The sequence below is a fragment of the Epinephelus moara genome, chromosome 21 (genome assembly GCF_006386435.1).
Source record: "Epinephelus moara isolate mb chromosome 21, YSFRI_EMoa_1.0, whole genome shotgun sequence".
In the NCBI taxonomy this organism is placed as follows: Eukaryota; Metazoa; Chordata; class Actinopteri; order Perciformes; family Serranidae; genus Epinephelus; species Epinephelus moara.
Genome location: NC_065526.1, coordinates 20880791 through 21024969, shown reverse-complemented (window position 1 = coordinate 21024969; position 144179 = coordinate 20880791). Strand labels below are relative to the sequence as shown.

Below are 144179 nucleotides of genomic sequence, written 5' to 3'. Positions count from 1 at the left end.
TGCAGAGCTGGCTGTCTGGCAGTGGGCAAGACATAAAGGAGGTTAGCAGCAATTTGAAAGGAAAACATAAAAACTAGGGCTCGGCAAAACGATTATTTTTTAAACGATTAATCTAGCGATTATTTTTTCGATTATCAATTATTTTCCCATTATTTGATTACTATGGCAATTTACACATTATGAATATCAAAAAACATTGACTTCTTATAACATTTCAATATTTATTCAACATTTCTTTAAGACATCAGTTCAGAGTATTGTTCCCAAAATCTTTCCAAATTCCAAAATTAGATTCATGTAATTAAGTAGTGCAAAATAATGCATTCTGATACCAGATGTAGCATTAAACAAAATAAAATGAAATAAAAAGTCACACAGGAGGAATACAAAATAAATAAATTAAATATTAATATTTAAATTCTCAGAGAAATTGAAAGAAGAAAATATGTTTTTTTTTCCTTTTAGAACTACCAACAGTAGAGTAGCCTATGTAAACTTTAGGGGATTGAACACATCTCATGCCCCTTAACATTTCAATATCATTACACACTATAACACTGCCTTGCAGAGCATTGGTGCTTAAGAAACACATTTCATTAAATACAACAAATAGAACTATGTAATTTTGTTTCCAACAAAATAAGATATTCAAGTCATTCAGGGGGAATACAAAAATAAAATTCTCACTGTAAGCAGAGTAACTGAAAAAGAGTAGGCCTTCTTTAGTAGAACTAACAATAGCAGCATTTAACATCCATGCTCAGAACATACATACATGCCCCCCTCTCTTTTCTTTTGTGTTTGGCAGCTCTCCTCTTATCTTACTGCAAAAAAAGTGCAACTTAATTTTTCACATGAAAATAATAACAACGTAGTGTAAAGTAATACACTTAAACCACTCTCCTTTTCCCTCTCCCTTAGAGAGTGTGTGTGTGTGTGTGTGTGTGTGTGTGTGAGTGTGTGTGTGTATGTGTGTGTGTGTGTGTGTAATTCAGGATGCAGTCAGTCACTGGAGTGGAGGAATGTTAGCATTTCAACATGCTCAGCAGTCAGGCTTGTCCTTTTTTTGTTGACAATGTTTCCAGCAGCTGAAAAGAGCCATTCAGATGGAGTTGAGGTTGCAGGTACAGATAAATATGATTTGGCTACAACAGCCAGGGTGGGGAACCTTGTCACATTTTCCTTCCATGGGGTCCTTATCCCTTGGGATAGAGTTTTCCCCAAAATACAAAAGTACCTCATTCCTCACTGTGTCACTGTCCCCATCATCCTCCAGGCCAATGTCTTCCTCATTGCTGCCTTCTAACAAAGTGTCCAACACAGAGCTGGACCTCATCTTTGGCGGAGGATTGGCTGAGGCCTCCTGCCCCACAGTTACCTGTTGTAGCCATGATTGCTGCTGCTCCCTTTTGATGTCAAGTGCAAGAGCCTGTATTTGTAGTTGTAGTTTCAGAGCATCATCTGAGAACAAGAATTTAATCTTGCGAAAACGGGGGTCAAGGGCAGCAGCAATGAGGGGCACATTTTCCCCATCCTCTTTAAACACAGATTCCTTCTGCCACCTTGATAATATCCCCTGTTCTGCATCGGTCTGGAACGAGGTCACGGCAGCAGACTCGCATGTTTTCTTTTGGGTGGATTTCAGGAGACCCTTTAGCAGTGGGGAAAGAACAGAGCCTGTGACATAAGACTGTCCACTAAGAAAAACGGTGGCTTGCTCAAAAGGCTTGAGGACCTCCTCCAGTTCCTCCAATAGAGTCCACTGTTCATTTTTTCAGATCTAGGTAATGCTTTCCACGCTGTGTGATTTCTGGTTGCAACCACTGGCCATTGCTGCTCTAAAAGACGATTAATCATGTAGTACGTGCTGTTCCATCTAACAGCAACATCCTGAATCAGTTTATGCTCAGCTGTGCCCATTTGTTTTTGTTTCTGTTTGAGCTTGGTGCTAGCCGGCTCACTTTTCTTGAAATGTTGCACGAGGCACCATGCAGCTGAGAGTGCCTTGTCAATCACAGGTTCCTTTATGGTATGGTTGACTACTAACTGAAGTGTATGCCCAGCACACCGAATGGATGCCACTCCATGTTTCTCTTCCAGGATTCGGACAGCTGCCACAGTGTTCTGTGCATTATCATGGACAATGGCAAGGACATTCTCAAGAGAAAAATCAAACTTCTCTGCCACACCCTCCACCCAGGAGGCAATGTTTTCTGCTGTGTGGCGCTCCTCAATTGGCATTGTTGTTAAATTGTAGGAAGTGAGCTCCCAATTGTCATTAATGAAATGACAGGTTACCCCTAAATAGGCCTCAGTGGCCACACTCGTCCAAGCATCAGTGGTGAGGGTGATTTTGGATGTGGAATCTTTTAGTTTGTTTTTTAGTCTCTCCACTGTAGTCTCATATTTCTCCTCCATCATACCGGTAAAGTGGCGCCTAGAGGGCAGAGTGTACCCAGATGGAAATGTGGCTAGCATTTCCTGGAAGCCTACTCCCTCCACAACAGCAAGAGGCCTCATGTTTTTTACTATCACTGATAAGACGCTCTCCGTGAGCACAGCAGCCTCCTGGGGTGTGCAGGGAGTTGAGTTCTTCTTATGGAAGTAATCCTCCACACTATTCTGCCTATTCCTGAAAACAGATAAATCACACACACAGCACACAGATTAATGAGAATAAAAAATCTGAAACATAACTTAGTCTGTTCATGCACAGTCCACATGATTGCATATATTGATATGACACGTTTGTCAGACATATGATAAGAAAGTGCTGACCCTTAATTTCAGAAAGAATTGCAATTAATTAGATTCGTAAATGTATCCTACTTCTGCTGGCTTTTCCCATTGTCTAAACCAGCAGGTAATCAAACCCTGTATTTGTGTTTACTTGCACTGTCACGGCATGGCAGTGACCTATACGTTAATCTAATCAATGACGTTCACCAATGTTTTAACATGTCATGACATGTAGCCATTGTATGTTGACTTGGAATTTAAAATGGTTGCTAGAGCATGTAATTTAATAACTGGAGTAAACGACTACATGCCATGTTAAAACAACTAGTAACCATTTGACATAGTTACGTGTTGTCTGAAAATATCAGTGCATGGTGTTTCATTTTAACTGGTGACCGTGTTAACTGGGGACTTTCTCACATTTAATTATGTTATGAGAGGTGAACAAGTCATCTGAACACAATTTAATTTACATAAATGATCAGATATTACACAGATTATTGTGTATTTTACAAGGATTAAACTACAATCAAGGGCTTTTTATGAGAAAGTCACCAGTTAACACGGTCACCAGTTATAACGTAACACATGGCTTGTCTGACAGTGCAACAGATGACTTGCAGGTTACGCTAGTAAGGGTACTACATGTAGGTTAACATGTTGACAGTCTAGTTATGTTAGACTAAAAACACTGTGTCGATGTATGATACTCAAGACATCGAGTAGCCTAGCTATGTGGTAAAGGGGGAAAGTTGAAATCTTAGTGTTTTGTCATCTAGGCTTGTTGCTCCTGGATGCCTCCTTTTTCGGTGTTGGGTGGGTCATAGCCGTCGTGCTGGAATGATAGGCCATCTCCATTTTACACAGTCTACAAACCACGGAATCCCTTCCGTGGAAACTGAAATATTCCTTTATAAAAACGATTTCGTACTTTCTTAGGGTGTTGAAGCTCTGAGGAATCACTTGCGCTGCTACAAGCTGCCGCCATTTTCTGAATTGGTCTGACACGTCGACGCAAATTGTTGGCGTTGACATATTTACGTAATCGACATAATCAATTATGTCAACGTGTTGTCCCAGCCCTAATGAAAACTCACACAGACAGAGAGAGAATAAGCATGTTTCCCAAAATGTTGAACTACTAAAGCTTTACAGCAGCTAATTTAAATGTGTATGGATTATCACATTTGATTTACCTGAGAGTGGCTAGATGATTTTGGTGCTCTCTAAACTCAGCTCAAGATGTGACATTTGTTTCATGTTTTGTACATAGACTGTATTTACAAATACATCTACAGTGTATGGTTTTAGAATGAAAGTTTTCTGATTTGGGATTTTGTGTGTTTAATCAGGAAGACTTTCTTTGTGCTCATCCATTCACAATTCTCTCCATCCCACCCCCACTGCTTCCACTTATCAGCTGACTATGGGTATTCACTCTTCTAGTTATCCAATGAAACTTTGCCACGATCTCCATCAGCCAATCACGATGCTACTGCAAAATTTTAAATCTGCTCTCTCTTCTGCTGCTGTCAGCCATCAATTGATTTAGAACTGTAGTGCCTTCTTCCACCCTGTTCACCTCCAGCCAGTGTATCCAGAGTCCAGGACAAGCTCAACAAAGGCTCATTCCTCTACTCATCCAGATCATCACCACTTCTCCATCTTCCTCACATCTCATCTTCACCACCTCTACCATCACCACCGTCTAGACCTCTTGGGGTTTCCCTATTGGACGATGGATTCATCATGCTCCCTAAATCATACCATCTCAATGGGGGCTAATCGCCAAAGATTTTCCACATTTTTCATTCTTAGGTGAACATGTTAATAAATATATATATTTTATTATAAAAATTGAGTCACTCCTGATTGAATAGTGAAGTATGTTGTATAATGTCACAAAAAATGCAATATTATGTCATCAAAATACCATAAAAAATGTGATAGTATAGTATTTTGTCAAAATATCATGATAAAATGTATATATATATATATATATATATATATATATATATATATATATAATAGAGTGTGGATTAAAACATCCCCCCTCACAACAATAAGAAAAATACACAAACATATCTTCTCATTTTTTATTTTTTGCCATTTTCAGGCAACAAAATAACACATTTGAGCCGTTCTGAAATCAAATTCTGAAATTCAATCAGCAGAAGCTAATTATTAAGTACACTTGAAATAACAAGGACGTCTAAACAAAGACGGTAAAGTATAATTCAACTACGTTTAGATTTTCTACAAATTTGTATTTTCATTTTACCTGAGTATGAATCAAGCTTGTTTTTCAGCTCTTGATTTATGCATTTCTTTCCTCTGAGATCCTCCAGAAGACTGCACACAGTGTTCTTTGCCCTCCTTTCTCTATCCTTTGCATTCCTCTTCTCTCTTTCCAGACTCTCCACCCTAGCCAAGGCATCACTAAGTCTGGCCCTCAGATCATCAGGTGATGAAGGCAGGACATAGGAGTGGTCCTAGTAGAAACAAAGGATGAAAATAGTATAACTCATGTTTATATTACACTTAGTCAATCACCCAGTCACAGCCAGTCACATCTTTGCTAGTACAAAGTGATGTCAACCGTCCCACATTCTTAATCTCATCACTCCACATTTGTTCTGCCAGCACTGTGTGTGTGCGTGTGTGTGTGTCAGGGATACACATTCATCACTGACATGTTTCATGTATGTGCATATGTGTATGTGAGTATGTCTGAAAATAGTGACAGAGTGGGAGATGACAAGAGATTTGAACATAACAAGGATCATGATGCGCACAACTATTTGAGGCATGTCTGTTTGGTACTCACAACATTGGGTACAGGCAGGGGTTCATCAGTGTCTTGGACAAGCTGGGAACAGTCCACTGCCAGAGTCTCTTCTTTGAGGACCTTCTTTGAGGGCTCAGCTGTCCTGGTAGCAACAGGCTAAAGTGAGGGATACAATATTTTAATTTTATCACGGTGTATTATTACAAAATACATAACTGATTCTTTCACACTCTGAACAGAAAACAAATCAGCACGGTATGCCATTCATTTATTTAAACCTTACAGCCTATGGTGATATACATACCCTCTGAGGGTGAGCTGGGAAACTGAAGACAGAAGGGACAGCTCCATCTCTGATCCTGACTGTCTGGCCTGTTCTGTCAAAGTCCTCCGGCTTGAAATGCTCACTGCAGAGCATGGAAGACGAGCTAGCAGAAAACCCTTCCCTCCGGAGAGCTACTTCCCACTGTTTCCTCCGAGCAGTATCTTTGGGAAACCTACATAGTACGACAAAAGTTAGTCAAGCAAATAACAACAATCTTACTAAAATGTTCGGAGCAATTGAATAAAATAAGAATGACAACTTCATTGTTTGAAGGCAGGTTTGACCGCACTAATTCATTGTTTATGTTCTGGTAATGTAAGATTGTTCTTCCTCCTGTTCCTTTCCGACTATAGATGTGTAAACTGAGTTGTTAAATTATTATGTTATAATGGCCAAAATCATGCAGTCTATGGGCCACACACTATCAAAGGTAATAGTTAAATCTTACCTGTGAAAGGTTATTCCCTGGGATTTGGTTTGGACAGTAAAACGATTCGTACATTTCCACGCAGCACATGAATGAGGCATCTTCTCCGCTTGCCACATCCAATATGGCGGCGACGTTGACGTACGGCTCAGCGCTCGATGCAGCGTCTACGTATAAGTCTATGGAACTGCGCCTCGCCTGCAAAGTAGACGAGAGCAGGCGGCCGCAGCGGGGGATGGTGACAAAAAGATGCAGTGAAGTTGGACAGTTTCCTGACAGTAGCCTCGCGTCACCAGGCTCTTCACGTACGGGGAAGAGCCTGGTTTCATTCACTCTGAATTTTGTCTGGATTCTGGATCCGGAATTCACCAAATTCACCAAAGTAAAAGTGTTCACCAAAGTAAAACTTTAAATTCTGACGCACCATCGATTTACTATAAAAGAAAAAGGTTAACTTAATGGCTTGGGGCTTTTCTTGTAAATTATATTTTTTAAATTAAAAAGTTTCACCGCATTGTTATTAGCTTGGTGCTTTTATTTTGACGGAAAGGCGCATCCATCGAATTCCGGATCCTGTCTCTCTCGCCCTGGCCAAAGAGCATGGATGCGAAGAGGCGAAGCTCCGAACGCCCCATAGCAACAGACTCGCCCATGGTTTCGTCCTACCGCCGCCATTTTGGACTGTCAGCAGACCACAGCAGACCCGCTTGCATACAAAAACACACAGNAAAAAAAAAATAAAAAAAAAATCAATATCTTAACTAGAAACACATTAATGGCGAGACATAGGAATAAAGATTTATTTACAGTTTGTACAGTAAGGGGACAGTAATAATAATAATAATAATAATAATAATATAGGCTATTTTAATATGATATATTTTAATGCTAAAGCAGTAATCAGTTCTGATATAAATGGTCCGTTCAATTCTCTTGCATTTCATATGGGATGCATCTGTTAAAAGGAAAAAACGTTTGCCACATTAACTTATATGTCCAGTATAATTATCAGTGGGGGGTGGTTAGGGTGAGAGTAAAATAACTGGGCAGGGCATAAAAATAAATGTGGTCAAGTCCAGGCATTAACACTAAAGTTTTCTTTTACTTTTTTCCTCCTCTCTCCTTGACATCTTGCATGTTCTCTGGGCGCAACAGTCCAAGCTCAACAGTCCAAAATGGCGGCAGCGTTACCGCAGCGCCCCTAGTGGCTGTTGGCAAAAATTCAACGGAGCTTCGCCTCTTGGTATCCATGCTCTTTGCCCTGGCTCCACACAGACACATCGTGTCTGGAATGATGTCAATTCATTAAAAAAGTGATCAGACCCATATATCAGTTTGTTTTCCAGTCTCCAGTTGTTTTAATTATGATAGACTGATTTATTAAAATGCTTTACAGGTGATCTGTAGTTTATGTTCATGGTTGATCCTCCATTTGACATGAATTCTGTAAATCAGCATATCAGTTTGACCTGTCCTGTAGCCCAGGACGGGTGTTGGAGAGGACCGGCAATGGTAACGTAACCTGGGCTTGTAACTATAATGTAATTACTATTACTAATTAATTTCTCCTATTTTTGAAATTATAACGCGTTACTCAGTTACTTAAAAAAGTAATCAAATTAACCAAATAACGAGTTACTGCTCAACACTGATTATAACTATTTAATAAAAAAGTAGCCTGTTATTTGGGTACAGCCTCCGGTATTGCAGCCTCCGCTCGGTAGGTGGCGCTATGTCAAAAATCGAAGGGTCCTAAAACTGCGGTCCTGAAACTGCAGCCTCAGCACTGCAGCTCAATTTTGACAGCTGAGAACAGGCATGTATGCGGAAAATATTTAACCCGTTTGCGTTTATTCACAAGGTAGAGAGAAGCAGAGGGAGAAGAAATAATTTTCCAGGACAACTCAAGATTGAGCTCAAGGCTGAGAGAGAAGATGATTGTCGTCCACCAAGGAAAAGGGCCAGACGAGAGGAGGAGCCACGTGATGAGCAACGCCAACAGGAGCCTATCCCTCATGGTGTTGCAGTAAAAGACCTGGACCAAGCTCCCTCATGGTGTTGCAGTAAAAGACCTGGACCAAGCTGAGGTCTCTGACGACACAGTCCCACCTGAGGCAAACAAACAGGAGCCTATCCCTGAGATATCCACAACACCCATGGAGACGGATGAAGTCTCTCAGATGGATATCTCTGAGACAACAAAGGGGCAGCCTTCACTGTGGGAAAAGACCTGCCACTTTCTTGGGTTGAAAAAACCTAAAAAGTGGATGAAAAACACAAGGCCCCAAAACTAACCACCATCATCACCATCAACTCCCCCTCCAAATCACCCCCCTACCCCAACACCTGCAGCTTTCTGTCTGTGTGTGTGTGTGTGTGTGTGTGTGTGTCTGTCTGTCTGTCTGTCTGTCTGTCTGTCCCCTCCTGTCGCCCCTTGCGGGATTTCGCGGGGCATGTCGTTCTCTCTTCTCACCAGCAGAGGAGGAAGAACATTCTCACTCATGGCTTCTCACCAGCAGAGGAGGAAGAACATTCTCACTCATGGATACGCACACCCACGCACACTCGAATGATCGTGATCACGGATACGCGACATTGCCAGGTAACTCACATTAACCACAGGCCAACGCATTACGGAACCTGCTTAGCCTTGCCCTCACTCACATAGCATTATACCGTCAGTCATCGCAACCTGCGTTAAAGCTTTTAGCGTCAGTCAAAAAAACAGTGCATGTGTTATCTCAGTGATGGAAACTTTCATCCAGGTGCCAGTGACTTTATTCTACAGGACACACTGCAAATAGAAAAAGAAACAGTAGGAGTGTGAGTATCTGCTCCCTGTGCTGCTGTCTTAGACTGTTCATGTTATCACTGTGTTTACTTCCTGCTGTGTCAAGATTACAGCTTCAGTCACTTACATTACAGAGCTAATGCTGACACTTTGTGGTGAAAATAGGTATTGCCCTACTGCAGATGAAGCAGGAGAGTCTTTTTAATGGTGACACAAAGCGTTTTAGATTATATTATTGGGAATTAATGGTCATTTTTTTTTAGGTATGGTCAGTTGGATCGCTTAGCCTTCTTCCATTTATTTTATCTATCAAACCTTCAGGAGCCACGTGCATTTCCATAGCACGGTGTCAGAGAACATGGCAATCTTTTTTTGGTTATAGTGGACTGACTCACCAACATTAGATCATCCTCCACTTCCGTCCCTTGGGTCTTGATGTGAGGAGGCTTCACCCTAAAGAGATCTCTGGGTCGTGAAGTTCAGCTCTGAGGAAGGTGCCACTCGCCATCGTCCCACAGCAGCCATCATTTATTTCCTGACAGCGCAGCTTTACAGCCAAACGCATTATTTGACAAATAAGCCACACTGCTCTCTGTTTATATAAATATCCTTTATACATTACATCCATGTTACATTCAAAAGAAATAGAAATACAGCCAACAGCAAAAGTCACATTCAAGTCATTTCTGTGCTGCACATTGAGACGTCGTCACTCAGCCTCCTAAGGCACAAAATAAATCAAACGACCCATATCACCTCAGGTCGAGAACAGAACCCCAAATCCAGTCACAACCCCAAAAACCCCACAACCCAAACACCACAGGGCTCATGGAAGCTCAACAGAATGGCATACAGATAGATCAAAACCACAATTTTCAACAGCTGTATTTATACTGGCACAAATCATCTGAGGATCGAGTTCAAATGACATTCGGAAACATACATATTTGCCGCCTGCACTGTTGAGTGAAACTAAAACCTCGATTTCTTTCTGACATCAGTTTGTTTTGTGCTCATTTGCAATCTGAATCTCCGAGTGCTGCGTCCTCTGTCTCTCCAAATGCTTGCTGGGAAAGATCTGGTCTTCTAAAAGGTAGATATTATTTGTACAATATGTAAAACAGGTTAATTCCAAGGAAACACAGTGATAAAGACACAAAGCTTTCTTCTTAGTCCAGCAATTTTGGAAAGATTCAGTCTGAAATTCAAAACTATGAAAGCCTATTTATGTCAATGTGATGAAAAAAATAATGAAAAACTTTCTCAAAATAATGACTTGGTATCCGAAAATAATGATTTTATTTTTAAACAAGTAATATTCATACTGTTTTCACAAATTTCCCATCGTAGCTGAGCAACAGTTTTGTTTGAAAGGAATTAAAGGCCTGTCCCAAATAATAGTCCGGGCTACTAATTGAAGTTTAATGGTAAGCTGTTATTGTGAGAGTTTCTCATTATACTGAGATTCTAAGTCATTTTCTTTTAGATACGTTAGTCCTGATTTTTGAGATACGAACCCATCTTGAAAAAAAAAAAAATCCCATTACTTTAAGATACTAACTTATTTTGAAAAAGCTCATCGTTATTTCATACACACTCTTTATTTCAAGATACTGAGTCATTATTTCTGAGAAACTAACTCATTATCTTGAAAAAAAAAATCTTAATATTTTGAAATACTAACTTATTTTGGAGACGTTTATCATTATCATGAGATATGTGATTATTTCTAAGATATGAACTCACTGGCTGACATAATAGGTCATTATTTTGAGAAAAGTGAGTCGTTATTTTTGAGATAGTAACTTATTACCTTGAAAAAATTTTAACGTTAAATCATTATTTTGAATAAAGTTTCTCATTATTTTGAGATAAGTCATTATTTTTTTGGATATGAACTCATTATCTGAGATACTAAGTTATTATTTTGAGATATGAACACATTTTGAGATACTTCGTCTTAATTTTGAGATAAATTAGTCATGTTATTTTCAGACACTAAGTCATTATCTTGAAAAAGAAAAGGTCATTATTTTGAAATGCTAACCTTTTTTGAAAAAGTTTCTTACCATTTTGGGATTCAAAGTCCTTACTAAATTTTTTTGACATTAAATCATTAATTTGAAAAAAGTTTCTCTTTTTTTTTAGATGCTAACTCATTTTGAAAAATATTTACATTATTTTGAGATATAAACTCATTATTTCATCATAATAAGTCAATATTGTTATCTTGAAAAAGAAAAAAGTCATTATTTCGAGACACTCATTATTTTGAAAAAGTTTCTCATTATTTAGGGATACAAACTTAAGATACTGAGTCATTATTTTGAGATACAAATGTATTATTTTGAGTAAGTCATTTTTTCGAGATAACTCATTTTTAAAGTGATTCAGTAATTCTTGAAAAAAAAATCTCATTGTTTTGAGACACTAAGTCAATATTTTGAAAAAAAAGGTGCTCAGTATTTTGAGATACTAAGACATTATTTTGATAAAGTTTCTCATTACAATGACCTACTGGATTTTTTTTTCCATGGCTTCCATATGAAGCTATACAGACTCTTTCAGTATAGTTCTAAACCTAGAATAACACCGTACTTAAATTTGCATTGAAAGTTAGCATTTTAACATGCTTAACATTACATAGAACATAAGTAATCATGTTCATGTGGTGTTAGACACGCTGTTGTGTGACTGTGAGGCTCTACACACAGCTCAGCCCAAATACAACTGAGGGTTAACAAAGTAAAGCTAAAACTGGCAACAGGACAGCTGATGAGAATTGTTTCGCTAATTTAGCCCGGCATCGTGTCCATTAGGGGTGTAAATCACCAGCTTCATCACGATACGATATTATATCGATTTGTTTGGATGACAATACGATGTTTGCCGATATCACAAAGTCTGTCACGATACGATTTTGATTCGATTTGATTCAGGAGCCTGCGATCGATATGACGCGATATCATATGTCCATCTAACACAATCATTTACATCAACTCACAAAAACAACTAGAATATGATTTGACCATTTTATTTCTGAACTCTGTTTGTTTGAGCGGAGGCGCGCTTGCCCAGAAATGGTGACACAGACGTGCTGTGTGAATTTCAAAATAAATGTGTATCTTTAAAATGACAATATGGATCGATATTTTCATTTTGCATCGATATAATCGGATCGTTAATCAATGAATCGATGAATCGATGTATCGATGTATCGTTACACCCCTAGTGTCCATGTAAATCACCTTAAGCTGAAATCTTTTCAACCCAACTGGACTTCCTCGGCTCAGTTTAATTTGTGCTGCCTGGATCAAATGTGCATTGAGTTAATGTGCAATAGTGCCACCTCTTAAATTCACTGAGTCTGAACACAAAGTCTACATTAGAGTAAGTGGCAAGCATCCTCCAATAAACACTAAATAACACTATTTTACAGACCTGTAGTATACTGATAATTTGGTACCAATTAAAAGGACCTTCACTGGACCCCAAATAATCCCAGGTACATTTTCATTCATTATGTATTTTTGGAAATTGGAGGGAAGGCCAATTGAAAACGGCCTTCATTCTCCCAAATTCAATTTTTCCTCAAGGAACCATTCAATAAATTCACATATCAGATCCTTTCTACAAAATTATAGGAAACTACGGTACTGTAAAACTCAGGTTTACCAGAATACCTGAAGATATTTTTGAGATATTTTGTTTCAGTTTTGTTTCACATCAGACTTTATGGTGCGTTCATGTCATGTGGCAACTTGTTCACATCAATATCACAATCATAATTACAACCAGGAGACTCATTTTGTGTGAGAACTCCCACATACCTGACCCAGAGCTAAACAATGCAGAAAAGTCTAATAAAAGCAACTCTGCAATCCTGAACCACCATGTGATGATCTGAATGGTCGCCAGTCGTATATCTGATCATCTTTCTCATCACTACTTTCTGTCCTACATGACATGAAAGCTGCATAATGGTCTGGAGGAAGCAAGGGTAGAGGTGAGTGTGGTTCAAAATGAAACATAAAGGCAACAACACCACATGTGAGTTCATTTATCTGTTGAGATTGTTTTGAGGACCGGCCCCAGAGCACACAAAGAATTCTAACTCATTCAGAAAACAACAGGAGAATCTAAAAAAAAAAAAAAACGCCAACAGATTGTGTAATATTATAAACTGCCCAGAGAAGCCCAGATTGTTCCCACCAAGTGCAAACCATCAGATGCTTTGTTCCTGCATAAATACCGCCTGCCGTTACACCGATGTTACACGAATGACGACCTCTCCTGAGTCACTGTCCTGGCTGAGATTGTTTCGGGGCACCAGGCCGGGGCAGAAGGGGGCCAAACAGAGGCAGGTCCATGGCTGCGGCCCCAGCTGGGTGGCGTGTAAGGGTCCGTTGGGCCCAAAGGTGGCCAGAGGCAACCAAAGCGTCCTGGGGGCCAACGAGGAATGGCCAGTGCTCGTCTCCTCCATGTCCTTTGCTTTGTCGTAGCTCTGAACGTCCCAGTGGAGGTTGACGGCCCGCCAGCGCATGAAGACATTGTACACTGCTGCCCCCTCGTGGACAATCAAGCCTGTTGGAACAAAAACATTAAGGGAGTGCTGATCTTCTGATACTGCCACATTTTTAGGTATCTAAAGGTCAGTGTCAAGCTCCAGGAAATATTCTGAATCGGGTACTGAAATTAATCATTTTTCTTCATCACGCTTCATCGTCTTCTACCTCAGTTTATGGTTTCTATGATTCCCAAGAACAGCTTTAAACAATTCCCAGACAGTTTTTGAGTGATTTTGGTGGTCAAATGTGAAGGTCACTGTGACCTGGCCCATCTCATTCTTGGGACCCAAATATGTTAAGATCTTATCTTAAGATATATATCGTCCTATATCTTTGGACGGACTTCTAGCAGGAGTTGTTCAGCTGGTTGCAATGTGACATCCTCACCACTAGATGCCACTGGATCCCCCTAAATCTCACACACTGCTCCTTTAATGTTGCATAATTTGCTAGAACCTAAAAAAAAGAGGGCTCAGGTTGTAGGCCACAGTGTAACACACTACATCCACAGCAGTATCATAAAGTGCAATTATGTGTCAGGTTATAATGGGTGTTGTTCACACCTGTATAAACATGAGTGGATGTACAGTCGGCTGGTAGTCAAGCAGCCTGTGAATGACGAGGAAGAACTCATGAAACAGTTGATGCCAATAACCAAATGCAAGCTGTGATTTCTGCACTCTGCCTGAACTAACGCTATGCTCCATCTGTGCTATAGATTTTGTCTTGTGTAAACTAGATAGAGGAAAAAAGGGTGCAATCATCTTCTTTTCCAATGCACAAATAAAATCAAGGTTTCACAGAGGGTTTGAACAGTTTAAAAAATCTGAACTAGATCCTACTGGAAGTCCAGGTTTTCCAACTTTAAGTTCTTTAAACTTAAAATTCTTCACATGACTCATGACTCCAGGCTCACCTACGCAGACCAAGTCCATGAAGCCGTACATGCCGTAGCAGATCTGGAAGAGGACGTCACGGCGCTGCCAGACGGCCTGCGGGCTGAGAGCCGACCACAGCAGCCAGGAGATGCTGGCCACCAGGAAGAGGGAGCCCAGGAACACAGCGATGATCTGCACCTTCTCCACCAGGGTGATGGTGATGGACTGCCACTGCACACAGAGCGGAGAGAAAACCCACGTGACTGTCACTAAAAACATTTTCTGATCTGCTCTGGGTAAGGGCCGGTTAGGTTTGTGACGATATGTCAGTGTTGTGTTTACAGCTTGTTTCCTCTTCCCCCAAGGCACCAAAACAAAAGTTAGCAGGTTTAAGGGGTCAGAAAAACAAACTACTACTGAAAGAGCCTGTCCTCTCTACTGTCCTACAGGCAGCTGCCGACCTGACAGGCAGGACCCTCGCCTGACTGGAAAACCACATCAACCAGAACTGGACGGGTTAGATCACAATGCGGGAACACAAAATCAAGAGGACAAGAGGAGGACAAAAAGTCACGGAGAGAACAAATCTGTGTGCCAGAGCCAAATCACTAACAAGAGAAAATAGGAAATGGGAGAGCGGGGGAGTCGAAAGCAGAAAGCATAGAATAAACAGCTCGGAAAGAGAAAATAGTTAATGCTGAGTGGATGATTGTGGAGCTGCACGGTGCTCGTTTCAGAAGAAAAGATTGTAGGCAGACTGAGTGGACATAAAGCAGAGCTCTGCTGAGCCTCAGCTGTGTTTGTTCAGTCTGCCAGTGACTCAAGTCCCATCTGGAGTGAACAGATCTGAAAAGGCCTGAATGTTCTCCAGTGAAAGAAACGATCCAGGATGCAGATATTTTAAGCCACAGGAGTGTGTGTCTGTTCAGCTTTGGAGGAAACGAGGACTGAAGGAATTCTGACACTCCAAACTGACAGAAGAGACCAGAAGAGAACACAGACTCAGTGATTCAGCAGGTTCACAGTCCACGCTACGTTCACCTCGAGCTTCCAAACTCTTAACTGAATTATTTTAGATGCACTGTGGCTTTTTCAATTTAGCCGAGCAGGAGCCTTTAAAAGTAAAATTTTGTGTTGCACTGTCTTCTAAAAACATCAAGGGGTGGTCAAAAATCAGAGCAGCAGAGGCAGAAATGTCCTGAGTTACACAGCGAAAGCTTCAAAAACACTGAATGCAACATTCCCCATAATGCACCCTGCCTGTTAAATGCTCACCTCTTTAAATGCCACACCACCAGTTTGTTACTCAGGTTTTCTGTTCTTGTTGAAAATTTTAAAATACTTTCCCAGCAAAAATTGATGTAGGCAATTAATTTAAATGTATTAATCACAGAGCATGTAATTATTTACATTTTTTAAATCACTTGACAGCCCTAGTTACCAGCCAACGTCAGAGGACAAACACAAACCACAGAGATATTTCACTCCAATTCTTGTTTTTTGTTGTTGGTGTTATTAAAGACTTATGTATAAGGCTTTAATAAATGTATAAACCATTAATAGAGTTATTAGTTAAAGGGTGTCCTTATAGAAACGGGTATCAAAATTTCAAACCTGTAATAACTGATTTTTTGGCCACATGGGGGCAGCGTAACAAGTTGTATATCAACCCAGCTGCCAGAATAAATGTTGGCATTGTACCTTTCTGCAAACCATGGATATATTACTTTGTATGTTATTATGCTGCAGATACATCTAAACTTTAATTCACAAAAACACTGTTGTTAACATGTAGTAAGGTTTAAAGGGATAGTGCACCCAAAAATCAAAATTCAGCCATTATCTATGCCAAGGGAGCCCATGTCTCACGGTCGGTGAGCACGGTGTACAGAGAGGCAGTTAAAGCTACAGGCTGCAATGAGGCTAAAAACAGAGTTCAAATGACGTTTTTCCAAACAACTTTTTATGTTGGGGCTTCAGGACACTCGGATCACTATGGACGAGCAGTATGGAGATATTTTGTGGTTTCAATTATGTGTTTTTGGACGTTTGAATCTGGGGCGCCGTAAGCCTGCATTAGGTGGAGTTGTGCTGCTACCCACTCTCCCCTGGGATCTCCGCAAGTGATGTGAGGACTCTAAAACTTCACCTGAGCCTCCCTCGGCATATGGGTGAGTAGTTAATGGGTGAATTTTCATTTTTGGGTGCACTATCCTTTTAAGCACAAAGGGCACTCGGTAATGGTTACATAAAGATCATATTTTGGCTTAAAACACCCAGTTCTGGGGGCACAACCCCCACTGGAAATGCAGCAATGTGTCGGTAAAACACAGCCTCTTTCTGTGGTACTACCCCGTCTGGAAAAACAGCCGCAAGTCGCTACAAAACACCCACGAAGGCGTGTTCGCTTGTTGCGCCAGGTGGATTATGAATACAGTTCATCTTATGTTTTTATTTCTGTTTTTTGCTGTTTCATCACTGCAAATGCAACTGTAGCCAGTATCTCCTGATCATTATCCTCATTTATATTTTAAGAAGCTATAAATTATATTCAGCCACAAAATAAGTCTGAAAAGCTGCAAATCAGAACGGAAGTACAGAGAGTTGTTGCATGGAGATGATAAACCATCTCATCTAGTTGCATTGGTGTGAACTGGCAGGTGTTTAGAACGTTGCAAGTACTTGCCTGTTTCAACGCATCTCGTCACAAAATTTGGTCTAAACTGGCTTCACTGTAAGGCTGTTTTCACATATAGTCCTAAAACAAACTGAACTCAGTCCTCTTAGAGTGGACCAAAAAGTGGACCAACAGAAAAGGGACTCAGTTCTTTTTGTGTTCACATTGTCAGTTCATTTAAAGAGGACTCAGTTCTCTTTCTGGTCAACTTCAGCTCTGATGGGGCCTCAGTCTTCTCACTGTTCACACTATAGCCTATATAGCCTTCCACAGACCACACTACTCCTCGGCCTGCGTCCTTGCAAGCGTTACAGGCTGACTTGGTTTTGTCTATTTTTTGAAGCATCCCAGTGCAACAGCATGTGATAAAGAGGGCTGAATACAATGGCAAAGAGCAAAGTGAACCTGGAGCCCTTTGTGTTCACAAGGCACAGGCTAAGTGAACCTCACCATAGACTTGAAGCAAACCAAAGTTCAGTTCATTTTAGAGGGCTCTGCGCTCTCTTGGAGTGTTCACATATGAGCAAAAAATGCTGAGTTACTGCTCTAAGTCCGCTTAGAGGGCTGAAAAGTGTGAAAACACCATAAGACTATATGAGTAGACTTTGTATTTTTGTACATAGACTATTGTCTGTTTTTATGTGGTACGCTATGGAGCTTGCTCTATATCCTTAATAAAGCATTATTATTATTATCATGTGCATAGATTATGGAATGACTAAGGCATTTTTGGTTTTATATGGAATGTTTGATCACTTATGATTGGCTCAAGCATGTTATCACTAACGCACAGCATTCATTTTTCAGCTCAATCTCAGCTGCATTTCTGCTTTATCATTGTGGTTGAAGCTGTAGAGTCATGCTGCTAAATGGACTGAAGGTTTGAACTCTGCACGGTTGACGTAACACCTCAGTTTCTACTCGGTGTAAACACTTAAATCATATTTTAAAAGAGTCATTCATAAAAAATATCAATCTGCAATTAAAAATGTGACTTTTTTAGGGGGTGAGGAAGAAGAACAAGTTACATAATAATAGAGTAAGTGCATTTCTATATTTGGGTTTTGGAAATGACTTTCAGTGAAGCATTTTGCAGTAAGGGCTCTGACAGAAGCAGGTGGGTTTACTTGTTGTCAGCTTGCCAGTGAAAACTGCTTTTACCAGTTCAGCTCTGTGTGGCTGTTTTCCTCCACCAGAGAAGCTGTGAATATTTCTGAGCATAAATCCAACCGGTGGGTCGATACATCAGTGATTGTAAAAACAATCTCTTGTTAATGCCTCCATAATAATTTAGAGAGCACGCTCCGAGGGGGAAAACTGTAACCTCAAATGTTTATGGCTGTAAAAAGTCGTAAAAAAGCCAGAGAGAATAACGGCTGCAGTTTGATGTCACATTGCTTCTCAGGCATTTAAACAACGAATGTGAACAGTGTTGGTCAGGAAGAAGAGGATCTGCTTTTTCATTGATAACTACAAGATCTCAGTCTATCATTTAAACCTCCATCTTCATACAAAGCATGCGTTCCAACAACATGTGACCTCAGTGTTGATGAATCAGACAGATGGGCATTATTTGGGCAGAAGCAGTGACCTAAAACACTTAAAGTCTCAAACATGTCTTTTCATGCATTTCAGTGGTTTCTCCAGAGCACCACTACAGACAAACAACATTTTTGTTAAGATAGAATCAGATCCTTGAAACCAGCTTTGGTATTACAGCTCTGTCCAACTGTTCAGTTCCTCTCTCCGTACACATTTCAATGAAGTTGGGCAAGACACCCAACTAAAAATCATCCACATCAACCAGACCCTTTGACTGGGGAGTGAAATGATTAGAGGTGAACCTGCAGGCTTTAAAGAGGAAATGGACAACTACCCTTACCTTTCACAATAAAAGCCCTTGACATGTACACCAATCAGCCAAAACATTAAAGCCACTGGCCAATGAAGAAAAAAACATTGATCATCTTGTGACAATGCAACATGCACTTCTATTAAAACTGCTCAGGAATGACCCTAGGAACGTGACAAAGAGCTCGAGGCATCAACCTGCCCCCCCAAATTCCCTAGATCCCAATCTGATTGGGCGTCTGTGGGAAGTGCTGGTACCACAGAGGTACTGATCCACAGTGAGGCCTCCTATGATCTGACTTGGCTCTGGCTTGTCGAGGCATGGACACAGGATCCCAGGAGGTGTCCTGTGATGTCTGGCACCTCTGAGTCATGTGGATTGTGAGACGGGGTACCATCAGGTCCCACAGATGCTCGATCAGATTGAGATCTGGCGAATTTAGAGGCCATGAGCAGTTTTTATGGTGTGGCATGTTGCATTGTACTGCTGGTCAGATCCAAGTCCGATCTGCCGTGGGCCCTCTGACCTGATGAGGCATGGACACGAGACCTCTGGGAGGGGGACTGTGGTGTTACACTAAGAGTCAACACAACAAATAGCTTACAGTAACTGCAAAGAATATACATTCCTACTCTTTGGTAACTGTGGATAGCTACTGATAGCTACTGGGAAAAACAAAAGCACTATCCTCTTCCTGTTTTGGTTGCGCAGTGATGGTGCACTGTAATGATATTAAAGCAAAAACCTGTGTATTGCCACTTAAATTCAGACACATCACCTCAGAGCACATTCAGAAACCACATCTAGTTTCCTACCAACAGTCAACACTGATTCCTTTTAACCATCGTCACCATTTCTCCGGAACCTTAACCAAGTCGTTTTAGTTGACTAAATCCAGCTAAACCCAAATCATAGAGGTGGTAGCTCAGACTAGGGATGCATGATAATTTCAGCACCTCATCAGTATGGGCGGATATCGTAGTATATATCAGAATCGGCCAACATGCTTTTTCTTACTTTACACAATGAATGAATATTACATACATTGAAAAGCATTGTATTTCATGTCTCCATCTGCTGGTGAGCCACCATGATAAGAGTATGCATGTATAATATGATGTTAATTCCACTACAGTAGAGACTTGATGATCACTAAGATTAGGTGGGGGATAAATGGATATATCGATACCAGTTATCGGCCAAATGAGCTTTATATATCCGATATCGGCAAAAAATCAAATATCGTGCATCCCTAGTTTAGACATATCAGTCATATCAATATTTTTATAGCAGCCATTTGTAATGGTTTTGGTAGCCACTGACCAATGATGTTGTATCGTTGAGAGGAGTGCCAGGTCTGAAAATGTCCTGCAAGTTTGGAGGACCTGTCTGAATGAACCATTTTGCATTAAATATGAAATCGATTCAGGTTTTGATAAACAATTAATCCCATTTGACTTTGAAATCTACTGTTAACAACCCTAAAAGGCAAGCATGTTGAAGCCCCTGACAACTGTTTGTTATGATTATATGTCTTTCCTTTAATTCTGTTTTATTTATTTTTTTTATATAACCACTGTACCTTTCACCTCTTCTCATCTCATTTAATACTTTCATTATGATGAATATCATGTTAAGAAATTTATACTGAGGCCAATATTTTACTGAAAAGGTGTGTGCTTTCACGGGGATAATATCTTGAAGTCTCGTGTCAGTGTACGGTTTTCTCACTGCCATCATCACCAGCCAGTTCAACAGATTCTCTAACTGAGGGAACTTTAAAGAAGTCCTATTATGCTAACTTTTGGTCTACTGGAATAGATTTATGTGCTTTAATGTTCAAAAAACACATCATTTTTCTTATACTGCCCATTGCTGCAGCACATCTGTCTGAAACCCTGAAACACTGAAACCAGAAGCCCAGTCTGCTCTGATTGGTCAGCTCGCACGGTCCGTTCAAAGTTCAGTTTGTTCAGTGAGCAAAAATGCTACATGAAACACTAAAGAAAAGGGAAAAACCCAAAAAGCATAATAGATCCTCTTTAAATAGAGAGGAACTCGCCAATGAGATCAGCTGCTGTTTCCAAGTCAAAGCCGCCCTTCTGCTGTGTGTTACCTGCCAAGGTGTCTTCATGTTGATGGCGATGACGTGGAAGCGATAGCAGCAGAGCTCGCAGGTCCAGCAGCCCCGCTCGCTGATCCACTTCAGCAGGCAGTGCTGGTGGGTGTAACGCACCGAGCCGTCGCACCGACACGGGTTCAACAGGTCACCCTGGAGGCCAGAGAGAAGGGAAAGGTCGTATATGAACAGAAATTAAAATGGGGCCAACAAGTAGTGGGGACAAAATAACAACAGCAACTACGACAAAAAGAAATACTACGATATGGCAAAGATTTATTCATGTTTACATATAAGCAAATAATTGTATGATTCCTTGGACAGCAGTGGATTTGTACCTTCCTAAAGTCACCCCCAAAGGTGTTGATGCTGTTGCATTTCCTTCACCTCTGATCACCGTCAGAGGTCAGTAAAAACTAATTTCAGTGACTTGAATCATCATGAGGATCCTGATTTATGTTTTGTGTTTGTAACCATGTAACAGAGGTTAAACTTTGCAAAAACACTGGTCTTTTGAAATCAGTTAGTTATGCTAGCGAGGTAAATGCCAGCTAGCATGAAGGTACTTAATTCTGATATAGAAAATGAAAAGACAGGAGAAAACAATCTCCATATTACTCCATGGTTACAAGTATGGTTAACTGATGGTAGAAAGGTTAAACTTTGCAAAAACACTGGTCTTTTAAAATAGGTTAGTTACTCTAGTGAGGTAAATGCCAGCATGATGATACTTAACCCGTTTGATTCCAAAATTTTCCCCAACATAAAACTATCCAAATCATCTGTCACTGATAACCCTTTGAAATAATCAATAATTATTTTTTTAAATTTTCATGGAAAAGTAGGTTTTTTTAATTTATTTTAATTTTTTTGGATTTTATTTATTTATTTAAAAAATGGGACAATATGTATTAATAAACAATTACTTGTAAATACATGAGATTATAGCCAGGCGGCTAATTTCCCTCTCCAGTCCCATGGCAGGTTGATGTTAAACACAGAGAAGGCAACAATGCCAACAATAAGAAAATAATCTAAGTAAAACAGAGTAAGACAAGCAAAACAACATACACAGAGACATAACAGACCAAGAGTTGGGAGACCATAGGAATTTTTAGATATCAATTTATAAAGTGCCTGAGTGCTATAGTGATGAGTGCAAGAGTGCCAAGTGCTAAAGTGTCTGCTTGTTTAAGTACTTGTTATATTGCACATTGCTCAAAATTGCACCAAATAGTAAAGTGCTTGATTGAATTGCACGATGCCCATAGCACACAATTGCAGGTGTGTGTCTAAATATGTAGGTGAAAAAGTGTTTTATGGTTGGGCACAATGGTGACCAGTGGGATAATGTGCTGTATCTACCATTTATTGACAAAATTAACATGATCTCCCATGCAATCTGCAAAACTCATATATATCCGAGCTCAGTTATTAACACATCTGTCACTTGCAGTTCCCAGCATTGCCACTAGAATGCTAGCATGCATATATCACCACTTTGTCAATGGCCTTTCACATTTACATATGCCGTGCTAGTTATCCTTCTGCATCTTGCTGTTGATGTCCAAGGACAAGCTATCAATATCATGACATCAATAAAAACATATGATTGGGTTTAGGCAACAAAAGCACGTGGTTATACGTTTACAAAAAATCATCTTGGTTTGGCATTCGGGAAGCAGACACTTGGCTCCCAGGTGAAAGTCATGGGTTTGTTGGATCAATCCACCATCCCTCCTACCCACTCTATACGGACTTTCCTGCTCCTCATATCAGGACGTCACCAGCAGCATTTCAACCTGATTGCGCATCAAGTTAAACTGCAAAAACACTGGTATTTTAAAATCAGTAACTAAATGACAGGAGAAATTACAGGGGGAAAAGAAATCTCCATACGACTACATGCTTTGCACAAGTAATGGTGGTACAAAGTTAAACTTGTAAACTGCAAAAATTCTGGTCTTTTAAAGTCAGTTAGTTACTCTAACAAGAACCCTGCCGTCTTACACAGTCTTCTTATTAACAGCAGAAGGAGTTCAAACTCTGTCCTGGCTTTAACAACAAGCACAGAGGCTTCAGATTTCAGCCTGTTTCATCATTTAATCATCTGTAAAGAAGCTTTCCTTTGGCACGCAGGTAATAATGTAACATGGAGGCAGCGACACAAAGACTCCTATAATATTAATATTCCTATCTTGTCTGGTGTTTCTATTATCTTGACCACTCTCTGTAGCACCAGTGACAGATTAAACCTTAGAATCTTCTCAGAAATAGAAAGAAACTATCTGCTTTTGGGTCGATAGTAGAACAGTCTTCCCAATATTAATCTTCCATCCATTCTCAAGGTCTATGTGTCAACTTTCCCATCATCTAAAAATCCTTTCTTTAAGGCCTCACTTTGGCCTTTTCTCCCAGCAGGTCATACATCAAAGAAAATACACGACTTGTTCACCAGAGGGCTTTACCAGAATCGCTCAGATCAATGATCATTTCTCAAAGCTACAACACTCGCGGATATTAACGGCAGAATGCAGCTTGACATTAATCATCACAGCCGTATCTATTTGTTCGGCTGTTTCCCCCCCCCCCTTCCTCGAGGCATTCCTTAAGCAGCCATTACTGTAGCTTTGACCCGCCAGCAGGGCTGTGAGTGGCATATTAATAGTATATTAAGGTCAGTGGTCAGGCAGCTCGTTTTTCATCATGTCATATTAACCTTGTGGGTTTAAAAGGACCTTGGAGGCTTTCGCTTGACTTAACTGAAGCAGGTCAACAATCCACTGAAGCCGTGATTGATAAAACCAACATCAAGGAGGATTTTAATATGTTTCAGAAGTCACTGAAGGGACATCTGATGAAAGCATTCCACCTATTTTAGTACTTTAAAGGCCAATGGATTCTGGAGTCTACTTGAAGGTCAACAAGGCATCAACTGAGGGGTGTTTATGGGAGTATACTATATCCGTGTTTTTCTTTATGACTACAGAGAGGCAGGAAACATGGAGGGAGAAAGGGGGCGATGACATACACCGAAGATTCTCTGTTGGGAATGATGTGGTTTTAATCTAGTTAAAAGTCTAGTAAGTGAACCTTTAGTTTATTTAAGACCATTCGTCCATGTTGGCAGCAGATGTTGGCCGCTGTTTTAACAAACTATGAAGCACAAATCTGAGTTTAGATTTTGTCAACTGCTGTTTCCAAAGTTAGGAAGGATCTCTTAAGTTCGACTTTGATCGAAATTCAAAACAGCAATCCACTGACGCTGATTTGGCCTTTTCTGGTGTCAAATAACATTTCATTCTCACTCTATCTGCACAGACATGAATATTTAGAGTGTCAAATTTCTGTTTTGCAATCTTCTTGATAACTGGTGAGCTTGCCCAGCCTGCGGCCTTGTATCAAAATCAAATATCAGTCTGGACCCGGAGGCAGAGCTATTAGATTAGCTCTGCTAATAGGCTATAGCCCACGTTCAGAAGACAGGATATTCACTTAGGCATTTACAGCCCTGACTCCTCTCTTTCCCTTAAGCTCTGGCGGGGATGAATCGTCCCTCATCGAGGCTTGCTGTCATGAGCCAAATAGGCCTGCAGAGTGTCTGATTTCAGAGACGGATGGACAGAGTGTCCATTTGTCCCTGAAGGTCTACATCTGTCCATTCACTCCATGAAGACATGCAGACAGTCAGACTGATGCATCCACTGAGGATGATATTTATTATACATAGATTATGTTTCGGTCTTTGTCATCCACTTCTGATATGATGGATGTAATGCAGTTTGTTTCATTGTGTATTGATCGTAAAGCTGACCGATACTACCTCAGTTATTGATGGGAAGACCTGAACTGTATGGAAGCCCATTTCTGCCCGTTGTGTGATGATAAAAATAAATAAATAAATACTGTAAATCAATATAATGAGAAACTTTCTCAAAATAATGATTTAATATCTCAGAATAATGAGGAACTTTCTTAAAATTATAAGAAACTTTATCAAAATAATGAGTTGGTATCACAAAATAATGAGAAACTCTCAAAATAGAAAACTTTTTGAAAATAATAACTGACAAAAATAATGAGCAGCATTCTCAAAATAATGACTTCATGTCTCTAAATAATAAAACACTTGCTCAAAAATTAGTAATGTCTTATCAAAACATCAATCAAAACAATGACTATATATCTCAAAATAATGAGAATCTCTTAAAGTGAAAAGAAACTTTCTCAAACTAATGACCTAGTATGTTAAAATAATATTTTTCATTACCAAAATATTGACCTCATGTCTCTAAATAATGAGAAACTTAAAAAAAAAAAAAGAGAAACTTTCTGAAAGTAATGGGAAAATTTCTCAAAATAATAAGTGACTTATGCAAAGTAATGACTCTGTATCTCAAAACAATAACTTGATATCTCAAAATAATGAGAAACTTTTTTGAAATAACAACTCACTTATCTCAAAAATAATGAGCAGCATTCTAAATAAACATCAAAATAATGACTGTATCTCAAAACAATGAGAAACTTTCGCATAAATAACGACTCAGTATCTCAAAATAATAAGTTAGTGTTTCTAAATAATGAGGAACTCAAAATAATAACTTACTTATCTTAAAATAGTGAGCAGCATTCTCAAAATAACAAAACAGTATCGCGAAATAACGACTTCATGTCTCTAAATAATGAGAAACTTTCTTAAAGCAAAATGATGAGAAACTTCTCAAAATGAGAAACTTCTTTTAAAAATGATAACTAACTTCTGTCAAAAATAATGAGCAGCATTCTCAAAATAATGACTTGACATCTCAAAATATAAAAAATATAAAAGATAAACTTTCTCATAAATAATGACTCGGTATCTCAAAATATGACATTTTTAAAAAATAATAGCCGACTTCTCTCTCGTTTCTCTCTCTGACCAACACGGAGAGACTAATGCAAGCTTTTATAACTAGCAGGCTAGACTACTGTAGTGCTCTCCTTTCTGGTCTACCCAAGAATACAATTAATCAGCTGCACCTGATTCAAAACTCTGCAGCACGAGTTCTCACTCAGACCAGAAGGAGAGCACACATTACGCCTATTTTAAAATCACTGCACTGGCTGCCTGTTAGTTTTCGTATTGATTTTAAAGTTCTTTTATTAGTTTTTAAGGCACTGCACGGGCTTGCACCAGAGTATATCTCAGGGATGCTTTTATTTTATGAACCAGGAAGGCCCCTCAGATCCTCTGGCTCCTCTCTTTTAACTGTCCCACTGAGGAGAACAAAAACATTTCGTGACGTTGCTTTCAGCCACTGTGCTCCAAAACTGTGGAACAATCTGCCGGAGGATCTGAGAGGAGTCAGAAACACTGACACTTTTGAACGTAGGCTAAAAACCCATTTTTTTTAGTCTGGCTTTTATGTAGTTTCCTATGTTAGTTCTATTGTTTTATAATTACTCTATTTATTACTTTTTATCTGTATTTGTCTTATTGCTATTTCCCTAATTGTTTCTATATCTTATTTTATTCTATACTTTATCCTGCATTTTATTTTTATTTTTGTTTTTATTCAGTGGTCTTATCTGTATTTTTCTCTTTTTATTATTGCTATTCTCCTGACTTTGATTTTATATTTTATCCTGCATGTTATTTTAAATATTTATTTATTTATTTTTTTGGTAGCAGCACAGTAGTTTTGATCTTGTTTTTATCTTCTATTATTGTTTTAAATTATTATTGTATGACACAGTGTGCATTAGTTTCCCAGTCCTTTTTCTGATTTTACTTTTTTATTCTCTGTATTTTTCAATAGAAAATGTAAAGCACTTTGAATGACATTGATTTGTTTTGAAAGGTGCTATATAAATAAAATTTGATTGATTGATTGATTTGACTTATTTCAAAATAAGAAACTAGAAATTATTTTAATAAAGTTTCTCATTATTTTAAGACACTTAGTAGCTCAAAATAATGACAAACTTACTTAAGATAATGACTTAGCATTGCTTCTTCTTATTTTAAGATACTAACTACTTTTGAGAAAGTTTCTCATTATTCTGAGACACTAAGTTTCTATTATGAGAAATTTATCATTATCTTGAAATACTAACTTATTATTTTCAGATAAATAAGTCTTAATTTTGATCATGTTTCTCATTATTTAAACTTTCTGACTAATTTTTAAGATGTTTCTTATTATTTTGAGACAATAAGTCACTTTTTTGATACATTTTCTTGTTATAACTATAAACAGTTTTAAATCTAATCCACACAGGAGTAAAAAATATCTATGCTTATAATACTACAATGTGTTTCATCACCATTATTTTAGTTTCAGCTGAGACTTTTTGGTATTTCGTGATCTAAATGTTGATTACACCCTGATGGGAATGATGTTCTTATACTCTTATACGTGCTGTCATTTATTGTCTTTTAATTGCTCTTATTTTTCAGTCTTTTGTGTTTTAATGCACGTCTTCTTTTTATTCAAAGAACTCTGAATTGCCTTTGTGTTGCTACACATATGGAATTCAGTGCAAAACATTAATTTTAATCATCTTTTATATTGAAAGTGCCAGCTACAAATACAAAGTTTCAGCCATCTGAACCTAATGTATGAAAAGTAGAGACCCTGCAGTGTAATCTCAGGTCCATTTCTGACTCCCTCCTCTCAGGTTTCATGGCATCAGGCTGGACTGTATTCACATTTTTAAATCTGGATTTGGGTCGGAATCAAATTGGGTTTTTTCCGAGCTGAGATTAACATGTTTTACAACAGCCAGGAGCTCTTATAACAAACCTGCTTTACAATGCTGCCTTCAGTTTATCGGAGAATTTACAGGAACATGACTAAGCAGTAAAATGAATGAATACAGTTTTCCAAAAAAGTGTTAATTGGATGCGTTACAGATTATTAAACACCCACATGTCTCTTACAAAACAAATTAATGTTGATAATAAAGGGTTGATACTGCTGCTGGTCTGATCTGTGCAGCCAATCAGAGATGTCATATCAGCTGTGAGACAGTGTTTTAAACGAGCCCTTATAAGCAACTTTTCAGCACTGTCAATAATGTTGCTTTTACTTTTTTAAATTCTTATCACTTTAACATGATTATTCCTGGATTAACACACTGTCAGGTCAGAATTACTTTACAGTCTGGACCTCTTTACTATGTATTTGTGTAACTCTGAAAGTGTCTGGCTCCACAGAGATCTGTAAGACTGCTCTACACAGATAAGTCCTTCTTAGTTTTACTCTGAGACTGCTGTTAAGGAGGATTAGACCAAAACAAACTCTGGCAACTTTGAAGAAAGAAAAAGGAGAGCCAATCTACCTCAAAGCTACCTTTGAACTAACAGCTGTATTTTCATGGTAATAATCACGACACTCATTTATAACTAACTTAAAAGTGCAAAATCTGCAGTTTGCTCGAGTGTTGTGACTGAGTTTATTTAGGGGTAATATTTTAGTAAAATCTCTGGGTAGCTGTCACAGAAACATGACAAATGGAAGCAGCTTTGTTACCCCAGCAAAGACGTCAAATACAGCCGCTTGGTCAGTGATTCCGCATCAGACACCGATAAGAAAAGCCATCCTTTTGCGGTGGTAAGATATGCCGCAGGGCAACATCAGTTTATAACGCTGCCAGATGGCATCAGTTTGAAACGCTGCTGGAAATCAATCTAATTTAAGGAGCTGGAAAGTCCCTACAGGAATGGGTCCAACAAACTCTGGACTTTCACCCGGGAACCAGTTGATTACTTCTGTATGAATTTTGAGCCAAACCATGATGGGTTTTTTTTCTAAACCTAACCACATGCTTTTGTTGCAAAAGGAAATAAATATAAATGTGAGGGTTTTTTTTACCAACGTTTTAAGTTTATTTTGAAAAAGACAGCATGAATCTAAAGAGCAGAAACTGTACGTTTTCTGAATGGAAGTGTGTTGTGCATGTAACTGGCATAAATTGACACAATGTCCCAGGACATCAACAACAGACACACCTTGGACGTCAAAAGTCCACTGAACTAGCAGCAATTTATGACGAGTTAGGAGTGAGAATATGTTGGCTTTGTTCGACCTTTCCAGCGAGCAGTACAGTTCAGTTCGGTACGCTTTTTTCCTGTTTCCACTGTGAAAAGTTGTGGATGGTACCAGTGGAATTTTTTCCTGTTTCCACTGTGAAAAGTTGTGGATGGTACCAGTGGAACCGTTCCGTACCGTCCCCAGTTTTGGTCCCCCCTCTGTTGGGGTACCTAGCACACAGATCTGGTACTAAAAGGTGGAGCTGTGAACACTGCAGTCTGTTGATTGGTCAGTAGAGGACGGTCACTCTGCTCAGGGCTGAACTGTGGCTCGTTCTGAGGCTCATGTAACCACTGTTCATACTGTGGAGAGTTTTATGAGTAGACTGTAACTATAAAATGTTATTCAATGCATGATTTTATGGCACTGCCGGATGGTGTCAGTTTGAAATGCCTTTTGCAACAAAAGCACATGGTTAGGCATAGGAAAAAACACATAATATTTCAGCTTAAAATTCATACAGAAGCAATCACCAGACTCCCGGGTGAAAGTCCAGAGTTTGTTGGACCCATCCACTAAATTAGGTCGTTTTCCAGCAGAAATAATAACTGTACATTTCCTGTAGAAACGGAGGTGTATTTTGAGAAGACACAATTCATGTAACTGACGTAAATTGACACAGCGTCCCAGAAAATCAACAACAGACACACCCAGGATACCCAGCATGTCACATGCTGACGTCAAAAGTCCACTGAACAAGCAGCAATATGTGACGAGTTGGGAGTGAGAATACGTTGGCTTTGTCTGACCAGTGAACTTAGTCGTATTCTGATGTCTCACTTTTTGTTAGATATAAAGTAGAGTCAAACTGTGTTTGTGAACCAGACATTTGTCTGTAATGTAAGCTACTGTGAACATTTAAAATGCCAGCGTGGTTAATGAGGCTGGTGAGAAGCCTGCGAGAGAAATACTTCATCACTCACGCTGACGTCTGACTCCGAACCCCATGTGGTGAGCTGTCCTTGGTGCTGAAGTGTGATTTTAGCTGGGGGCTGTTATGCAACTGCGATTGTATTTTACTTTCAAAATGAAGTTACCATTTTCTTTCAAGGACAACTTTTGTTTCCTTTTTTTGCTGCAGTACAAGTTGTTATTGGGCAGTCAGTGGCTCCAAATGTGAGGTTTGTGCACCTGGGGACAGACTCGACAAACTGATACACAAGGCCAGTGACGTGATGGGGCGGAGCTGGACTCTCTGGTGGCAGTGTCACAGGGGAGGATGCTGTTTAAGATACGTGTCATCTTGGACAATGTCTCCCACCCACTCCATGACGTGCTGGAGCACATTCAGTGATGGACTCATTCCCCCTAGATGCATCACAGAGCACCACAGGAAATCATTCCTGCCGGTTGCCATCAACCTGCACAACTCCTCCCTCAGTGATTCAGCAGCTCTGAGTCAGTAAACTGGCATTTGGACTTTTTTAACCCATTGCATTTATAATTCATAATTATCTATTAGGTGCAATAATTCAACTGCCGCAATATTTTTCACCTCTTAAATGTTTATATTAATCCAACATACAGTGCACATAACTGCACATATTTCTCTTGTTTGTTCTAATTCTGTTGTTGTTTTATTCTACTGATAAATATATTGTAGTTAAATTTTCACACTTACAGCCTCAGAAAAGTGATGATATACATTTTATTTTAATAATTTAAGTTTTTATCCCTATGGTGGCATAATGCACATTTTAATTCTATTTTATTTTTAGAATAAAAATTTAAAAAAAATGAGAAATTCTCTCAAAATAAAATACATTCGAAAATAATAACTGACTTATCTCAAAATAATGACTTAGTATCTCCAAATAATGTCATGTCTCTAAATAACAAGAAACTTTCTTGAAGTAATGACTCACTTGTCTGAAAATGATGATAAACTTAAAAAAAAAAAATGACGGTAGCATAATGCACATTTTATTTCTATATTGTTTTATTGCTTTATATTTACCTACTTTTAGTACATATTCATATTCTTACTTCTTATAATTCTCTATTTTTCACATCGTAACGAATCATAATTTCCTCTCTGGGATCAATAAAGCATTTCTTATTCTGATTCTGCAGATATCTTTGTCAGGTTCAAAGCTGTCATCAGCAAAATGAGGAATAATTCAGTGTCAAAACACAACTCCTGACCTCATATAATAACAACTCAAAAACATTAACTGCTATTGGTCATAACTGTGAGGAGGTACAGTCATGGAGGAAGTGGCAGCTGGTCACACTTCCTGTAACTGGGTCTAGTTTCGCTTTATAAAGCACTGTAGCAGTGATGATGCAGCATGTTTAGCTTTACTGTGTTAGCAGCAGTATGTTAATGTGGCAGCATGTCGAGGGAGGACTCATTTTAACTGTGGCTGGGTCGTTTTTAACAGTGGGCTTCATGCAGGAAACAATATATGAACACATTTTCTCTTATATTTATCCATGATTTGCTCTTATTGAGTTGGTGCGCATTGATTTCTGTGACTCACCAATGTTTTCTTATTTTTGCATGAGTGGTTGAAAGCACTTTTACCAAGATCGGAAAAAAATCATCTCGTCTTTGCTGTCTGTAAATTGTTGTTGAATGAAAGGAAGCACAGGTTTTAAATTTGAGGAACATCAAAAATGTATAAATATCGTATAATCAAATTTAGATTATTATGTTTCAGAGTAATTATAATGACTGGATTAATGCATTTGTAGTCTAAAGAAATGCGACTATACTTTGTCCATTCATCCCAATTACTCTAATTTCAGTTACTGTGCGTCCCTCTGTTGACCAGTGCTGGAATGTAACTGAGTACATTTACTCAAGTACTTTACAAAAGTGCAAATTTGAGGTACTTTTCCTTTACTTGAGTATTTCAATCTCACTTAACTTTCTACTTCTACTCCACTATACATCAGAGGGAAATATATTTCTTAATACTACACTACATTTAGTTGATAACTCCAGTTACTAGTTACTTTACAAGTTAAGATTTTTGTACACAAACTACATGAAAATATCAAAAGGTTTAAAATGAAAGGTTCCAGCTTCTCGTATTCATGTTTGAGGATTTTCTGCTTTTTCTTTTAATTGCTTTAATCTATTGAACTGACTGAAATTTTCTGTGCTGAGTACTTTTATTTTCAATACTTAACACATCTCCCTGATTGAACTTACATACTTTTACTTAAATAACATTTTCAATGCAGAACTTTTACTTGCAATGGTGTGGTATTAGTGTTTTTATTTAAGTAAAGGATCTGAATACTTTCTCCAACGATGCTGCTGACATGACATTTACAGCATCACCAAATGCTTTGTCATTGCTGGTTTTTAATTTTCTGTAACACCAGTACGACACTCACGAAAGTCATGTTTACTTTGTTTAAGATTATTTAACAGTACGTTGATTTCACTACTGCAGAAGTTCTTCTTGTTACAGCCTTTTTTTTGGTGACAGCTTTCCAATTCTTGATCATATGCCTGAGAATTGGCACAAGGTACAACACCTGCCCTTATATAGTGTTTAGGGGGCGTTACCTGTGCTAATAGGCGACTTATGCTCGAGTGGGATTCATCTTTAGCATAGCTGTTTAAGAACAGATCTGGATGGTACCCAAACGTTTGTTGGATCTGGAGTTGACTTGTCTTTATAATAAATAAATAAATAATACAACAGATATTTAAGAGAATGTTGCTGCATGAGACACAATGTTTCATATTGTTAGAAAATAATCCCGTGTTTTGTTTGTAAAATCTGCAGAAAAACCTGAATAAATGTAGCTTACATATTTGGTTACTTTTCCCCACTGGTAACTCAGCTGATAAATAGTACAGTGATGATGCTGAGGGCCTTCTGAGGGCCCCTCGAGGACCCTTGAAGGTCCCCTGCATTCACTTCTGGAACTGCTGATGTAGCTCTGTGCTGTCCGTGGTGCTGAAGTCACTGCGGCAGTTCAAGGACATGTTGTTGCTACATGTTTCAAATGAATATTTAGATATAATGTGGGTAACTTGTTGCTATTGTTGTTGATTTCTTGCTTTTTGATTTAGTAGTTTCCTTTTATTTATTTGTTTTTGTGCTCTTTCGTCTTGGATTTTTAATTACACAGTTGTTTTACATTATGATGTAAAGTTTATTTGTGTGGACCCAGGGCCGTAACCACCTACTGTATTTAACATTGGAGGGAATCACCCAACATTCAACGGGGGTCGGGGGGGAATTCACCCCAGGAGAAATTTTTAGAAACTTAACAGCTAATACATCTGAAACTCTACATCAGCCCCAATAACTGCAATTCATGCCTTTCCTCCATCTTTGATAGACAGTGCATTTGTAATTTGGTCAGCCCCAGGAATAACATTAATTAACAACCTATATTTTAATAACACTTTTCCTTCTTTTCACAACACATCTCTAGATATCTTCAGATCAACAAACATACGTTCATATGTATGTTTATGATCTTGAAGAGACCCAAAGGCCGAAACGTCATCAAAATAAAAGACATGCATATGGACCCAGGGTGTGCAACACTTGTTGTCTACAATAAAGTCTACTAGTGATCAGCACCTCATTATGGCTGAATCCAAATGTCCACCCTCTGGACTTTTGTGGACTAAACCCTCACAGACGTTGTAGTTGTACGTTATGTGACACATTTACTGTCATCACGTAAAGTCTGCGAGGGCAGAGACCGCAAGCAGCCAAATGGCAGCCCTCAAGACTGTTTTACTCTTTGCCGTGGAAACGTTCAACCTTCAAATACTCCTGAGACCCTGTGTCCTCGTATGACGTCATCACATTTTCGGTTTACTGCACCTTATACTTTATACTACGTGACTTTGACCTGTTGTCCTCATTTGTGGACACTTTTTGTGCCATCTAGTGGCAGTAAGAGCACAATACACTAATCCATGTAAAAACAAGATGGCAGCCATCAGTCTGCAGCCGATCCCGACACAAAAGTGGACAAGACCTGATCACATTTTATGGTTGAAACTTGTTTATTTATGGTTAATAATGTTTGTAGTTTGATATGGCAACAAATTGACCAATTTTAGCAACAATAACAAGATAAGATGTTGTTAATTAGGAAGTACTTGTTCGAAGACACTGGGACTTCACTGTTGTCTCGTTTAAGGACAATGGGATTATTATCATTGACAGTGTTCAGTTTTTATGCCTATCAGGTCCTACTGATCCCAAATAGCTAGGAGAAACTAAAAATGTATACCAAACCAAAGCTCAGGTCTCAGGAGGTTATAGATGTCATATAAGTTGATGAACAATGCCTACTGATCTGTCCCTGAAGATAACAGGATATAAATCCCATGTAGAGCCTTTTTTTGTGACTAAAGAAAAATGTATTCATACATCTCTACAAAACAGGCTACACGCATTCAAAGACAGAAATGTTTGTAACTAAGGACAGGACTATAACTCAATAATGTGGGTATAACTGACATTAGAAGACCTTCTTTTGTTGTTTTCCAGCAATTCTTTAGCCTACACTGCACGGCCTGATAGACTACAATAATTAAATGCATTGTCATTCCCTCTACAGCCTATACTTCTACATATTTCTGTATCATGATGTGGTTGGATATTACTTCTGGCCTACACAATTCAAGTAGCATTTTAATAGGCTTATCTACCAATAACTATTTTACACATTCCTAAGTTTTTTCGGCAATTGAAAGAAGTCCGTATTGCAATGAATTGTGGGTTATTAATCCAGTGAAGTCATATATTTCTTATCCACATATTTTGGGGGTGGGGGTGGGGGGTGCATCCTCCACAATATATAGGCTGTTATAATTAGGCCTACTGCCTAGTTGGGAGCCTGAAAAGAGTTGTTGCTACCTTGTTGGTGGCCAATGGGAATCCACATGAATAGGCTAAATTTAAAAAAAAGAAGGTGTTTTTTAGATGTAACTTTTGTGCACTATCACAGATGATTTTACACTCTCAAGTTTGTCTTTGTTTAAGTTGGTCTCCACATTTATTTTTGGTTGTGGTTGGCTCTCTTCATAAGAGAACTACTGAAATCCGTCCAATCAGGCCAGCATCCAGCATGTCAGCCATTGTGAAAGCAGATGAGTTGCTGCTGTCAGCCAATCAAGGTCCAGCACTGTGAGGACTGTGCCCTCACCTTCATTCAATTTAAATCATCTTCCACCATTCACAAAAGCAGGACTTTAAATCTGATAAGTTTACAGAGAGCAGATTAGATAAGACCATCGTGGATCAGACCTGTTAACGCTCTCACCTTCACATCAGTGGTAGCTACAGTACATTTACCTGCTCTGCGCCTTGGAAGCAGATCCGACAGCTGGGAGTGGGGATGCAGGTCTCGCTGCTGCAGTTTGAATGCATCGCCTGCTCCTTGCACGGTCTGCCCCCCACCGCCCCATCCTCACTGGAAAAATTCCCCTCGTTGTTCCCCTCACATGCATCCCTGCAGCTCCGGCCCTCCTGGCAGCCCTCTCCGTCCTCCTCCTCCTCCTCTCCCTGCTCTGCCTCGTCCTCATCGTCGGGGTGCCGACGTCCTTGGGAGCCGTGCGGTTCGCCTTCATCCCAGGTGTGGCGGTGGGTGATGGCAGTGCCTCCCCTCGCCTCCCCACCAGCTGGAACCGCCTCTCCCTCCTCTGTGCTCATAATAAAATGAAAAGTCAAAATAAAATTGCATAGATGCCACCCGACAGCTCACACAGTATCCACCACCACTGCGACGCAGGGATGTGATGCAGCCTTTAGGCTCCCAGATCACGGCGCTGTCGGCGGATGTGCCTCCGCTCCGTGGATACCGAACCGAGCCGTGCTCCTGTAGCCGAACCTATGGTGTGGCAGCCTGGCAGAGCTGCGGATCAGCGGCCGGATCCCCCCGGTTCTGCGGCCCGTCGGTCGGCTGGAACCGCCTCATGCGCTCCGGAGACCCGGGGAGCATTTCCAAGCAGCCTCCATGCATCGCAACGGGACTCAGCCGTCCTGAAGCGCCGGATTCCCCCCTCTCTTCCTCTTCCCTTCCTCCTCCTCCTCCGCCTCTTTAGTCCCCACCGAGGATGCTGACAACTGCACAGCAGCGGCGGGGTAAGGAGGACCGTCCTCCAAACGGGACAAACCCGGGTTGAAACCCCCCCTGATGTGTCCGAGCCTTCACCCTGCTGAGGGGATCTTGAGCAAGGATCCTCGGCTCCAAGTTCTCTGATGAGTCTTGCGCTCTCAGGAAGCAGAAAAGACCATTTCCCCGGGGAGATGACCAATCAATCACATTATTATCCCATTAATATGATGGAGGAGATAACTTTCCAGACCCATGCACGCACTACTTCTGCACAGCCGGCTGGAAGAAAGAGATGAGCTGCATCATATTCACAGCAGCAGCAGCCCGGCCAGTCCGCCCGCCTGCCTCAGAGAATACTTTATGTGGTGAGATGTGGAGACCCGCAACACCCTCCCTGTGTTAAAGGGGTCACCTGCTGGGTTACAAATGCCATCATTATCGAGGGCGGGGGCTTCAAGCGCTCTGAATTTTAAAGAGGCGCCTCAGCCTATAAATGATGGAGCTATTAACTCTCTGAAGCCTGTGGTTCTCTGAAGGTGGCTGATGGAGAATTAGGGGTCCACTAAGGGGGTCTGCGAGTATATAACACACCATGCTTAGCAAATTTAACTTTAATGCAATTAATGAAATACAAAATCTGTATCAGCTCATATTGGTGGCTTCTGTCTCTTTAATTTGGGTTAGGTCACTGGGTATATGGAGTTCTTGGTGTAGATGAGGGAGGGGTCCTGACAGGGTCACAGTGTTTCTTTTAGGGGCTCTGGCTACTTAAGAGACTCCTGATGGGGTTCCTGTGGTCTTTGATGGGATAAGAAAGATTCTTTAGAGGTTCTGTGGTTTCCTGATGTTACTGGGAGGCTTATTTTGTGGGGTTTTAAGGGTCCCTGATGTGGTCACATGGATCTTTGAGAGTTTCTGAAGCTACATTGTCTCTCCTTCTCCTCCCTCTGTCCACTAAGGTTGGCACTTAGGACGCATTCACACTGACACTATTTGGTCCGCTTTAAACAAACCCTGGCCCGCTTCCACGGATAGTTTGGTTCATTTGGAGTGGTGTGAACGCTCATTCGAACTCTGATGCGGACCAAACGAGTGAACCCTGGTCCGCTTGAAAACTGGGGGTCTCGGTTCACTTGCAAGTGAACCCTGGTGTGGTTCTCTTACAGTGGAAAATGCAAAAGGACTATCCAGCGAACCAAAGAGAGGAAGTGACGTGTAGCGCAATGCATTTTGGTGTTTGGTGTTTTTGTGGTGACCAAGCCGGCTGAAGGGGATGGATCTCCGTTTTCGGTCCTGACCAATCGATGAGCCAGGTTTTCTTCTTCCTCGTGCTTTTTTTCTTCCTGGTCAGTGGTCGTTTTGGGCAATACCGCCCTCAAATGAGCAGCTGTTGTAAGTGCATGATGTTGTCCAGGCAGTTTGGTCCGCTTGAAAGTGAGAAAGTGAACCGAACCAAATGAAGGTGTGAAATTTTCCCCGCCCAATCGAACCGAGTCCCCTGGAGTATCCTGGTATGAATGCGCCCTCATATAACAGCAGCACTATTACTGGTTCGAAAGAGCACCCTTTAAAGGCCCAGTGTATAGGATGTAGGGGATAAACCAGCACAAATGGAATATAATAAGTATGTTTTCTTTAGTGTATAGTCACCTGAAAATAAGAATCATTGTGTTTTCATTACCAAATGAGCCATTTATATCTACATACCGAGCAAGTCCTCTTCCATGGAGTCCACCATGTTGTTTTACAGGAGCCCAGAATGGACAAACCAAACACTGGCTCTAGATAGGGCCATTTGCTTTTTCGTGTAGTAGTAGAAGTAGAAGCCCCTCTGCGAAAAGCAGCTTTGGAAAAGCAGATTTTTTTTAAATGTGAAACTGCTTTATTCAGTGTTTTTACCAGTTCTAATCACCTAGGTGTCATTTATAAAAACTGCATTTGCACAAACCAAGGCATTTGCCACTTCCAACGCAAAAGTTGTGATGTATAAAAACAGACTTTGACCCGTACTTATCAACATTCTGGAGATGGGAAATTGGCAATGCAGATGGTCCAGTGGAGCTACAGGCCATTTGAAGTGCTTTTGAGTGAAACACTCCCCCAAATCAGCAACAACAGCTCTGAAGAGGATCACAAACAACATTAGTCAAAGCATCTAATTTTATCAATTAAGGCCTGCTGTCACTGGTGGTTTAAATCAGTGGTTCTCTAAATGTGGTTATGCAGGTGTTCCTCTGCGGGGCTGGGAGGGTCTCCTGCCTCCAAACAAACAATTTCATTATCAATCTAATCATTAATTCTCAGATAACCTGCCTAATTAAAAAGGCAGAAAATGACAAAAGCAAAAAAATATATATTTTGCCTAACCAAAGGTAAAAAAAAATATGAAAATAAAAAGGTATTTATTTTTTGATGGCATAAAAATGAACACAAGCAAAACTTCAAATTTAAGAAGCTGTAACCAGTTATTTTCACTCTCTCTTTGTCCTCATATTATTTAATTAATCATTTTAATCAATTACTTATGTCAAAAGACAGTTATACTGTACAACTCAATGACATGCAGATGCAATGCAGATGTTTCATTGACAGTTTGATATTACTGATTTCCCCAGTTGGGTGAGTTAAGAAATGATTATTGCTCCAAAACAGTTGCAATAACAAGCATGTTTAACTAGTGGATGTACATAGGTGTATGCTGGAGCACTTTACACCCCTGTAGCTATTACTTACAGGTATGAAAAGCTAAGGAAACATAATCTAGATATCGAGTCTGACTTTCACCTGAGCCGATTTTAAATGTTGTAATAGATGTCTTTGGAACATTTGTACCCCCTTGAATGGTGCTCTTCTCACCTAATTCCACCCACATTTTAAGATCTGGTGGTTTAGATGGACCAAACATCCAGGAAACCACAAAACAGCAGAAGAGGGCTTCCTAAATGGAACAGTAATTCAAGCTCATTATTATTTAACTCATTACAATCCAGAGTGGCTGCCAATCCAAGCCTCTTTGTGTTTTTCATGCACCTGTTTTGACAGTTTCCCTCCATTTTTCTTTCTTATGGACCAAAGATTCAAAATACAGGGCCTTGCTAGCCACACTGCCTTCATCTAATCTTATGACGGGATTGTTGCCAGTTTAAATCCCTAAACTGTGTGTATGAGTAATGGTTTGCCCGGCATAACAAACCCTCCTGAGGAACCCCGAAAAGGACATTCAAGCCTCAAAGAGTCCAGATCTGTGTCTGATTAAAGAAGAGTCTGACTTTACGAGTTAAAGTCTCATCTGGGAATTTGTTGAAAGGACAGTGATGCTGCAAGACCAACAACTCCCCCCTGAATGGAACAGAAATGCAGGTTAAGGTAGTCTGAAATGAACGTAACTGTCCACTCTTTGGCTTCAGAGAAGGACAAAAAGTCTAAATTACTGCCATGACCTCGTATCTTATTCTCAACCTCCAAATGGACCCGATAATAAAGTTGGAGGAGCCTCGGCCGGTGAATTATTTGTCGGAGGAGACTGCTTTTCCAAGAAGAATCTTCTCTCTTTTTTTCTTTTGAGGATGTCTATCGCTTTCCGGGGAGCGGGCCAGTAATGGACTCTAATGCAGCAAAGGAAATTATCCACTCATGTCCAATCACTACCTACGAGGCACCGATCAATACCAGGTCCCCAGGGCTCAGAGGGAGACCGGGCTCGTGCTGAGAGCATGGAGGGCCGGGTGCACTGCTTCGTTTTGTTTAGGAGGGGTGAGTGAGATGGGCTGTCTCTGAATTTACTTTTGGATTTTACCTTCTGTCTGATGGTGTGGCGCCCATCCATCTAATACATATTTAAAGGACCTGTGTTATAGGAATTCAGGTTTTACTCTGCTAATACAGGACACATGACATCAAATCAACGATGGTTAATAAGACAAAGTAAGATTTGTCTGAGAAGAACAATTTTGGCGAGTCACCCTTTATCAAGAGTTTATGAGTTGTAACTACACACTTTATTAATGGCTAATAAATTATTCAGTAATGCTCTATACATCAGTTATAAGCCATTTATGAGGCTGTAAAAATGCCCTTCACTGTCTTCAATTGGCAATGTTACAGGGCCACCAGGTCTCACTCGGAAGTCGTCAAAATCCGGCACTTTGTTGGTGACTTCTGTTGTCAGACACCGACGAAAAAAGCCGCCATTTCACATCGGCATCATACAAGGCCGGTCACCGTCATAGTTTAACGGCACCTGGCGCCATCAGGGGGAAACGCAGCGGGACAACAACAAAAGTTAAGGTGGTGAAAGTCCGATTAGGGTAGGTGGGAGTGGTGCTGGATGGGTGCAACAACTACCAACTTTCACCCGGGAGGTCGGTGTTCGTCTCCTGTAAGATTGTAAAGCCAAACCCTGTTATTTTTTCTTAGACCCAACCACGTGTGTTGGCTAAAAAAAACAAACATCATTTTGCGGTGTTGTACCGACGTAGTGCGTTTTTTTTTTTTAAAAGAGGGGGTATGCAAACTGTACATTTTCTGTGAAAACGTTAGTGTGTTTTGAAACAAGACAATGCATGTGACAGGCGGAACTTGACACGGCAACCCAGAACGTCAACAACCAATGCACCCAGGGTACGCAGCACGTCATATCTGGACATGAAAAAGTCCATGACCAAACATCAATACAGTATGTGACAAGGTCGAGGTGAGAATGTGTTGTGAAGGGTAACAGAAGCATTTTTCAAGTTTGACCCTATTTTCCCATGATTTTGTGCCAAGCTCAGAAGGAACAAGAATTTTTAAAATTGGTCCAGTACTGAGCGAGAGCGCTGCCGACTGCAATGCAACCATTCAGGGCATTTGTGAGGCATCAATTTACGTCCACTAAAAGTGTTTGTTTTTGCCACTGACAGGCTCAGAAGTGTCTGACAACATTATGGAAAGGATCCCTACAGAGACAGATCTTTTCGTTAAAGATTAAGACCCTATTTTTTTTAACCAGAAACAGCCCCCAAATCATGTTCACAAACCCTCCAGACTTCATTAAAATTAATTAGCATTGTAAAGCAGACTCCACTCTAAGTCGAAAGAAACAAAGTAAAACTCACAAAAGACGTCTTAGTTTATCTTTCTACTGTTCCAACAACCACCAACTCTGGTTTGGTTGAAATAAACCCTTAATTCACCCAGTTAGATTGAAAATATGCTGACTCTGTACACGCTAAAATTACTGTTTATTTAAATGGAGTCTGGTGGGTTTGCCCATAGCGAGTTCAGGGCTGTTTCTGGTTAACAAAATGTTTTATCTCTGTAGGGATCCTTTCCATAATGTTGTCAGACACTTAGAATAATAATCTGAACCTGTCAGTGGCAAAAACACTTTTAGTGGACGTACATTGATGCCAGCTGCAGCACTCTCACTCCATACTGCACCAGCTTAAAAATGTGTTGTCTCCATTAGTCAATTCAACACAAAAATATGGGAAAATAGGGCCAAGGTTGAAAAATATATATGTAACCCTTTAATAAGGTCGTCAACAAAAGTTTATACGTGACATTTAAGTCTTACTTTTGTATAAGCCAACAAGTCAGTAGTTATAAATGTTAGTAAGCTAGTAATAGAGCTGCGATATTTTGCTTGTTTCAGATTTCTCAGATGTGAATATTTGATGTTTTTCTTCCTCGTTTCTGATAGAAAACTGAAAATGTGATCTGAATTTGGACTTTTGGTTCAATTACACAAGTGATCTAAATACATTGCGTTGGGCTGCTGGGAATTACAACAAGCATCTGATTGACAAAACTAATCAAGACAATAACTAGCAGAACAATCAGTAATGACAACTGATTTTTTTTCTTATATAAAAACCAATCAAGTCTTAAATGTTAATAAATGTTAATAAATGGCTTCTGGCCCAGATGCACTGCAGCACTGGAGGACAAACAGTCCTTTGGTGTGTTGTTTCTGATTAATTAAAGAGCTGAAAGGTCAATGCATCATGACGGAGGAAGATAAACAGCAACCATGGAGGCAATTTCACAACCTGGCAACCATAAAGTTGTTCTCATAACTGTCTTATAACTAAAAGATTAACAATTACTAAAACAATTAAGTTACAATTTATAACCAAAAATGTTCAATTCCTGGAATTTTCAACAAGACTAAAAGCCAATTCACAGTCTCCACGTTAGCATGTCTGCGAGGGTCCGTTTAGCTTTTGCAACATAAATGTCGTTATCTAACCATGTCCATGAGGGTCCACACGGACCCTATGCAGACATTCGCACGCAGCCCATTTTCTGTGACCACGTGGGTTACGCATAGCAAGGGCATTAACTGTGCATGCTCCAATCTCTTGTTCCACACTCCGGCCAAGTCCAAAACACTGCGGTCAAGCTAGCTGCAGCTGCTGTATCGCAATGAAGTTATGATTTAAGTTGGATATTTGACCCACCTGCAGCTTCTTAGTTTCAGTTTCACCCAATGTCTGCAGGAGGAGGACAGTAAGCTCACCTCCCAGCTCTCCCGTGTACTGCTGAGGGCTGACACCTTCAATGGTACTATGAATAGAATTGTGTGCATCCATGTGACTAAAGTTGTCTTTGTATGTTCAATGCATAAAGTATGTGTGAGCCTTAAGAGTCTACAGTCATGCTGACAGCTCTGTGAGGCTGCACATTGGCACTTTGAGCTAAATGCTAACGTAAGCATGCTAAGATTTTCTATATCGCACGAAACACAAAGGCTGACAGAAGCGTCACCAGTTTCACAGACATCCAAAGTACTGTACAAATAAAATATTTGACTTAATGATGGTGTCAGAGGATAATTCAGGGGATCACCGGACTCAGCCGGATTCATACTCTGGGGAAAATTAATGTGTGTACTAAATTTCATGGCAACCCAATCAGTAGTTAAGATGTTTAAGTCTGGACCAAAGTTATTGACTGACAGATCGACATTGCCATTCTACAACCGTGCATACAGCATCGCTAAAAATATTTTGACACAATTCCAGGAAACAGAGACTGGAGCCAATCAGGACAAAGTCCAGTTGGGATCTAATAACTCAAATCTGTCCAATCAGGCCAGTTTCCAGCAGCTCAGACTAAAAAAAAAAACTCCTCGGCTGCTTCACTACAGTAAATCTGCATTAAAGAAACCTGCTGCTCTGTGAAATTTAGTCTTTACATTTATTCCATCTCTGATTAGCCTATCAATCTATTTACAAAATATCACAAAGAACATGAGCTGGTAGATTTAAAGACAATAAATAATGAATGAGAGAAAATGAACTGAAAAAGCTTGTGTCCAAATGCTCAGTATCGGCCTTCAGAAACACGCATCGGTCCAGCCCTTGTTCTAGTTAAAAGAATCACCTCCTCCCATGACTTCCACAGTGCTAATGCCTCTCAGCCATCTGCCCTGTTTCTCTCCCCAAGTCGTCCTGATCAATTAGTCTCCTTCTCGCCGTCGGCCTGTCTGCAGGCCCTCCTCCCCTCCCTTTCTGTTTTTCCTGTCGACTCTGTCAAACAGTGCGTACTGTACGGGCAGAGTGCCATAAACCTCTGAAACCATCACGCCGCAAACACTCTCACAGCCTGCAAAAGGAAGTGGGAGAGCCTGCCAAAGATAAAGTGGAGGACCACAAACAAATGGAGTAACTCAGCTCATTAAAGGGGCGGTGTGGTGGGTCAGCATCCTGCTCCAGTCCGATCAGCTTTCGATGACATCATCTTGCACGGGGCTCTGAGTCATTGATGAATCTGACGTACCTGAAAAGACCTACAGGGATGAAGATGAGCTCAAATAATTCACTTTAGTTCAAGTGGCAATACACAGTCTCCTGAGGAAAAGGTTGGCACTGTATGTTTATGCAAGCCACAGATTCGTTACATTTGTAGGTTTCATACGTGACGAAGTATATGAGCTCAGTGTTATCTGAAGCTGGAGGGGACGGTGGATGAGAGACACCTAAGCGAGATGCCTACCAAGCTAGAGACCATTGCTCTAGACTAACAGACATCATAACCGTCATAACCAATCATTAAAGGTTTGTTATTCTAGATGTTGGCACTTCAGTTCATGAATAGACATACTTGCTCTCTATCTACCAAAGATTACTGTAATGATTTCATTACACACGATGAGAGTCTACTCCTTTTCCAAAACTTTTGAGGATTTCTATAAATTACATGAGTTTTCCAGGCCTGGAAAGATGTGAGTGTGAAATTCCATGCCTTTTCTTGGTTTTCCATAACCATGGAAAACCGGCGCTTGGGCAGTGACTTGTGGCATCAGAAACCAACAAAAAAAGGCGTCCTTTAACTTCAACATTATATGCAGCCGGTTGCCATTATAGTTCAATGTTGCCAGGCAGCGTCAGGGGAAACGCAGTGGGACAAGAATAAGAGTTAAGGTGGCGAAAGTCCCAATGGGGTGGATGGGTCCATTAAACACAGACTTTCAGCCGAGGGAGCAGTGTTTGCGTCCCGTAAGATACTAAAGCCAAGCCCTGTTGTTTTTTCCTAAACCTAACCGCTTCCTCGTTGCCTAAACCTGTTTTTTTGTTGCATGAGGAATAAAAAAAGTCAGTTTGCAGTGTTGTACCGACGTAGTGCATTCATTTTGAAAGAGACTGTATGTAATTGGTAAATTTACAATAAGTGCGGTTCATTTGGGCAGATGGGAACACAGCAATCACACTCAGGTGCGCACTAAAACAAACGGACTGAGACCTTCTTGAAGAGGTGGTGTCGGTCCAGTTACAAATTAACTCTGGTGCGGTTCGTTTGTGGTGAGAACGTGTTCCGACCTGGATCCGAACCAACTGCAGTCACATGACACATTGTTTGGGTTAAACATGACACAGGACTTTTCCAGGACGTTTTCAGCAGTACCTTACATTTTGTACATTTACCCAGATTGTTTTTTTCTCTCCTGCCCCCAGAGGTCTGATTTAAAAGATGTGCAGTCTATTGCTAAAACATGAAATAATCTTACATTCTTAGAAATTATGACAAATTTATCATAGAATAGCGCAATCACACCCACAGATTACAGTGTCGCATAAGTAACTGAAGTTACAATACTGGTTTGGGCAACTCTCACCTCAGTTTTCCCTTTTCTCCTACTTTCTCTCCTGTACTTTCTCTACAAAATATTTTTATATTTTCAATAAATCACCAAAAACAGTTTCCTTTGTTTCATCTCTGTTTACTGTAGTTTACTTTATACATCTGACACCTGCATTCTAAAACATAGTAAAAATCAAAATCACTGCAAGAATAGCCTAGCAAAACATTAATTGGCCTAAATATAACGATCAAAATCAAATCTTATCCTGCAGTGCAAAAAGACCAATATAAAACAAAGCAATGTCATTTAAATATTTTTTTTGAATTTTTATCTATTATTCCTTATCTTGCATTATTTTATCTACTGCGTGTGACCGTGGCAACAGCAACTATGATGAGTGTGTGTGACCATGGCAACAGTGACTATGGTGTGTGTGTGTGTGTGTTTGAGTGTGATCACGACAACAGTAACTACGGTGGGTGTGACTGTATCAACAGTAATTATGGTGCATGTGACAGACCATGGCAACAGAAACTATGGTGCATGTGACCGTGGCAACAGTGACTATGGCGTGTGTGTGTTTGTTTGTTTGTTTGTTTGTTTGTGTGTGTGTGTGTGTGAGTGTGTGACCATGGCAACACTAACTATGGTGAGTGTGATGACCATAGCAACAGTAACTATGGTGTGTGTGACCATAGCAACAGTAACTACGGTGTGTGACCATAGCAACAGTAACCATGTTGTGTGACCATGGCAACAGTAACCATGGTGTGTGTGACCATTGCAACAGTAACCATGGTGAATGTGTGTGAGCATAGCAACAGTAACTATGGTGAACGCGTGACCATAGCGACAGTAACTATGGTGTGTGTGTGTGTGACCAGAGCAACAGTAACTATGGTGTGTGTGACCATAGCAACAGTAACTATGTTGTGTAACCGTGGCAACAGTAACCATGGTGTGTGTGACCATAGCAACAGTAACTATGGTGTGCGTGTGTGTGTGTGTGTGGCAACAGTAACTATAGTGTGACCATGGCAGCAGTAATCATGGTGTGTGTAACCATGGCAACAGTAACCATGGTGTGTGTGACCATAGCAACAGTAATTAGGGTGTGCGTGTGTGTGTCACCATGGCAACAGTAACTATAGTGAGTGTGACCATGGCAACAGTAACCATGGCAACAATAACTACGTTGTGTGTGTGTGTGTGTGTGTGTGTGTGTGACCATAGCAACAGTAACTATGGTGTGCATGTGTGTGTGTCACCATGGCAACCGTAACTATAGTGAGTGTGACCATGGCAACAGTAACCATGGTGTGTGTGACCGTGGCGACAGCAACCATGGTGTGTGTGACCATAGCAACAGTAACTATGGTGTGCGTGCGTGTGTGTGTGTGTGTGATCATGGCAACAGTAACTATACTGAGTGTGACCATAGCAACAGTAACCATGGTGTGTGTAACCGTGGCAACAGTATCCATGGTGTGTGTGTGTGTGTGTGTGTATATATATGTGTGACCATAGCGACAGTAACTATGGTGTGTGTGTGACCATAGCAACAGTAACTATGGTGCGTGTGACTATAGCAACAGTAACTATGGTGCGTGTGACCATAGCAACAGTAACCAGGTGGGTGCTCCTAGGTATGTCAGGAAGTTTGATCTGCTGAAGGGTTACTGGCAGGTGCCCTTGTCCAGAAGAGCACAGGAAGTGGCATCTTTTATTACTCCATCTGGGCTGTACTCCTATAAAGTGATGCCATTTGGGTTGAGAAATGCACCAGCAACTTTTCAGCGTTTGATGAACCGTGTGGTGGCTGGGCTGGCTGGTTGTGCAGTTTACCTAGTCTGAGTGTCAGACTGAAGCTCCCAGAACCTTCAGTCTGACAGTGCCTCCACTGAAGGCGATTTACAAGGGGGAGGGAATTTGATTTTTTCCCTAACCAATCAGTAGAGATCAACGACTCACCCAGAATCTGACGTCATTAGTATCCATGCTTCGGGTGTGCCGAAAACAAGCGAGCATTGCCCGTTTAAAATGTCTCCGTCGTCGTGCACGCCCAGCTGCATCGCCGTTAAATCCAGTTTAGCAGCTTCCTTAATTTGGTCCTCCATTAACGCGAGTAGTGGCGAAATACCTCGATAGCATTGTTAATGTGGTCTGTAGGATCTGTAGCGGTCGCCATTGTTGCTATCCTCACCAGTTACCCACCGGCGTACAGCTTGACATCAGCGTGGCACTGATTGGCTAATCGCTAGACCCGCCCCCACCCCCGGCGTTCATTGGTCCGTCCATCGTTTGGACGAGATAAATCACAAATTCATTGCAGTATGCCAGACCAGAGATGCAAGCATACTCAGTTGAGTGGGTCTATGGTCTGGAACCAGGCTACAGTTTACCTAAATTATTTAGTCACCTACGGTGATAACTGGTTTTCTCACATGCAGCGGGTTCATGAGTGTGTGTGTGTGTGTGACCACAGCAACAGTAACTATGATGTGTGTGACCATCGCAACAGTAACTATGTTGTGTGTGTGTGTGTGTGTGTGTGTGTGTGTGTGTGTGTGTGTGTGTGACCACAGCAACAGTAACTATGATGTGTGTGACCATCGCAACAGTAACTTTGTTGTGTGTGTGTGTGTGTGTGTGTGACCATAGCAACAGTTACTATGGTATATGTGACCATAGCAACAGTAACCATGTTGTGTGACCACGGCAACAGTAACTATGGTGTGTGTGACCATGGCAACAGTTACTATGGTTTGTGTGACCATAGCAACAGTAACCATGGTGTGTGGGACCATACAGTAGCAACAGTAACTATGGTGTGTGTGTGTGTGTGTGTGTGTGTGTGTGAGACCATAGCAACAGTAACTATGGTGTGTGTGACCATGGCAATAGTAACCATGGTGTGTGTGACCGTGGCAACAGTAATAATGGTGTGTGTGACCATAGCAACAGTAACTATGGTTTGTGTGACCATGGCAACAGTAATGGTGTGTGTGACCATAGCAACAGTGACTATGGTGTGTGTGTGTGACCATAGCAACAGTAACCATGGTGTGTGTGACTATGGCAACAGTAACTATGGTGAGTGTGTGTGACCATAGCAACAGTAACTATGGTGTGTGTGACCATAGCAACAGCAACAGTATCCTTTGGAGAAGTGTTCTTTTCTACAGCAGTACCTTACATTTTGTACATTTACCCAGATTGCTATGTTTTTTTCTCTCCTGCCCCCAGAGGTCTGATTTAAAAGATGTGCAGTCTATTGCTAAAACATGAAATAATCTTACATTGATAGAGACTGTGACAAATTTATCATAGAATAGCGCAATCACACCCACAGATTACAGTGTTGCATAACTAACTGAAGTTACAATATTGGTTTGGGCAATTCTCACCTCAGTTTTCCCTTTTCTCCTACTTTCTCTCCTGTACTTTCTCTACAAAATATTTTTATATTTTCAATAAATCACCAAAAACAGTTTCCTTTGTTTTGTCTCTGTTTACTGTAGTTTACTTTATACATCTGACACCTGCATTCTCAAACATAGTAAAAATCAAAATCACTGCAAGAATAGCCTAGGGAACGCTGAGGAAACGTGCAAATTTGATTGGCTGGTACCGTCACGTGGGGTGCTGTGCCGGCTAGAAGCGGAGAAGCGCTGCAGGTCAATTTTGACAGTTGAGAACAGACATGGATGTGCAAATTTTTTAACCAGTTTGCATTCACTCACAAGGTAGAGAGAAGGAGAGGGAGGAGAAATAATTTTCCAGGACAACTCAAGCTTTTCCAGGACATTTTACTTTTTTCTCATTTTCCATACGTTTTCCATGACTTGAAAATTGGGCAATTACTTTCCAGGTTTTCCAGGATGCGTGGGAACCCTGCATGAGCATGTTACAGTCCTGGAGGATTATTAATGTGCACCTCCTCCTGTACTGCCTTAATGTGCACATTCAGCACATCCAATGCATCAAAACATTGTTTTCTAGTTGGAGCCGCGCCTCGTTTTCAAACTGTATGGTTTGACTAAAATGAACAATGACGGCAATATAGTCCACGATGAGCAGCGCTAAAATCAACCTGCGTAGTTGTCCCTCCATTGTGACATTAGAAAGTGCCACATTTATCTTGCAAGTGTGCTCTGATTCAGACCAAAGCAACAACTCTAGGTCTGAAAGCACCCTTAGATTGGCCTTTTATTGTGACCATCCCAAAGCACACCTGTTCAGTAATGATGCTCTTAAATCAGCATCTTATTAAGCCACATCTGTCAGGTGGATGGATTACCCTGGAAAAGGAGAAGGTGCTTACAAACATGGGCTTTAACAAAATTTGAGAGAAATCTACTGAGTGCATACAAAAGTCTTAGATCTTCAACTTAAACCTGTGAAAAATGATAGTAAAGACAAAAGTGTTGTTTAAATGTTTGTTCAGCATATAAAAAAGCACTTTTTTTTTAAATAGAAAAATTCATTCTAATTAAAGTGGACGGCCACACAAATTTACATCAGCGGCGAAGGACATCATTTGGATCACTCAGAGCGATTTGATGAACGACAGACACACTAACAGCATCCATTTTCCTGTCCTGCCAACACAGCTGGGGCACGCAGCGAGGGCTTGTTTCACTGTTTATAAAACATTATTGTTCATCAGTGTGGATCCTCACATCGTTACCGTTAATCATTCTCGGTGTGGGCAGCCCTTTAGTCATGTTAACGAGTGTTCTGTATTGATTCCTGCCAATGTTTTAACAACCGAGCAAAATATGTAAGGGACACAGATTCTGAATCAGGTTCTTCCACCTGTAAACAGAGTAAAAAATAGTCATTAGTTAAGGGAGACTGTCACGAGGCGTCGGTGGCTTAGTGGTAGAGCAGGCGCCCCATGAACAAGGCTGTTGCCGCAGCAGCCTGGGTTCGAGTCCGGCCTGTGGCCCTTTGCTGCATGTCATCCCCTCTCTCTCTCCCCCTTTCACACTTGGCTGTCCTGTCCATTGAAGGCGGGTAATGCCCAGAAAGATATCTTTAGAAAAAAAAAAAGGAAGACTGTCACGTAGCCAATAAATATGAAACATTTATTCGGTTGGATGTGTTACAGGCACACTGAATTATACAGACGTAATCTGATAAATTAAAAATGTTATGTGACTGAAGAGTCCAAAATAGTAAAACCACCTCCTTGATAGTGATCAAATCAACTGCAGCTTTTACCCGATCCATGCAGTTTAAAATGAACTTAGAAATGTGATCATGCCTTTAATCTCCAACTAGTGGTTGTTGGGAGGACAGAGCCTCCACCTGGATTCATATCCCAAAGCAGTTTTCAAGCAGAGTCACAGGTGACCTGCAGTTTCCACACAGAGATGCTGCATCACAAGGATGGCTAAAATTTGGAAAATGTAATCAAACTGCTCATCATGTGAGAATTCCAAGAAGTAAAGGTGGTGCAAATGTTCTCCTCATCAAGGTTTTTGCAGCGGTTTACAAACCACAAATCAACATGGCTGCATGACATGTTTGATTTTTCTTTCTGCCACTGTGCAAGGAGCCGCCACTCATTTGCAGCTGTACCTGCTTCAATAGTCCAAGTCCTGTTGGTGGGAAAATAGAAAAGATTTTAAATGTTAAAGTCCACCAGTCCGTGTCATATATCGCACCATGTCTGTCGGCTTGCCTCCAGTCCCGGCTTAGAACATCACTTGGGCTCTGAAGTGCTTCTGCTTGGTGGCGTTGTGGCTCATGCCCATCTTCAGCATCCATCTTGACTTCATCATCTGTACATACTGCATGTCTTTCTGTTTCTGATATAAGGAGCCGTACCCTAAGAGAGAGACAGAGGGGAGGGGCATGTCCATACAGTGTGTCATTATAATGTTTAGGGGCAGTTTTCTTACACTTATTATGGGAATAATGAAAAGCAAATAGAAGATGGAGCCCTTTCTACACCACTCACTGTGAAATGGACACAGCAGCAGGAAGGATAACACACATTTATTAAAAGGGAAGGTAAAAAAAGCAAGATGTTGTCATTAGAGACAGAAACAAAAGAGCATAAACTTTATAGAAGATCCTTCACAATTTTATGCATTGCTTCTCTGCCATATGCTGTTTACGCTCTCTGTGTAGGTGTTTATCTTTATGGTCATTAGGGATGTTACTACAGCCGATGCTTTGGTGCCGAGTCAATGCCAAAATTCTGAAAACATGAAAGTGCTCTATTTTCTCCAGTACAGTAGGTACCAGGGAGGCAATTCTTCCGGACCTGACGGGGCAGCATACACGGCTACAAGTGTTCTAGTCTGCCATTAAAAGCCAATGTGAGAACAAGAACACGTACCGGCGGAAAAGAGCAACAACATGTGTCAGACGGCAACAAGTGCAGTCTCTTTTTTTTTTAACATTTGGCATTTTTTTCTGTTTGCCAGCTGAAAAATGTTCAATTTTGGATAAAATGCTGCGTTTGTTACCATCACCCTTTACCCAGCCGTCCATGAGGAGAGGCAGACAGATAACACACCAACCGTCACACCTTAAGCCCAGTTCAGACCAAAGATTTGCAACGAGACGAAACCGTCTTAGAACGTTGCACAGAAAAGTTGCAGCGGTGTGAACTGGCCGGTGTGAGCTCGACTCAAGCCGGCTGATGGTGTCACCTGCAACTCAGGTGGTCAAATCACTGCCAGCTGATTTTTGGAACATAAAGCTCGTCACCTGTTTCTACAGCCAATCGGCTTGTAGTGAAGTCCACTGGTCAAGACAAATGACCGCAGACGTCGCGTTTGCTTGCTCCGTCCCCGCCAAGCCCTCTGTTCCAATCTCTCTATCACTATCCTCCATATTTTAAGAAGCTACAAATTATATTCAGCCACAAAATAAGTCTGAAAAGCTGCAAATCAGAACGGAAGTACAGAGAGTTGTTGCAAAGAGATGATACACCATCTTTCCAGTTGCATTGGTGTGAACCAGTCGTTGCAGAATGGTGCATTGCAAGTAGCTGTCTGTTTCAACTCGTTTCGTCGCCCATCTTTGGTCCAAATTGGGCTTGGTGCTTGACTCCAATAACAATGGAGAAGGAATGTGTTAATATGCTGTCAGATATATACTGATGCGTTTCCTTGCTCACAAAAGCACATGAACCCACATAGACTAGTACTCTGCCTTCAAGGGGGATCATCAGGGAATAATGCAACTTAAATTTAATTCAAATGTTTTAATTAAGGAGTAAATGTTTAAGTACATAAGATTTATTGTTTGTTTTAGTTTTTATTACCGTGGTATCAAACTGGGTATCAAGAATTGTGGTGTTTCACTGGTATTTTAAGATCATCTACTTAATTTCTGGCATTGTGACATGCAGAATGTGCAAAATCATAAATATACAACTTATATTTGATTTTTTTTTTAAATTTCATTTCCTTCTTTTGTCTTCTCCTTTCCATTTTCTCTCTGTACTGCAATTTATGCACTTTGTATAAACCATGTTGTGCTTAAACTGCTGTATAAATAAAGTTAGGACGACTAGGTAAGAAAAACAAACAGTATAATCGCTGGTTTTATGACTGTAATGTTAAATTGTGCCTGAACAGAGCTCTACTTTCAACTGCAAGCCACTGCAGAAATGTGACATAAATAAAACCTGTGAGAACTGTGTGAACTCATCAGATGTGAAGCACGGGTAGGTACCCGGTGACCCTGGCCTTACTCTATCTATAAGGCCACACAGGAAATAAATACAAGGGTGAAGGAGGAAGCCGGTGGAATGGATAAACAAAAAGGAAATAGCATTATCAATAAACTCAAACTGCCAAAAACATGCCATCTCCACAGTACAGGACTGAATAAACGATCACACTCACATCCTCAAAACACAGCAAAGAAAATAACATAACTGAAAAATTGAGCTCCCTGGGCAAAAAGCTGACAACGACTACGAGACTCAGGCTTCCCAAGAAGAGATAAGAGATTCCCCAAACTCTTTTAAGTAAACACAATAAATCAAAACTAGGATACCGTAAGGCAATACTGCAGGGTCAGAATTAGATGAACTGGGAAGACTCTGCTCTGCACCAAAAGTACTGAACTTAAGTTCCACATATAGAGATTTCTGCAGTTGTGTCTTTTGTAGAGATTAACAGCAGCTAAACACAATGTTGTGGCAGTTTTCTAAGCCGTTCTGTGCCAAAGAAACCCAGGTAAGTACATTCTACACAACAGCTGCCTCGTATTTGTTTGTGGGGAAAGACAATATTCATTCTTCTGTTTCATTGTCTAATGAAAGAACACAGTGAAGTAATACTTTTCCTGTGGTACCCTGTACTCCACTGACACCTCCGAAAGAACACAAAGAGAAAACATCTGAATTTAAATGAGGATGGAGGAGTGAGTTTGATCATCTCCACAGAAATAAAGATGGGCCTGTGGGCATTTTTTGCTTATTGTGTTGTATATTCAAATGCATCATATCCCTAAAATCTATCCAACCTAAACTAAAAGGTAATGTCAGTCAGTAATAGGGCTGCCCCCAACTAAGAGTTTTCCAAGTCGACCAACAGTAGTTATTTAGGGCCATTAGTCGACTAGTCGCCGCATGTTTACGATATTAATTTAATTATTAAATTATATATTTTGGGCGGGGCAACACAATGGTTTGAGTTGAAGGTGTGAGAAAGAATAGTATCAGTAACATTGTTAACACTGTGCTACATTACAGAGAAATACAAACCGTAGTAATGAACCTTCATTAATATAGGCCTATATTTTATCTACAAGTGCACGTCACACACTTCACCTTCTGCCCGACATGTTATTAACTAGCCTGTAGAATAACCTCAGGTACCAGCCCTGGAAATTAACCTGACTCCTGTCTGACTGCTGAGCGTGGTCTCTTCCTGTGTCTGTCCTTTCAAATTAAATTCCCACATGGTCTAGTTATATAGGTTTTGATTTATTTTGACAAGACGCAGCTCCTAATAAAGTTTCACTTTTGTTTGTTTATTTTGAAACTAAGCAACCAATGAAATCTTGCCAACTAATGACCTTTCTGGTTGACTTACATTTGGGCAACTATTATGGGGCAGCCCTCCTTAATAATCCATAATAATTGGCATTGTGTCATTAAAAAAAATTACACAAATGTTTTTTTTTCCCACCAGATTTTACAAAATAAAAACACAAAACATGAATCCAAAAAGGTTTTTAAATGAAGACACACAAACAAAACATTTCTTAACACTCTTTAAAGTTAATTAAACTATGTGCATGATTTAATTTTTGAGATATGCACACTTCTATGAGCAGAGTGCAAAGGCATTTTGACAGATTCATTATTTCCTGTTTTGGCACCATCACGTTTTTGTGTGGTTTTGCACCACACGTAATGAAGCACAATACGTTACTACAAGCTCACAATGTGATGACTTGGAAGACAGAAGCCTTAAAGAATGAATGTTTGCGCTGTTATGTTTTTCTTTGTTTTGAAAGGGTCAATTTGAGCATGAAACTACATCTTGGTGTGGTAATAATATTTCCGCTTGTATTTGTAACATGCATGTAAAGTGGAAACTTCTGAACAAGTGAGTAAAATACCAAACTACTTGCACAAAGTTACTCTCACCTGTTTCCCTCTTTAAACTGTTAAATATTAACCAGATGACACCAGAGAAACTGTTGTCATTACTTTGTGGTCCTGGTTGAATCTTACCTCCATCTCCTCCCCAGCCCAGAGCTTTGTACTGCCGGAGGACTCTGCCAACAGCGTTCTTATTGTGGCTCAGTACCACCGCCCTCTGTGCTCCGAACCGCTGTTTGTAGTATCTCATGAGCGAGCGGTGGCCGATCTTAGCACCTGAAGAGACACACAGCGAGGACGTGCATTCTGTTACAGTATGAACAAACTGACCATTAACAATGAAGCCACACTATATTTACACCACGTGAACGAGTCAGCAGTCAACTCCTTTCATTTCAGCACCTGCTCAGATGTGGCGCTCATGTCCCAACCCAGCCCTCCACTGTAGTGTGAGTTAACCCTTTTATTTAAACAAGAAATCTCACTGAGATTACAGTTTTGTTTTTTTCCAGAGTCATCTGTGTGCATGAAAACATAAAAAATGAACACAATTAACATAGAAAACGGACAAAAAAAATTAATTCTATTACGCAAACAGGTGGAATTTGATCCTTCTAAGTTAAATTCAAGATTTCTCATTTGTAAGATGCACAGTATTGAAAATTGGTTTAGTCTGAGCAATTAAATCTAAAGAGACAGTGGAAACCTTTTGTAGTGATCACATCCGTCTGAATGAAATTGATCACTTCAAGCAGATGATTATTATAACCGTAGTCTATCTCAAAGTATATTTATTACATGAATATAATACAATGAAACGGACAGCTTTGCTATTAACTGAACTTTATAGACTGTTTAAAAATAGAACACAGCTGTTTCAAACACTTTTTAAATTAATGTATTAGTGAATTAGGCTACTGTACTGTGTATTAGGGGTGTAACGATCCATCGATCTGGATTTATGTATCGATTTAATGATCAACGATCTAATATCATCGATGCAAAGTAAAAACATCGATCCATATCGTTTGCCAATTTTAAAAACTCATTTCCAGTCACCTGAAGGAAGAGTCAGCTCCAGCGTTTCGTCGTCGTACTCCAGGTTCTTGTCATCCGGCAGCTCTTCTTCTTCCATTTCAGCATCCTCTCCCTCCTTCCTGTCTGGGTAGCTGCTCCTGTTGACAAAATAAAGCATGAATCAGAATGACATATTATAAATAAATGAGGTTTAATAGATCACATATTATAGGCATAAACAGAGTAATCAGCTACACGTCACTTTATTACCTGAAGTCGTAGAAGTCTGCAAACTCCAGGGCAGTGTCGCCGTCTGTGAAGAGTTTACAGTGGCTTTTGTCTGTCATGTGACTCTGTACTGCTTCTGTCGAGTAGAACGAACGGCCCTTCTCGTTACACCATAAACACACGTTTCCGGCACCGACCTTCTCTCCTGTAACACAAGAAAACAACTATGTAAGCTTTGGGTGGAAAATAAAACAGTTTTCATTCATCTAACAGGAGTATTGAGAAGTATCTTTATACACACTCAGGATCAACAAAAAATCTTTTTAATATCAGGACTAGGGTCAGGTATCAAAGGTAGAACTGGTCGGATTTAAGTGACGTAACAGCACTCATCCAGACTTCGCATGGAGTTTCCTCACATTTACGCCACAAACTCACCGAGGTAGCGGATGAGGCCCTTCAGGTCGACGAGGAACTCCACATCGGGGATGAAGAAGCTGTGGGCTTTGGTCATGTGGGCGACATTCTTCATGAGCGACTTGGAGTGGTGGGAGCAGAACAGGCAGTTGGTGACAGGGATGGAGCCGGGCAGAGCGGCGGGCTGGGGGTCAGACGCACCCGCCGAGTCCCCTTCCTGTTGATCCATCGTCTCCTCTTCCTCTTCCTCTTCATCCTCCATCTCATCGTCATCATCTTCATCCTCGTCAATGTCCTCCCACTCTTCTGGAAGATTGTTATTGGAACATGGTGTCTTTTTTTTTTTTTAAACACAAAAAACTAATTAAGTCCATTAATAAACTCTATTAAAACCACCACCTTTATCCTACAACTGATGGGAGTTCATTTACTGCAATTAGTCTTTAGTGTGGGTACTTTAAAAAATTCTGTATACAAACTAACAATTCCAAACCATAGTAAAAAACTGAACTACTTGAACAGTGGCAACAAGATGCAGCGCGTGCTGTGTTGTTGGTAGTTGCTGAGCTCTGGAGGTTTTGCTCTCAGAATTTTGCACTTGATTTGCCTTTAACTGCACTGTTTGGATGTAATACGAGAATGTGTGAACAGGAAGCGGGCGCCGCACTGATTCCTGTATTGTAAAATGGAAGGCTGGAAAAACTGAGATCAACCAGTAAAACTGGTAAAACTCATTTTTTCCACCCACCAGTGGGAGCATTTATTGGTGTTGTGCAGCACAGTGCATTCTGGTAGTTGTAGGTTTTCTACCTCTTGATAAAAAGCAAATGCCGGAGTCCTTTCCCTCTGTTTTCTCTGGTCATATCGCACCAATTTCAAGTAGTACTTGTGCCTGCTTTTATAAAAAGACCATCTTTCCAGCAGAGAAATATTCTTCAATGTGATGTCATTCATATCATCCAGCCCTACTAGTTCTCTGACTTACATGCTGCATCTAAAAACTGTAGACACTGTGATTTAAAAAACAAGCAGACTCTGTTTTGAAAAGTAGATTCAGTGATGTCTATGATGGCTTTTATTTCTCCTCCTTACCTTCCACAGCTGTGGCTCCGTCTTCTTTCTCTCGCCTCTTAGCTTGTTCCTCCAACCACATCATCCTGGGAGGTTTCTCCAGCTTCTCCAGCTTCTCCGCCTGCTGCCTTTTCGCTTCTTGTGATGTCCCTTGCTTGGCCGGGCTCGGCCTCTGCTGCTCTTTCAGGGCCTGCTGCAGGGCCTCGTTCCTGGCGTCGTGATCCACCTTCTCATCGCCGAGACCTTTCTCCAGGTTCTTCTCGTTCATCTTTTCCACTTTCCTCTGTGCGGCGAGCAGAGCCTGCTTCTCGGCCTGCTGGTGTTTGTGGGACTGCAGGTGGTTCTGATAGGCGTTGACGGTGGAGAACTTCTTGTTGCAGATGGCACAGCCCTCGCCGGCCGTCGTGTCGTTCAGCTGCTGTTCGGCGGCTGCCCGCTGTGCAAGGACTCGCTCCTGGAAGTTTTCAGCGGTGACTGGTGGCATGTCGGCCACCTTGCGCTTCAGGTTGTAGCGGTGCCAGTCGGTTTTGTAGTGTGCTCGCTGCACCTCGCCATCTGCGAAAGCCACTCGGCAGCTGATACAGGTGTAGGAGGCCATCACAACCTGAAGGAAAGACGGGAATGTCAAAATAAGATTAGTTATATTTATATATAATTACAAACTTGACTCAGAGGCCTTTACAATCTAACAAAGGACTCCTTCCATAATTAGTCAAGTCAAACTTTATTTGTAGAGCACATTTAAAAACAACCGCTGTTGACCAAAGTTCTGAACAGGTATAACAAACAAAAGCGCTGTCAGTGTTGAGGCATTATTCACAATGTGACTAAGGTCTAAACAAAACGCTTTTAAACCACTATTTTGTCCCTTTGATCCACCCTTACTTGTAGTCAAGCCACCGCAGCAGTTTCCTGCTTCTTGCTGCTCCAGTGATGGAAAACAAGGACACCACTGAGCTTTCAAATGGCTTCGTTCTCTGTTACACCAGGGGTGTGCCACATCATCTCGCTCACGTTAATACTGGTATAATTTTTGATGTCGTTTAAAATTCATATTGTGATAATCATGATATTTAGACTTGTTGTTGTTGACAACAAAATTATTACCAAGTCTGCGGTGGTTCCAAAAAGCGGAGCAGCTTCAGTAGTGTGGAATAAACTGTGGCGTCCTGAATGTTTTATGAACAGCCCCGGACTTCTCAGACTCTTTTAGTGACTTACCGCTCAGAGGGAACTCATTCAGCAGCTCCTCTGGCAGCAGCACAGCATCTCTCCCTCTCCTCTCTCACCGTGCTCACACGGGAGTCGGTGTAGTTTTGTCATAAACCTTTGGTAATGTAAACCTATGTGGCGCTTGCAGCTCGACAAAAACTCCATATATGTGAATGTGCGATAGTTGTGGTATCATAACAGCCTGTCACAGGTTACAGCGTGATGATTAGAGGAGAAATGGCAGAGCATAAAGGTCCAGGTGGGAAAAAATCACATGTTGATTTATATATATAGATCCCAGGGTACAATTTTTTATTTGGGATTAATTAATATGAACCTCACTGAGTTACTGTTGTTGTTGTTCACAAACTAAGATATGAGACATCATTTTAATTTCATATTTACTGAATATTTGAAGCAAACTGTAAAACTATATCACTTTGTTGCAATTCTATGGACTTACATCAATAACTGTTTTTTTTTTTTAAACTAATTTGTCATATCGTCAAGAATACCGTTATTGCAAAAATACCCTGATATATCGTGATATTATTTTAGGGCCTATCGCCCACTCCTAGTTATTGGTCAAATGAGTTGTTACATATCGGCATATCAGATATTGGCAAAACATTCAATATCATGCATTCCTAACTTTCAACTTTACATTTTCTGCCTGTCACTCAGGGAGGCTCATGGGAAAATATTTGAAGCTTCGGGAAGAATGGAAATATTAAAATTAATATAAATAAATAAAAGGAAGAAGAGCCACCCCCTTTCTGATTAATAATGAACAGTCCCTAAGAGGTTTCACCTGTGACTGGATTTCCTGTAGCTTTAGGCATGGCTAGCTGAGTTTGACGTTACGTAAAAAATAAAGCTGGATAATTTCAGGACTTTTGTGTGAGTCTGAAACACATGAGCTACACCCAAGGGACATATTATTCGTTAGCTGTGATGTCACTGAATCTGGTGACTGATTGAATTTATTATTACAGTGAAAATTAGTATAAACTCTGGTTAAAGTCTGGTTGGTCTGTTAGCTGAAGTTAGCCTACCTAGCTACACGGGAGCTAACTATCGGGTTATGTCAATTGCTAATAAAGCAGGTTAAAAGTGATACCTTACATCTCCAAGCACAGTTTAGTTAAAGTGAAATTAATTAAACGTAAACTGTTAAACGGTGGTGCTGCGTCAGTCTGAAACTAACGATGCTAACATCGTCTAGCTGCTAGCATTTTAGTGTAAACATCTCCGATAACAGCTCAAAGCTCGGACATTCATGGCGCTAATAACAACGACAGAAGAGAGTTAACCAGGCGACAACCGTCCAACGTTTACTTACTTATTCAGTGAACCCTCTCCTCCGAAAAAAGGGTGTTATAAGCGGTTGTCTGATGCGTGAGCTCCGTTTTTACTCCACCGTAACAGCACCACACGAGGGTAACTTTAATGTGAACTTTGAACTTCTTCTTCTTCGCCTTTGTTTTTAGTCGTTTTAGGCGACTACCACCCCTAGTGGTTCGGAGTATGGCTACCACAAATTGTAACTTTAAAGGCACCATTTTATGATGATTTTAAGGTTCATTCTTGTGTTTTGGGTTCTTATCAGAACATTTTAACATGCTTTGATGTTCAAAAAACAAATTAATGTTCTCATACTGTCTACCTGAATATACCAGTATTCACCTTTCAGGTCGCACCTGTCTCCTTCAAGCCCCTCTTCAGTCAGTTACGCTCCCCATGGTTAATAGGGGAGGGCAGATCGATGCCAAAACATCGATTCTCACGATACTACATTTTTTCTTTGAAGGTCGATTCCAGTATTTATAGGACTGATCCCAAAACAAGCATTAGTTTCTCTCTTTTAAAGTTTTGTATTTGTATTTCAAGGGTTAAAACTTTATGTAGAAGTTACATTCTGTTGTCGTAAACTCATCTAGTGCATGTACTCTTTACTTCTCCACTGCTTTTGTGCTGTCCGAACTGGGCTAAAGGGACCCATTTAGCTTGTTTATGTTTATGTTGTCTTCTGTTATAGTAGCCTATAGTTGTGGGTTGTGACATCTCAACAAAAGGCCTTTAAAGAGATTTATTGAAAAATTCCATAAATTTTTAGACAAAAAATAAAACACTATTAAACTTCTGCAGCTAATTTGAACAATTGTTTTTTTCTCTTAAAAGTTTCTGAAACTTGATGTTAAATATGCAAATGAGGCATTATCTAATTAAATCTGTTCTTTTGCATACATTTCCACAACAGAAATCTAAACTAAACCAATAAATGTCAGTAGAGGGGGCTATTGTACAATGTCTGTGCAGATCGGTGACATCAGTGGTAACAGTGAATGTGTCACTGCTACATAAACAATAGTTAAAATAAAAATCTGTTTTCTTTTAAGACTTCCACCTGTTTCTGTCTGACTCTACAGTCACATTAAACTGCAGGAGACCTTTGAGTCTTTTACTAAACAATAAAAGACTTGACCTCTGTTTTCAGCAAAGCATCACTCCTTTATTCAGCTTTATTTCTTGATCACCTGAGCAACTTTACAATCTGTGACGTCACTAAAAATGTATTGATAATCGAGTTTCTAATAAGTCATAATATGACCCGTGTCATATTGTTAAAGTTAGCTGAGGTTTGTGAATGTACAAAGGTAACTTATTCCAATTCCTGATATCACTGAACCTAAAGAAAACAGGCACTTGTTGGCATTAAATTGTACAAATTAAATAAACTTTCTGTTTTAGTTTTAGCCATACAATCCCATTTCTATTGAGTTAATGACCATAAGGGTGGAATACTTCAGGAGTTCCGAGCTAGCGCAGCCTCTGATGCTAGCGCTAGCAGTCAGCCTCGTCAAGCCACACTTGACCAAGCGTTCAGACGCAAATTTATTAAGTCTACCTGAGACCAACTGACCAACTGCCCTGCAAAACAGACTGCAACGGACTGCAGACCAGTTTCAGTGGTGGAGGACAGGGGGACAACTGTGTCCAAAATTCAGCAGCTTGACAACGACACATCTGCCAAAATTAAAAGTTGATGTTTGTGATTAATTTAGATTAATTAATCACAGAGCGTGTAGTTATTTAGATACATTTTTCAATCGCTTGACGCTAGTATTTAAAATTCTTTAATTACCTCTCTATATAGTAGTTTCCGTTGTTTGCGGCGGAGTCCGCCATTCCTGCGCTGGATTCAGATTACCTATACAAACAGTGGATTCACCAAAGAAGATGCATGCACTCCACAAGTAACTTACAGCAGATAAATGACCCTTTAAACCTCAATTCTTACAGTCTTTAAAGATACCATATGCGGAATAAAAAAATCTTAACTTATAATAAGTATTAAGATCAACAACAAAATACAGGTTAGTTAAAATATTTCAACAATGCATCCACACAACTTTGAGTACAATGATGTAAAGCACAATAGCAAGCTAATAAAAGAAAAGGTCTACATCTTTGAAGACAAATATCAAACATTAAAATCTTAATCATTACGTTACTTTTATAATTTCCAGTCAGGCCCAACAAGAAAACCAAAAACAGGAATGAGCATATTAAAAGTAACAACGGCTAAATCTGCTTCAATCCAGAATAACAAAGTGAAAGAGCTCATCTGAAGAAGTATTGTAACGCTGCTTTAAAAATTTCAGCTAACGCGAGGAGTAATGGATTGCTTCTCTCTGCTTGCTGTCTGGCCTGCTTTTCCTGCATTTCTTTCATTTTTTTCATTTCTTCTTCTAGTTTTCTTTCACGTTCTGCCCTCAGTTGATTCTCCCTCTCCCTGTCAGCCTTCTCAGCCCTCAGGTTTTGCTCATACTCTTCCTCTATTTTCTTCCTCAGTCTCTCCTCTTCTTTGCGCATTTGCTCTTCTTTCTCTGTAAGGATTCGTTGTTTCTCCTCTTCTATCGCTTTCTCTGCCTTCTGAAACATTTCAGTGGTGTAATGGCTTCCTCCGTTCTTCTCTGTTATTTGTCCAACCTTGTTGAGCAGCTCGCTGACCTGAGAACGATCCTCCAGGTCGTTATTGAAGACGTGGTACTGGCCGTTACATCTGGCCACGAGTTCCTGCAGGTCTTCACTGTCCTTCAAGAACTCCTCAATAGAATTCCCTTTGAGCAGGTCACCGTGGGTAAAGAGAACCATGCTGTATTTGTCTGCTTCCTTGCCAAAGAGTTCCTGAATCTTCTGCACTGTGTTCTTTTCTTCCTCAGTGTATCTGTCCAGTTTGATGACGACCAGGAAGACATGGGGTCCAGGAGAAGCAAAAGAAATGCACTGGACAAAATCTTTACTGTTCTGTTCTTCATCAATCCTGGTGTCAAACAGACCTGGAGTGTCAATAACTGCAATCATTAGTCCATCCACCTCACTAAGGGCTTTGGCGCAGTGTTTAGTCAAAGATTTTGGGGAGAACTTTGATTTAAAGTACTGTTTTCCCAGGATGGTGTTTCCTGTGGCGCTCTTCCCAGCTCCAGTCTTCCCCACCATCACAATCCGGAGCTCCTCATTATTGTAAGTGATTGGTTTTGATGGGATCGCTGAAAACAAATGAGCAAATATTTAGCAATCTAGGAGCTCATAACAATCTGCAACTGCAACATTTTAAAGTGGGTTTAGTTTTCACCTTGACTAGTTATATCTGACAACATGGTCCACCCTGAGATGGGAAACTGAGTATCCAGTTCCAGAACGGCTGATTTGAATTAGTTCAATCAACCCCATCATCAGTGGAGCCCCGATACCTCGATTCACCATGGCAACCGGAGAGAAAAGGCGATCAACTTACTTTACATCTGTGGAATTGGAGGTGCTCATACAGCGAATATGAGCATATATTTCGTAAAAAAAGTAACACCGCTAAAGCTGCCAAGGAGAGAGAGGTGGCATGGGAGAAAATTGTTGCCCAAGTCAACGTGTAAGTTTGAATGCACTAGTCCATCAATTTAACATTTAGCCACACTTAATTAAAATCGTAGCATACAGGTGAAAAAGTGGCAGAGTGGTTTGGAATAAAAATGATTTTCATATAGGTGCAATGTCACAGGGGAAAAACACACTTGGAAGCAGCTTGAAATGAAATATAAAAACATCATTCAAACAGGTAAGGCAGATTTGACTGTATATGACTTGACTGTACCTTTCTTTAGTTTTATTCATATTGATTTATTAAACAAAATAGCTAAAATAACCTGTCATTCAGTGTCAAGTAATTTAAACCCCCCCCCCAAAAAAATAGTTTAAACTTTTACGTCCTCTTGCCTAATATCCTGCTTAGTAACATTTGAGTTCTACTCAGCCAACAGAAAGAAGGCAGAGGCCGCAAAACATCACCAATATCATAAAAAGCTACCATTCGCAAAAAAACGTAGCACGATGCACAACATTTGCTCTGATGAGAGCGCAGGTCTGCGCTGTGTTAGGTTTGATATATGTGGCCTACATACGGACAACCCATGTCTGTCTGCCAGCTTGCTTCACCTGCCAGCGAGCAGGTTAGGTTCACAGAGTCAGCTGCCATGGTGATTGACTCAGAGTTTGACTTACCTCTCTTTCTGGAACTGGAAACCCAGAGTTTCCCTCATTTCAGGGTTAACATACAGTGTTTTCACTAAACCTGCTTTCTGGAATACCCCCTTGTTCTCCAGCAGCTTCAATGACTTCCTATTAAATATCACATCTATTTTAAGATTCTGCTTCTGACCTTTAAGACCCTTCATAATCATGCCCCTTCTTTTTTTAACTGCATCTTGTAAGGTGTCCTTGAGTGCTTTGAAAGGCACTATAAAGCCTACAAATAAAATGCATCTTACTATTGTAATAAATGTAGGTATTTATGGAGAAAACTTGTCAGGTGCCCAAGAACAACACTCAACCAGGAGGTACCAGATACAATAACAATCTTTATTTCAATAATGCAATCAAAGGAAGCTTTAAATTAAAAGTGTGTGGGCCTGAAGCTGACACAGAGGGCGTGGACCATTACACTGGCAGGGAAAACTAGAGCTGGACTACACCCCAAGAAAAAGGGTGCACATCACTATTAAAGAAAAGTAATGCACACCATCCCACAAGATGTATAACACACTTCAACTTCCGCACACAAATAAGAGATGCGAGACACATCACTGGGAGCAATCACTACAAACTGGGAATGCAATGCAATGCACGGAAGAGGAAGAGATGCCCACTGAAGCAGGAGCAGCAGGTAACGCCAACAGCGGCGTGCTGGAGGCGGCAGCTAAGCTGGAGAGCGGCTGCCGGCTAACGCTCCTATCAACCCGGCCTTAACTATCTAAAGGAGGCGCAGGCCTCCCCTCCTAACTCAGGAACGGTTAAACCTACTCAGCTGTCTTCCCTCCCAGGATGAACGCAGCCGGCGAACAACACCCTCCCTCCCAGGATGAACGCAGCCGCACATGCAACAAGTCGCTCCCCAGACACACAGACAATCAGTGGTGCTCTGCTTTTCAGTCTTAGAGTCCAGCCCACACAATCAGCCGCAGCTGCAACTCATCAGTTCACAGCAGCGGTACGCTCAACAGTTCAATCACACCACACTATCTTACTGTATAATGATGAAAACTCTGTCTGTGTGTCTGTTCCACGTTTTTCTCCTCACTGACTTGGTCAATCCATGTGAAATTTGGCACAGTGGTAGAGGATCATAGGAGGATGCGAATGACGCAGTAGTACATCAATTGGCCAAAGGGGGGCGCTATAGCAACCAATTGAAATTGCAAACTTTGAAGGGGCATATCTCATGCCCCATATGTCGTAGAGACATAAAACTTTGCACAGAGATGCCTCTCCTCATGAGGAACAAATTTGCCTCAAGAACACATAACTTCCGGTTATATAGATTTTCCGCCATTTTGAATTTTTTGAAAACACTTAAAATCGATCTCATCCTAGGAAGTTTGACCGATCTGCATGAAACTCAGTGAACATAATCTAGGGACCAATATCTAAAGTTCCCTCTTGGCAAAAGTTGGAAAACTTACTAAAACTGAGCTTCTATAAGGCAATGACTTTAACTATCTGCCTTTCAACTACTAATGTACAGTTTTAGCCCACTAACTATCCCACTATTGGCAATGGTACTAATGTACTTTCAATAAAGCAATTGTACTATCAGATTCACATAAACTCTGTCTGAATACATTGCTCTTCTTAATGGGTTCAGTTGACTATTTAATCTGCTTCCTATGACCTGTATCCCAAACACACACTATGTGAAACTGTACGTGGGCAACTGTGCACTCAATGAGTATGGACTAGTTTGTATTATTATCATTATTATTATTATTATTATTATTGAAAATAATAATAATAATAATAAACATTGTGCTTAAAATATATGGCATGTTTTTAATAGTCTTTATCATAGTAATATATCTCAAATTTGAGAGAGGGTATATATGAGGTACAGTATGTGATATATGAGTTACATGGAAACACACTATAAAAGATCAAATGAAAGGAATATGATTATAAATTGATGATATACATATATATATATATATATATATATATAAATAAAAAACCAAAGGCAGACTAAATCAATAGGACAGTAAAACTGAACACACAAAAGACTGATAGAGGTTTACAAAAGAGGCATTTTATAGATGAAAAGTGTACACAACAAATACCCCAATGTAACCTGTTGCACCACTAGGTGATAATGACTATAAATACAGTTGTATATGTACTTACGATTACTGGTGATTACACCTTCCATGTTTGGATTGTAGAGAGCAGGTGTGCTGCTTCACAGTGAAGTACAGAAAGAAAATTAGAAGTCTGTGTGCAACAATGCTTCTTGTGTGAGATCTTCATGCAACAAACCACACCCACAAGACCCAGTGAAGAGTAGAAGTGTTGACATTCACTGGCTGTTTCATACACTGAGTCTAAATGTGAAAGTGTCATTTGTAATCCTGTCCCGCCTTCATGAACAGTACAAGAGCTTTTTGCCCGCTATATCCACAATGATAAAATAAATCAGACAGCTTGATTTATTCTAGTAAAATCTGGGCAATTTTATTCATATAGCCTGATATCTAAAATCACAGTCTCCATCCATAGACCCTCGATTCCCCATAAATGAAGTTATTATAACTAAGGTTCAGTGACAAGGCCACACTTTTCACCTGCACCTCCTAATTCAACCACCTGTACCTCATCATTTCAATCACCTACCGTCACCTATACAGGTGCGTCTAACCCTTTCTCCCCTGTTTGTCTACGTTCTCACGACCCTCCCCCCTAAATCCTGTTCTTCTTCCTCTTCCTTCTCAGCAGGACAGCAAAGTGGCTCAGGCGCTAGCACCGTTGCCTCACAACATGATGGTCCCAGATATGAACCCTGGGAGGATTACACAGCACGGAGCTCGGAGTCTCGACCCCTGGGTTCACCCTGACCAGCTCAGTGGCCTAGTGGTAGAGTGTCCGCCCTGAGACTGGGAGGTCGTGGGTTTGGTCCCCAGCCGGGTCCTACCAAAGACTATAAAAATGGGACCCATTGCTTCCCTGCTTGGCACTCAGCATCAGGGGTTGGAATTGGGGGGTTAGATCACCACATGATTCCCGAGCGCGGCATGGCCGCTGCTCACCGCTCCCTCAGGGGATGGGTCAAATGCGGAGAACAAATTTCACGCACTCAGGTGTGTGACAATCAGTGGAACTTTACCTTTACTTAAATGCTCCAGCCTCTATACGACTCCATCCAACCCCACAAATTCAACCTCCCTTCATCCATCTCCTTGACCCCCACCCACATCATCTTATCATGCATGACCCTGACCAACTTTCAGGTCCCATCCATCCCCTGACAAATGACCCCCTTTTACCCCTCCCCTTGACCCCCCTCGACCCCCCTCGACCCCCATCATCCCATCGAACTCGACCTTCTCCGTGTCATCTCTGATCCTCCAGTCATCCAATAAAACTACTTTGAGTGTGGTCTTTGTTAGTGGAAAAACCCTTTAATGCCAGAAAAAAAACACGGAAGAAACTTCAAGGCGAGCAACTGCAGATGGATCATTCTTCGGATGCAAAACATGCAGTGTTTACAGAATAGACCAATAATGCAAAAAATACAGGATATACAATCAGAATGACAGAGTTAAAGCAAAAATGAAAACTATTATTCTACATTTTGACATGTTAAAAACTTTATCCAAAACAGTCTAAATGTCATCTACAGTCTCAACACAACATGATAAAAGTATAATTTTCAAGGCACCTCCATCGAGACAATTAAGTATTTTTCTTAGCACATGCTAGATTGATTTTTGATGAAGGATTTTTTTTTCTTTACCGCTAAGCTTTCACTTTGATTTTGTAAAGATTTAATTCAAAGTTTAAATGACTGACTGAAATGATCAACACCCTTGATTGTCCCATTTTATTCACAGCTTGAATATCCAGTCCTGCTGCATTTTCACGGTTCCATTACCGGCAAACACAAACCTGTTCACCCTTCCTGTCAGCATTTACAAGAAAATGCACCACTTCTTTTAAGTTGCCAAAAATGAAGTGCACATGTAGGGTGTAGCCAGCCCTTTGAATTGTAGTGTATTGTCTCAAATGTCAAATGAGCATGTGAACAGGTGCCCAATACTATAAGTTTTCAAAACACTTGTGAGTTTGACCTTCAGCAGGGCCTTTAAATAAATCAACACTTTGATACAATTATGCTCTCAACCTCTAATCTCAGAGAAATTAAAGTGTCTGGTGCTGAAACAAGAAAACATTGTAGTTCAATGGTGTTCATTATGTTTTCAGTTTCCGATGATGACTTTAGTTGTTCTTTTATCTCAGAAATGTTAGGATGTTACATACCTTGACATGTTTCAGCGGAAAACTTCCGCCTTCCTCAGAAGTGTCAATCAGCCGATATTAGGGAGGTGTGACCATGTCACTTTTGACGCTATGCGCTGATTGACAGATCAGCTGATAAAGACATGTCACAACCACCACCAAGTGACACTTCTGAGGAAGGCGGAAGTTTCCGCCGAAACATGTCAAGGTATGTAACATCCTAACATGTCTGAGATAAAAGAACAACTAAAGTCATAAGAAAATATTGTGCCGAGGGCCTCGTCTACTGACCTGGCTTGAATGCACAGAAGTCAGCGATTATGTGTTTAAATCCCCACATCCACATCTTAAGGCCCAGACACACCAGCCAACAGCGAAGAACTAGTGGAGATGAAAGCTGACTGTTGTGTCGCCTCACGTCGCCTGTGTCTCTGCCAAAAAGTTGCACATAAACACACTGCAAACCACAGTCAATTAGCATTCTGCGTCTGTGCGAGAGGATATGACTCTCCACAGCATCTCATCTTGAATTTTTAAGTTCGGTCTGGTGTCATTATAAATTAAGATACAAAGAAAAAAAGATTTTTTCAGAGAGCTACTAAACTAATTCCAGGTCTGAAAGATGTCATGTGATGTCATTTACCGACTCTAGCATACAGGACACACAGAGTTGACATGATTGAGATGATATCTATAAACCTGTTCACAGAATATATTTCTGCTGAGCCTGGCTTCCATTTTTTGGAATAACAGATATGATTTAAGAGGGAACTCTAAACCTTTCGGGGCAGTCAAAGTATGGAACGAGCTTTCAGAGGATGAAGTGTGAGCTCCTCCGGTTAATGCAGGGGTCAGCAACCTGCAGCTCCAGAGCCACATGTGCCTCTTTGGCCCCTCTCCAGTGGCTCCCTGTGGCTTTGACTGAAAATTATATGGACATTTTTATTTTATATACATATTTTTTTAACATTTTAATTTACATATATAGTTGTAGGCCTTAAGTGATTCTTATATTCTTCAGCTGTAAAAACATTTTGTCAATTAAAACGTGCATCATACGTCTCACTTGGTGCCTTTTCCTCTTAAAACATCACTAGCGATTGCTACAGTAGTCTTGAGTCTTTTTAGCTTGGCTAGCTGTGGATCCAAACCCAAAAAGGGAAAAGTCTCTGGGAAAATAGAGCATTTAATAGTGTGTGAGCAAATTTGTTTGCTTTCATCAGCAGCGCTACAGAGTTAAAATGCAGATAGTCACAGCAGCAGGATGATTTCAGCGGTCTGTTAAGTAAAGTTTACCGGCAGGCAAACATAGATTTTACCAGGCCGGAGACAGGCAAAGAGCAGGAGTCTAAATTACGCAAGCAGCACTGGGGTCTGGATGGTCAGGCTAGCGTCGGCCAGGACGGCTGATTGCAGGCCTGGCTGGTTGCCGGCCTGGACGGTTGATGCCAGGTCTGGACTGTTGTCGGGAAGCGTGGCTGAAGGTAGGTCTGGCCGGTTTATGGACGGTATGTATCAGAGGCCTGGTTGGTTGCAAGTTAGGACGGTTGATGGGAGGTCTGGCCGATGGCCGCTCAGGACAGTTGATGGGAGGTCTGGCCGATGGCCGCTCAGGACGGTTGATGAGAGGTCTGGCTGGCTGTCAGCATGTGTGGTCAAAGAGAGGTCTGACTGGTTGATGGAAGGTGGCGGATGGGGCGTCTGTATAGTTGGCCGATGGAAGTCCTGGTTTTTCTTCTGATGGTGGTCCAGGGCAGGGCATTGGCGGTTCGGTTGATTCGGGATCAGGCAGGAGCATGGAAGTTATAGACGACTGGCGATGGGGGATCTCATTTACGCTTAGGCCTTTGTAGGGGACTGTCAGGAGTTTGGATGGCAGTGCCATCTCGGGATCGGACAGAATAATGATACATGATGTATAACTCGTATGGAACTCCTCTTGCTTAAACCTAAAAAAATCCAACCAACAAAGGCAACGAGTACTAGCCAATCATGGGAAGCGCAGGGCGGGTCATTTCTTGATATCCTAAGAATCTCAAATTTGCCTCCAGGAAAGCGTCTCAGCCTTGAGGCCAATTTTTCTCCTGTTTTATATTTGTAAAACTTTCCCCAAGCTGAGAAAAACCCTTTAAAAATCTGACATCATCACAATATAAAGTCACTTTGGCCACAGAATCTTACGGGATGCGAACACCACTCTGTCAGGTGAAAGTCGGTATTTGTTGGACCCATCCACCACCTCTCCAGCCCACCCCACTTGGATTTCTGCCACCTTAACATTTGTCCTTGTCCTGTCGCATTTCCCCCTGCAGTGCCAGGCACCGTTAAATTATAATAGCAATCAGCTACGTAACGTGCTGATGTTAAAGGACACCTTTTTTTGTTGGTTTCTGACTTTTGAGTGAGACCAGGCTCGAAACAAGTCCAGCCACACTGACAGCAAATTTAAAGGGATAGTGCACCCAAAAATGAAAATTCAGCCATTATCTACTCACCCATATGCCGACGGAGGCCCTGGTGAAGTTTTAGAGTCCTCACATCCTTTGCGGAGATCGGCGGGGGGAGAGACTAGCACACCTAATGGCAGACGGCGCCCCAGACTAGCGTCCAAGAACACAAAATTGAAACCACAAATTATCTCCAACATGCCCATCCGTAGTGATCCAAGTGTGCTGCAGCCGCGACATAAAAATTTGTTTCGAAAAACGTCATATGAACTGTTTTTAGCCTCACTGTAGCCTGTAGCTCTGACTGCTTCTCTGTGCTCCACGCTCACGTGTGTGCGCTCAGGGTGATCGGTGATGCACGGTCTCTGAAGAGCAGCAGTCTCGTCAGTACTGATGTCCAGATTCTCAAGTGCAGGCATCGCCAATTCCCAGTCTGAGCAGCAAAGACTTTCCTCATCCGTTGGCATTGCTTTGCATTTGAAACAACTACACCACCAGGTTTCCAGTGCTCGACTCCGGTATTCTGCAGCTGGCTGAGGGTTAGGCTCATGAGCTGCGGCGGCTGCTTCGTCCAGTAGCCTGAGTTCCGTGCGTATACTCGGGCTCAAACAAATACGGCTCAACAAAGAAATGCTGTTCCTCCTCAATTGCAAAGTCTTCAGACATGTTGGGCTGTCCTTTGCTAAAAGACCGTAGTGCAAATTATCTTTTAGCTCTGTGGTTACTGTTGTCTCTCCCTGCGGTGCACGTGTCACGTGATGTAAACACGGGTGAGCAAAGCTCATGTTTTCGCTGATCTCGCGCAGGCGCGCACACGTGACCGTGGAGCACAGAGAAGCAGTCAGAGCTACAGGCTACAGTGAGGCTAAAAACAGAGTTCATATGATGTTTTTCGAAACAACTTTTTATGTCGGGGCTGCAGCACACTTGGATCACTACGGATGGGCATGTTGGAGGTACTTTGTGGATTCAATTTTGTGTTCTTGGACGTTAGTCTGGGGCGCCGTCTGCCATTAGGTGTGCTAGCCGCTGCCCCCGCCAATCTCCGCAAGGGATGTGAGGACTCTAAAATTTCAGCAGGGCCTCCGTCGGCATATGGGTGAGTAGATAATGGCTGAATTTTCATTTTTGGGTGCACTATCCCTTTAATACGACACATGGAGCTGAAGAATCTGACTAGTCTTAGAAATATCTGCAAAACTGTTGTGAGCTATGAATATTAGTTCTTTTTAATTTGTGTAAACTGAATTTTGAGTGAGCTCTTGTGAAGTATAAACGTGTACAATACCAGTTGTGTCTTCAGAATTGACCTACATTTGACAGTTCACATAATCAGATGACAAAGTTAGAGCAAAAATGAATATCATTTTATCACAGTTTGACATGTTACAAACTTCATCCATATTGGTGTAAATGTTGCCTACAGTTTGTCTACACAGTCACAACACAACATGATAAAGGTATTATCTTCAGACAGACACCTCCATAAAGACAAATACAAATTAAAGTGTTACAGTTGGGTACTTTTTATTAAAACACACTAGACAGATTTTGGCTTGAGGATTTTCCACACTTGTGTCTCTGCTGACCCTCTCTATTTGTTAAATTTGCAATTCTTTCTCTGTAATGTTTTCACTTTGATTTTGTTAAGATTCAAACATTAACTGAGTGAATGAAATGATACACACCCTTGATAATCCCATTTTATTCACAGCTTGAATATCCAGTCCTCCCGAGTTTCATGGTTCCTTCTATTAGCGGCTAACACAAACTCTGCTCACCCCTCCCGTCAGCATTGACATGAAAAGGCACCAGTCTTAAGTTGCCAAAAATAAAGTGCACATGTAGAGTGGGGCCAGCCCTTTGAATTGTAGTGTATTGTGTCAAATGTCAAATGAACCTGTGTGAAGATGCTCCTGTGCTTTTACAAGACAGTGAGCTTGCAAAACACTTGAGTTGAGTTTGACCTTCAGCAGGGCCTTTAAAAAAACTACGTTTCTGTTTCTCTTCTTACTGTTGTAATAAAAGTGTCTGATACTGAAACAAGAAACCATTGTGCTGAGTATTGCTTAATACATTGAGCCTAAATGTGAAAATTTATTTACCATACCTTTAATTGAGATAAGCAGAAACTCCCCCAAAAAATTTAAACAAAGGAAAATATAGAAAAATTTTAAAAAAACCATCAAAAAGAGCAACAGAGGCGGGATCCTTATTCTGACAAACAGACAACGGTGTTCATTGTTGTGCATGACAGTGCTGAAAGAGCGTGTTCATTGAACTTGCCCATGATTTTGGTGATATGTGAGTTAAACAAGAAACATGTTGCCACTTTGTCAGTGGACTTTCATGTCTACGTATTAGGTGCTAGGTATCCTCCTGCGTCTGCTGTTGACGTTCCAGGACATCACAACCAATGTCAGAATGTCAACGAAAACACTATAGATGGTTTTGCTTGAGGATTTTGCACAGTTGTGTTTCAGCCGACCTCTTCTATTAGTTAAATTGAATTGCTTGAATATCCAGTCCTCCTGCATTTTCACGGTTCCTTCTATTACCTGCAAACACAAACCTGTTCACCCCTCCCGTCAGCATTTACAAGAAAAGGCACCAATTCTTTTAAATTGCCAAAAATAAAGTGTACATGTAGAGTGGGGCCAGCACTTTTAATAGTTGTTCATGGTCTCTCATAGTTCACACGTGTACAGATGCTCCTGTACTTTCCCAAGATTGTAAGCTTTCAAAACACTTCTGAGTTTGACCTTCAGCAAGGCCTTTAAATGAACCACCTTACAGTTTCTCTTCTTACCATAGAAATAAGTGTCTGATACTGAAACAAGAAAACATTGTGTCGAGGGCCTCCTCAATGAACTCTGCTCAAATGAACAGATTGTGTCTCTAATTCCCAAATTCACATTTTAGCATAAATGAATGTAGCAAAAAAAACAAAACATTAACAAACAACCAAAAAACAATTTAAAACAATATCACACTGAAAACCTGTGCTTTTGGTATCAAACAGTTTGTAGATTTCAAAGGTTCTGAAAGGTTTGTAGCCCCGAACAGTCCAAAAATCATGTTGTTTCCTTTTATGCAAAACCATAATCTCCTCCCAACTTTACAGAAGATATTATATCTTATTTGTAATCATGTGACTGTTATGACGCACAAAATCCAGATGGAGGGCAACAAGTCATAAATCCATTTACTGCCTGAATTGGATATAGAGGAAAGTGACTACATAAAAGGGCTGGTTGAACTGACAGGCTGCAGGTGTCGTCAGAAAATTGAAACTCATGTTGGATGTGATCCATACGAGACGAATAAAAGTAATTTTCCCCACAACTTGACTGATTTGCCCGATGAGGACACGATCATCTTTACAAATGCCCTCGTCCAACACATTCTCACTCCGACCTTGTCACATATCAATGGTTGGTCTTGGACTTTCCACGTTGAGATATGATGTACAAGGTAACCTGGGTGCCTTGGTTGCTTATATTCTGGGATGCCATGTCAACTTCAGCCTGGTACATGATTGTCTGTTTTCAGAATACACTTCCGTTTTCACAGGAAATTCATTCTCTTTCAAAATAAAAACACTATGTTGGTACAACACCGCAAATTGTAACAATTTAATATAGGGAGCTGGAAAGTCCATCCAAGGTGGGAGGAAGGGGCGGTGGATGGAACCAACAAACCCTGGACTTTCACCCAAGGGGCCTGTGTTTGCTTCCTGTGTGAATGTAGAGCCAAACCATGATGTTTTTTCTACACCCAACCACGTGCATGTGTTGCAGGGCATTAATGGGCATGCCCTCCAAGAACATCAACAACAAACCATGCTTTTGTTGCCTAAACCTAGCACATAATATGTGGATGTGAAAGGCACTAATAAAACGGCAGTAGTTGATGACTTCGGAATGAGAACGTGTTGGTTTAACTGTCTTTTATATTTCAGGTCTGTACATGAATAAACCGCTGTCTGGCTAATATTAGTAGCCAACGTAAGCTAACTTAAGCAAGTATTTTCTACCTGCAACGTCAACTGTTTCCAGAGGTCTGGTGAAATGTTAAAAATCTGAGCTGTGGCTAAAAACAATAAGCACATTGTAACTGCATCCAACTCAAAGCATGTTTAAGACAACACTTTAACATAGCTTTTGACATTAGTCGACTCTGCTCCTCCTGACTTACGATGGAAGTTTTTGATCCACATTCTCAGTGAGTCTTTTTTCCGCTTCTCCCCTGTACTTCCTACTATTTTCGGGACTTAAAGTGGCCTTTCCTTTGTCCCAATTTGATTGATCGACACAGCTGCAAACATAGGCATTTGTGCAGTGTTGGTAGTCTTTGCCTTCAGTTGCCTGCCCTCCATCTGAACAGCCCTCCAATGTATGACATCATGCTATGAAGCTATTGATATTTTTATAATAACATCATATCAGTTAACAGTGTGGGCAAAGTGTGGGGTCTTTTCCAAACCCAAACCAAAAAACCTTAACCTTATCGGAGGCAGATCAAAATACTATTATATCATATGTCATATGACGGTGATTTATAAAAGTTTTGGAGGGCACCATAGGGGCTCTAGATGCCAAACGTTGAGAAGACGATAACAAACAACATATTTTGTTGTTTTATTTGGACGACCTGATGAAGGAAATGTACTGTGATTTTTTATAGTTCATTACATTTGTAAGTATGTGATATTTCATGAACTTAGATCTTAGATATGTGTCTATATTGACCTCCAAAAGAAAATACAATACATCCTCCGACCATCAGGGGTCTGTTATAATGGCATAAGTGGTACCTAAAGGGAAAGGGACCCAGGAGAGAGATTTGGGGGGCTAGGCATCTGGGAAAAGAGATCTGAAGGCGGGGACACCACAGGAGAGAGACTGGAGGTGCTGTCATTGTTCCCCGTATTATCTTCTCAAGTCTCTCCTGTTCTTTGCGCATTTGCTCTTTTTTCTCCCTCTGGATTTGTCTTTTCTTGTCTTTGTTTGCCTTCTCTGCCTTCTGAAACATTTCAGTGGTGTAATGGCTTCCTCCGTTCTTCTCTGTTATATTCCTGATCTTGTTGAGCAGCTCGCTGACCTGAGAACGATCCTCCAGGTCGTTATTGAAGACGTGGTACTGGCCGTTACATCTGGCCACGAGTTCCTGCAGGTCTTCGCTGTCTTTCAAGAACTCCTCAATAGGATTCCCTTTGAGCAGGTCACCGTGGGTAAAGAGAACCATGCTGTATTTGTCTGCTTCCTTGCCGAAGATCTCCCAAATCTTGAGCGCAGTGTTCTTTTCTTCCTCGGTGTATCTGCCCAGTTTGATGACGACCAGGAAGACATGGGGTCCAGGAGAAGCAAAAGAAATGCACTGGGCAAAATCTTTACTGTTCTGTTCTTCATCAATCCTGGTGTCAAACAGACCCGGAGTGTCAATAACAGCAATCATTTGTCCATCCACCTCAGCAAAGGCCTTAGCACACTGTTCAGTCAAAGATTTAGGAGAGAACTCTGATTTAAAGATCTGTTTTCCCAGGATGGTGTTTCCTGTGGCGCTCTTCCCAACTCCGGTCTTCCCCACCATCACAATCCGGAGCTCCTCATCATTGTGTAGGGTTGATCCTGAGGAGCAGAATGAATATTATTAATTCTCTGCTGTGTTTTGCATGCCCTTTAGTGCTGTGGTGTGATGAAGCGAAAATCGGTGCCTGGAATTGGGCCAGATGGCTCCCGACCTCGTCCTCACCTTCTCTTCAAATCGTCCTTTGTGTCAGTTTAGTATCTTAGGTTCGGCTGGCTGGTACTCAGAGAAAACACTGGAGACCAATAGAATCTGGTACAATTGAGTTTAATGTGTTCACAAGCTTCAACACATACAACTCATGAGTCAAGCTCCGGAGCAAGACTGAAGTTTCACTTTCTGAGCTCTCCCTTTTATGCTGGTGAAGATTCGAGAGTCACCACCCTCTTCCTTTTAGCCCTTCCTACCTGAGCCCAAACCTATTGGTGGCAGGCCTTTTTGCCTTTGTCCAGACATGCCCAATCATGCCCGGACATGTCTTAATGGTGTAATCTTTTTCCCTCGGCCTGGAAATCCCCAAACTCTCCCACCATTAGGTTTGAACTTGGTTTCACGCTATTTTTTTAAAAAAACATATGGAACTTGGGGACTATTTCTATAAGGTCCCCTGTGTCTTCATGCAATATAAACTTTAGAGTGTGTGTGTGTCTATTATTACACTTCCAGGCAGTACATGGTATGATATGTGTGTGTGTCCTTAATATATGAATACATATACCTGTGTAAAAGAGTTTTGCCACGCATGGATACATACAAACATTATTGTATGAACTTCAACCTTAATCAACTTTACTGATTAAAGATTAATGATTAAATCTTACTTTACAAGTGCATTTGGGACATTCACGATAAAGGGAAGAACATCTGAAGTTTGTATGAATGGGCCAAACCACAATACTCTGCATCACATGTACAATGGCACTTGAAGGAGGCAGAAGCTTATGATAACAACAATTTTCGCCAAGTTGTTCTTATGCACTGTTTGTACGAATACCAACAATAACTAATGCGTCAAAACTTGTATATATCCAACACAATCATGAGCCAGGAATTCATATATAACCAGATAGTTTTATGAAACATAGAAAACATATTTTATTTTGAAAATACAAAATGACTAAGCTCAAAAGTATATTGTTACAAATTACATTTAATTGTTTTCATTTTTATTTATATCTATTTTTTGCCCTGACACATACCAATTACAAGCTAGTGATTAAATGAGAGATTTCCATCAATGTCATTCTTCTAATTCATGGCTCACAATAACATCTCACAATGAGCCTAAACCAGGATATGCATCAGCATCTAAAATGCAATTTACTTTAGGGGGTGGTTCACTTCATGAGCTGGTTTCTGTGACACAGCTGCCACTCAGGAATGTCTATCAGCGTGTATGTATATCATGTATATCTATTAATGTCGCATTGATAAGTGCTGCTGTGCTACTTCAATATTCACTCTGTAAATTGAGCAGTTTATTTTGTAGTTGTTGGTGCATATTGTTCAAAATTGTCCCAAAATACACACACATACAGGACCTATACATGCATTAAATGGAAGGATGTTACGCCGAGGGGGCCGCCTTGGACGAGAAGCTGGGGGTTTGGTGCCAAGGGGCCCTTGTCAGTGGGCTAATCCATGCTCCATGGACTTGAGCTACTGCTGCTCAAATATATGACCCCGACGTGATTTGAACACGCAACCTTCTGATCTGGAGTCAGACGCGCTACCGTTGCGCCACGAGGTCCTGCAAACTGTTTGCCAATAGTCAGTATCTTTACATGACATTAGAGGAAATCGATTTATTGTGTTAGCCGACCTAAAACCTGAATTTTAGTCCGACTGTGTGTGAGGATGTGTTGATTTCTCTGTAGAGAAGAATGAAGGTCAGCGTTATCCATCTCTATATGAGTTATGTGACCCTCCAGAGTCTAAAATCTTACACTGAATAGGTTGGTCGATGCCTTTAGCTTTTTGTCACATTCCTTGGGCCATTCCTGAGCAGTTTTTGTGGTGTGGCATGACGCATTTTTCTGCTGGGGGGGCCACTGCCATCAGGGAGTACCACTGCCGTGACAGGGGGTTACTTAGCCCACAGCGGGTTTGGGTGGGTGGAGGGCATCAAGTGGCATCCACATGAATGCCATGACCAAAGGTCTCCCAGCAGAACATAGCATTGTAACAAAATGATCAATGTTACTCACTTTACCCACCACTGGTTTTAATGTTTGGCTGATCGGTGTATATGTTACAACGCATTGGTTATTGAGGTCAATCAGCCCACTATCCCCGGGAATTACATCCATCACGCCTCCTGATTTATGTCCAGTGCCCATTGTCAGTGCCAGTGCAGGAAATAATGTGTCCTTTATGCAGCAAGCTGGAAAGTAAGGGTGTGGACTCTAGTATTTTAGTTGACTAAATCAACTAAAACATTTTCGATTGTAGAAAGTGAGAACTGTGAAAACACTGGCAATGATCATACATAAATTATTAGCGTGGCATGTAATTCCAGTGTGCAACAATATAGTTCTTGTCTGATGATAAGGTCATGGGGATTCACACTCAAACAAAAAAGGCTGGAAGAGCTGTGCTTGTCCATATTTTAGAAATGAAGGTTGAGTGAGACAAGTCATTTAAAAGAATCTGTCATTAGTATACAAAATCACTGAAAGGCTATAGAGAAATTAGTAAAAATTGATGTCAATTTTGCACAAAGGCATTTCCTGGAATTAACAAAAACATGTGGAGAGGATGTGTGGATGACAAGAGGCCCTATAACTGATTTGTGAAACTATGACGTCATCTGTCCTGGCTGTTGATCAAACTAGATTCCATTCTCACTCCTCCCAACTGTTCCCTGAAAACACACCGTCTCCTTCACTTCTAACACAAAGGTGATCATAACTATTCAGTTGTGAACATAGATGGGAAAAATGAGAAACGTAGAGAGAAGACTCGGCTGAATTGTTGGAGAATTCATGTACTTACCATGTTTGGCTTCTTTGGCATCGCTGGCCATGTTTGAGTTGTAGAGGGCAGAGTAGATGTGGCGCTGTAGTGAAGATTTTAGTGTCTGCAACCACACCTCTCCATACAAAGCCTTCATTCACAAAACCACACCCATATCACGGTGCTGACAACAGAGCAAAGTGAAACCCAGGTGTGTATAGTTCATCTACTGCAGGTTCTTTTTTTAACTGAAAGCCCAAGTAAATAATTGATTAGTACCTACTAAACATACCATCTATGTATTCAGAAGCTGTGTACTGAATGGTACTTAGTGTTCATCCATCCATCCATCCATCCATTTTCATCCACTTATGGGGCCAAGGCAGCAGGCTGAGCAAGGTACTCTAGACATCCCTCTTCTTGGGAATGCTTTCCAGCTCCTCCTGGGGGATCCAAAGGTGTTCCCAGGCCAGATGAGATATGTAATCCCTTCAGCATTTCTGCGTCTGCCCCAGGGCCTCCTACTTGTTGAACATGCCTGGAAAATCTCTAAATGGAGGCGCCTAGCAGGCATTCTGATCAGATGCCCTAACCACCTCAACTGACCCCTTTCGAACTGAAGGAGCAGCGGCTCCACTCCAAGCTCCCTCCAGATGTTTGAGCTCCTCACCAGAGCTCTAAGGCTGAGCCCTGCCACCCTATTTTGCCCTCTTGTATCTGCGATCTTGTTCTTTCAGTAACTACCTAAAGCTCATGACTATAGGTGAAGGTTGGGGCATAGATGGAACTGTGGCCACCGACTCATGGGGAAATTTGTGTGGACCAACCGAGGAACCTGTGGTGTCCAGTATTAATATTCTAATATTACTATATCCTAAAAAATTTGACTTGTACACAATTTAGTGGAGAATATTATTGTAATGCAATGCTGTATTCTGATGTACAGTAGGCTACTGTTGGTGAACCAAAAGAACTGAAAGATTTGTTCATTAGTTGGTTCATCTGTGGCAAGTGAACAACATGAACCGGGTCACCTAAAAGAACCGGTCTTCTCTTCACTAGGGGTGGCAGTAGCAGCAGTTGCTAATGCTAACGCTACATCAGGCCTTCAGGAGAACTGCTCAGCTTCTCTTCCAATTTTTTTTCCCCAGTTGGCACTTGTAGTATAGCAGCGAAAAAAATCCCCTGCGCGCAAACAAACATTTTCCTCATAAAGTGCTCCAGGGATGATGTTTTTTTCTGTAGGCCAATGCGGCAGTTAGCATTGCCCTGGTTCCCTCGTCAAAAAGTCTATGGGATTTTTCCATTGGATTCTGGATCATTCCAGAGAATAAGCTCTCTGACAAACAAATATTTATGATACTATGACACATGATTTGTTCAGCAAGATAATCTTCACAAATGAACACCACTTTTATGATTTTTGAAGCCTATGCAATCATCAAAGTAAAAAGCTAACATTAGGCTATAAATGAACTACAACATCGTCACATGACTTAACGTCACCACCACAGCACACCTGTGATGCCGTGTTCAGGGTGATGACATTCTGTAGTCTCATTTAGCCATTTGTTAGCAACTGTCTTTTTTAAGACACATAAAAACTTCCAAATTCACAGTGAAGTATTAACTGATGTATTTTATGGCCTAGAGCAAACATGGTAGTCTTTAGCTTGTGTTAACAACAGACCTTATTTCATACATCTAACCAAACACCCATTCAAAAAAACTGTGACTTCAAGAACAGGGAACCGGGAGCGCTAAAATGCTAACTCATTTCTGGGTTTTAGGACTCATTCCTGGGGCACTCTGTAGACCACCATTGTAAAAGAGATATTTGTAAGACTTTCCTCAAGCTGAATAAAGTGATTTAAAAACCTGTGACATCACCTGTAATTTGTGAAAAAGATGTTGTTTTTCTTCAAGAGTAAAACACTCCATTTTTCAGGTGTTGAATATGTAGAGAGGAAATAAACTTCATAATTCTCCAAACCCTGCTTGCTTGTTTATTAACGACATTTACTTCTACTTTCAATACTACATTTAATATAATAAAATTACTTTTGATACTTGTTTACAGTAAATATTAGACACTTCAAGACCTTTACTGAAGTTATATTCTATATTAAGTGACTTTAACTTCTACCTAGGTAATTTTCTGGTATGATATCTGTACTTTTACTCAAGTATTGCTTTCGGTATTGTGAGTTCAAATTTGTGACTTAATTTTGTTCAGGTAGTGTGAATTAGAAAAAGGTCACGGTGTATTTAAAACCTACAGCACCACCATGTGGCTGATAAACAGTGGTGAGAGAAGTATTGAGGATTTAAGTAAATTGCTCTGGGTTAGGCATAGGTGACAGAATAACCCCTGTCAGAGCGTTATCTTGGACTATCATTCCCAGTAAATTACTGTGTAAGTAGCGTTTTATTGTTGTCAACCACTTAAGTGTGGTGTACTCTGAAATAATATAGTGCTTCCTGAAATGTAAAGGAGCAGAAGTGTAAAGTTGCAGAAAATGTAATTACACAAGTAAACTACAAGGATCTTAAGACTGTATTTAAGTGAGGTATTAGAGTAAATGTACTCAGTTATATATTACCACTGCAAATTAAAGTAGCTCTTAAGAAACAGAGTTCATGTTGCCAGACAAAACACATACACTTGTTTCCATCACTTGAGGGGACATTGTATTGTCTTAAATGTATTCCCTAGAGATTAATCCCAACCCCTGCCCTGAACCCTGACCTTAAATCAAGTCTTAACATTTAACAAATTTAATAATTTACACTGTGGGGACTTGAATTTTGTCCCCAAAAGGTCAGCAAGTCCTTGCATGCGACTGTGTAAACAAGTTTTCCCACAACATACTTAATAAATGTTCACAAACACACACTGAGGCCAAATAACTCAGTCTATAGACTGCATGACAGTAGTTTATTGACATTCTTGATTTTAATTACATAAAAGTACATTTTGTTAATGCATTTTGGTTCTGACCCACCAACATGTTTCTGAACTAAAGTCAAAGGGTTTCTCACTTTAACCACCGTGATACAACCAGAAGGTGAATGAAAAACATTAATCTTTTTTTATTTTTATCTATTAAATATTTAAAATGGTCTTTTCTTAGTGAAGCCCGAACCTGCCTCAACTCTTATCTAGAGGTTGGAACATTTCTTCATCTTACACAGTTATGACCTGTGAGCTAGAAATGAACTGCAGCCACTACACATTTCTCGTAGGCACTGAAAAACAAATATTTCTATTGTCATCTTTAGTTATGCTAATACAAGGCATACATGATTAATTCAAGAGGATACATTATACATTGCTGTGTGTCTTTATTATAAAAACAATGTATTTTAATGTACAAGGCATGTTAAAAGAACAGTTCAGTCATTCTTCGTCTTCACTCCACGACGGATGCTGGACACAGAAGACTCCCTACGTAGGTGCATCATTAAATAATAAGGTGCAATTGAAATACGCCATCTCATAACATTTTACTTTCAGTGCACTAAAACTAAATCTGAATTATTTTATGAGTCTGATTTTGGATCATCCTATGATGTGAGGAGCAGAGGTCTTCATGGGCTCCAGCATGACCAGTCTGACCAGTCACAGTTATGGGAGTGTTCACATAGTGTCTTCTCTGTAGCAGGGGTGAGAGGGTTCACAACCGACAGTTTTCATTCTTCCTACTAGATCAGTAAGGTACCAGGTGTTATACTGCGTTCTCTTTACCTTGGAAGTCGGAGGTCGGAGCTGGGAATAATGTCACACCCGAGTTCACAGCAATCACAGTTCAAGCTAGGTTAGCCAGTGTAAGCAATACCAGTTGATAACAACGCATTATGCTGTATTCTGCACACACAAACACTGTAGCAACATTTCCACAGATGACGGTCGGACAGAACTGTGTATGACTTTTTTTTTAGACAGAGGTGCGAATTAACAGTAAATCAGTACAGCTTTCATTACTGTTGATGCACAGAGCATCCATCTTGGATTTTGAGGTTGGGTTGGTGACTTTCCGCATTGGAAAGCCGACTTTAGTGGGTGTTCCAGTTGACATTTCTGACTGCGAACTTTGAAATTCCAAATTCCTAGTCCAGATGGAACGCACCATTTTACTCTGCCTTTATTGTAGCACTAAGATCAGGTTTTTTTTTTGTTTGCTTGTTTTGGTAAATTGGTATTCTTAATGTTTCTTGCATTGGACATTAGGGAGGCTGCTAGCTAGAGCCATGTTGCTGACACTAGTAGCTAGAAAATGAGCCATGAAGCCAGGACCATCTAAGATTTGTTATTTTTTTTCCCCTGGAAAAAAAATAAACATCTATGTCTATTTCTGGCTTCTAACTTTAGCGACTGCGTTGTTATTTTGACAGCAACAATAATATTACTTCAAAATGCTGGCAGGGAGGATAAGTTGACTGTTGAACAAAGGTTGTCTATTTCCACTTTAACAAAGGTTTAAATGGGCTATTTATCAATTGACAAAGGGATGAAGCCATGGTTTTAAAATGAGATGCTCCTGAGGCAGGAACTCCTGTCTCAATATGCGTTTTGAGCAGTGGCTTTGCAGGAATGTAACTTTCAAGCCTAAATCTGTTTTTGTTGGGTGATATCCACTGAATGGGTGGGCCCTGACACAGGGAGCCAACAGTCAGCCGTTGGTCAATGTTAGGCCGTCACTGAGCGCCTGTTGCCCTAGTTGAAGCAGTGTGTCCTGCACCGTTGGCACCAGTCGGCCCTTGTTGGCTGTTTTTCGGCTGATTCAGCATGTTGAATTGATGATACACAGATACACAGATGATGTGAGGCAACAATCGGCCTTCGTCACCACTAGTTCTTTGATGTTGGTTTAGTATGTTTGGGCCTTTAGATTATGACAGCAATGACCACTTCAATCAAACTTAAAATCACAATTTAGTTTGACGTGTTGGAGGATGATCCAAATGCAAAATACTTTTCTCTAAGCCCACTGATGGCCCCAATGAGCCACGTGACATGGAAGTAAAATGTTTAAATGTTTAAATATAATTGTCTCAAAATGATATTTCCATGCATAGCATTTTGAGACCTGCTGCATGTTGTCATAAAATTAACATCCCTGGACTACATGTTAAAAAAAAAAGTGCATACAAAATTAAAAAAGGAACTAATGATTTAAAAAAAGGGTTTTCTAGTTTTTTAATGCTCATAGACAACTACCCAACCAGTAGTAGTATTTTGAGCATTAAAGGTGTTTTGATTGCCTAGTGATTGTCATTCCTTTGGAATTCTGGGTAATGTAGTTGGATGAATGAATTCAGCATCAAAGTCTTTGCACCTGTCTCACCCAAAATATCTACTCAGGCAGCAGGTAAAACATGCGTTGTGCTGCAGTTATATCTTGTTTGGTGTTTCGCCTCGCTAGATTTGCGATTTTTCGGGGCTGTGTCTCTTTGATGCCTGGCACCTGGTCACAGAGGGCAGAAAAATACACCGTCACATACTGAGAGTGGATCGTAAGTGATGATTGAGAGGGAGTTTTTAGGGAAAATCCTGCATAGTATACCTTTAAACCCGTCATGCCAGGATCAGTCTACATTATATTTGTGTATGTCACAATGGTCATGGGTCATTTTGGACCAGTCGGCTAAATAAATATGCTCCGAACTGGCTGCGGTGCAGTGTGCGCAAAAACCGTGAACCACATAAATGTAAATCAATACGCAGTGCCATGTGAAGGCTGCACACGCAAAAGCACCCTCCATGTTTTTCACTGATAATTTTCACTTGTGTTTTCCTCTGGGTTACACCAACTTGATGGTACACACACACCTCGCAGTCGTCTTTTGGTCAGGACGTTATGATGCATCCCAGATGCTGCATCAGTTGTTTTCCCCTATCACACACTGCACAGGATAAAATGAGCAATGGTAACACCTAACACTTTTGTCCCCATGCCTGACTTTATCTGGCTGATATCGTGTAGTCTGATTTCGGCATTTCTCTACGATGATTCTGATTATAGTGACTTTACCTCCATATCTGACAAACTGACCGGTTCTAAAATGTTGATGTTAGCTCTACAGGAAAAGATAAATGGAAATATTTTTTCTCATAACCTCCAACAGTCCTCTGTGACCAGAACACCCCCCCTTCCCCTCCACATGTCCTCTGTAACCCGTCCTCCTCCCAGGCCGACCATACTTTCATCAATCAGTGGCGTCTCAGTAGTTTGGAGAAGAATCCAGAAGAGGCGGGCTTGTCACTCTTGGCCTGTGACTCCTCTTTGGCCTCCTTCTCCTCTCCCAACCCCAGCTCCCCCTCCAGTTGCTCCAGCTCCGACTGGTCCAGCAGCTCAAAGTCCTCCACCTCGCTGTCCGACTCCTCGGCCAGCTCCAGCAGCCTGGTGGATTCTGGGAGTCTTGACCGCTCCGAGCCTTCGCTCAGCGCCTTGAAGCCGACCGCTGCTTCTATCCTCTCCTGGATGGCGGCTGTGACAGCTGCGGCGATGACGTCGCCCGCCATCTGGTTGACTAATTCGAGGGCTTTGTCGACGGTTTGGTCTTTGTGAGAAGGGGGCGTATGCTTGGATTTGATTGGCTGCTGGGGCTGAGGTGGAGGCGAGGGAAGGCCGAGGCTGAAGTCATCGTCATCGTCGCCATTGGTCGTCGTGCCGTTGTCAAGTGAGGGGAATTCTGGAAGGCCTCCAGTGAACGCTTCTTCTCTGTCGAGGTCTGTGAGGTAAAAAGAAATGACTCGTGGTAACATTGTAAAACAGAGAGACATCAACAAGGAAGCAAGCAAAAAATATTTACAGTGTGCAGCTTCATAACTGCATGTGTATATTTATATTTATCTTGTGTAAATGAGGATAGAATAAACAAACAAAACCACATTATGACTCCAACAGAGGCCCTGCTCTCAGTGACAACGGCAGAGAAAGCAAAATGCTCTCAAGTTTGGTTTTACTTCACAAGAGGTGATGCTGACTGGCTTGCTGCCTAAAGCTTAACAACTCTGTGCATGTGAGGGCAGAAACACGAGCAATCATTCCAAACATCTAGTTAAAGTGCATCACATACAGGCAGCAAAATGCACCATTTTCAACCTCCTTGCTTGTAGTTCATCTCCTGTTACCCCGTCCACCTCGGGTATGTTATAGTTTATAACAGTAATTCATTCAGGTACTAGCATTGTTTAAAGCTTAGCGATGCCCATCCCTATATGCTTCTATTGTAGACATCTTTATTTTTTAAAAAACGTGTGTCAATCTGTAAGACAGTGTGGAGCTGACATACCCTCTGAGTTCTCAGTCTGTGGTGTGTGTCCTTCCGAAAGGTTGAAAGTACCGTTGTCCGTCCACGTCACATCAGACACCTCTGTGTCTGACACAGACATTTCCTTACACACAGTGGAGTCGAGCTGTAGGAGAGAAACACAAGGAGACGTCAGATTTCAGAGTAAAAAACACAGACAAACGTCATCTGGTGGCAGAAATAATCTGATTAATTGACAGACTCAAACCTGAGTGGGTGAAGCAATGATAAGAAAATCCTATTTTCTGATGGGAAAATAAGTTAGCTGGCAAATCTAAACAACTACAGAAATGTAAAACAGCAATAAATGTGTATGTCAAATGTTTCTCTTACATCACGGTGCTAATGTTGATGAAAAAAGAGGCAATAAGGAAAAGAATGGGACTTAAATCAGCACCAACCAACAACAATTGCTGCTTTCAAATCTAATCTGATTGCAACGTTACCGATAGTTTATGGGGATGAGGATAAAATATATCTACATGCCACATGACGTCTGCCGTGGGCACTATACTTGATTGGTACTTGAAGGCAACAGGATACAGAAAAAGTTTATAGAGAACATTTGAACCTTTTTTTCTTGTCAAAGTGTGTGGCAATGTGTTGTATTGTTGATTTTTAATTGTTCCAGGATTTTTCCTTTTTAATACACAAAATGTTTTGAGCTTGAAGGTTCATTATTGACTTTGGAAATAGCAGTTTGATAGATAAAACTGCACTGAGTACAAGGCCGACTTACTGCAGGCTGTTCTCACAAATATTTTGTATGTTTTCCTACGAAAAGCAATGCATCCAAATTCGTACATATCCCACGTATTTTAAAAGGCTGCGATCATGTGACCAATGTGCTGGCGGCAGTAAACAAGGAAGCAGTCCTGAGCGCTTGTAAGGGGGCAGGTTGGGGTGATGGATGGGTCACAAAAAAACAGACTTTCATCCAGGACTTTCTCCTGGAGTCGCGTGTTTGGAGTCGTGTGAACTTTGAGTCATTTTAAGGTCCGTCCTGAGTCGTGTGAACTTTGAGTCATTTTAAGGTCCGTCCTCACCATGTTTGTTTTTCTAAACTTCATTTCCATAACTTTATGTTAACTACATAACTGTACATTAAAGTGGAATTTATACTTCTGCGCCGAATTGACGCCATACCTACGGCGTAGCCTGATGTGCACCATCCCATTTAACTATACCTCGCGGTGACGCAGACCCCCTGGCTGCTTCTGTAAGCTGAAACCATTTCCCTCAGTAGAAACAAAGATTTTATTTACTTTAATTTCACAGATAAGAAACAATAAATTGTGAAGACAGTAAAGCCTCCACAAAAATAGCATTTTATGTCCTTTGTGTGATTTATCCTGGCTTCATATGAGCAGAGGAATCTCCACTAGTTGCTAGGCCGAATTTTGTAACTTTATCTTTGTTAAATGTTGCTGTTGTTCCTGGTTTCATTTAAGTGGATGGAAAGTCCACTAGCTGCTAGGCTAATTTATACAATGTAAAATGCCATAGGCTTGTGCTAAAAACATTAGCGTGTTGTATTTGTGGTGAAAATGTGTCCAACCAAAGACAAGTGCTTTGTCTGTGAATGCTGCGAGTTATAATGAAACTGATTTGTGTACTTGTGTTTGAAATTGTCTCTATTAAGCCATGTTTAATGTGTGTTTAATGTGTGTTTTGAATCAACTCAACTTTACAGCACTTCACAGAAACCCCGCTGGCAACTAGTGTTTTGGAGGTGTAACTGCAGAGTGACACAGACACACCACCGCACAAGTATAAATGCTCACAATGGCGAAGGCTCAGCATAGAGCTGACTCACAAGTATGAATCTGCCTTGAGGACGTAAAATTATTCATGGGACACAAATTTGGAGGATATCATAGGAACCGTTCTATGATAATAAGTTGCTTACTGGAAACTTTCTGGAATTAGTTCAGTTGTGATCAAAATCCATCCACCAATGAAGGCTGAAATATGTGGCTAAAAATGTGTGGGTCTTTGCTTTCCAGTCTCAAGTCAACTTGAGAGTCCAGTCTCACGTAAGTTAATTCTCACAGCAGTCAAATCCAAATTCATGTCCATGTCTCTACTCTTAACCTATAGTCCTGTTAGTGTGATGACTCATCCCTCTGCATCATCTCCACTTTATTCATACAGGTGTGATATAAAGTATCCCATGTTGAGACTTTCATGAGAGGCACAGTCAGTGAATGTAATCTGTAATAAGGGGTTTGGCTTGAATAGCAAAAGCTTTTAGCGTTCACTTTGGCACAGGCCCTTAGCTTTCACTGGATCCTGTCAGTCAACAGAAGCATCATTAAATCGAGATGAGCTGATCAGCCAACCTTGGGAAACATGGAAGAAAGGTCCGACTCGATGCCTTCTTTCTCAGTCTGAGCTTGCATGATCCTCTTCTCTGAAAGGAAGAAAACGTGAATGAGGTGGTGATTTTGTAATCAAAAAGTAGATGAGAAGCTATAGTTTTATAAGGGCATGACTAAATAATGTGTGGGTATTTGTACTTTATTTAAACTTTATCCAGCTCATGGAGGGGTTTCCATTTGCTGCTCTACACTCTGTTGTTTCAAGTATTTTACATTTTACATTTGAAAGAAACAAAGAGCAAAACTCTTTCACTAGGATGTGATGCCTACAAATGTTATCAAGACAACAAATGAAAACACATAACATATTGAAATGTGTCATAGTTACCATGGTTCTCTTTGATTTTCTGAAGGAACTCCCCGATGCCAAAGTCCAGCTTCTGCAGAACTGGCTCCAGCCACAAACCAGCCTCGTGAGATGAAATCAGAGGCCACAGGAAAACGCCCAGCACTGCAGGGAGAAGTCAAGACAGAAATATGTGAAGAAATTCCCTTAAGGTGGTCTTGAGATATCACGTTCACAAGAATGAGACAGACAAGGTCACAATGACCTTGACCTTAGACCTACGAACATCAAAAACTAATCTGCTCATTGTTACATCCAAGTGGACATTTGCGCCAAATTTGAGGCATTTCTTATGAGGAGTTCTTGAGATATCGTGTTCACAAGCATTGAACGGACAACCTGAAAATATAATGCCTCCTGCCACGGCTGTCGCCGGAGCGGAGGCATAAACTCTGGCAGAAGCAACTTCCATGTTCACAAAGCTAAAATTAATGTTTTTGTCAGTGGAGTCTTGTGGCTTTGATGAGAGCATGGGGAAGTAAAGCCGTAAATGGCTTCCCTAGCAGAAGGGGCTGTCTGGGTAAGGTAAAGCGGTGAAAATATTCTTAATACAGCGTACGCTTAAAATGTTTTGCTGCTGCCCCCATCCACGGTAGTACACTGCTTAGCTCGTTGTACTTCTGCCTGTTTCTTTTGTATTTACCAATGTGTTACCACTGCTGACAAAAAAGAAATTATCTGAATATCAGTGAAAGATTTTCTTCTAGCTAGTAGCGCAGCACGTAATGAGCATAGAGAGGCTAAATTGTGCAAAGTTTGCATCTTCCACTAGAGCTCAACCAAACCAAAACCAGGATAACAAACATGCAGCCACCCTCTAGCTGTACTGGATGTGGTAGTCTAAGCATATAAAGCATGATAGAAATGATCTTTTCATGTGCCAAATTTTAGTTTACTCACCTAAAATATATGAGATAACAATCCCTGGAATGTAGCGTCCTAAGACAGCGAAGAAGGTGCACAAACTGCAAACCAGCAGGCAAAACTAGAAGACACAGAAAACAAAAACACAAAGACAATAAAATTATACTGACATAGTTTTATCTGCTGTCAGTTACTGTAAGTATACAATAAGTATTGGTTACTCTTTTATAGGAAAAGTTAAAGTTATACTGTGCAAATATTTTATCTGAATGGGCAAAATGCCCAAAAACCTGACAACCACATGCTTCTCTGCTCTACTGTGGGAACTCAGTAAAGACAGCTCAGGCTGGTTTGGATCATCAGCCCACTCTGCCTTACCTTGCCGGGGTTTTGCTGTTTGAAAGCCGACGTCTCTTGGAGGAAGAGTTTGAGGGAGTCGCTGAGCTGAGGTCCAGCCCCGGACCGGCTGTCCTGGCCTGAGTCAATGATCTCCCAGCTACAAGATAAGAGAGACAGAAGAAATGTTAGTCATCCTCACCTCGACAGTGTATGCCACCACTAAAAGTCTGGTCACGTAGGTCAGGTGGTTTCAGACTGGCTTTGTTATCAATAAAGAAAATGTTTCTCTAACCTTATTCAGGTATTTTTTTTTGTCTAAACCTGAAACAAAGCTCTGCTGGTCCATCTTTGTTTGACCAGTGAGGGCACATGATCATTCTTCGAGATCATTTTGTCATTTAAAACTGCATTAACATTTTTGGCCACTGTGAGGCAGCAGAATCAAGCTGTAAAAACAACACTGCGCTATTATCACCTTGTAAGATAGTATGGGTAATAATTGCTTATCTACATATCCAGAAACGCAAGCATTAGCAAGTGGGCAAGCAATCTGTCAATTATTTGGTCAGTCAATCAAAAAAAAAAACAACAACAACAATTCTGATGATCATTAAATTATATAATCAAGCAAAAACACCAAACATTTGCTCATTCCAGCATCTGGACTGTGCCGCTTTACTCTAACTTCTTACTTTAATTCAGTCAATTAAAGTACTTTAAAGACATCACACTGAGCACTGGGAACATGTTACAGGCTTTTTTTCACTATTATTTGTGACTTTAGAGACAAGATGATCAATCTGTTAATCGAAAAAGCAATTATTTGATAAGTACGTAATGACGTAAATGTTGCTATGCTGATGACACTCAGCTTTATCTAAGGCAATAATGCTAAATGTCTCAATATAATTTTCCTTGACAGAGATATAATAAATCCTTGATATAATAAAACCGAAATTACTATGTACTTGTAAACGCTTGAAGATCCAGTCATTACTTTAAATGTATGGCATCCAAGAGAGACAATAAAAACTAATAGAATGGGCAAAGTTGTCATATTGAAATTTTAGGTGTGTTGATTTATTCACGTCATCAACTTGTGCATTGAGTAACATTACAAGTAAACGTTCCACCTTAAAAGCTGTCAGCAGTCGGCCCAGTGAATTAAGTTATTATTTTCCCAGACAACAGCTGCTGTGAGAGGCAGCAAAACATCCTTTCATTTTATAGCTACAGTTTACTAATGCATGTAAGACTTGCCACGGTATAAACAGTGGTTACATGAGCTTCAAAACCAGCCACAACTCAGCCCTGGGCAGAGTGACTGTACGCTATTGACCAATCAACAGACTGCAGTGTTCACAGCTCCACCTTTTAGTACCAGATCTGTATGCTAGGTACCCCAACAGAAGGGGGACCAAAACTGGGGACGGTCAGGAACAGTTCCATTGGTACAGTCCACAACTTTTCACAGTGGAAACAAAAAAAATGTGCATCAAACTGAACCAAACTGAACCGAACTGAACCGAACTGAACGGCTTGGTGGAAACGAGGCTTTAGTGTTTATGACTAACAGACTAATACAGACTCCCTATTACTAAATTACATTCCCTATTCTGTCCATAACCTGGAAAGAATTGTATCCACGCTCTGGTTTCTCTTTATAATCTTCTCCAGTACTCTGAGATTATCTGACCTAAAGCTGTTGGCAGTTGCTCAGTCAATATTTATATACTGCGACAACTTGTGTTGTCTTTAAATGTGCTTTACAAGTAAAGTGACTTGACTTATTGTTATGTGCAGATGGTCAACAAGTAATTACTGATGCAGTGACTCTGCATTAAAAATAGTATTAACATTTGACTTGACTAAGAGAGGGATTGAAGAGGTTTATTTGGAGGCTTAGAATTCTACTGGTTGAGGGTCATTGATAAAATTTAGTCCAAGTAAAAAGCCAGTCCAATGCAAATGTCATCGTCTAAATTAAGAAGCCCACAATAAAACTGGCGAGATGACTAAATAGACAGGTGGTAGATGGGAATAGGAACGTGAAAGTGCTTTCCATGCTGTGGTACTGCTGGGAATTCTGGGCCACCTGGTGAGGTATGAAACTTTCCCCTCCACCTCGAGGGTCCCCAAAAAGCACCTCCTGTTGCAGCTCCACTCTCTACCCTCGTGCTCACTTCACAAACAGCAGCTATAAAAGGCTCACATGTGGCTCATGTGTAGGTCATGTGCGATAAATAGATAAGGGTGTGAGGCAGAAGAAGTTTTTTCATTGGGGGTTTCCTTTATCAGGTTGAAACATGTTGCAGGTGATAAAAGGTAAATGTCTGTACTACTCTGAACCAAAACAATTCTCCACAGACATTAGCTAGCACTAGCAAGCACATTCTGCTGGCTTGTTTTAGACAATGGAGGAAGATGTCCAGAAATACTCAGTGGTGCGTTCAGAAATACTCATGCTGAGTGTCGGAGCGCACTCTGGTACAAACTGGACTGTTCGTAAATTCGGAGCCTTATCCGAATGTACCATTCGGTTGTCCAGAGCACCGCACTCTCGGAGTGGCAGACCGCAGTCTGGGCACTCTGTCTGAGGAGACAGAGCAGCAGAGCGCCGTGCCCAGTGAATGTGCGTTTAACTTAACCATTCCTAAATTCATATAGAAATATAATGCTCTGTTTCTTCAACCAGCAGGGCTATCATTTTAGTGTAGAGCGTCAGACTGAATTTACGAACAAACCATGTCAGGTCACTCACTCTCTGGGACCGACAATGTTACTTGAATAAGTAAACACTGACCAACGGGACCAGACTGGCCGACCTGTATGCTCTCACTCAGTGGATGGATGAAGTCACAGGAAGCTTTGTGGTTGATTACTACGCCAATCTTACAAAGGAGGACGACACTTGAACGGTTTCCTCCGGTTTGTTTTGCTATCAAAGCTAGCTTTAGCTAAAGCGCTTAAAAGATAGCATAACAGAAAAATCCTCTTAATAAATATTATTAATAATTTAATAATCAGTATTTAATAATAATTAATACCTCCCCAAGTTCTGATTATGTGGACATGATAACCCTTAATACACATAATGGTATCCATCCCTACAACAGGAAATACTTTTTCCCTAACCTGATATGAAGTGTGCGCTGCACATGTGAGCATTTTTGATGATCGCCTCCGTCCAGTCCTTTCGTCTTATTACATTTAACCATAGCTCTCTTTGTTTTTGTTGACGGGCAGTGGGGGCTGGTATGTGATCAAATTTAAGTTTTGAGCCATGACTCCTTCTATTCTGGCTCCCAATAACACAACAAGACGACATTTTAAGACTCCTTTGTAGCCTACAGCCCTGTGGTGGAGAGTCGTGTTTTGACTCCAGCTAACAATCTGACGTCATTGTGTTGCTTATCTTGATGGCCCACACGCTGATGGAGACAATCAAAAAAATTTGCAAACCCATAAAGTTGCAGTTACAGTTTACATCCGTGTCTGTGAAAACATGGATGCTTCATAAACATCTTCCCCCCGGCAGCACAAAAGATCTTTACAATCAACACAGTTTCAAGGTGGTCACCCAAGATTAGAGTCATCATTTCAGTATCTGACCAAATGTCTCCTTCTGTTCCTGAGTTATGACATAAGTAAGTAAGTAAGTAATGGCAGGCAAAGTGTTTTTGCTGAACATTATGATTATCACAGTGAAGCTGACCTTTGACCTCTTGGATATAAAACGTCATAACTGTATCATTTTATCCTGTTAGACATTTGTGTAAAATTTTGTCGTAATTAGCGTATGAATACTGAATTATGGCCAAAAACGTGTATTGTGAGGTCACAGTGATCTTGACCTTTGACCTTCAACCATCAAATTCTAATCTGTACATTCCAAGTGGATGTTTGTGCCAAATTTGAAAAAAATCCCACCAGGTGTTCTTGAGATATTGCATTCACAAGAATGCGATGGACGAGGTCATAGTGACCTTGCCCTTTGACCACCAAATTCTAAGCAGACCATCCTTGACTCAAAGTGGATGTTTTAAAGACAGTCTCTCATGGTGTTTTTGAGATATCATGTTTACAAGAATGAGATGGATTAAGTACTCTATTGGTATTGGTATCACTTTAAGGGTACTGGTTTCTTAATTCTTAAAATGATATCCTGCTCTTTTTGTCAGCATTAAAGACAAACATGTCAATTTATGTTTTTAAACCCATGGCTGAAGTCAAATTTCCGCTGTGGTTAAAATCAAATTAATCAAACTGACAGTGTAACAGGGACAAGATAACTGTCTCAACACCTTCCATCAGATTAAATGACAATGTACTAAATTTAAGTCCAACAGAGGATAAAAACTACACGTCCTGGAAGCAGCTGGTGTGAGATCCGGTTACCACAACAGGTTCTCGCCAGTTAAAACAGCTGTGAGGTTCCTGTGTTAATTGGGAAATGTGTGATTACAGTCTTTCAGGGGGTATTCATTTCTATAAGAAAAGAAACTTTATTTTCCAAGAATTATCCACTATTTAAGAAAAGGGACACCAGCAATGGCTGGGTGATCTGTTGTGACATATATACTGTAAAATGACAGAAATTTGTCAGCTGCACTGATTTTGCTCGACTATAAACCTCTTTAAAACATCATTTAAGAAAGTAAAAGGTAACGCCAGCACATTTACTCATTGCCATAAAAGTTTAATCAAGACAATGTTTAATGTTACTCGAATTCTGACAGGTCGAACCTTTTTTAAACATTTTGATCACATGAAAATCCAAGTAGGTACATCATCAGTACATTGTCTGGAAACCATCAATCTCACAACCCACTGGCCAATATTTTGGGAGATCCGATATATTCAGGCAAAGAATTCCTTTTCTGTGCTCCCGTCACTTCGGCTAACTTCTGTTAACAATTATCTTCATATGAATGCAGATCAAACTTTAAAAAAAAAAAAAAAAAGCTAATATAAAGCTAAATTGTCATCAACTGATAGCTGGTGGTCTCTGAAATTGCATTCTGGCCAAAGTGTCCCGCCTCTACATGCGGACTGTTTACCTGTTGGTCAAAATAGATTTGTTAACACCACTCATACTACAAATGGAAAACAGAATGCTTCAGATAACAAAATCTTGTCTTGTTGCCTGCAAATAGATTCATCGATTCATTCATTCATTTTCCATAACCGCTTATCCTGTTAGGGGTCGTGGAGGGGCTGACTAGGTGAGAGGCAGGGTACACCCTGGACAGGTCACAAGACTATCACAGGGCTGACACATAGAGACAGACAACCATTCACGCTCACGTTAACACCTACGGGCAATTTAGAGTCACCAATAACCTACATGTCTCTGGACTGTGGGAGGAAGCCGGAGTACCACACCCACACTGACACGGGGAGAACGTGCAAACTTCACACAGAGCGGCTCCCCCACCCTGGGGAGTTCAAACCAGGAACCCTCTTGCTGTGAGGTGGCACCACAGTGTTAGGGATCCATAAATATCTGTACATTATTTCAACCTGCTGATTGTGCCAGAGAAAGACTCACCAAAGTCATTATAATCATACTCTTGGGACCATGGATGTATTCATCAGATTTTATGGCTGTTCATCTAGTAGTTGTTGAAATGTTTGTCCAACATTGAATTTTTGAACCAGGGTGGTAGAGTGAGTGACATTGAATAATTCTATCCCTATAAAGCCACAGTCTAACACGAGTTGAAAGTTAACTGAAACACTGGCTACCAGCTTCAATCCAAAAACACTTGCACCATACTGTTTGCGAAACTAAACCTCCTAAAGTCCTCCTGCCCCTCCATTTTTCTCCTGAATCCTAATACCCTTTCTGAACCCTATAACCCCATCCAAACTGCCCCCCTCCCCCCAATGTATCTGCTAGGTTACAAGTAACAAGCAAGCACGAGACAAGCACAAGGAGCTACAGTATCTCATATACACCCACCATCCCTCCCACCTGACCTGAACGCCATGTCTTGTCTCAGATAACCCTCATGTCGAAAGGTCAACCCTCTGCTCCCCTCTCGACTTCCAGGCACATGTCCCCTGTAGGAAGCTGATTTCCAAGGAAACATGATGGGTCCAACATGTGACAGTGATACTACGAGGCAATAATAGCAGTAAGGGATGGACAGGGTAAGCATTTCTCTGTACCACGAAAGACAGACGTCTCCCTGGAAAAAGATGCAAGTCCTCTTGGATGAATCACCTTCAAGTTTCACCACATCAAAGTGTGGAAGAGTAGTTAGTTGGAGATTGTTTTCCCACCATCATGGAGACATTGACTTAATTTTCTTGGCGGTGATAGGGTTCACTGCCATGGGTGAAACGTTTCCAGTGAATGTTTGTTTGGTGGCTTCGTTCAAAAAGCTTGAGTGTAGAACAAGACATATGTATGTATGAGACTTTAGCAGGAAAGCTAATGTGGTTTGTTGTTTAGAGTCTGTGACTCTGGCTGCTGTCTGACACAATGTGACCATCTGCTCAACCTGTGATCTGACTATAAGGTCTTTGTCTGTAGAGATAAATACTGGAACAGTATTCTGTCAAATAAATGCAAAACTAGGGGGTGCCATCATGAAACCACAAACCACATTGATTTTCTTCTCCTCTACAGAGCAGACATGTCTCATAGCAGACAACAAAAAAACAAAATGCAATTAAATTTCAGTTGGACTTAAAATTCAGACTCTTTGTCGGGTGGATCAAAACATTCTCATCCCAACACGTCAAATACCACCGCTTTGTCTGTGGACCTACACGTCTAAATTTGAATCTCTATGTCCACCTCCTGTGTCGCATTTGGACGTTCAGGGACAGCGTGTCAATTTCCACTTGTTACATGCAGTTGTTTTTTTTTAAATAAACTCACAATGTGGGTAAAAGACTTAATTTTAAGGTTTCTTTCCTTAGGTTTAGGCAACAAAACAGGCTGTTTTCATAAACTGTTCTTACGTTTTCCAATGAAAAGTAATACACCCAAATTCGTACATATCCCACTTAATCATGAGACAGTAATTCATGCATGACCAATGTACTTTGGAAGGCTGTGATCATGTGACCAATGCGCTGATGGGAGTAAACAAGGAAGAATTCCCAAGTGCTTGTAAAGAGGCAGGTTGGGGTGGTGGATGGGTCACAAAAAAACAGACGTTCATTCAGGACTTTTTCCTGTGTGTTCTTTGTGAACTCATTTTAAGGTATGTCCTCACCATGTTTCTTTTCCTAAACCTAACCTAAGTAACTTTTACTGCCTAAACCTAGACTCTGTAACTTTACGTTAATTACGTAACTGTACGTTAAAACATTACGTCATTCGTGGGGTGCTAATTCATAGGATATCATACAAACTGCTCTATTAGAATACGTTGACCTGGAGCTGTGATGTTTGAGGGTTTCAGCAGATGGTGCTATGAATAACGGGATGGTGTTTGCTCAGGTGCTCTTTAGGGGTACACTCTTATTAGCCTCCTTGGGTGCACTAATAGAGTGTGCCAGGGCTGACGTCAAAACCCGGAAGTTTAGCATCGCGCTGGTTCCCGGAAGAGAAAGTGAATGTGATTTTTGCATTGCGTTTTGGATTATGTCAGAAAATAAGCTCTGTGGCTAACACAAGTTTATGATACTTACAGGTTTTGTTCAGCGAGATAATCTTCACATATGAACACCTTTCATACTTGATGTCACCACCACTAAGCTTTCAACTGATTTCGGACGCTTTATTTTAAAAACATTGTATAATGGGGAAATCGGACTGTTTAAGCTAAATAAGAAGCTGTAATGGCGGACTGCCAGCACTCTCGCCAGTTCGGGGGTGATGAAGTTTACTGTCCCCGACAGGGTTTGTAGTCATATTGAGCAACTTGTTAGCAACCGCCTCTTTTACGACACGTAAAAGCTTCAAAATTCACAAGTAGGGTATTTACTGACGTGTTTTATGTCGTAGAACAAAACCTGAAACTCGCTTAAGCTTTGGTTAACCACAGACCTTATTTGAGGCATTTTACCAAAATCCTATTCAAAAAAACGTACTGACTTTTAGATGAGAGAACCGGAAGTGCTAAAAGCGCTAACGGAGTTCCGGGTTTACTGGCACACTCTATAAACAAGGAAGCGGTCCCGAGTGGTCTTGTAAAGAGGCAGGTTGAGGTGGTGGATAGGTCACAAAATCACAGACTTTCCCTAGGAGATGCGTGTTCAGAACCATGTGAACTTTGAGTCATTTCAATGTACGTCATCACCATGTTCGTCTGTTTTGTCTCAAACCTAATCACAGCAACTTTACCTGCCTATACCTTACCTCTGTAACTTTACATTAAGGATGTAACATCATTCATGGGGCGCTAATTTGTAGGATATCATGCGAACCATTCTATAAGGATACATTGAACAAAATCACGTGGTTAGGTTTAGAAAAATACATCATGGTTTGGCACAGGTAACGAGCAGCTGGCTCCTACAGGCTCCCAGGTGAAAGTCCACAGTTTTTTTGACCCATCCGCCTCCACTCCTGCCCAACTTATATGGACTTTCTTGCTGTTGATGTCACAGTAGTCGCCGCCGCCCAGTGAGTATCATATCACCAAGAAGGGTGCCTCTGTGCGTCCATGTCTGACGTTGACATCCACTGGAAAAGCAGCGGTATTTGACAAGTTGGGGTGTCATCCGCTGCCTCTAAAACTGACCCACCCCGTGCGAATCATACCACCACCAAAGGTGCATCTCTGCATCTGACACCAACATCACTCACAAAGCAGCAGTATTTGATGAGTTGGAAATGAGAACAGGCTGGGTGGATTTCTATTCCCATCGGTCTCTCTTACTGCTTCTGTCCTCAGAGATTTTCCAGTGACTCACACTTCACTAGTTTAATCCAGAAGCATTACACAATTTGGAATACCTGAGGAATACCTGTCATGGGGTACAAATCCTGACAGTTTCCAACCCTGGCATCACGTGTTGTCTGAGCTCCAGGAACATATTGGATACTGAGAGGCGAATATATCATGTTTCATTGCTCCAGACCACCACCGCCTCCACCACCCACCGGTGTGTCAATCAATCAGTCACGAAGTGTTTTCACCGTAGTCTGAAGACTTCTGTCATCACTCCAACAGAAAAAATGTCCAACTTTCAACAGAGAAACTTGTCACGTAAGAGCACTGCGGGCGGGGCAGGAGGGCAGTGGCACCACATGAGCAGCTGTCGGACAGATGTCACTTTTTACCCAACCAGTAATCTCTGAAACAACACAGGGAGCAACACGTCTGAGCCTCTAACAAGCCCGGTGACGGCGCTTTAAAAATAGAGCCAGACAAACAATGCGAGGAATGGCGGCAAAAACAACCCAGCTCTTCACTTCTGACTGCGAAGAGAGTGTAAATATGTTTACCCACATGTCTGTGAGGGTCTATACCACAGAAACCCTGACTCTGATGCAACTAATACCTGTTTATGTTCTGCGTAAAGCCATACATACATACATACATACATACATCATATACAGGAGCTGACATTAACAGAGTGAAAAAGAAAAAGTCCTGGCTGATTGAATTTACAGTTTTGCAATAGGCCAGTCTGCCAGAGACACAAGGCCAAAAGCTACAACCAATGTTATGGATGGATGGAAGCAATGATGCAATGATGTGTACCACTTTCCAAGTAGATCTATGCCACGCTGTTCTTGTTATTGATCAATTTGGACTGAAATTAAAAGGTAAATGTACCAAAAAATTATTGGTTTTGTTCTGTGAACCAACGTCCCCCATGATGTCATAAAGTACTTTACGTACGAACACTGATTGCACAACCCAATCACAAACAAGAACCTGATTACAGGTTCAGTTCACCCAAATCACCAAATAAAGGAACTAAAAACATTTTCACAGGTACCGTTTTGGATTTAAGAGCAACGTCCTCAGTTAAAAGTAACCAGGTGTAACTGGGACGTTGTTTCTGGAAAGACATGTTGTCAATAAGAAAAATACCACGAATGGATTTCCATTTACCTCCAATGTTGGGCGATGGAAAAAATCTCTAAGGGATATTCCTCAAACCCAGATGAATAAAACCAAAATTATCTGTATGGCAAGATTTGGGTGAACAGACCCTTGAAATAAACAAAAAATCTTCCCTACTTCCTTCACCAGCTCTCACACAGCTTCAGTCATACCTCAGTCCTGCCCCACGGTCTTCAGGAGACATCTCAAGAGCTTCAGGTACCTTCACAAGATTTGACGATGCTATTGAAGGCAGCCAAACACCAGATAGTCAAGATGATAAAGACAACCAGAACTTGTCTTTGCAGTAAAAAAAAAAAAAAAATGACAGTACAAACTCGGGGTCGAGCCAAATTCTGGTTTTACGTGCCACACGGCGCGAGAGCAGCTTGTGTTTATCCTCAATGAAGCCCCAGTTGGAGTATTTCAAGCGGCCTCGTCTAAAAATAAACTGGTCACACTACATTCCAACTGACAGCCATCAGGAGGACAGAGGGATGGGGTTGGGGGGCAGATAGAGACAGCAACACCCTCCACCACCACCACCACCCTCCCTCCCTCCCTCCTCTTGTGTCAGTGACATGGCATGGACAGCAGGATGAGAGGGGACATGTGACTGTTGACAGTGTTACCTAAACACTGGACACTTTGGGAACTACATTCTTGCTAAGTCAGATGAGTAGATCGATACCACTCTAATATCTGTCCACTCAATATGACGCTACGGCCAGGAGCTGCCTAACTTAGCACAGAGATGAGGGACAGAGGGAAATTGTTAGTCTTGCTCGTCCACAGTGGAGCCGGCTGGGCCATGCTGTAATTTCTCACTATTCCCTTTAAGCCAGGTTGGGTTCTCGTGTTCTTGGTGTTTTTGAAGGGAACTAGCAGTTCTTGTGTGGAAATGGCAGGATTTTTTTCGGGTATGAATCATTAGGGAAACATGGATGTATTAAGAGACCTGGATACAGCTTTGGAGGCGGGGCTCGTTCGTTCCCATGAAAGTTGCATATGAAGCCAAAAAAGCTTTATTTCTGCTGTACAAAATGACCCTGATCTTCCGCACTGTGTGGCCCAGAGAACAAGGCCACTAGAGACTTACGGGCGCCGAGCACAGCCGATCGGCTGATTTCAGGTTTAGCGCTCCGCTAACTTGAATGGGGTTAAAATAACTTGATCTTGTGGCTCTTTTACAGGTGCATCTCAAGAAATTAGAATATCATGGAAAAGCTCATTTTTCCCCCTTGATATAATCCAAGAACTTAAACCTTCATATATTCTAGATTCATTACACATAAAGAGAAATATTTCAAGCCTTTTGTTGTTTTAATTTTGATGATTACGGCTCACAGCTCATGAAAATCAAAAATCCAGGTTCTCAAAATATTAGAATATCACATAAGACCAACCAAAAAAGGATTTATAATACAGAAATGTCGACCTTCTGAAAAGTATATTCATAGTATGCACTCAATACTTGGTCGGGGCTCCTTTAGCTCAAATTACTGCATCAGTGCAGCGTGGCATAGAGGCAAAGCCCAGGTTGCTTTGATAGCGACCTTCAGCTCGTCTGTATTGCTGGGTCTGGTGGCTCTCATCTTCCTTTTGACAATACCCCATAGATTCTCAGTGGGGTTCGGGTCAGGCGAGTTGGCTGGCCAGTCAAGTACAGTACCACCATGGTCAGCAAAGCAGTTACTAGTAGTTTTGGCACTGTGGAAAAGGAAATCAGCATCTCCATAAAGCTTGTAGTGCTCAAAGATCCCCTGGTTGACGGTCATGTTGACTTTGGACTTAATAAAACACAGTGGACCGACACCAGCAGATGACATGGCGACCCAAATCATCATTGGGCCTCAAGCAATGTGGATTCTGTGCCTCTCCACTCTTCCTCCAGACTCTGGGACCTTGATTTCTAAATGAAATGTTAAATTTACTGTCATCTGAAAAGTGGACTTTGAACCACCGTGATCACTGCAGACAGCCCTTTCAGCAATGACCTTCTGTGGGTTACCCTCTCTGCTGAGGGTGTCAATAAGTGTCTTCTGGACAGCTGTTAAGTCAGCAGTCTTTCCCATGATTGTGGTTGTTTGTATTGAACCAGACTGAGAGAATAAAGGCTTGTGAAACCTTTGCAGGTGTTTTGAGTTAATTAGCTGATTCAAGTACAGTTTTCAGTTTCTGAAATAACTGACAAGAAATATTGAACTTTTTCACAATATTCTAGTTTCTAACTTTCCAAATGTTGTCACACCAAATGGATGAAATCCCAATAGTGACATTTTGCACGGATTGTGAGGCTAAAAAAATGTATCCAATGATTTACAGACCTCTCTTTCACAATGTAAGTCTATGGGAAAAAGTAGTTTTGGGTTCAGTAACATCAATTTTTTGATAAAGCTAAGATATGTGCCAAAATACCTTACAAGTGAAGCATTGTGGTGCTACAGAGACACCCCTGTTCAAATCTTTTTCTAGGCATAAGACGACAAACTTGTTTGGTACAGATGCCAGCAAAAATCATTTGTATTTTTTTCTTTTTGCAGAGATGAAATGAATGAAATTAAATACAGAATTTACCATTCCAGTATATATTCCAGCATATTGTGAAGCCCTCAGTAGCTTCATGTTTAGCCTACAGACATCACAGTGGTATCGATTAGGGCTGGGTATCGCCACTGATTTCCTGAATCTATTCGGTTTCAATTCACAATTCAGTTCAATTCAATTCAGTTTCCGATTCAATATCACTTGAACTAGGGATATTTCAGGTACAGTAACAATTTTTCCTTGAATGTGAAAGATTCTCAGAGAGATACTATTGTAAAGTGTACAAGGACTTCTTTATAAAAACAAAAAAAGAAGAAATTCAGAACAGGATTAAAACTGAATCTTTTATAACTAAATGTTGTTTCTAGAGCAGCAACAGCAATATTAAAACAGCAAAGTGTCAAGTATCAGTTAAGGAAGGACCCAAATGCAGAGCAGCAGGTTGAACAAAAAGTGAGTTTTAATAAAGCTGATAAAAACATCCAGAACAGAAAGGTAACAGAAAGTCCAAATGACAGAGGAACCAAAACTAAACTGAAACTGTATCAGTCCTCCTGTCCTCCAGACTGAAATTTTGCTTTACTACATGTTTCCATGTCGCTAAACAGGTGTATTGGTAAAGTATTGACTCCTTCCTCGAGGACGTTTTATTGAGTAACAAGCGTAGTTGTCGTAAGCTCAAGTTATCTTCACTTCTCTGTCTCTACCGCAGCATCTCTACTCCGTCTTTTTGTTTCTGTGTGTGAAAGTGGCACAGCTGCCCCGACGCACAGACAACAGGAGGAGCGGCTGCTGCAGCATGATGAGAAGTAAGCTAACATCCTATCCATCCATTTTCATCGGCTTATCTGGAGTCAGGTCATGGTGGCAGCAAGCTGAGCAAACTATTCCAGATGACCCTCTACCCAGCAACGTTTTCCAGCTCCTCCTGGGGGATCCCAGACGTTCCTAGGCCAGATGAGATATGTAATCCCTCCAGTATGTTCTGGGTCTGCCCCAGGCCTCCCACCAGGTGGACGTAAGCTAATAGTTACGGATATAGACCTGTTAATGTCGGAGCATCTCAAGACTTCAGGCATTAATTTAGCGGGTTAAAGCTTCATCCATGCATAGGAAAAAACGTATATTAAAAGATCAATCTTGGATTTTATGAATCGATACCGGGTCATTCAAATGAAGGTCGATTTAAATTGGATGAATCAATTACTTTAACCCAGCCCTGGTATCAAGACAGCAAATAAGTGTTTTTGCTAAAATGTAAAATTACAAATGAGCCAACACAAGGAGGAAAATATTATATAGTACGTCTTTTTAAAAAAAAGTTTATCACTACATGTATTATTATCAAGGAAAATAAGACTTTAATATAAATTTGAGGTCTTATCTCAGCCCTGTTATTTATTTGAGTTCTGTGAGTGTGTCCATATCTATTTATATATTTCTTCAAACTTGATTACTGTTTGAAAAAACAGACAAATCTGCCAGCACATTAACCTGTTCCCTAACATGAGGCACTACAATACATAAGAACAACCTGAACATTTAGATTTGTATTGTGAAATGTCCCTGGCACATTTTAGCTTCACATTTAAAAAAAAATATGAAATTAAAATTTCAAAAACACCCATAAAGGAGATTTTTACAGTTTTCACATGATGACATCATCATGATGGGTAATGCAAGGTTACTACACACATGCCCTCTTGGATGTTGCGCAAATTCTCCTTCCCGGGTGCTGCTCAGATGTTCACAGTTAGTTTTAAGGGCAATACAATGTTCAGTAAACACGACACTGGAGATGTTGTGGTAAACCAGGAGGGTAAACTGACGTAGAACTGGAGATAAATAAAAGACAGCTAGCCAAAGTGTTGCTTCAGTTGCTGCCATCGCCTCAAACACTATTTAGTATGATCCAAAAACAGCAAGCTCAAGTGTGATACTGCACTGTTTTTCAGGTGCAGAGAGAAGAATCTAGACATCACTACGCTGTTATATTGGTGAAATTAGAATTATTACTGCCTCCCAGTTGTATGCCTCTTGGAAGGCTTTGCAGCCTCAACGCAAGAACAACATGGCTAGAGTGCAGCTTCTTCCAGAGGCTGTGAGGCTTATGAACTCTGACGTCTGCACTTTAACATGCTGCTTGGTTTTTTAACCATGTGTTCCATTTATTATAGTCTTTTAGGTTATTTCATTATTTACTGAAGGTCTGTCTTAAATCGTTATTTATTCTGTACGCTGCTGGACCTGGGTAACAAATCTTGTTCCCTCGTGTTTTTGACATGTTTGAATGACAATAAACTGAACCTTGAACATGTAATTTGTCAAGTCAGCAATCAGCTCAGTTTCAAGATTTGTGTCACCAATTCAGTATCTGACCAAATGTCTCCCACTCTGTTCCTGAGGTATGACGTTGAGTAATGGCCAGAAAAGTGTTTTTGGCAAACATGATGAGCCACAGTGAAGGTGACCTTTAACCTTTTGGATGTAAAATGTCATCACTTGTGTGATGTTTTGTCATAACTAGTGTATGAATTCTTGAGTTATGGCCAAAAAGCTATATTGTGAGGTCACACTGACCTTGACCTTTGAACTTTGACTACAAAAGTTTAATCAGTTTATTCCAAGTCCAAGTGGACGTTTGTGCCAAAATAATAAAAAAAAATCTTGAGATATTGCATTCACAAGAATGCTATGGATGAGGTCATGGTGACCTTAGACCATCAAATCAGTTAATTCTTGAATCCAAGTGGATGTTTGTGCCAAATTTAAAAAAAAAAAATCTTGAGATATTGCATTCACAAGAATGCTACGGATGAGGTCATGGTGACGTTAGACCATCAATATCAGTTGATTCTTGAATCCAAGTGGATGTTTGTGCCAAATTTTTAAAAAAAATCTTGAGATATTGCATTCACAAGAATGCTGCGGATGAGGTCACGATGACCTTCAACAATCAGATAATTCTTGAATCCATGAAATTCTCTCAAGTTGTTTTGGCGATATTGCGTTCAGGAGAATTTGGATGTACATATATACAGGGTGGCAGTAGCTCAGTCCATAGGGACTTGGTTTGGGACGGTCGCCAGTTCAACTCCCCATCCAGAGGAGTGTGGACTGGTAGCTGGAGAGGTGCCAGTTCACCTCCTGAGCACTGTCGAGGTGCCCTTGATCAAGGTACTGAACCCCTAACTGCTAGGGGGCCTGTCCACGGGCAGCTCGCTTTGACATCACTCCATTTAATGCATAAGTCCTGTTTGTACATGTGTCTGTGTATATATGACAACAGAGTGAAAACATTGAATTTCTCCTCAGGGATTAGTAAAGTATATTAAGGACAGACAACCCAAAAACATAATGTCGCTAGCACAGAGGCATAAAAATAAAATAACTGTTTATCAGTGGATTACTAACACAGAGTATAAACACAGATGAGAAGGGTAAGGACAGTCTCTACACTCTACAACTGTGATTAAACTATTGATCAAAATATACTTCATATACTTCGTAGCTGACTATGCAGCTTTTATCTTTATTTCACTTGAAAGGTAAATACATTGCATCAAGAGCAATGTAAATCATCCACATTAAAAGCTTGTGAAGAATATAAAATAAAAAGCCACCCCAACAGTGACAATTTCAGCCTGATTATATCTGTTGTTTTGCTCTTCAGCATCTAAAATCAAATCAGAAAATCAATGAGCTGTGCTCTGTCATGTAACCACCTACTTGTTTAATAGTATTTATGGTTGTAAACTTTAATCTGCAAATTTCAACATAATTAAACTTTGTAACATTTTTTTTCAATAAGTAACAAAACATGTTATTTAAAGATGAATCATTTGGTCAATCAGATTTCAATTTAAGGCCATATATGTCAATAAAAATGTGATTTGAAATCACAAATACTTAAAGATTTTGACCCCATGACTCTTGTTTATATGACATGATCACATCAGTTGAGTGTGATGAAACTCATGGCTGGTTTGTTGTGTTGTTTTCTACCAGTCTGCCCTTGGTCCAATCAGGGGGTCCGCTCTGAAGCACACCCCCCAACTGTGTCAAGTGATCTGATTGGCTCGACTGCTTCATGTCACACCTCTGAACCAGTGGAGAAACAGCTGAGTCACACACACACACACACACACACACACACACACACTGCATTCAGGTTTCACAACTCTTAAGACACTTTATGTTTGTTGTGGGAACCAACTGCGGCACAACGAGTCTTTCCTTGGAGCCACGAAAACAAAATCCATTTAAAGTCACGTGACGTCTGTCCACATGTGAGAATGATGTGTCTTTTTATAGACACACTGAATGATAATCGTGCTCCATATGTTTACTATATGTTTATTTATCTCAGTCAGGATCTCATTTTCCTGAAACACAATCCAAATAATTCTCCAACAAGACACCAAAATACTTCTATGTCATTTTCCATCCAGAAGAAACCATGATCATTTTCTGATGTGATCACCTGCCTCCTGAAACAGTTACAAATGAAGTTAAAAAGTGATTAATCACCGTTGTCTGGTCAGTTTTCTAGTCAGTTACATACAAAAACTATTGGGTTAAAGTTCAACGGTACGTTGCCGATTTTCAATGTGGGTAGTAGTATGTGTTCATGAACTGTAAACTTCTCCCCATCTTACCAGTGACCACACCTCCCTGCTCATTTGCCAGCTAAAACTTTCTCTAGCTTTCAGGCTGTTGTTCCAACTACAGCAATTTCACATGCCCGCCAGACTAAGACCACCAAGGAGCACCACACAACGCCACAGGAGATCTTTTTTACAGTACAGCAAGTTGTCGCACGTCAGTCTCCGCTTTGTTAACGCCTGCTTCCCAATATGTGAATTCAGTTCAGTTCAATTCAAAACACTTTATTTGTCCCAGAGGGGCAATTAAAAGGCACATAGAGTAGCACAACAACACATACAGACAATTTGACAAGACAACATAGACAATAAAAAGGATGCTACATGATATGCATTAAAGTGCTGGAAGTGCTTAAGTCCATGAAAAATATTATAAGTTAATATAAAGTGCATGGTGGAGGTAGGGGGGCAATGGTGCAGATACTGAATCAGTGGGGTTGGGTTTGGGAGTTCAGGAGCTGGACAGCCCTGGTAACAAAGCTTGTCTTTCTCCTTTGAGTCCTGCAGCCTGGGCAGTGAAGTCTGCGTCCTGAGGGGAGCGGCTCAAACGCTGGGAACAGCACATGAGAGGGGTCCTGAAGGATCCTGCGCGCTGATTTCACAGTCTGCTGTTCACACAGGGTGGTGAGAGCTTGGACAGGGTGTCCGATGATTTTGGAGCAGACTTTAACCGTGTTCAGTAAGCGGTTCCTGTTCTGCAGGGTGATGGAGTGAAACCATGAGATGAAGGAGAAAGTTATCACACTCTCAATGAAGGAGAAATAAAAAGTGGTGAGAATGTCTCTGCTGAACCCGAATGAATTCAGTTTCCTGAGAAGGTGCTTTCTCTGCAGGCATTTCTTGAGGATCTCCTCAATGTTGGAGGAAAACCTCAAAGTGCTGTCAAATATTGTGGCCAGGTACTTATACTCTTCCACAATCTCCACTGTCTTCCCTTGTATGATGGTGGTGGCTGCCTCAGCCAGCTGTCTCTGCTCGGAGGAGAAGGTCACTATCATCTCCTTGGTTTTGTTTGCATTGAGCTCAAGACAGGAGTTTTCACACCACTCCACAAACTCCTGCAGAGCTGAGCTGTGATGTTGTGTGTGACCTGAGAGCAAAGACAGGAGGACTGTGTCATCAGCAAATTTCACAATTTGGCAGTTTGGCTGGGTGGACCTTCAGTCATCGGTGTTGAGGATGAAGAGAAGAGGACACAGCTTTGTGGAGAGCCAGTGGAGGTGAAGAGGATGTCGGAGAGGGCGTTGTTCACCAGCACTCTCTGTGACCTGTTAGTGAGGAAATCTATAATCCACAGGGTGAGTTGGTGATCCAGGTGGAAGCGGGTGGTGAGTTTTTCAGCCAAGATGTGTGGCTGCATGGTGTTGAATGCTGATGAGAAGTCTGCATACAGGAGTCTGGCTGTGGTGTTGGGGGTTTCCAGGTGCTTGAGGATGGTACCCAGAATGAATATTTTCGCATCATCAACCCCTCTGCCAGCCCAGTATGCAAACTGAAGTGGATCCATCATTGGGTCAGTTACCTTGGTGATGTGACCTTTAAAGATCCTCTCCATAGTCTTCATCACCAGAGAGGTGAGAGCCACAGGTCTGAGGTCATTCAGGACCTTAGTGCTGCCCTTCTTTGGGATTGGAATCACTGTAGAGTGTTTCCATGTCTTGGGGACCGGGCTGCTGGTAAAAGAGCTCTGGAACAGATGCTGGAACACACCTCCCAGCTGCTCAGCACAGTGCCTTAAGGTCCGCCCACAGATGTTGTCTGGTCCAGGAGCTGTGCTCATTTTGGTCTTTTTGAGGGCTCTCACCACCTCCTCTGTGTTGATGAAGAGGACAGAGTCATCAGATCTGAGTGTGGAGATGGTTGACTTGAGCTGGGTGCTGTTGTCTTTTTCAAATCTGGTGAAGAAAGCGTTGAGGTCATTAGGAAGTGATGTGAAGCTGCTACCTGCAACCTGGATGGGCTTGCGGCTGGTGGAGACCGAGTTCACTGCTGCCATGTTCTTAAGGCCCTGCCAAGCTGAGCGGAGATTCCCCTGTGCAAAAGTCTGCTCCACTTTGTTTTTGTATCTCAGCTTGGCAATTTTTATAGCACGTGTAACTTCTCTGTTGACCTCCTTCTTTTCAGCTTCCGAGCCAGTGAAAAAGATTCTTTTCTTCTTATTCAGAATTTCCTTCAGCTCTTTGGTCGCCCAAGGCTTGTTGTTTGGGAAGATTGTGACTGTTTTGGTGGGAATGATGTTGTCCACACAGAAAGAGATGTATGCAGACACTGTCTCCACTTGCTCACTGATGTCAGTGGAAGAGGATATGAAGATGTTCCAGTCAGTGGTTTCAAAACACCCTCACAGCCTGTCAATGCTGTCAGGTGTCCACTGTTTGATGTCCTTAGTCACTTTCTCTGTCTTTCTCTTTACCACAGGTGAGTAGGCAGGAGCCAGCAATATGCTGTGGTGGTCAGAAGAGCCGAAGCTGAAGTGGTGAATTCATGTTCCCTCTGGAAAAATAATTTAAATGATATCTTGAGTGTGTGTTGGCCATTATTATCAAATCTTGTAGTGTGTGCATGTTTAAGATTGGAGAGAAGAACATCTGTGAAGTTTCTCCTTACATGGGTGATGCAACCCGATTTCAAAATCGGTAAAACTCTAGGGGCCGTATTCACAGACATTCTGGGAATACTCTCACAGAGCTCCTAACTTAGCCTAAAAACTTTTAGTGAGGAGTCCCAGCTTAGGAGTGATATAGGAAAGTTCTCAGAGCAACTCTGAGCCAGGAAGAGACAGAAACTTTTATCTTAGTGAGGAGGTGTGGTTGACTCTGTTGCTAGGTGTGATGCTTTCTTTTGACAGATGTGACTGGTTGTCACAGACACGCCCCTTTGTGAGCCTGCAAGGTGTGAGGACACCCAGTGGAAATTAAACTGACTGCATCACAATATGAGGCCCCGTTTAGACGACAACGATTTCAACTGAAAACGGTAAACTTTAGTTGTGTTTTGGCCGATCGTTTACACGACAGCGGCGTTTTGGGTGCCTGAAAACGCAACGATTTGAAAACGGGTTCCAGAGTGCAACGTTTTGGAAACGGCAGCGTCTCCGTTGTCATGTAAACGTGCAATATGCAGTTCCTCTGAAAACGGAGACTTTTCACACATGCGCATTATGGTTCCAGTCACTAGGCATGCCGACCGTCACAGCAACAATGCTGAGCTCTGTTTGCGCTGCTCACCCTGTTGATTTGAAGTGAAGTGTAGATCTGTTACTGTAGCAACTCCACCTCGTCATCCATCCAGACAAAGTTATCTGTGCATGCTTTCGCCATTGTGACTTTCGCCATGGCGTCATGCCGTGGTGTTGCTTTGCAAATTTACACTGCCACCCATTGACCTGGCGTGCATACTACAGCGTTTCCAGTAGATTTTGCAGCTCCGTGTGAACGGGGATCGTTTCAATAACGTCGTCATATAAACGCAGAAGTTTTTTAAAACGCAAAGGACAGACTTTTCCGTTTTTACTGAAATCGTTGTCGTATAAACGGCCCCTGAGACTGACAGTGTTGTCTGTTAGTGTGATCACTTGGCTGATCTAAGGTTGAGACAGACATCACTCCTGCACTGTTGCATTTTTCCAGTTTTTCAAATATCTTAGTGTTGTGATTATTTTATTTCTGGTGTTATAGCGTTATTTTGTTAGATGAGAAATGTGTGCATATCCCAAATGAGATCAACCTCAAATATTCCCCCTGCTCGATCTCATCTGTAGCATTTCATTTACTCGCTGTCATTTTGTGTTTAGAGACCATTTCTCCGACCTCTTTGTGTTTCCACCATTTTCTCCTCTGCTTAGGAAACTCCTAAACCTCTTAGAAGCCCTCCTCACTGCTCCTACCAGTCTTTCACCTTAGGAGCTCCCTGTATCGCCAAGTGTATCATATTTGATACATGAGTTTTTGAGACCTCTACATCATCAGTGTGATATTTTTTTTCCTGAAAAACCTGATGTATACAATCAGATACATGCAGTGCATGGGCAATCCACCAGGGATCAGTAATTGATGCACCAGAGGTCCTCCAATTGAGACATCCAAAATGGCTGCTGTCAATCAGTGACCNAGTAATTGATGCACCAGAGGTCCTCCAATTGAGACATCCAAAATGGCTGCTGTCAATCAGTGACCCACACAAGTTCAGGTAAGAAAAACTTGCAAATTGTTACTGAAACTTCAATGGGAACATTTGATGGATTGATGCAATGTAAAATTACTTAATATTTCATAACTTAATTTACAGTAAAACCGTGTTGAAAAAGTGTGTATCAAAATCGATACAGCAGGTATATAAGGTAATTTATTTGCAAATCTGTCGGTTGTCATTTTATTGCATTTCATGCATTATGCATTCAATAAAGCAACATACAGTCTTTTTTCTTATTCAAGTAAACTAATTAGAGGTTTAACTGACATAATTAGGTTTATTTAGAGTAGAAATTGAGATATTATTAACCTATATTGTATATGCTATTGTACATACCTGCTGTATCACGATGATTGATAAGTAGTTGAATGTTGCTATGGCTCCCTGCTAATAATTGTCTTTTGTTCACTGATTTCTACTAAAACTGAACAATTCAGAGAAAAAATACACAATAATTTGTGTTTTGGTGCATATTTTTAGATGGCAAAAAAATGGAGTGTTGAAGATGTGTTGAAGATGATTATGGATGGGAATTCAAGTGACATGGAGCAGTTAGAGGAAGATGATGATGAGGACGAGGATGAGGAATGGACTCCTACTGCAATGTGTACTGAGGAAAACTCAAATAGTAGTGATGAGGAGGATTTACAAGATGAAAGCATGGACCAGACAAGTGCAGAAGTCGAGTGCCCAACACTAACACAGGACACAGCAGCAAAGCAGTTTGCAAGAGGCAAAGTGAAAAGGAAAGAGTATCAGTGGAAGAAGAAAAAGTTTGAACCTCCAGATGTTGAATTTGATGAATGTGTTGAGGAAGACTCAGAAGATAGGCTTGACTGGACACCATACATGCACCTGTACAGTGTGCAGAAAGAAGGAAAGTCAGTGAACACAACTGCTAAAGAGATGGAGCAAATTCTGGGTATGTACATGCACATGGGTTTAGTACAGATGCCCAGTGTACGAGCCTATTGGGAGATGGAGACAAAGCACTCCGCAGTTTGTGACGTGATGTCTCGAGATCGATTCCTGAAATTGCTGACACTGATTCACTTTCAGGACAACCTCAATGTGTCTGATGATGCAAAGAAAGATAAAATTTGGAAACTCAGGCCATGGTTACAAAAACTGCGCCAACAATTTCTTTGTGTACCTCCTGAAGAATGTCACGCTGTTGATGAAATCATGGTGCCTTTCAAGGGAAAATCACATCTACGCATCTACATGCCAGCAAAACCTCACAAGTGGGGGTTCAAGATGTGGGGACGTGCAGGACAAAGTGGTTTTCTTTATGACTTTGACATTTGCCAAGGGGCAGAAAATCCAGACCAAGTGAAATCTGATGTTGGTGCTTCTTGAGACGTTGTCCTGAAGATGACCTCAACCCTTCCAGCAGGAAAAAATCACAAGGTTTTTGCAGACAACTAGTTTACATCAGTTCCATTGGTGGAGCACTTGAAAGAAAGACAAATCTACTACATAGGCACAGTCCGAATGAACAGGGTAAAAGACTGCAACATGATGGATGAGAAAGATATGAAGAAAAAGGGAAGAGGGTCTCTGGATTTCAGAGTAAACCAGGACAACAACATCATTGTGAGATGGTATGACAACAAAGCTGTGAACCTACTTTCTTCTTTTGTCGGCATCGAACCACTGGGCAATGTGAAGCGTTGGGATCGAAAATCCAAAACCCACATAATGGTTCCCAGACCAGCCATCGTTGAAACATACAACAAATTTATGGGAGGCGTTGACCTTCTTGATATGCTATCTGCACTTTACAAGTTCAGCTTCAGATCCCGAAGATGGTATATGTACATTTGGTGGCACACTGTCACAGTGGCAGTAATCAATGCATGGAACCTCTACAGAAGAGACCAGGAGAAAATAAAGCCCAGGAAGAAACACATGCCCCTGCGAAGGTTTCAAGCTGCTGTTGGCACCTCTCTCACAAGCGCAGGAAAGGGCAAAATCAAGAGTGGCAGACCACTATCCTCTCCAGAAGCAGGAACACCTCCCCCACGCAAAAGGCCAACCTCCAGTGTGCCCCCTGATGTGAGAAAGGATGGCATTGATCATTTTCCAGCATGGGAAACTCGACAAAGATGCAAGCACTGCACAGGAAATCACTTCACCCATGTCTACTGTGAGAAATGTAAGGTCCAGCTTTGCCTGAACAAGGACAGAAACTGTTTTCAGGCTTATCACAATGCAAAATAAAGAGGTTGTGAACCAAAAAATGAACCAAACTAAGTGAAATGTTACTCTTCCACCATGCCGGTTCTGCTGGTGGGTTTGTCACTGCTGCGCGATAGCTTCATTTCAGCAGATACAGAATATGTATGACGTTGTTGTGCTATATGTAAAAAATGTTATTTTGTATGTTTGAAATTACTTGAGGAAAATTTTAAAAGACACTCAGAGTTAAATGGGTTAAAGATGCTGTATTTTATGTGTTTTGGTTTGTTTAAGATAAACAAACTGTGAGCAAGAAATTGCACAGAAATGCCTGATGTAGCATAAATGATACAAATTGCACAGAAATGCCTGATGTAGCATAAATGATACAAATTGAAACTCATATATGCAAACTGATATTATTATTATTTTTTTTTTTTTTGGTCAGAAGGTTCAATAAACACTCCAGTTTCAAAAAATCAGAATTTTCTGGCAATAATTTCATGGTTCAGGCTTTACAGGGTTGGGGCTAAGATGCTTTGTGAATAACTTTTATCTTTACAAGGTCCTAGTCTTAACTTTAAGAGGAAATTCTAAGAAAACGTCACAATTCTAAGAATTTTCGTAGAATTTCGTCACTAGGAGCAACTCTTTGTACGAGGAAGCTTTGTGAATACGGCCCCTGTGGTCCTAGCTCAGCTTTAGTGGTCATCACGGGTTAAAGAAGCCGACGGTGACGGTTGGTAGGAAACAGGATGTAAACAGTTGTTGACTTCTGTGTCTTTTGGTGTGCGGATCGCTTTTTTCTTTTTTCAGACTTCTGTGTCAAAGTCACACACTTTGATGAGCCGTAAAACAGAACCAAAATAGAGGAGGAACTCTATTATTCTATTTCAATGTTATGTTTTAGACTACATTCACCACACACACACACACACACACACACACACACACACTGTTGGCTCAAGCATCCCAGCTGTCAGCTCGCATTTTGGGTCAGCAGCTAATCTCCCACAAGCCTTTGCTCGAGACTCACTCTGAGCCTGATGTACAACTACCCACAAGACACCTCTGACAGACAACAGCAGGTGACAACAACACAATCCAAAACACCCTGCCGGCCAAATGTCACAGAGACAGAGACAGAGAGAGAAAGGCAGAGGGTAAAGAGAGATATTTAATCCTGGATATGTAAATTAGGACAAAAGGAACCTGCAATGAATCAAACTGCTACTGTTGTCAAACATCAAACAGATAAATGGAGTTATACTTTAAGAATTTATGAGTTACAGGGAACGTTTAAAGCTCCAGTGTGTAGGATTCAGGGGGATACACTGGCAGAAATGGAATGTAATATAATAAGTATGTTTTCTTTGCCTTAGAATGAGACGTTTATATCTACATAGGGAGCGGGTCCTTGTCTACGGAGATCGCCATGTTGCACCGTCATGTTTCTACAGTAGCCCAGAACGCACAAACCAAACACTGGCTCTAGATAGGCCCATTCACGTTTTCACATCAGCTACTGCAGTTACCAGCCCCTCCACAACAAGAGCATCAGTAAAGCGTTTGTTTTGGAGAGGAAGAGACCTCTGTGGATAATTTGGCTCCCAGTAAAAACTTCCTGAACATCTGGACCTTAAGGCTCTGACACACCAAACTGACGGTTGGCCATTGTTGAAAGCTGAGCTGCTGGTGAGCATCTGCCACTCTTGTAGCTGCGTTGTGTCCGGCACTGTTGGCCCAGCGGCACAGCAGAGCCCATTAGCGAATGAAATCACTCTGACTGGAGGTTCAGCTCTGCGCACAAGATGAGAAATGGAAGTGAGGAAAGTAAACAAGAGCCAAAGTGAAGAGGGAGTGAGACCAAAACAAACTTGTTACATAAGGTGAAATCATATTCTTTAGCTATTGAGTTCTTAGCAGATACGTTTCCTGATGGCTTGTGTTACTGTTCAGTGGCGCATGGTAAGTATTGTCTATTCTTTCAACGTTTGGATTGTGTTGTTAATGTGCTAACTGGCTAACTAGCATCAAAGCAGTCTTCCAGTTTCCCTTTTTGCATGAGGATTGCAGATGACCGCCATCTGCTGGTGTGGATGGGTACGTCCTTTCATGCAGGTGAAGAATGCACATGCTTATTGGCTGTTGGTTTGGTGTGTTCATGCGCAACTTTTTGGCCGAGACATGGCGACGCCAGGAGATGCAGCAAGGGGCTCTCGTAGCTGCTAGTTCTCTGACATCAGTTTGTTTGTTGTGTCTGGGTCCTTAAGTTATCAGAGGTGGGAGAGCCTCCCATCTCCAACATACCAAACAGCATTGGAGAAAAACTGATTTGTAAAGTGAAACTGCTTTATTGAGTGTTTTTACCGGTTTAAACCACCATGTCCGTTTGTTTTGGAGTGGGAGAGACCTCTGTGGATAATTCGGCTCCTGGTAAAAACCACCTGAGCAATGAACACATGAAGGAATCTTAACCTGAAGAAGTTTCAACTGGCTGCAATCTATAATCCTCACCACTAGATGCCACTAAATCCCCCTAAATCTCACATACTGGACCTTTAAAACCTCCATGACAATAGTCCTTTTTACAAAGAGATCGCTTGAGGGCCACTATGAAGTCCCTTTTTTATGCCTCTTTTGCATTTTTACACAGAACCAAACAACGACAGCATCATGCCACTCCAGTGGGTGATTTTAGTTAGCATGCTGGCATCAAGGAATCACAAGAGACGTGACAGTTGTGACATGTAATGCAACAGCGTCAGCCTCTAGTGTGACATATAATATATGCATTAGCTGTGCTTTAGTAACGATAACAATGGCATTAACATGTCAATAGCAATCATTTACCGTCCCTGTTATATGGCGGCTGATCTTGCCCTCTGCTCGGAGGGTAAGGAGCTCCCGGACGTCACTGTTTTCCCAATTTGCGGACACTTATGGCCACTGTTTTTCTTCTTTGAGTTAGCTGCTAACTGTTACCACCTCCTTTTTAAATCTACTGCTGTGGGCCACACACAAAAAAAATTTTTTCAAGCTTAGCTTAGCTTTAGCTCCATTACATTCAGTCTTTCTACCTCTGATTATTGTTATTGTTGTGAGATGGAAACCAGGGTTATTTCTTTGTACCAAAACACTCTGTGGGTCGCCCCTGACCTGGACTTACCCGCTTATCAGTTATATAACTCAGATGTGTTGCATCCAGCCTGGCGCCCACAAATCCCTCTCACCTCTGCTGAATCCCACCGAGCCTTCAGGGCCAGCAGCTGCATTGAGTAAGGGACAACTGCACACCTCTCCCTCCACCAATGTGACTCCCCCCCACCTCCACTACAGTCTCACATATCTGTGTCAGCGCTAGTGAAAGGTCTGACTGAACCCATCATATATCCATCAACAACATGTGGAGATAGGTCTGGCTATGAGAGACTAGTTTCACGAAGCGACTGGGGATTTTGAAGACAGTCACAAGCAGGAAGTGGAAGGGCAAGAATTTTATCTGAAATAGGCCATCAACAGCAGGCTTATACACATAGTCTACATCCTGTGAGCCAGACAACTCACTCAACTCAGTCGGCCCGGTTGGGTCAATAATTTGCAACGTGGATTGTTTTACCAGACATTGACAGTCGAGAGCAGCCATGCTTGCAGTTATCTTCAAATGCCACATGAGCAACAGGCTGGCAAACTCGGCCAGCAGTAGATAATCAGCCGTGTGTGTCTGACTGTGGATGGTGGAGCTGCTGAATGGATTTTTGAAATTTCTTAGTTGCAGAGGTGGCTGTTAGCAGTTAGCTCCAATTGTTAGCCGCTGAACGGCAGCGGAGCTAGCAGCCACCGGCCGCTGAACTTCACAGCTGATCCCCGCAGGACTCCACTTAGGGCGGACTGGAGAAGGCTTATGGTTTGATGCTGTCTGACTGGCAGGTAGGAGGTTCAGTTATCTGTGAGTGTAGCTGTGCTGTTATGGCGATGCGAGACTAGTTTTAGGTAGCAATGGGGATTTTGATAATGGTAACACGCAGGAAGTGGAAGGGGAGAGTTCTGTTTGAGATAGGCGGCCAATGGCAGGTTTCTACGCAAAGTCTACATCCTTTCAGTCACAAGCTAGACTGAGTCTGCCTGGTAGGGTCAGAAATTCACAGCATGGACCATTTTACCAAGTGCAATTAGTGTTAATTTTGTTGACGAAAACTATGACGAGAATATCTGTCAACAACCTTTTTTCCATGATCAAAACAAGATGATGATGAGCTAAAATAGATCTTGCTAATAAAACTAAGACAAAATCTGTTTCATTTTCATTGACGAGACGTGACGTGACGAAAATGTTAATGGTACAAATATTTATTCCCTTGCTTTTAAATGTGACTGAGCAGGTTTCTGTGTACCTGTTGTTATGAAATATAAAATATAAAAGACGGTACTTGTGCATCAATTTTCCAAACAAGGTTAAAACAGTAAAATATGGCTCTTGCGCTATAGATGCACAGCCATGCAGTGAGCTAACATGAAGTGTAAACATGAGTTAGTACAGTGACAAGTAAAGTGGATTAACAGAAGTACAGACTGAAGGCCTTTCAACACTGAATCTGTTTTTGTCGTCTGATAGTGTTGCACATCTAAAAATAAGTACAACCCCATGTTGTGTCAACCATATTTGCGCACAGTCCGAAACTTTAGCACTTTTTTGGACCAGGTTCGATTTTTTTGTGTTTTTCGGATGTGGTGGTGGGACACAGCCACGACAAGACAGAGGAACGGGGCTCACAGACACCGGTCGCGAATAAACCAATTTGCGTGAGTGAATTACATATAAAGTCAATGTAGAGATGTGATTAGATGCAAATTCCCATTGGCGAGATTGACACGATGCGCAAATGATGCGAATTAAGCGGTGGGAATGAAACAAGCTAAAAAAATCTGAACTTCAGCAACCAATTTGTGCTGTTATAGCCAATCAGCATTGAGATCCTCTGTGGACGAATGACACAGAGGACTTACCCGTGGAAGTTCATTCATCGATTCAGCAATTTAACGCGAATATGACCTGAGTTATTTGCACGTATGAAGCGTCGACACAAAATATTATAGCGTTCAAACTCACTTAGTAATGCCATGTGAAAATCTGTATCCTGTTTGGTGTGAACGCAGCATAACTCAGACAGCTCACTTTCAACAGGTCAGATAGTAATATTCAGGTGGATGATGATGAAGAGGAGGAGGAAGTGAACCACACACAGAATGTGGAGACAGAGAGGGAGGACAGCTCTGTCCCTTCATGCAGTTGGGGTGCCAAATGACAGGGGGGGAGTGGTGACAGTCAGATAGGTGACTCCAGTGGAGAGAGGCAAAAGAGGACATGTGTCTCACTGTGCAGAGGCCAGAGCTGCCAAATTAGTTACATTTTGCTTCGTGTGTGGACGAAACAAAGCATCACCAGTGAATGATCAACATCAAGTTAAGTCATTGGAAGTACAACACAATAATCAATCTAATAAAAAAGTCTATAAAATAAACAAGAGCAGCTTAATTCAACAGTTACATTACGCCGAGACGAGTTTTTTGAGAGGAAATCAACCTTCTTCTTCTTTTTTCACCCCATAGTAACTGACTGGGCATGTTGATCCTGTGTTGTTATTCTACAGTCTGTGCTCAGTCTGGTGTTTAAGGTCATGTGGGGGGTTTACTAAGTCTCTCATACTGTCACCTGAACCTTCTTTATGCGCTCAGGCTCCACCAAGTGGTAAAAGTTCAAATGTAAGGAGAGTAGGACAAACACATCCAAACAGAGAAGTTATTATGGTGTGTAAATCCAGCAAAAAAAAATCAGCTATACTATTACTACTATTTGTAGATGATAAATATATAACACAGACATATTCCCAGAGTTTTTCATTTGAAAAGTAGCACAGTTAGCGTACATACTGTTTCCTTTTATACACAGTGGCGCACACACACACACACACACATACACACACACACATATATATATTAGGTGGGCACGATATTGGATTTTTTGCCAATATATAACAACATATGTGGCTGATAACTGATACTGATATCGATATATCCACTGTTTTCTCCACCTACTTTTAACTGATCATCAACTCTCCTCTGTAGTGGCATTAACATCATACTATGCATGCATACTCTTATCATGACGGCCCACCAGCAGATGGAGACATGAAATACAATGCTTTTCAATGTATGTAATATTCAGTCATTGTGCAAAATAAAAAAAAGCATGTTGCCCGATTCTAATAGTTCATTTTATTGGCCGATACAGCTGACGTGCTAAAATTATCGTGCATGTATATATAAAATATACATAAAATTTCCCATCAGCAAAACATTAAATGAAATACGATGAAATGAATATGCTTAAATAAAGACTGGACTGCATGTTTTGGCATTTCCTGACAGTCCATACTGAGGCCTACAGCTACTCATATATTTACTCTCTGAAGACCTGCAGTTTTATGACCAGCATACAGCTCAGGAGTCTCATTTATAACTGCTGCATACACCCAAAATGAGGCCTGAAAGAGGAGTACGCCATTTCTCACACAAAAGTTGTGTTCTATAAAAACAAACTTGACAGGAGAATGTGCACACCTATATGGAAACTTTAGTTTAGTTTAGTTTAGTTGACAAGAATTTAAATACAGCAGAAAATACAGCCATATATGAAGTTGTCATGGACAGTCCAGGACCCATGCAGACGCACATTTTGGAGACAGGAGAAACTGGTGATGCAGATGGTGAGGTGGTAAACTGAAGCCAGATTGTAGAAATGAAACGTGCATACATTAAATTTTCATTTAATATCACACGTTACTTATAGATCCACTTTTTCATAAACATTCAAACCAGCAGTTGTGAGACATAACTTTTCCATAAGCACCTTTCAGTTCTGAAATCAAATTCTGCTCACTATTTCACATTCTCCCCCTCAGACACTCGGTGTTGCCATGACTCATTCATAGCAGGCTCATTTCAACACATCAGCATTCATGAGGTGCCTGTAGAGGGCGAGATATGAGGCGTATTCACGTACGGACCATTCCAAGTTGATTTGGGATTTATAAAAGGAAACTGCTCCCTGGCAGGTGTACGCAGGGATTTATAAATCAGAATATTCTTTGGCACAAACCATTTAGGGCTGTTGTCCCCTGGTACACCATGGATGCTACGCACTGTTTCATAAATGATACCGCAGGTCACCTTTGCTTCTCCCCTCATTTGGCTCTCCCGCAGGTACCAGGATCTGTCTGTAGACAAGCATCTGACTGTCTTTCATATCATTTTCAGAGTCACAGAGCCCACTAATCACTTTCCGATGGCATGACTGCGCTCTCTGCTTATTGGTGAAACCTAAAACCTGAGGTCATCCTCATCACTCACTTGGCTCTGGCACACTGCTCTCAACTGTTTACTACCACAGAGTAGTAAAATAATATTTTGGCTTTATTCTCAAATTATTTCCTACGGTGTCCCTGATTGATGAATCTTTCACAAGGTGAGTGAGTGATTTGTGACTTGAAACTGAGCCGTCACATGGTTCGGTCTCAGAGAGGATTAGATTAGACAGTCATGTGTGACCAATCAGCTGTGCAGCTGCAGCTTCTCAACAATCCAGTGCAGATTTAGATGAGTGTATGTTCAACAGCACATCTGTGCATCCAGTTTGACACAACACACATTTCTGGTGCACATGATATCAGCAAGGCGTGATTCAAATGTAAGAGAAATTAATCTTTAAAAGTTTTAGTTTCAGAAACATTTCACAGGAGGCAAAAATACTTTCATTGTCCATGTTAACCATGAGCAGGCAGAGCCAAAGAACCAAAGCTTTACTCGCTAACAGAGTAACAAAGAGGTCGGAGGTGGGTTTTTTTCTTCACTGTAAAGTTACATCTGCTTTGTTTTTCTCATCATGGCTCTAAAATGCCACACTACCCAGAGGTCTCAGCGGGTGTTGCCATGTAGAGCTGAAGTAAATCCAGAATGTTTTGATGTTGAAATAAGGAACAAAACACTGACATCACAGCTGCTGAATTTATCCCACACTGACCCAGAATCTCGTAATCTTTAGCTTCAGCCCACCATTAGTGGCACGTCACAGATTTTTAATGGAATGTTGTGAAATGTACTGGACTTCTATCCTTCCACTTTATTGTCTGCAGACTTGTACTGTTGAGTTTTCATCAATGAAATGGATGTTTTCTAACAGTTTGTCTTTTGTACTGATGACTGGACAAAGAGTTTCATGTCCATCTGAACCTCAAAGTGCTCCAACTGTCAGTAAACTAACAGTGTCTGAGAAGATTTACAACAATAGATTACAACAAAATTCAACACACTCATGAGGTTATTTTTAATATTACTGTCACGACATTTAAGTCATGATACAATATTTTTCCATCCATGCATCGTCAACCGCCTATCTGAAGCAAGTCGCAGGGGCAGTAGGCTGAGCAAAGTATTCCAGACGTCCCTCTCTCCAGCAACCGTTTCCAGGAACCACGAGGCGTTCCCAGGCCAGATGAGATATGTAATCCCTCCAGCGTGTTCTAGGTCTACCCTGGGGCCTCCTACCATTTGGACGTACCCTGAACACCTCTAACAAGAGCTGCCCAGGAGGCATCCTGATCAAATGCCCAAACCACCTCAACGGGCCCCTTTCCACGCGAGGGAGCAGCGGCTCTACTCCAAGCTCCCTCCCGATGTCCAAGCTCCTTACCCTATCCCTATGGCTGAGCCCAGCCATCCCACAGTCATTACCCAAATCTCATGACCATCGGTGAGGGTTGGGACATAGATGGACCAGTAAACTGAAAGCTTTGCCTTCTGGCTCAGGTCCCTCTTCACCACGACGGTCCGGACGATATTATTGCAATTTTAAATATGTTGCGATACACTGAATATTGTGATAAAATACACTGCTATATACTGAGATTTATTACCTTTCTTCAACTGTACATTATGTCCCAAAGGAAAACTTTGTCAACATCTGTTTTATCTAATAAGATAAAGTTTTCAGTCTGTTCATCTCACTTCAGCCATTTCTTTGCAACAGCTAAATGTATCTAGTGGACTGAAAAAAACAATTTATTATACTATGCTAGTTTGCTACCTAAAGTTTACTTTGTATTTGTCATATTATTAATTTAGCTTGGCACTGTGTGACGGTACGATTTTGCCACACAAAAATATCGCAATACTATGCTGTTTCGATTTTTGCTCCCACCCCTAGCAGCTGTATAGTCGACTCGTCTAATGCTAATGGCAAGATAGCAACTTAACGTAAAGTCCGACTTGTGGCTAATTCATGAGAATAAAATGACATAAGTAGGGTTGCAGTGATATACGAGTTTCAGGGTGACCGTGATATAAAAGTTGACGGTTATCATATATATATATATATATATGTATATTTTATTTATTTTTTTTGTTATTTTCAAAAAGGAGACTTTTAACACATACCTCCATGAGCAAAATGGTTTCAATCAATCAATCAATCAATTTTATTTATAAAGCCCAATATCACAAATCACAATTTGCCTCACAGGGCTTTACAGCATACGATACGGTTTCAAGTTTCAATTACAGTAATATAACATTAATTTAACCAACATGAAACCTTCTGTTTTCATCCCTTTAAGGGTCGTTCTGACTGATAATAATAATAATAATAATAATTCTGCCATGACATTTTTTTAAACTGTTACCTGACGGTGAAAATCTCAAACTGTTGCAACCCTACACATAACGTGACTTAAACTTTTATACATTTTCTCATCTGTAAACATGATTTATGTCTGAGTCAAGTCAGATAGATTTTCACTGGCAATAAATGGCCCCTTGTGACTTCACAACGCCTTTAAAGTGTGTCTTTTCTTATTGTTTTGATGGAGAAATGGCAGAAATTACACTTTCATAATGTTTAAACTGTCTGTACAAAAAAATTGACATAGTACTGACCAGAATTAAAATGTCTTCTGTCTTTTCTTCTGTCTATTTACTGTACTCTTTACTGTGCAGACTAGAGAACTGGGTTGGTCTCTCAGGATTGGTTCTGAGGTGGTTCTGATCGTACCTTGCATCCTTGGGTCACCACTCCTCAGAAAAGTCAGACACCACCTGTGGGGTCCCTCAGGGTTCTAGTTTTGAATGTCTGGTTTTTTTCCTACTTTCACTTTAAAATGCTCTGCCCAACACCAAACACACACACAAACACACATCCACCTCAGATGCACTTCAGTGTCCTACCTTGCAGTCATGCTGCGCCATAAGTGAGCTCCTGTGGGAGAGAGGACATCTATTATTCATCATCACTGAGTAGGTCACATCTCTGGAAAATGGCATAATAATGAGAGTAAAATGACTAATAAAAATAAGGACGCTGTATAAACAGATAATGAATGACAAGACAGGAAAAGGCAGTTGTATATATCTACACAGAAGTTATTATTGCTGACCAATACGGTACATTCATAAACACTTCAAATCTCCTTTAACCTGCTCACTGCTACATTATACATCCTGTTTACTACATGTTTATACGGTGCTTTTAAATGTTTATACAGTGCTAAAACATTAAGAATAAAAGTGAACAAAAATATGTGGACAGTTTGTACTTAGAGCTGTGGGAGGTTGCAGGATGCAGATGCAGAGATGTTGCAGATAACAGCTGGATGCTACTGTGGCTGCAACTAGGGATGCGCAGATATGGAGTTTTTTCAACGGATACCGATAATCAATAATAACCTGCTTCTCATTGCCAATAACCGATACCATACCGATAATTTCACATTTTTGTGTTTTAAAAAGAAGTGTATAACCTGTAGTTTATGTACAGCTGAGGGTAGGAAAGGATAGTAGTGAAAGGTGTAGTAAGAAAATATGGAGGATTTAATATTCCATAGCTCTGACCTAACCAAATTAATAATACATAACTGTAATACAACAAAAACAAAAAACAGTTCTGACTCTTCATACCTGCCAACATTAGATCTACCCTCATCACCCCTGTGCCCATATAACCCTACACTACAGATGAACAGAATTAATACAAGGATATGAAGTTAAAATTACTTTTAATCAGTACTGAATTTATAGTTGACAGTAAGACAAAGGGAGATGATGAAGCCCAGTGTTACTGTGTGATTCTCTGGTGTATCAGTAAAGTGTATAAACTACACTGCAGAGTGGAGTCTCTATTAACAGAGACAAACACTGACAGCTGACTCATATGCACGTCGGCAGGTCCGCATTACATCTGGCGTATAACATGTTTATATCGTCACACTGCATCTTTATAAACACACCTGGGCACCATCTCACCGTCCCACGATCAACTAGCCTACAACTACCGAGTAGAATAGCGATGAGCTATTGATTCACCTCACTCATTAACAGACTCAGACAGACAAACGGCTGTGTCTCACACACATACAGCCAGAGAAAGAGACGTGCTCCAGACTAGGCTGCCAGGTAACGATACAAATAATCGCTAACTGTAGCACCACATGGTTAGGGGTTATTAATAAGTTTAACAACAGAGTCTGTAACAGAGTCTGTAAATAGTCTACAGTGAGACATCGGTCTATATGTTACATGTGAATGAATTTACCGCAGTAGCACACGTGCAGTATAGCGCTGCGCTGCTAGTTTGTGTGTGAGGTGGATCGTAGCTCATCGCTGGTCTTCTTGTTAGTTGCAGTCTATAGTGTGACAGTTAGACAATATATAAACAAAATGAACAAAAATATTTAAATAATTTTCTAGCATTAGATTCATCTGAAAGGCCAACAGATGGAAAACGACTTTTTAACTCTCTCTCAAAGATTTTTAGTTGTTTCAAAACTACTTGATACTTTTATACTCGTGTTTTGTGTCCTGTGCTGCAAACCTTTAAACCTCTGTAGCTCCAGTGTTGTGTGCAAAAAGTTCAGCCCTGCTATTTATTTTATATCGCAGTCTGTTTTTATAAAAGTGCATGTGGCATCTCAAATGTGGCTTTGACTTGCAACCAAACATGCAGCTCATTTTGTAGAAAATACAGACACATATATCATGTATCACCTGTCAGCCTGAAAATACCAAGATATGAATTTCTGTCCATATCGCCCAGCCCCCCCTCGACATGTTTCGCCCTGTAAACAACGTGCTGCAGTTGTTGTTCATCTTCTTCTCTGTGTTTATTGGCCTTTGCAAACCAAATTTAAAGGTACATGTAGCGCCACCCACTGTGTCGGGTGTGTAGACGCTAATAATATAATTTCAATTATCGGAATAATGCATCATATTACAAATGTCCCATTATCGGCTGATATGTATCGGCCAATTATATATCGTGCATGCCTTGTTGCAACACTATCTGACCTCCTCAGAGTGCAGCAGTCACTCTCTGTGCGTCTCCTCTCATAGAGCATCATTTTGTCCCAAATGATGGTTAAATATCAAGGCGTCGTTCTGTAATATTTTAACATTTACTTCTGATGTTTGAGATCCCTGATATATTTCCTGCTATTTTATTGTACCAACTGGCAGCATCTGTATGTGGCATTACGTGCTGTACGTTCAGGCGGCCCACAGGAAGAAACATACAACAAATAAAAAAGGGACCTAGAAGTATAAACAGCACAGTCAATATGAGTGTTAAAGTGGACTTCCTCTCTACTCTGTGTTCATTAAGCCTCATTTGTAGGCTTGGCAGGATTTACAGTCAGCCAATATTAAGAGGTACAAGGGTCAGAGCCACAGTGAATAAAAAGAAAAAGCTTTTATCATCTCTCTGGATAATCGAAACACACAGTGATGAGTTGCATCTTGTTTTCATCATGCTGGTTAAAAACATCACTGGCATGTAGAACACGTGCGTCTAAACAGGAGGGTAACAGTGAGCGACGGTCAGACTGATGAGTCACCATCTGTGTGTCATCCTCATCTCAGACTCGTCCTTTCTCATCAGGCTAACGAGTCACCATCAGGGTGAAATCATCTGGTAGTCTGAGCTGGACTCCAGCAGCTCAGCGGTTGAAGATTATTTACAATATTTTCTCGATTCATTGACTAACTGCTTTAAAGGGCAGGTGGTCTGGGTGTCAGAAAAAAATGAAAAATATAAAACTAATTCCTATTATATTATTTATCATGAACAAATGCAGCTATATTTTTCATCAGTATATCAAGGGGGACATTTTAAAGCATGTGTTATTGTTGAGGGAGATGTGTCTGAGGAATGTTTTCAGCACCTTGTTGAATCTGTGCCTCGAAGAATTAAAGCAGTTCTGACAACCCAACACTAGTGAGGTGTACCTAATAAAGTGGCCAGTGAGTGTATATTACACAGTATAGGGTCATTTGGTGTTACCTGTGGATCTGGACCGAGCGACATCTCTTGCGGTCACCGTGACGACCAGCAGAGCCAGCAGGACGGTCAGGAGGCTGTAGGCTCGCAGAGAGCTGAAGGCCACGAACCTGAAGAGGAACAAAACAAAGGTTTCACTCACATCAGACAGCAGTTTGTGACAGCATCATGTCGTATCAGTGTGTGTCATCTTTGCTGTTAGCTGCTCGTAGCAATGACGGAACTGAAGTTTACTGTCTGATGGTACTAATGGATGTTAAGAGTGACCATATTGGATCATATCCTAATCTATATTATGATTTCTTTAATTTTCTCCTTTATTTATTACGCAGCATTACAAAGACCTTGCAGTCTATTTCCCTGTCCTCTGTGTTGTCTTTGGGAATTTGGGGGAGGAGGAGTTTCTAATATTACACATAAATTACATATGGTGAGTTTTTTATGGGCTGATTTTCTTTTTTATTTGTTTTTTAAGTCTGTATTTTTTTCATTTGACTGTTTTTAGGCTAAAAAATAAATTCAAATAAATAAAATTTGTATTTCTCCAGAGGAATCAGACCACTGAGGCCACTGTGTATGGGGATATAAATGTACAGAAAATACAATTTAACTGTTAAATGAATATATAAAATGTATCAGCTGATTGTATCTGCAGATATTGGCCTCTCACAGATATATCGGTAACAGCGTTTATGCTGTCTGATGTGCACTGATGTGATTTTAAAGAACATAATCAGGAAAAAAATGCTTGGAGTGATTCATAATAATTAAATTCCTACTGGCGTTTAATGTTTCAGTGCACTGATGTCATTTTTGGCAATAAAGTTCACTGTTAAACTGTAAAAAAAAATAAAAATGTGTAAGAAAGTGTTTGATAACCATATTTGAGCCATAATTGCAATGTATAGATACAAAGACAGACAGATATAAATATATATAGAAAAAGATATATAGATATAGATCTATATATAGATGGGTGGAATATCAACCAGTATATCAAAATCTAGATTTTTTACTTTGTAATATCAAAATCAGCCCTAAAAATCCAGTGACGGTCGGGCTCTAATAAAATGTGAACGAAATTTCTGAGGGTGAGGTGTTTCTTTTTTAGCAACATCGGGGAGTTAACATAAAACAGTATATATAAAAAAATATAATAACCTATATGGTGTATATGATAAGGCTGATTCCAGTGTCCGAATATTTAGTATTTCCCCACTATTGAGGACATACAGTGGGATATGATTGTGAATTTATACAGCCTAATATAAGAAACTATAAGATATTCTGAAAACAATTACACACAAACAGGATAAACAATGTAAACTATTTGCAATCCTCATATTTTTAATATCATCTGAATATTTTAGTGACATCATGAGATCTAAGGGACTGTTTGTTACTTATGAGGGGGCGCAACAAGGGGGAGGCGTGTCAGATATTTTTAAAAAAAAGATTTTTGCTTAGGGGAGGTGCATATGAATTTAAATAGTTGTATTTTGCATTTATTTACCTCAAATTTGGTTCGGAGGGCATGTTTTCATTTAAAAAATTACACAATTTATCACAGCCAGAACCTGTAAGAACAGAAATTATTGTTGGATTTTCAAATTTCCGATGGTCCTTGGACACATCATGTGCAACGAACTGTGTATATAAATAGTGATATTTCGTCAACAATAACTTAGCATGAAGGACACGAGTGAAAAACCGAGGCTTCCTTTCTTTGAAACCTGGAGCAACATCTCTTTTGTTGTGCTACTTTCGGACGCCTTTCGCAAGTCTTTAAACCTTTAAACCCTGAGCAAATTGGTGCCACTTCTTTCAAAAACATGGGGGAAAAAAGTCAACGAGCAACTTAAGAAATGTCCCACGAATTGCAAAAAAAAAAAAAAAAGATTTAGAAAATGATTTCAAAACAAAAACTAGGGAAAATAGAAAACATCTAAAGAAAAACTATATTCATAATTACTATCATTATTACGTTTTAAAATTATATCACAAAATTACTATTTTAATTTTTAAGCACTCTTTCCAGGTCATTTCATAGTTTGTTTGTTTTGAACTTTCTTTTCTTTTAAATTTTTTCTTTGAATTTTCTCTTTTTACTTTCTTGCCATTTTTTTGGGTCATTTCTTCTTTCATTGCTCAGTGTCTTCTTCCCACGTTTTTAAAAGAAATCAAGCCTTTTTGTTCAGGTATTTAAGGGTTAACTTTTATTTTAAAAATCTAATAACTAGTTTATGTGTGAGGGAGGGTCATGCATTTCCCACCAGTCACTCAGGGAGGCTCAAGGAAAAATATTTGTAGCTTTCCAGAGGGTCAAAATTACAATTTAAAAAAAAAAAAAAAAAAACAGTCACACCCCAGCCACCTCACTGAGTAAAGAACAGTCCCTAAAGAATACCATTGATTTTGTTCAATGTTGCTGGAACTGTGAACAAACAGGCACTGCATGCCTTTAAAAACATAATTAGAGTAGTCTATTGTAGGATAAAATGATTTTAAGCAAAAACAAAAGATGGCTGTAAATCTAATTAAAGCCATATAAATATGATTATGATGTTAAACTGAGGTTTTGGGGTCAATCCAAAGTCATAATAATGTTTCCGTTAATTACCAGGAGCTCAGTGTAATCAGGATGGGAGCCTGTGTGATATCCCTGCGTCATGGTGCCTACCAGATCACCGTGTTGGCTGCAGCAAACAGCGCTGAAGTCCTGCACGGTCTCTGCCTCCAGTTGACCAGGCCGGTGAGACGATACCCTACGCGGCAGGGAGGCGTCTCCTCCCCGCGGTGTCCCCGGCTCAGCGGCCCCGGCGGCCTGGCAGCCGCCTCCTCGCCGCCCGCGGTTCCTGTTTCCCGGCTCCCCAGCATTGGAAAACGACCGGGGCCCCTCCGCTCTGCCGCTCCGCTCCTCCAGCAAAGAGACCAGTGTCAAGTTAACCGGATGGTTTGTGATAGTACTTCCGATGCTGGGTTTTCAAAAATAAAGGTCATTGAAACTGCAACCTTACTAATGTGTATAATGTCTATACAATCTAAACATAAATATTATCATACCCTATATAGTGTGCAACAGTCTGAGAGACATTTTGTCATAATTTCATTAACGTTGTCATTGTAGTTGAAAAAGGTAGCTTTAATTTAAGATATTTTAAAACACGCCACCTTTAAAAAATATTGTTCAGTTAAAGAAAATGTATTGTTCTTTATGTAAGTTTATTTTTTTGATCCAGAGTAATAGGTCACATGACTAGAGTTCAGGGGTCGCACGTGTTGCATTATGGGCTGAGGCAGTATGGCGGCAGATAGAACCAACATGGCTACACAGCAGAGAGCCGACATGGTTGCAAAGGAAGCACATACGGCCCCACATTAATAATATGCAGCACGTTCCAAGAGGCGCACACGTTTTCACAGTGTCTAGGTGTCTGTGGAGGAGTGAAGTATGGAAAGAAAACTTTAAAAGACATCTGTATGATGCATGGCTATTATTTCCTTGGAGCGCTGCAGTTACATACATGGACTCAATGTATCCCATAATGCATTGCAAAAAGTAGTGTACAACCGACGGTCACTAACCAAGCAAACCAACTAAACCAACCAACCCAACTTTTCATCCCAGGCTTTCCAGTGGGCCCCTCCCACTGGGGCCCTGGGTAATCAGTCCCACTTTTCCCCCCGCTACAACACCCCTGGCAGTGGTTGCCAATGTGAACCTGAGAGTCGAAAGGGGGTGAAGAAATAAATCTAGGAAGCAATAAGTTGATAAGCTTAACTAAGATAGGAGGGGGAAAACATGTGTCTTCTACACAAAATTCTGTTTAATTTTCTAGCTTATCTCAAATATTTCCCCTTTCTCGTAAAATACTCAATAACCTTACTGTTTGCAGGGTTTCAATTAAAAGAAACAAAAAGACAGTAAATGTGTGATGTGTGCAAACTATGTTTTGACTTGCATTACTGTTATTGAAAGAACAACAACCAATAATGTCTATTTTTATATTTTTAGAGGATGAGTGTTTCAAAATCACAGTACCATCTGAAAAATCTGAAGTAAAATTCGATGAAAATTCTCCAACTTTGAAAAAAGAAAAATCAGCAATGACTGAGGTCTATTTGGTAAATGTGACTGCTGAGCCTCCCCTGGAAGTCCAGCTGACAGCCATGGAAGTGTACATAAAGAGGAAGAGTACCTACTGAAATTTTATTGAATTTCATTTCTCTGACCAACTGTTTTTCAATGTATGCCTTTTATTGTGAAAGACACAATCGCTGAACTTCCTGTTTCATCCAGTCCAGTTTTTTTTTTCTGACTTGAAGCAGCTCGAGACTTCAGCTGATGCTTGTTTTGTTGTGGTTCAGGTCACTGACGTCAGGTTTGTGTGTGTGTGTGTGTGGGTGTGTGTGTGTGTGTGTGTGTGTGTGTGTGTGACGTCATTTCTTTATGTTGAAGTCTATACTGATACTGATTCAACCTATACACGTAGACACACACACACACACATATATACTATATATATATATATATGTATGGTGGTACTCCCCATGATCCCGTATAGCCGGCATTAGTGTTGTCACGAATGTTGTCTCGATACTGGAATTTCTAACTTCATAAACATTCATTGAAAAATATCAACATTGAGACACTGAGGGCATATGATTACAATTTTTTATTTAAAGATGAATATAACCTGGCTATAACATGACAATGACAACAACAACTTTGACTTTTTTGGTTAGTAGCAGAAAACAACAAAATGACTCTCGTAAACATTAACAATAAGCGCAAGCATGAAAGCACAGCTGGTGCCAGTGTATCGATACTGTGGAATATAAGTATTTAAACCAATTTAAATATTCAGTGTCAATATGTATCAATAGATATATAAACCTGTATGTAATTTTTATATTTTGATCCGCGCTAAACAGCAGACAATCTCAGGGTGCTTTCACACCTGCCCTGTTTGGTTCAGTTCAATCAAGCTCAAGTCCATTTGCCCCCTAAGTGCAGTTTGTGTGAGCAGGTGCGAACACACCAAACGCACTCAGATACGCACTAAAACAACAGGACCGAGACCTTCTTGAAGAGGTGGTCTCAGTCTGGTTACAAGCGAACTCTGGTGCAGTTAATTTGTGGTGAGAATGTGTTCCGACCTCGATCTGAACCAGCTGCAGTCACATGACACATTGTTTGGGTTAAACATGAGTATGTTATAGTCCTGGAGGATTATTAATGTGCACCTCCTCCTGTACTGCCTTAATATGCACATTCAGCACATCCAATGCATCAAAACATTGTTTTCTAGTTGGAGCCGCGCCTCGTTTTCAAACTGTATGGTTTGACTAAAATGAACAATGACAGCAATATAGTCCACGATGAGCAGCGCTAAAATCAACCTGCGTAGTTGTCCCTCCATTGTGACATTAGAAAGTGTCACATTTATCTTGCAAGTGTACTCTTCTTCAACGTTTGGTTTACTTCCTGGATTTTTCACGCATGGAAATTCTGACCAATCAAGAGCAGCTTTCTCACACAAGACATTTTATCTGGTCCGCTTGTAAATGCTGCCGTGAGAACACAAACCAACTCTAGGCAATTATGCAGCTTTGTAACAAAATTAGTCCCTGATCCAGACCAAAGTAAGACAACTCTAGGAAAATCTAGACGCTAAATAGCCAAATATTTTTCACAGAACTTTATGCAGACCAAACTGGAGGTTAACAGACAGTGAATATCGGACACTAATATGACAGCTACAAAATGGTAACATTGCTTTGTTTTTGCTAGATTTTAAATTGGAGTTAGTTTATTTTTCTGCCCCCTAGTGGTCAAAAATTACCTACTGCAGCTTTAAAAAAAAAGGTTTAAATCATTACAAATACAACACAATATTAATAGTACAGTGTGGTGCATTTATCAACACACTCCTACTTATTAGTATATAACCTTTACTGAACAAGTTTGTTTTTGTTGGTTAAAGTGTATGTTAAAAAAGGTCTTCCAATTATCATAATGATGCTTTTGTGATGATATTGGCCGCAGAGTCATTTGTTGGACTGAGATCATGTTATGGATGACTCCGCTGGCTTGATTGGAGCCTCATCAGAAATCTGCCATGGTGTAACTTGCTTACCAGCAGTTAGCCAAATTATTTGTGTCTTTGTTTTAGTATTTTCTGGAGCTCGTTGCCACAAAGCCGGCTGTGGGGGACCTCATATCATTCTGTTGTCAGGATAATCAACTGGTTTGAGCCAAAAAGTGACAGTTTGTTCCTGATTCATCACACCACACCAGAGAGAGTACACAAGTGTCACACGGAATGCTCTGTGCATCAGGCAGGAGTGGTGACCAATGCCGAGTTTTGACAAGTTTCGCTCAGCCTTGAAGCCAAGTACCGTAGGAGGCATCGTTTTGGGCCCAGTCCTGCCAATTTGCCAAATTCAGTTCATTTTGTAGTATAAAACAACCTCAATGGTCTGCCCAGGAACACTCACGCACCTGCAGTCACAGAAAACATACATTTGGCTTTGTAACAATCTTTGAGGTCATTGAATAACACTACTGTGACTTGTAAACTTGTAATTTTATGTCCTAAACAATTTATCCAGCAAATACAATGATAGCTTGATGAATACCGCCTGTGTGTGGGAGACGCTGTATGACAGACAGTGGACTGGGCCGTTTGCCACACATGACAGAGTCAGAATGAACCAGTCTTGGGAAGTAACGGCGAAACTAAGAACTACAAAGAGAAGATGACCCATTTTACACCACCGCCTGCACTGTTCTGGACCTGAATCAAGATCAGAGCTCAGTGCCAAACCGTGATCTCCAACAATGACCTGCTCCACTTTCCACTGCCGGGGCCGCCCCTTCGCTCCACACCACTACGCCAAGCTTCTCTTTTTTCTTGCAACACAGACTCACACCTACAGGTCTGTTCTCAAGACAGGTTTGAAGTTTGACCTTTCGACCCTATCACGCAGCAGTTGCTTCAGCTGTCATCGGGATGGATCCGCTGTGGTTCTGCTGACATGAAGCTCTGCAGCTGCTATGATTTTCATCTCTGTGACAAATGAGCAAACCCACTTGGGGTTAAAATCTCTACATTAAGTATGTAGACAATGAGTTAGATTTGTTTTTGTCATGCTACTAGCCTATTTCCAAGGACAAGAATAAAATTTCATGCCAAAAGTTTTGATCTAATGCAGTGACATTCAACTTCCAGCCAAATCTGGCCCCTGAACACTTTCTAATTCACAGGGAAAATAAACTGATTCACACTTGGAATGTTTATTCGTACTTTTAATATACATTAAGCTGCCTTTAAACCACCACACGATAACCATCCTGACAACCGCCTACCCACAGGAGTGTTCCCCAAAAAATGCAAGTGTTCTTAAAAGCAGCTGCTACCACTACAGTCCAGAGCTGTGTTGACAGGCAGGTGCTTCAGAGAACGTCGGCATCATGTAAATAGCTGCATAATGTAGTAAGACAATAGAAATCATTGAAATTAACAAATATTGCAGGTCCAGTTTTTCTTGTGGTTGTCTTCATAAGTTGCTGACGCTGTGTTCAGACACCAACATTATCAGCTCCTCCATCTTGTCGTCTTTCTGCTTACATGATACCTTCTATTTGATGGTCAAAAATCAGGCAGCTACTGCCCGAAGTTCAACGTGGTGAACTCAGTATCGTTCACAAGGGCAGCAACTGCTTCATACCCCTACTGCCATGTTCGAAGCTGAATCCCCTCTGCCGCCTCCCCCTCATTGAAATTAGTGGAGGCTGCCATTTACCGCCTGGCAGAGTGAGAGCAGCTTAAGGTGCCAGAGTTCATTAAAAAAGCATCATGCAAGGTACTGTCAAGTTGGTTGTTGACGTTCTGGGACACAGTGTCAACTTTCGCCTGTTACATGCATTACCTTCTTTCAAAATACACTTCCGTTTCACAGGAAATATACAGTTTACATATTAACATTTTTTTCCTTCAATAACTAACGCACGTGGTTGGGTTCAGGAAAAGAGAACAGGATTTGGCTTTACAGTCGTGCGGGAAGCAAACACTGGTCTAAAACCAAATCCTGTTCTATTTTCCTAAACCTAACCACACGTTTTTGTTATTGAAGAAAAAAAAGTCAATTCGCTATGTTATACTGACAGAGTGCTTTTATTTTGAAAGAGACTGTATGTAAACGTTAAATTACCAGTGAAAACGGAAGTGTATTTTGAAAGAAGACAATGCATGTGACAGGCAGAACTTGACACAGTGTCGCAGAACGTCAGCAGCCAACACACCCAGGGTACCTTGCACTTCATATGTGGACGTGGAAAGTCCATGACCAAAACGTCAATATGTGACGAGGTTGGAGTGAGAATGTGTTGTCCAAGAAAAAAGCGATGGTGAGATTTATTTAGCTGCAAAGAGATTTGTTTAATTTAAAAAAAAAAACTGCAAAACAGAGGGATATGAAACAGAGAGAACACACACACTGTCTCACACATATACACACTCACAGACACACACATTCATTCATTCAAGTGTGCATTCACTCGCAGTGAAGCTCACACACTAATTTATTGCGATGACTTGTACACACAGTGTGCACAAACTCATACTTACACACACTTAAACATATCGTGCAGACACTATATTTGTGTGTGTTTCGTGTGTGTGTATGTGTGTGTGTGTGTGTGAGCCACTAATTGGACTGAATTTCACTGAGCAACAAAAGATCAGGCTCGAAAATTCCAGCTCTGGTTTGTACAGGCTTTGCTTTGTTGTCCGTTCGCCTCTGTTTGTTCTCTTCTAATGCTGTGTTAACAGTTATCTCTCTCCCTCTCTCCCTCTCTCTCTTTCTCTCTCATGTCTTTCTTTCTGTCTCTCTCACTTTCTCTCCCTTTTTTTCATGCGGCCTATGAAAGGCTTTTTTGCCCCAAACGAAGCAGCGTTACCCCAACTGCTCAGAGGCAGGCCAACCCCAGAGGCCAGAACTCACGAGGGACTTCCCTCATCAGCTCCCAAATCTCTCACTCTCTCTCTCACACACACACACACACACACACACACACACACATACACTGCAGGAGCCTGTTGGACAGTCATAATGAACCCCAGACCTTCAGTGGAGTGGACCATTGTCACCGTCTCCATCTATGGGAAACTTGCCATGCCCCTCGCTGCTGAGCCTGGATCTGAGCTGTTGGTTGGATTTTTCTGTTGATCTCGACGCAGGATAGAGTTCAGGGGGAGGATGACGATTGAGCTGCAAAGCCCTGAGGATGGTGGAGGTGGTGGTGGCCACGTGGACATACTGAGCACAGAGGAGCTGGAGTGTAAGATCTGCTACTGTGCGTACAACCTGGCAAGTCGTAGGCCAAAGGTGCTCGAGTGCTGCCATCGTCTGTGCGCCAAATGCCTCGCTAAGATCCTGGACCTGGGTGAGTCACCTCCCAATGCTGTTGTGTGCCCATTCTGCCGCTACATAACCAGACTGCCTGGAGAGGCGGTGAGCAGCCTGCCAGATGACTGCAACCTGGTGGCGGCACTGGCCCTCCAAAGCAGGAATCAAAGGAACCTGCACTTCCACCAGGAGGCGACCACGGAGCTGCTCCTCAGCCCCAGGCGCCTGAGCTCGCTGATGGGCAGCAACCTACCTGTGATGCCCCCTTCCTCCTCCTCATCTGCGTCTTCTTCCTCCACCACCTACTCCTCCATTCGAGGGTCCCCTAACTTTGTGGTCATTACCATCATGGAGCCTCCGCCGATGCCTATTTCCACACAGGACCTCCACCTCCACCACCAGCCACATGGATCTCACACATCAAACCGAGGCTACCGCTCATCAAGTCTGGACTCCATGGCGTCCATCACGCAGAGGTGGACGGTGTGGAACTGTGCGGCCCTCCTGTGCCAGACCTCGGCTCGGGCTCTGGTGTGGGTGCTGGGGCTGCTGTACTTCAGCTCGCTGCCCATGGGGGTTTACCTGCTCATCATGCAGAGGACAACACTCGGGGTGCTGCTGGTGAGCCTGGTTCCTGCCAGCCTCGTCATGATCATGGTGTACGGCTTCTGCCAGTGTATCTGCCATGAGTTGTGGGACTGCATGCCTCCGTAATGGGACCAGATGAATGGGCAATGGTTTGCTTTGAATATGCTTGACAATGGATCTCCAGAATTCACTAATGGGGATGTTACTGTGTAACTGACCATGGAAACACTTCAATAGCAGAAAAAAATGCTCCTTTTCTTTATTGGAGAAGAGAGCAAGCACATTCTGTACATTACAAATGGAGCTCACAGTTTGGGGCTTTTCATTATTATACATGTTAATTTGTGCTTTGTTTAGCTTGGTAGCTGACTAATTACCTGATAGAGCTCAAAGTGTCAGATTTAGCTGAAACTTTAATGCCAGTTCTGGTGGAATCTGCTAAATATTATGCATATCGGCCGACTGTTGTAGTGAGAAACCTGAAGGTATTTAAGGTGTTAATAATTACTGTCTCTGACACCTGTGGATCTCATTTGTTTCAGATTGTGTTACAGCCATAAAAGCATCAAATGTGAACTTTAACATCATGAAGTCCCGACAGTTCTTGAAATCCGCATGAGCAGCAGAGTGTTGTCACCTGGGAAAAATACTTTTAATGCACCAAAAAGGGAGATCAGGATGTTTTTCACCTTGATAGAGGCATATTGAGGAGACACGAGATATACAATAGTTTGATCCTGAAAAAAAATGGTTACCAGGTAAAGCCTGTTAAAGGTGATTTAAAAGATGAAACCAACTCAGCCAGCCTTTTTTTCTTTTACAGGGTGAGAAAGACCCTGTAAAAGAAATCAATAAGATCTTAAAACTAGGAACCATCTTGTGCTGGGATCAGTCCAGTCTCTATAGCAATCTGAGAGTGTAAAGTGGAGGGACAGGGACCCCTTTCCTACTTCCTACCCCCCCTACTCCTGTCGCCTTTGCTTGGACCACGCTCATCTTTAAACCCTGCCTTCACTGTGATCTCAACTGCACACATGTAAAAGCCCAGACTCACTGAACCGACTTTAGAGAGCTAGCAGTAGCAAAGGCCCCCTGCTACCTTGCCTGACGTTGCCACGCCAAAAAGTTACACTTGATCACATGACAAAGACTACAGCCAACAGCCGTAACATATGTTTTGCGCCTGCATGAAAGGAAAAAGTCTCCATAGCAACAGAAAGCAGTAGTCTGTCACTGTCATTCAAAAAGGGAAACTGAAGAGTGTCTTGATGCTAGTTAGCACATTAACAACACAATCCAGTGTTAAAAGAACAGAGCATATTTACCATGCACCAGTGAACAATGACACAAACATCAAAAAACATTTCTGCTAAAGAGCTCAAATGCTAATGAAAAATAATCTTACCTCCTTAACAAGCTTGTTTTTGTCTCACTCCTTTTTGACTTTAGCTGTTTGTTTACTTTCCTCACTTCCGTTTCTCTTCTTGTGCGCTGAGCTGAACTGCCAATCAGTGTCATTTCATTCACCGTCAGGCTCAGCTGTTGGCGCAGATGCTGATTCAACATGCTGAGTCAGCCAAAAAGGAAAGATAAGGGGCAACGGTGCGGGACACACAGCAACAACTAGGGCGACAGACGTTCATCGTCGGCCCAGCATTGACCGAATGCCGACCGACAGTTTAGTGTGTCAGGGACTTAAAGTTTTGTGAGCCAGGGGGGTAATGTTGCGGGGCCATGGCTCCTTCCCTACCTCCTACCCCCCTACCTCTGGCTACATTTCTCAGGCCACACCAATCAAACTCCACCTTCATTTTGATCTTGAAATACACAACTGTTCAGTTTCTTGACGGCATCATGCATGGTTGCAAAGCTATCACATTGATAAATCTGTCTACAGACAGACAGACAGACATTCACTGTGAATTCCAATACCAATACTACCATACTATTTAGTATGCCAGAAAAAGATTCAGTATGTCCCAACACGTAGTATGTATGCCAAAAATACCAGAATGTCCTACTGCATCAGGTCACATTGTTCAGCACACTGGCCAGCATGTTTTTCTGGCTACTCTGACCCACAATCCTCTGCACAGCAGAAGATACATCACATCGACTGAGCCACACACAGATGACAGCTCACTGACAGCTCATTTTGACAGCTGTCAGGATCAGCAATAATTGATGACAGCTCATCCAAGTGACTGATGACTACTTGAATAGTAATAATTAAAAATATGAACTGTTTAAGTGAATAAAATCGTCCAACAACAAAAGGACATAACTTTAAAATAGCAATGACAGAGAACTGCCTATGTTATTTTACTGTCATGATTATAATACAGTAGAATCTACAATGTATGCAGCTATAATTTAAAACTTAAAACTCACATTGAAAAGTAACAGCAGCAGAGCTCTCCGGGTTGACATCTGTCTCTGGCAAGCTTGGCTAATGGTGTTTTTTTATTTAATCTCCAGGGTGAGCAAAAGGGTCAGAGTTCAAGGCACAAAGTTATGATGAAGTAGTATATCCCAGTTGTGTGCACACTCCATGCAGCAGTACATACTGTGTAAGAGAAGCTGCAATATGACCAAGTAATCGCAGCTATAAACTCCTGGAAAAATACTCAAACAACCTTCTGTGGTAGTTCCCGCTAAAACTGGTGTCACCAACCAATAAATTCTAAAACACATTGTCAGTGTAAGGCGACTGAGGCAGTTGTATGTCCAATTCTGCTGGCTCTGGTCAAAAGTCTGGCAGTTCAAATGTTTCTAATAATTTAAAGAAATCTGAAATTGCCTTCAGAACTTATAACCTGGAGGAGGAGGCCATGCTCAGTTCAGTCTACACTGCAGTCTATTGCATTATTCCTCATTTCAGTTTCTCTGTGGTGACGTCGGGTCAAACCTGAACCACCAGAGGGTGCTGTGACAGCTCTCCCCTCCTCTCTAATGACAGAAGGACTGATGACCCTGCACTGCTTCACCAGATTGTCTCCGTCCCTGTTTATGTCTCTGTCAAAGAAAACAGAAACTCCATTATGGAAAAATAATTTCAGTGACACTCCAGAAATCCAGACCTGGCGGAATCGTCTCTGCTTCGAATCAAACTCGCAGATTGTTGAGTCAAATGATGATACAGAGGCTGCAGGGGTGTTTACACAAATAATTTGTAAGTCAAATTAAACCGCCATGCTGTTATTACAACTCACGTCAGGGTGTCTGAACTGCAAAAGTCAGGGCCAGAAAAAACCCTCTGTGGAGCACAGGGCAAGAATGAGCTGTGGACCCCTAACAACCGCCCACCCCCTAACACTCTGTGCATTGTGTGTATTATTTGGTGATTGATAATTACTCTGTAGTAACTCAATTAAGCACACATTTATGTAAGAAATGTGCACCATGTAAGTACAAGATAAATAATAAAAGCTTTAAAGCTAGACGTTGTGCCTCACAGTTACATAATGATGCAGGTTTATCTTGAAGATGCTACATGGAGTTTTCTTGTTTCTCACCAAAGCACATTTTGTGCATCTTTGAGGTCTAAAAAACATGTTGACTGCGTCTCTTTTCTCTTAAAATATATGCAAAGCAGATTATTTTTGAAAAGTGTAATGTTTACTAGCTAGCAGTCTCCCCTTTCGGGCCCTTGTTGGTGCATTGCTAAGTTTCTTTGCATATTACCAATAACTGTTTGTGCCTGTATCATGCATTTAAACAAAACAGGGACGCTACCTGAAAACATCGTTCCATTGCACTACTGGTGGTCAGAAACTCCACAGGGTGCCTTTAAAGACACCATAATTTCAACTCATATTGTGCTCTTAATTGTGCATGGAGTATAACCAAAAAATTTGAATTCCTTCCTTCTTCGGATCACCCAAAGCGTACGTTAATATCGGGTGTAAACAGGGCTTATGATGTTAAAAAGACATTGGACTCCGTAGCTACCATAATGCCACCAATTTGTTCGTGGACTGTCGTTCTGACGCCTCCAGTTTGGCATTAAGGCCGCTGCCGTCTTGTATTTTTTTGAAGCCAGAAGTAACCAGAGGCTGGAGCTATGGAGGTGCAACGCATGGACCTGATTCATAGACGACCTGATTCATGTGGCGATGCCTCGCAGACAGCCTGGCGCTCAAGCAGCACTGCCTTAAGTATCTCTGGACCTTGATAAAATGTAAACAGGTGAGTTATAAAAAAATTCAGCCCTGTACAGTTGTCATAAATGTTGAAATTAACGACAGAGACCAAAACTGTTTAATATGGAGATATATTTGTGTCTTTATTACATGCGAGAAAATAAATGATATGAGAGGGAAAAAAAATGTTTGAGAGAAAAAAAAATATTTGAGAGAAAAAGTTTTCACACTGATAGCAAAAAAATAATAATATTTGAGACTAAAAAAAGTTTTGAGAGAAAGTATTTTGTCATAGAATATAAAAAAAATAATTTGATATTTAAAAAATCATTTCCAAGAAAAAAAACTCTCAAAAACCTTTTTTTTTCTCTCAAATATTATTTTTTTGCTATCAGTGTGAAAACTTTTTCTCTCAAACATTTTTTTTTTCTCTCAAACATTTTTTTTCCCTCTCATATCATTTATTTTCTCGCATGTAATAAAGACACAAATATATCTCCATACGCTCCCAAATAACGCAGCGTATCTACGCCGGTGAATCCACCATGGTGGATGAATGATTCAGTTGAATTCGACTCCCAAGACAATCCTCACCCGGCTGTCAATTCCATTGAGACTGGCCAATAGGAACATGGCCCCGCCCATGACATTATTTTCACAGTGAGAGCAAAATCCTGACATGAGAGCAAAGACTTAGGTTTTGAGAGAGAGAAGAAAAATGTTTTGAGAGAAACAATTTTTTTTTTGAGAGAAAATGTTTTCACACTGATAGCAAAAAAATAATATTTGAGAGTAAAAAAAAAAGTTTTTTTCTTGGAAATGATTTTTTAAATCTCAAATTATTTTTTTTATATTCTATGACAAAATACTTTCTCTCAAAACTTTTTTTAGTCTCAAATATTATTATTTTTTGCTATCAGTGTGAAAACTTTTTCTCTCAAATATTTTTTTTTTCTCTCAAACATTTTTTTTCCCCTCTCATATCATTTATTTTCTCGCATGTAATAAAAACACAAATATATCTCCATATTTAACATGTTTATTTCTGCTGTAAAGTTGGGCATTTTAACATGGAGGTCTTTGGGGACTGATTCGCTTTTGGAGCCACCCTCAAGTGGCCATTAGAGGAACTGCAGTTGGGGTTGCCACTTGTGCTCATTATGTGTTTTATTTTGTTTTTTTTCATCTAAAATCTTGAACTAAAAAACAAAACAGTAGCTGCTAAATAAATGCAGTGCAGTAAAATGTAAAATAAGTGTAACATGAAATACAAATATTCCAGAGTAAATGTACTTCCTGCTACTGGTTTTGAATTCCACTTGTACTGCAGTGATATTAGGTTATCTACATGGTTTAAAGTATTTCTTCCATCACTGTAATGATGCTGTTAAACTCTACCCGGCCAGTTGTCCAAGTAGAGTATAAAACAAACAGTGAGGATCTTTTCCCAGAACACTTTGTCCCCGCTCTGCTTCTACAACATACGTCTTGCTGATGATAAACAGTCCTGGCCTTCTACCGTTTGTGTTTTCCAGGGGAGTCTGAATCTGAATCTGAACAAGTGCTTCCCTACAGGGACCGTAACATCATTTCAGATTCCTTCTTAGTGATGCAATGAACATTCCCACATGTTGGTGTGAGGGACTTTCACAGGCGGTGCAAGCCAGCTGGAAAAAAAAAACTCCCTTCAGCCTGTAGTCTACCTTATAACTCTGATCAGAGCTGTAAGAAACAAAAACATGACAAGATGAGATGGCTTACAGGACTGTTTTTATTTTTAGTTCATACACTGGCAATTATAAATAATATGCTACTGCCAACCATTTGTTGAATGATGCTGTAGTGTTCTAGATATTTGTCGCTAGTAAGTTTTGCTGGGGTGTTATCCTCTCGGCAGCTACTGGATAGATAATCAACCAAGCAACTGTCCAGAGGCCATAGACCCTCAGGAGTCCTAAAAACCCTAAGGTCAGTGTGTTAATTAGTTTGGGGTCATTTAAAGGGGTAGTTCGGATTTTTTGGAATGGGGTTTTATGGAGTACTTATCAATATCAGTGTATTACCTTCAGTACATGTCAGTCGGCACGCCC

General features: G+C 40.9%; 7 protein-coding genes and 1 non-coding gene across 10 annotated transcripts; 1 reads left to right on the top strand and 7 right to left on the bottom strand.

Annotated features, from left to right (window-relative positions):
* Positions 1-4821: 4821 nt before the first annotated feature.
* LOC126408944 (THAP domain-containing protein 6-like) lies at positions 4822-6635 on the bottom strand. Its single transcript, XM_050074749.1, has 4 exons — positions 6301-6635; positions 5832-6024; positions 5567-5683; positions 4822-5231 (listed from the first exon to the last, which is right to left on the bottom strand). The coding sequence occupies exons 1-4, from the start codon at positions 6396-6398 to the stop codon at positions 4977-4979; spliced, it is 663 nt and encodes a 220-aa protein (XP_049930706.1). The 5' UTR covers positions 6399-6635; the 3' UTR covers positions 4822-4976.
* A 4514-nt stretch (positions 6636-11149) lies between these two features.
* On the bottom strand, positions 11150-36616 carry LOC126408939 (E3 ubiquitin-protein ligase MARCHF11-like). Its single transcript, XM_050074743.1, has 4 exons — positions 35530-36616; positions 21162-21317; positions 14555-14747; positions 11150-13654 (listed from the first exon to the last, which is right to left on the bottom strand). Exons 1-4 carry the CDS (start codon positions 35884-35886, stop codon positions 13332-13334), a joined length of 1029 nt encoding a protein of 342 aa, XP_049930700.1. The 5' UTR covers positions 35887-36616; the 3' UTR covers positions 11150-13331.
* Positions 36617-49152: 12536 nt separating this feature from the next.
* On the bottom strand, positions 49153-60361 carry znf622 (zinc finger protein 622). Of its 3 annotated transcripts, none has more exons than XM_050074737.1 (8): positions 60230-60361; positions 57697-58279; positions 56626-56910; positions 56230-56392; positions 56002-56117; positions 55075-55218; positions 51032-51195; positions 49153-50397 (listed from the first exon to the last, which is right to left on the bottom strand). In XM_050074737.1, exons 2-7 carry the CDS (start codon positions 58271-58273, stop codon positions 51062-51064), a joined length of 1419 nt encoding a protein of 472 aa, XP_049930694.1. In that variant the 5' UTR covers positions 58274-58279; positions 60230-60361; the 3' UTR covers positions 49153-50397; positions 51032-51061. The 3 variants fall into 3 exon arrangements, with proteins under 3 accessions (XP_049930694.1, XP_049930693.1, XP_049930691.1); XM_050074736.1 differs by lacking the exon at positions 49153-50397 and adding an exon at positions 50436-50965 and having other exon boundaries at positions 51049-51195; XM_050074734.1 differs by lacking the exon at positions 49153-50397 and having other exon boundaries at positions 50436-51195.
* Positions 60362-61458: 1097 nt separating this feature from the next.
* Positions 61459-70609, bottom strand: LOC126382448 (GTPase IMAP family member 9-like). Its single transcript, XM_050032320.1, has 4 exons — positions 70397-70609; positions 70082-70158; positions 65469-65506; positions 61459-63440 (listed from the first exon to the last, which is right to left on the bottom strand). Exons 1-4 carry the CDS (start codon positions 70607-70609, stop codon positions 62512-62514), a joined length of 1257 nt encoding a protein of 418 aa, XP_049888277.1. The 3' UTR covers positions 61459-62511.
* Positions 70610-75893: 5284 nt separating this feature from the next.
* Positions 75894-79785, bottom strand: LOC126408941 (GTPase IMAP family member 9-like). The gene is made up of 2 exons (XM_050074744.1): positions 79755-79785; positions 75894-76801 (listed from the first exon to the last, which is right to left on the bottom strand). The coding sequence occupies exons 1-2, from the start codon at positions 79783-79785 to the stop codon at positions 75894-75896; spliced, it is 939 nt and encodes a 312-aa protein (XP_049930701.1).
* trnaw-cca (transfer RNA tryptophan (anticodon CCA)) lies at positions 78439-78510 on the bottom strand. Its single transcript has one exon. It is a non-coding gene; the product is annotated as a tRNA-Trp (tRNA).
* A 2851-nt stretch (positions 79786-82636) lies between the features above and the next one.
* Positions 82637-130861, bottom strand: retreg1 (reticulophagy regulator 1). The gene is made up of 9 exons (XM_050074738.1): positions 130626-130861; positions 127949-128055; positions 124843-124873; positions 91002-91119; positions 90660-90744; positions 89742-89864; positions 89375-89445; positions 87015-87138; positions 82637-86450 (listed from the first exon to the last, which is right to left on the bottom strand). The coding sequence occupies exons 1-9, from the start codon at positions 130820-130822 to the stop codon at positions 85930-85932; spliced, it is 1377 nt and encodes a 458-aa protein (XP_049930695.1). The 5' UTR covers positions 130823-130861; the 3' UTR covers positions 82637-85929.
* Positions 130862-136917: 6056 nt separating this feature from the next.
* On the top strand, positions 136918-138525 carry rnf182 (ring finger protein 182). Its single transcript, XM_050074745.1, has one exon. It carries the CDS (start codon positions 137210-137212, stop codon positions 138071-138073), a length of 864 nt encoding a protein of 287 aa, XP_049930702.1. The 5' UTR covers positions 136918-137209; the 3' UTR covers positions 138074-138525.
* Positions 138526-144179: the final 5654 nt, after the last annotated feature.

What these genes read in the sequence shown, in the direction of transcription:
- LOC126408944 (XM_050074749.1), bottom strand. Translation starts at nt 6,398, where the DNA reads ATGTGGCAAGCGGAGAAGATGCCTCATTCATGTGCTGCGTGGAAATGT. An exon ending in CAGGGAATAACCTTTCACAG is followed by an intron (nt 6,025 to 6,300) that starts GTAAGATTTAAC and finishes CGTACTATGTAG; the next exon opens with GTTTCCCAAAGATACTGCTC. An exon ending in CCCTGCCTGTACCCAATGTT is followed by an intron (nt 5,232 to 5,566) that starts GTGAGTACCAAA and finishes TGTTTCTACTAG; the next exon opens with GACCACTCCTATGTCCTGCC.
- LOC126408939 (XM_050074743.1), bottom strand. Translation starts at nt 35,886, where the DNA reads ATGAGCACAGAGGAGGGAGAGGCGGTTCCAGCTGGTGGGGAGGCGAGG. An exon ending in GCTTCCAAGGCGCAGAGCAG is followed by an intron (nt 21,318 to 35,529) that starts GTAAATGTACTG and finishes TCTGGCCTCCAG; the next exon opens with GGTGACCTGTTGAACCCGTG. An exon ending in ACATGAAGACACCTTGGCAG is followed by an intron (nt 14,748 to 21,161) that starts GTAACACACAGC and finishes CTCTGTGTGCAG; the next exon opens with TGGCAGTCCATCACCATCAC.
- znf622 (XM_050074737.1), bottom strand. Translation starts at nt 58,273, where the DNA reads ATGGCCTCCTACACCTGTATCAGCTGCCGAGTGGCTTTCGCAGATGGC. An exon ending in CGGAGCCACAGCTGTGGAAG is followed by an intron (nt 56,911 to 57,696) that starts GTAAGGAGGAGA and finishes ACAATCTTCCAG; the next exon opens with AAGAGTGGGAGGACATTGAC. An exon ending in GGAGCTGACTCTTCCTTCAG is followed by an intron (nt 55,219 to 56,001) that starts GTGACTGGAAAT and finishes GTGTCTCTTCAG; the next exon opens with GTGCTAAGATCGGCCACCGC.
- LOC126382448 (XM_050032320.1), bottom strand. Translation starts at nt 70,609, where the DNA reads ATGGCACTGCCATCCAAACTCCTGACAGTCCCCTACAAAGGCCTAAGC. An exon ending in CCGCCACCTTCCATCAACCA is followed by an intron (nt 70,159 to 70,396) that starts GTCAGACCTCTC and finishes TCAACCGTCCAG; the next exon opens with GCCGGCAACCAGCCAGGCCT. An exon ending in AGAGTTTTCATCATTATACA is followed by an intron (nt 63,441 to 65,468) that starts GTAAGATAGTGT and finishes ATTTGTTTTCAG; the next exon opens with CGATCCCATCAAAACCAATC.
- LOC126408941 (XM_050074744.1), bottom strand. Translation starts at nt 79,785, where the DNA reads ATGGCCAGCGATGCCAAAGAAGCCAAACATG. An exon ending in TGCCAAAGAAGCCAAACATG is followed by an intron (nt 76,802 to 79,754) that starts GTAAGTACATGA and finishes TCTGCTCCTCAG; the next exon opens with GATCAACCCTACACAATGAT.
- retreg1 (XM_050074738.1), bottom strand. Translation starts at nt 130,822, where the DNA reads ATGCTGGGGAGCCGGGAAACAGGAACCGCGGGCGGCGAGGAGGCGGCT. An exon ending in GAAAATCAAAGAGAACCATG is followed by an intron (nt 89,446 to 89,741) that starts GTAACTATGACA and finishes TCTTCCTTTCAG; the next exon opens with AGAAGAGGATCATGCAAGCT. An exon ending in ACAGACTGAGAACTCAGAGG is followed by an intron (nt 86,451 to 87,014) that starts GTATGTCAGCTC and finishes TTTACCTCACAG; the next exon opens with ACCTCGACAGAGAAGAAGCG.
- rnf182 (XM_050074745.1), top strand. Translation starts at nt 137,210, where the DNA reads ATGACGATTGAGCTGCAAAGCCCTGAGGATGGTGGAGGTGGTGGTGGC.